The sequence below is a fragment of the Carassius carassius genome, chromosome 47 (assembly GCF_963082965.1).
Source record: "Carassius carassius chromosome 47, fCarCar2.1, whole genome shotgun sequence".
In the NCBI taxonomy this organism is placed as follows: Eukaryota; Metazoa; Chordata; class Actinopteri; order Cypriniformes; family Cyprinidae; genus Carassius; species Carassius carassius.
The window spans coordinates 10,074,201-10,208,156 of record NC_081801.1 but is presented as its reverse complement, the minus strand read 5'-3'; the positions used below and the strand labels follow the sequence as shown (position 1 = coordinate 10,208,156).

Genomic DNA, 133,956 nt, shown 5'->3' with positions numbered 1-133,956 from the left:
AGGCTAATATAATGATGACATATTTAATAGGCCTATTTCATAGAAATACTACAAAATTACTTTGAACGGCCATTATTAGCTTATAAGGGTGTAGTTTCTATCAGCAGTGGTTAAGTGACACTAACCGGTCCTGACCCATGAAACTGACTGAAAATAATTTTTTAATAGTTTTGCTGTGCGGATAGATTCAGATAGACCGCGGCGTTTTGGAATTATTTCTTGTTACACGTTTATTTTAAACCTAGAACAGCAAATTCACAACACTGGTAATATTTGTTTGTTTGTTTGTTTGCTTGTGCTCTCTCAATTTTTTTTTAGAATTTAGTTAAATGTAAAGCTACAGTGTAGCCTTTTTCTAGAAAATGTATTTCTAGAAAATTCCATGCCTACACATAAGCCTATATAAATCTAGCTTTTAAACATGTTGGTTTTGTTTGTTATTATCGGTTTCATGTGTCATTTATCAAAATAAAGTGAAATGTATTTTTTTTTTCTAAATTGCCTCGTTTTAAATGAACAAAAGCATCTGATTATAAATTCGTCGCAATGTAATGTTCAAAAAGTGTGTTTGTTTATGTGGGTGGTTTGTGTTTTGCTTTTTGATACGCACATTTTTTGAAAACCACAACAGTTCCTACTCGCTCTCATCTTCAGTAAACAGGCCTACATGGTTCAGCTGAACAGTTGACTTTAGCCCGCTCCCTCTTGTGGACCTTAAAGCCCTAATACGCCCCACAGTGGAGCGACTGAAAACCGGCCAAGAGAACACGTGAGCATCTGCTCAGCATGTCAAGGCTGCAGGATGGTTTATTATGTTACTTTAGACCAGCCCCCAGCTTTCTCTCATTTTCATGTGTGTGAGCATCTAGAACAAACCGCACAAGGTTATCATGTTGATTTTTTTTTTGTCATTTCCATGTAAGAAATCTCATAGACCTACTGTGTTTTGGACTTCACTGCCTCAGGTGCTGAGATGTAATGAGTAATATATCACACCTACAAGTCAGACCCATCAATCCTAGCAGACTAATGCACTATTATTTGCTTCATCTCAGACAAAGAATCCCTTTAATTAGGGTCAGAGAGTGTTTCTACATAGATCTATACACAAGCATTTTTACTGATTTTAAACGACTGCAATAATATGTTTTGTGTGTGTGTGTGTGTGTGTGTGTGTGTGTGTGTGTGTGTGTGTGTGTGTGTGCAATAAAAAATGTTTTCACCAAATGGCAAGTGTTAACTTTCTTCCCTAAAGCCTCATTCCAGCAGAGTGGAATAAACCGAAATTACATAATATAATAACTGTCTATTGTAAAGTCCAAAGTCCCTTACTAGATTTACACTGATCATCTTATTTGAGGTGATTTATGAACCATTAAACATTTATTTTATATATATTACTTTTACTTTTTTACAACATGATGGATGAGAACAATAACATTTTGCACCCATGTTTATTTTTATGTTCATTTAATGGATTGTATGTCCAACTATTTAACAATACAATGTAATGAAATACATCATCATAACAAATGACAATTTCCCAGTTTTTCTTTGCTAAAACAATCCTTTTCTTCCTATCATCCCTTTCTGTATTCCTATCATATGCTCCAATGCTTCTCTTCTTTTCCCACAATCTGCTGAACTAAATCCTGGAAGAATAAATGTTTATCCCATAGGCATGCTGTTTTTAGAGCCTGTGTTTTGAGCAGTTGATCTGATGTAACTGACTCCAGCTGGACTGTCTGATCAATTTCTTCCATGCAGAACAGCAACTTATACATTGCAGCCCAAAAAAGTTTTTGAACACTTGCAAGTCACACCTAAAAATGTATGAATTTCACTGCTTTATGTAAAGGGTAAAAAAACAACAACAAACAGCTAGCATCAACAAACAAATGAACCTAACTTTTGTTTTCTATAAATAATTTCTAAAACTCTCCATATATATATATATATATATATATATATATATATATATATATATATATATATATATATAGTATGTCAATCTTCTTCTAAGCATGCTCATGCTATGTCTTAAAAAAAGCCTTTTAGTTTGATATAGATGAAAAAGATCATTAATATAATAATCTTATACATTAAATAATCACTTAGAAACTTCTAATGAAAGATTTAGCAGTTGCTATATGATAAATAAAATGCTCCATTTCAATATTGAGCTAGAGTACAAATGCAAGTATTAACTGAATTAATAATGATAATTGTTCAATAGATTAACCATTATGCGTTTATTAGAACTCGTGTGGCATCTTGTAAATGGTCACCTAAAATAAAACATGAACTGAATCATCCGATTATTCCAAAAAGAGAAGAAGAAAAAAATCATTTTTTAGCCACACAGTCAGTATATAATGAGATGATTAAGACCGTAACTAATAATGAGAGGTTATTTTCAGATTCATGGAAATAATTCTGCTCTGTCTCTAGCAAGGTACGTCTGAATGTTAAGCTTGTTTAAAGACATAATTTATTTGAGTAACGTGCAAATGTGGTGAACCATCTGACCTCTCTTATCTCATGACCTGTGATTCACACACATCATGCTTCTAATACCCTCAGCCGGACGGATGGCGCTCAGCACATGTTCCAATGACAGGCATGTCCCTGCTGCAAGGTACCAAATCCTTGTGACCTACAGAACCTCCCCTGTTCAAGCTCAACATATGAAACAAACACTGCTGACATGGGAATGCCAACTATTCCAAAAAGGGAAGATCTCACCGCAGTTTTACATTACTGTGGAGACTGACCGCATGTCTCTGATCACAGGCATGACAGGCATAGGAGGAGAAGAGGAAGCTCTCGCAGTCTCGCTGCTGCGGGCCGCTCACCAGATAGAGCCGGATCAGAACAAGACTTGGATTCATTTGCTCAGCTTCAATCAGCTCACTTATCAGTTTCAGCTGACATCTTTCGTGTGATCTCTTTCCCCCGAACAAATTTTCAGATGACAGTCTAACAGATAAAGAAGTGCATGTCAGGAGGTATTATAGGAATTTTCTTTCAGCATATACTACATAATTCCTTAGGGATTTTCTGATGTAGAGTAGACTGGGCAGGGGAATATAAAAGAAAAACTTGATGTAACTCTGGGCAAACCAACCAAGTGAGGGGAAAATAAACACCGAAACAAGATTTAAGATGAATATTCAATCATTAAAAAATAAATAAAGATATACAATTCTGGCCAGACAATGAGCAAATATTAATATAAGTAAACTACATTAATATTACAATAAAATTTATAATTACAATTCAATTACAATACAATAGTAATATAATATACAATAATAAACAGTTTTTGTAGCTTAATGTTTTTGTATAAACTGTAATAATTTTTTCAGGATTCTTTGGTGAACAGAAAATTCAATGAACAGCATTTATTTTAAATTGAAGTTTCAAATGTCTTTAATGTCATAATTGATCAATTTAATGCATAAAAGTATAATAATAATAAAAAGCACTTACCCCAAACTATTAGTTTTTCAAACTATTTTCAGCATTGATAATAATAATAAATTCTCAAATCATTTAAAAATTATATATCTAAATATTAATTATTCCAATCTTTGAAAATGATGTACTTGTGTATATATGGCAGTGAAATATATGAAACTGAATTAAATTTTTTAAGTTTACTTTGAAGAAAAAACTAAATGCGCATTCATTTTGATATTTGCTAAAGATTACACTTGATTAGATCACGTAAAAAAAAAAAAATTAACAGGGGAAATGTGACCTTGCATGAAAAATTAAATAATAAAATAATATAAAACATTATTCATAAATGATGACCAATAATGACCAATAATCAATATGATGGGACTTAGAAAATTTCAAGGCTTTCATCTGAGATTTTATACAAAGTGACATTTCCATTAACACAGCCGTGTTTGAATGCTGTCCAACGAAAAAGCACGTGACACACTCAGTCAGCACTCTTCGATAGCAAAGTGTTTTAGCTGAATAAAGCCACTTGTTGAGGATAGGTCTTCAGGGAAAAATGAATGTCCAATCTATGGAAATGTGGAAGCATTAGCAGATGCAGTGCCGATCTAAGACCTTGTGTGTGTGAGAGAGAACAAGCTTCTTATCAAATCAGACCAGCTGTGATTTCTGTGCTTGTAGAAGCGGGAATACACTGAAAGAAAAAAAGGAATGTCTGGCTTCATTTCCGAGTGATACCTGACCCTCCGGTGGGATCCGCAGAGCGTGAATGAAACAGGCAGATGTATTTCAATAAAGTCAGAGAGCCAGAGGTGGCCTTATACTCAGACTGAAAAGACTGCTCAAGTCATTCTTCGCATGTCCCGCTGATGATGACTGACACATCGAATGGGAAAGGGTCACTACTGAAAGGAATTTTGAAAAGATTAAAGGTAATAGCAGCGGACTCCTGCTCGGATTGTTTAGTGAATAAAGGCATAGGTGAAACTAAACAGAGAGAAGATGTCACTCAAATCAAAGTAACTTGACTTTTTGTTCTTTATCTGTAAAATGAGAGAGATTCAGAGAGACATTCCCCATATGCTGGATGAGGATATTGCATTCATATTTAAAAAAAGAAAAATAAATAAATAAAAATCACAGCCTAGCAAGCTTTAGAAATTATGCATTTATTCAGACTCTTTCAACCTTTCACACATTATCACAGTTTATTTGCTATAGAAAATGGTAATAAAATATGACAAGGACACAGAGTTAAACTGTGTCAGAACAAATTAATCCTGATAATAAGCAAAACATGGTCAGGTCAAAGTGCATGAATACATTTTGGTCCCAAATTTTTTATCAATTTTACTAGTAATCCACTGTATGAAGAATTTTTGGGTATAATGTGTCACAGTTTACTTTTTTACTTTTTGCTATCCTCACTGACATAAATAGTGTCCTGCACCCATGGTAAAAAAAAATTATACAGTATCTGGTGTCTGAATAATCTTTGGTTTGACTGTACTTAACAAACAGTTCACCCAAAAATTAAAGTTATTATAACTCATAATTTCCTCTCCCTTATGATGTTTCAAACCATTATGACTTTCTTTATTGTATGTAAAGGTCACTCTTTTCAATGCAGTTACAATAAACAACGATTTCAAACTTCAAAAAGGATGCAAAAGGGCCATAAAAGTATTATAAAATTACCATTACGGTAGTTTTATACAACTCATACACTATATTTAAAAGTCATCTGAAATCATAAGATAGATTTGTGTGATAACAGTTAGTTAATGAAATGATCACACCAATCTATCTATTTCTTTGACTTATTGGTTGCTTGATGCGTTTAATAGATTTTTGTGATAAGAGTTATTTACTGAATGTAGCTGTCAACTACAGAACAAGTTGAAAACTGCATGAGATGAGAACTGATTCAGTCTTATTCATGAATGAATCATTCTAACCGGTTCTGAGAACTGGATCAACTGGATAATTAATTGAAAAGACCTGAGTCAAGGGAATGATTCGTTCACAAATCAGACATCACTACTTCTCAGTTATTTTAGTATTATTTAAATACTATTCAAATATTTATTAAAGTTACAGTATGTAACTTTTGGCTCCCTATTGGTTAATAAATAAATCTGTAAAGCCTATTGTGGAAGAACACAAGTAAAAAAAACTAGATTTTTTTTTTTAACGTTTTGAACAAAAAAACATTAAATACTGCAGCTTTAATATTTAGAATTGCTTATATTTATTTGTTCAGTTTTCATACTAAAAAGCACTTTTGTGATTATATATATATACATATATATATATATACATATATATATATATATATATATATATATATATATATATATATATATATATATATATATATATATATACATATATATTTATATTAGCTTTATTTTTAAACAGTACTTTAACTTGTTTCATCATATTAAGCCAAGGTTTAATTTTTTTTCCAATTAATATATTTTTATTATATATTTATTAATATATTTTTATTATTATATATTTTTTATTTTGGTTACTGAAAACAATTGTTGATGATTTTAGTTCAAGTTAACAATAATTCTCCTTTTTTCATCAACATGTCAAGGAGAGCTAGGGTGGATGTCAGTGAAATTATTTTTGTGAAAAATGACTTCCATTTCATTCTGTTTCTCAAACAAAACTACCGTATGTAATCAGAAGACTTGGAATATATACTGCATTCATCATATGAACCACTGTCATTGAGTTTTTTCATATCAGTCCTTATCCACTTTCAATATTTTTCAGTAAACTGCATAATCCTCAAACCTTCACCATTTGAGTATTGTGGGTTTCGGAGCAACTCGAGGGTGACTGAATACTGAAAGAATTCCTTTTAACCCTGAATGAGGATACCGTATCAGACTACATATTTAAAACATATTCCTCCTCCTCACACCCTGAGACAAGCTTCAGAATTAAACTGTGCCTTTTTTAGCCTATCTTCTGTATTAAAATACCTCCCCATCCCGATCTGCGCTCTTCACCAAGACACCACATAAAATTTGAGCGAAGATATTATGGCACGCAGAACAGTAAGCAGCTGGTGTCTGTGTAGTCATGTCATGGGTGAGCGCCTGTGACCTTTTTATCCAATATGGTAGAAAAGCACCACAAGGTGAGCACGTCTCATCCAGCGAGCATCAAACACGACAGAGCTGCAAATTACCAGTGGCACAGAACCAGCCCCTATCATGCCATGAAAGCTGCTGTCATTTCTTTCGGACTTCTCTCATATCATTACTAATCTATGAGCTAAACACTGCTGACACAGAGAAATGATTTATTGGTTGCTTGATGCGTTTAATAGCTTCCTTATTAAGATTTACGACACCTGTCAGGCCTATGATTCATTAGTTTGAACTGCTCTTCTAAGTACAACTTGGACTAACTCACAGATCTTAGAGTGGGAAGAGTCTGTCGAGACTTTTTAAATGTATATTTTATTGAGTAGGTCTAAACTTCACATTTACTTTACATGCTCTGATATCACAGGGCACATTTCTTTCTCTTTGTTCCAGTGCATTTTCGGCCATATTGCTGGCAGTAAGGGGGTGAACGGTGAGGCTCATGTTCTGGAGGGTCTTTATGGAGTCAGGGGTCAGTGCCAGACTCCTGATGCGTAGCATAATAATGAGCTGCCTCTTCATTCACCCTGTCAGGATGCATTAGCGCTGGAACGCCTCACACTCTTATACTGCACTCTCTGCCTCTCTCTCTATTCGGTTAGCACCTACAGGGTCCCGTTTTAGCCAGCCAAAGCCAGTTGGATGGCTTGGCATCATACTGGTTTGTATCAAAGATTAATTGGCTGTTAAATGTGTGAATTAAGACTAATCCCTGCTATATGATCTATGCTGCATTTCTCCCTTATCCCAGAAATGTACCAGTAATCCAGAGTGCAGTAAACATGGAGGTGAATTAATCGTCCAGGCCTGTATTTGAGGGTGGCCTGGGGAGCCTGGACATTCTCAGGTCGCTATCATTGCGTGCAAGGGTCGTTTTACAGAGTTTTACTCTCTCACGATAAGTACAGAGCAGGGTTTTTGTCTTAAACTAGTGCATATAGCTAAGAGACAACTAAAGGCATTTTTTTTAATAAACTTAAAGACAACAATTAATGCAGTATTTTTACACAAGCGAATGGGAAAGTGAAATGGAATAAAACAATAAAAAACTAAAATGAATGACTTAAATTATATAACAAAATTATAAAATATAATTTATTATATTTGTTTTTCAAATATACAAGTAATACAATATTTAAAAAAATCAAATGGAACATACATTTTAAAATAACATTAAAAGGATAAATGCATATAATGCATATTCACATGTTCAATTCAATGTGTTACTTGCCTTTGTAACTTTTTTGATAATTACTACAATTACATTTATAATTTTCTAAGATTTATATTAAAAAAATGCTGTTACAATCTTTCTATTCGTTATAGTATCCTAAATAAAATGCATTTTGTTTTCCACAAAGAAATGTAAGCACTAAATATAAAATTTTCAACATTGATAAGAACAAAAAAATAGTATATTAGAATGCTTTCTGGAAGATTATGTGACACTAAAGACTGGAATAACAGCTGCTCGAATTTCAGATTTGCATCATAGAAATAAATTGCATTTTAAATTACATTAAAATAAAAAAACTGTGATTTTAACATGTAATATTTCACAATATTACTGTTTTTACTCTATTTTGACCAAAGAAATGCAGCCGTGTTGAGCATAAATAGCACACACACACACACACACACACACACACACACACACACACACATATATATATATATATATATATATATATATATATATATATATATATATATATATATATATATATATACAGTACAGACCAAAAGTTTGGAAACATTACTATTTTTATTTTTTGAAAGAAGTTTCTTCTGCTCATCAAGCCTGCATTTATTTGATCAAAAATACAGAAAAAAACAGTAATATTGTGAAATATTATTACAACTTAAAATAATAGCTTTCTATTTGAATATACTTTAAAAAAAGAATTTATTCCAGTGATGCAAAGCTGAATTTTCAGCATCATTACTCCAGCCTTCAGTGTCACATGTAACATCCAGTCTATCACATGATCATTTAGAAATCATTCTAATATTCTGACTTATTATGAGTGTTGGAAACAGTTCTGCTGTCTAATATATTTGATGAATAAAAGGTTAAAAAGAACTGCATTTATTCAAAAAAAAAAAAAAAATCTAATAATATATATTCTAATAATATATTTTCTTTACTATCACTTTTTATCAATTTAACATATCCTTGGTGAATAAAAGTATTGATTTTATTTAAAAAAAAGAAAGAAAAAAAATGACTTACCCCAAATTACTGACCAGTAGTGTATATTGTTATTACAAGATATTTACATTTTAAAAACATAGCTTCTTTTTTTAATTTTTAATTTTTTTACTTTTTATTCATCAAAGTATCCTAAAAAAGTATCACATGTTCTGAAAAAATATTAAGCAGCAGAACTTTGATAATGAATCATCATAATAGAATGATTTCTAAAGGATCATGTGATAATGATCCTAACAATTCAGCTTTGCCTCACAGAAATAAATGATAATTTAAAGTATAATAAATTTAAAAACAATTTTTTAAAATTGTAATAATATATCACAATATTACATTTCTTTCTGTATTTTTGATCAAATAAATGCAGGCTTGATGAGCAGAAGAAACTTCTTTCAAAAACAATAAAAATAGTAATGTTTCCAAACTTTTGGTCTGTACTGTATATATGAATGCATTAGCCAAAGGCAAAAAAAGAAAACCTATACACATACGGGAAGGCGATGGTAAGTGAGTTCGGACCTAATGCATCAAACATCAGCTCAGCGGGGAGAAAAAAAATCACCTTAAGTTGCACAGGTGGCAGTTTAACTCTCCCAAAGCAAACAACTATACCATGTGTGCACCAAATAATTTCACTTATATACATATAGCATATGATCTAAAGCAAACACACATATACTTCCACAAACACACCTTGAGCTCACTTTCATACTGTAAACCAGTTTACGAGCACCGGCCATGCAGCAGGGGGGTTTTAGTAGCGGTGAAATGGTCATTCTCCATCTGTGGTCCCAAGATACCTTCCCACAGAGCTGGAGAGAATGTGTTTTTTTATGTGCAGTGCTTTTCTTCAAGGAGCAACTGCAGAAATGTGCTCTGTGGGATTATAGAGACATTCTAATGAGACCAGGGGGCTGACACTGGATCACATCAAGTGCCCCTCTCACTTCACAATGCCATTTTTTGTGGAAACAACTGCAGTCAGGAAAAAGGCTTTGATATGGAAGTAATGCATGTTGAATGTGGCGGTTAAAAGTTAGAGGAAGAGAACGGGTTACTGTGATTAGTGCAAGAGATGAGATTTATGGTCTCAAGAGACCTGTCCGTAAAGATATGTGAGAGGAAGATCACCTCATTACAATGCTACACACCGCCAGTCTGGTCTAGGGCTCTAGGTCTTTCACAAATCCAATAACAGCCCAGAAGAGAAGGCACCACGTTTTACTTGCTGCATGCAAGCATGAGTGGAAGAATAAAAATTATGAATTGCATTGCATTGCAGGAGCTGAATTCAAAGAAATCTGAAAGCTGAAAGCTGGGTACGTTTAAAAGAGCTTGAGTTTCTGAGCCAAATGCAACATTCGATTCCAATATTAGATCTAGAAAGGGAATGAGAAGGTAATAGATCTTATCAAACTAAACAGATCTCTGAAACTGAGTGTGATTCTGTTATATATAGAGGACCAAGGAACTGTAAATGAAAAAAATGAAAACCATAAAAAAATTACATTTATTACTTATTACAACTATTAGGTGCCATTTGGAAATTCTGGCTATTATTATGCTAAACAATGGAAATAATATCTTTCTATAATGTTTTTTTTATGTGAAAAATAAACTATTTTAGCTATTACAAAATACTTAAGGTAAATTAAATGGTTGATTATTATAATTAATTACTGATTTTTATTATTATTTGGAGTATTTTGTTCCTCCATACACTTTACCTTTTGGAATGTGTGTGCAAGGAGTAAATCTTTCAGAATGAGCAGGATACGGAAAAATAGAAATTGTCGGGAGCTCTGATGAACCAACACTAAGAGGAAATCTCTGGAAATATTAACATAGTGTGAATAAGAATCACATTCAATGGACTCTGGCGATGCACATTTTATGACTGCACTCAATCTACCCCATTTACTCTTTATGAATACGCTGTTCTTTCACATTGCAAATGTGATACAATGAATAAATTACAGCAAATTATGTAGCTTATTTGGCCAAACAAGCTGAGAAAAGGCTTACAAGTCCAACTGGTAATTGTATAAATTTGCCAAATATTAACAAAGCAATTACAAAATTGCATGTGATGGTTCTCATGTACTAAAAATAAATGCCAGAAAAAGGTTAAAGGGAGGTCATGGTAAGTCAATTATTTTTATTGTGTCAGAGATGTTACAACGTTAATGCAAAAATAGCCTTTTAATGCAAATGTTATCTTTTCTCTGTTATTGTGGTTTTGTTAAAGCCCTAATGGCAACAGGGCACATAGCAAAGACAAATATCTATCATTCTGAATAACAATGAAGGACAGAACCTCATGTGGACGACCAAGACAAGAAACAGATAATAAACCCCTGATAACTGATTGTAAAAGAAGAACAACCAGTCAGATAACTAAAAGCATGCATTTGTTCTTTATAAAGAAGACTGAGACATCTTTTGAAGCAATTTCACAGTTCAGATGTCTCACAGGCAATCAGTAAGAAAGGAACCACTTGCCCTGAACCATGTGGTTGATCATTCAGAAATGACCCAGTACTATTTGCCCACTTGGCACAGCGATGACCCCCGTGGCATTTACCCCCGATCCCAGCTATAGCAGCGACAGCCATTTAGCACCACCATAATGACCATGGTATTTACCCAGGGTTGTGGGACTTTATAATGGCTGCAAGCTGTTTATTGGCCAAGATGGATAAGAGACTGGCTGCAGGCTGTCGCGATGTCATGGCCTCCCCCGAAAGGGAAAGACAATTATTTGTTAAGGGGACATTCGAGTAGAGCTGAGCATCCCTGGCACCCAAGCTTTGAGTGATGGACAGTTTCCCTTGCCTCCCTGAGGTCCTTGATGGATGTGGATTGGTTTAATGAGCCTTTACAGACGAATCCGATTCATGGCCACATATTTTATTCACCTACCCGGCGCTTTCTCTGATTCATTCGTCACAATCCACAGTGCACCTTGGCGAGGAAGCATGTGCTTTAAGAGGGGGAGCAAAAAAAAAAAATAACGCACCAGATAATGCATGGAAAATAGATTTGAGTTCATAGAATTTTCTCATCTTCGCTTTGAGCTTCGGTGTCAGGGACACACACTCTCCGTTCAACTGGGCTCCTCTGAACTACTCCTGCACCAGATCGGCAGATGAAACATCTCAATGATTACAATAATACGCGTCTTAGTCTGCCACAATGAGATTGGGCCTTGAGTAAAGACACTCTTCGCGATCAATATTGCCCCTTTGTTAAAAAAATATTGTATTGATTGTGGCTACCTCAAGCTGTTTTACACATTGAGTCTGAACAAATCTTCAAGTGTTGAAGATCCAGGCTGAAAATTGAAAACTTTTTGCACTTATTTCCAGCATGCAGCACGCAACGGGGTCTCCTGTTGTTTTTGTCTCTGTAAAAAAAGGAGGATTTATTTGACAGTTATTTGAAGTGTGGCGCTCAGCCAAGTTGGTGGATAAAACTGATATATCACAAGCAGACAGGGATTATAAAGTCATCCATTGAGTGACATGCTTGTTAAACATCCATTACTCGTCTACTCAGGAGAATAACTTTTCATTTACCTTCAGCTCTTCAGAGATGCAGCTAGGAACTCCACAAATCAGACATTTGTTAGTGTTTTTTTCTGACAGTCGAATCATGTTGAACATCTATATAATGATAGAAAGCACACATAGCAGGCTAAAGGATAATATGTAGAAATTAATCTGGTTAACTGGATAGTAATAGTGACTTTAACACATTCGATGTGTGAGTTTGTTAATAAGCCTACGGATGCTTGTTACTGCCGGCAAAGAGAGACAATTCTCCAAACTGACACTTGAAACAAGGTGCAAAACAAAGAGCTGGCTCTCTCTTTCTCTTGTAATTAGAGTGTGAGAGAGCAGTGAGCCGAAACAACATGTCACAGGTATGCTTCATTTAGCAGGCTGTCCTCTAATTAACAGGCCATCGTGGCACTCCAACCAAATCTCACCACAAGGCAATTAAACATTCCGTCTGATATTCTCCAGAGTTTAATCCTGAGATCTGCTTGTTACTTGTTGATTTCACACAGTGACCTAATCAGTTCTGTTATTTATATAGCATGACAGCAGTACGGCCTCAATAACTTCTCTGTGTGCCTCTCTGTAAAAACAAGGGCTTTGGAAAGTAAAACTTACTATTGTGTATATTCCAATACAGTGCAATACTTTACATTTTCATATTTTTTTTTACTATTAGAAACATAAAGTAAATCAAAATAATGCATGTACCAATATTAATATTTTGGCCAATGACAAGCTGAAATTTATTTTCAAGTTAAGATTGATTAATGCTAAATGGCTACTGTTTTGTCTCAATAAATTAAAAACAAAACACTAAAAACTAAAATCAATTATTCTAGGTGCTACACACGAATGTAGGCATCACAACGATGTATAGTATGAAAATAGATAATTATTTTAAGATTTGTTAAATTGTTATATTAATCATTAAATTATTAATAATTTAAAAAAAATGTTTTAAAGTGTGTGCAGATCATCACATCAAATATTAACCAATATCAATAAATTAGAAATAAAGACATCTGATGCAAGCAGTGGCATTATCTCACATCTGACCCGAAACTCATGTACGCTTCTGGAGCTTCCAGACTGTACAAATAGCTCAATGATTAGATTTGCATGATCTTTAATTTAATGATAAGGTCTGATGACCTGCATCACTAGTACCAGACATCATTTGGAAGTGAAGCATGCCAGTCAGTGACTACATCTGCCCCGGTCACTCTGTTCAGTCAAATTAAACTCACTTGCACAGAAGCGGCAATATAAATAAAGCCGTCATGTTGGAGAGAAATATAGGAGAATATTCTCAGTGATAAAACATGAGTCTCCCTAATCTGTGAGCAGTCCGAGTTAATTCGTCTGCTGTCTGGCCAGAGTAGATGCTCTGACTGATAACATTCATGTCGAGGAGGGTCGGATTAAACAAACTCTCCTCATTCGCTCACCAACCTGAGGTGTGAGGGTACAAGGGTCACAGCTGAATCCACAGCTTAGTTCACTGCTCTCCGTTAGGTAAATCTGATCATTCTTAACCCCTGAAAAGGGAGGCAATTCATCATAGGCGCCTATAAATCACACACGCTTGACCCACTGAACACATTCCACAGCCTCAGGACCCCAAACCTGTTTATCTTGCAACTCAAACAATCTATAATACTCCAGGAGGGTGAATTCAAGGCTGCATTCTGTGTAGAGAGTCATTCTGTGTGTAGTAAAACAATTATCGGAGCACAAATTGCAGGGACAAAAAAGGAAGAGATCTATAAACGGGGGCTATAAATGAGTAAGAATGTCTACCCGCTTTCCTCACCAAAGGGCAATAGAGGCGAGCGGTCACTGTGGGTTTTCTCAAAGCGTGGCCAATTTAGATAAGCTAAGCTAACATACTTCAGGCAGTGGTGCTTTACTGTCTCAGACAGTGGAAGAATGTAAACAGAGAGCTAGTGCTGAGGCCCCGTTCAAAGCAGGGACCCGCCGACTCTGAGCACCTGCGTGACTGCAGGAGACGCTCTGTTCATGCTAAGCATTTAATGACTGACTTTAATTAGACTATCCATACTGACCACAGACGCGCTGACAGAGAACGGAGTTACTATCCATGATCTTATTTCATTAGCGGGCTTCTCAATGACACACAACTTCCTGTAGAGTAGAGGGAAAAACTAAGGATGAGTAAAAGAGGGAGGAAAGAAAATGACAAATCAATAAAGGTTATGTTTTTATGATTAATGATAAGAAATATGTAAGAATTTGAAGTGAATTTATTTTTGAAGTTCTTGGTCATTATTTACTCGACCTGTATGACATTCTTACTTCTGTGAAACACAAAAGAAGACATTTTGAAGAATGTTTCAGTTTCCATTGACTTGCATTGTGTGAATAAAAAATACAATGGGAACCAAAACTTGTTTGGCTACCAACATTCTTCAAAATGTCTTCATTTGTCACACATAATGTTTCGGGTAAGTAAGTAATGACAGCCTTTTTCATTTTTTGGAGGACTATTTCTTTGATTGAAAAAAAATTTTTTTTTTTGACTAGCTTACTTATAAAGTTGACTTATAATACAAGTATTTCGTAAGGAAATCTTAAAATGTTTCACCTTATTTTTGTCCCGTAGGAGCGGATAAGGTCATTTGTAAATTTAATGTGTCTGGCTTCCGGTTCTTTTCAGCTATAAAAAAAACTTGTTTGCTGCTTAATATTGCAAATTGGAGTTTCTTACCATATTATTTTAATATATTGGCTTAATTATAAACACACTTGTTTGTAGTGCAAACAGTTTTATCGTTTATTGCACTTTGTTATTCTTTTTGTTATTTCCCCACACTGGCTAATGAATCGAAAGTCTCACACATTGACAGAAAACAGCTTACTTCCACATTGAAAAATAAGGTGAATACAGCTATTCATTTTTTTAAGTAGCTGGGGCCTTGAATCAATTTGCATGAGTTTGTTTGTTTTATTCTTATTCTTCTTACGTTTTTTTTACTATGAAACGTTTGGGAATACAAAATATTCTTAACTTTTCAAGTTAGAAAATAAGACAAAATCAGTAGTTTTTCTTTCAAGGAATTTTATTCCAAATGTTTTGTGAACCCAGCCCCTGGAGAAAGGTCTAGTCCTTTCTTTCTTTGTCATCCTCAGTGTAATTTACATTTATGGACTGCTGTATGCATTTATAAGTGAGTCTGTTCTCGCAGCATTTAAGCTGTAGTTGAGTCACAGGTTCCAATGAACATGTTTACTGAAGTCTTATTGGTAGCTGAAGCATATTCTAATTAGCCAAATATTTAGTTAATAAACGAATAGGCAAGGGCTTGTGATTGATGGGTGCTTTAAAATCTGCCGAGCTTTTTGTGGGTGGCAGGCGCAAATTCCGTTTGAGTCTGGTGGGTGGAAGAGTTAAAGGTGGGGGCAGGGAAGGAAAAGCAGGATCAAGGGATTGTGAAGGAATCCTGCTTCGTTTCAGTTTGTATACAGCTCTGTCCAGGATGTCCTGTGTCACTGTATACTGAGTTAATGCTAATGTGCCTGCAATGCCTGGGAAAAGATTACAGACTCCAGACACATGACATCATACATGCCATGGTGTTTTGACAGCATCTTACACAGAACAGAGCGTCCCCTTGTGGAGAACAGAGACTGTGAAGATCAAACCTTTCGTTGTTGTTTGGAATGTCAAATCCAAAAAGACTGCAACCACTAACACACAAACACGTTTATGTTATATATTAACTAAAATTAATTATATCTGATATTTGTATGACTGGTAGATTGATATGTGTTTTACTGTGATGTATGGAAGCCTTTGGTGTATTTCTGCCTTAGAGTAAAAAATTAAACAATTGTGAGATGTGAAGTCACAATTACGAGAAACAAAGTCCTGATTATGAGAAGTTGCAATTACTAGAAAAAAAGTTTGAAAATTTGAGCTGTACTTACTAGACAAGGTTATAAATGTGAGAAGTTGCACTTAAGAAAAAGTCACAAATGTGAGAAATAGCGGCAATTATGAACAATAAAACCTTGATTATGAGAAAAAGTAAGTTGAAAATCAAGTTGCAATTACAATTACGAGTAAAAGTCAAAATAGTGAGAAATAAAGTTGCAATTACGAGAAAGTCCCAATTGTGAAATATAAAGTCATAACTACAAGTTGCAATAATGACAAATAAATTTGCAATTATGAGAAAACGTTGCAATTGTCATAACTGTGACTCTCATAATTTAAACTGTTTCTCATATTATTTTTTTTCATGATTACAACCTAATTAAGAGAAATAAAGTTGCAACTGAGATGTACAGTACAGTCGCAGTGACAAAAAATATATATCTAGGATTTTTGCTATTTTTCACACATGTTCCTTTCCACAAACAAATACACTTTGTATTACAGTCTTTGCATGTAAATCTCAAAGCAGGTTTCTAAATTTGCAAAATGTGTGCGTTGAAGCGCGAAAAGCAGGCATAATTATCTTCTCTGAACAAAGTGATAATAAAACTGCACATTCCTCATTATTGGAGCCCTATGGCAAAACCAAATGGGGGTCTTATTAGCAGCAACCCTCTCACTAACAGCTCTTAATACTCAAAGAGACAGCATGGCCCCTTAAATCACAGGGCCAAAGGTCTGAACCTCCATCTTTTTGGTAATGTGTAGAGACACTGTGTCTTACTGAGTTTCCAGTGATTTATCCCCAGCCGTGCTTTCCTCCCTCAAAAGACTTCTTTTAATCCTTTGCTCTAGTTCAGTTTATCCAACCCTGACACCCCACTCCTCTCACCCTGAAAGGGAATGATGCTTCCGTCTGCATCCAGGGTTGAGACCACCGCTTGGCGTTTCAGCTTGAGTGATCACCATTAAACTGATTTCAGAGTAGACAGCAGACGTGCAGGTGGAGCCGTGTACAGGAGGACTTTGTGTTACGAGATGGAAGACTTGGAAAAGGGGTGCCAACAAGAACAGAGTCAAAGCCAAAAAACATCTGTAAGCATATGCTAAAATAGTGATGATTGCAGGGTGTATAAGTCATGTTAAGCCCACATACATATATTATAAAGTTCCCTGTTGTTACAAAAACACAGGGGGTTAGAGATAGAGAGGGAGCGGTAGAAAAAGAGAGAGACTATCCAGCAAATAATAAATGCTTGACTTTGTATAATTGATTCTAACATTCTGTAAGAATTTTGTTTTTGTCTCCACAGCTTGAGAGTAATGCACTAATGTTGTTTAAAATGCAGAGCGCCAATGTTATTAAGGACGGGCAAATACAGAATGCATATGTTCACTAAGATAGGCAAATGCAATTAAAATGGTTAAGTGGAAAGTAACACAGGCAAGTGGTTGAAAGATTAAAAAAAATCTTCATTTTTTTCATTTCATATTATAATAAGTTGTCATATATGTTTCTATTTTTGAAATTTGGATTTTCCCACTAGCGGGGCCTTGACCCTATAAGTGTGATTCCTTCATGCCAATATGAGGTAATTATATGTTTAATTTGCCTATTTAGAACAATTTAGCAAAATGTATGGCAAATAGGAGCCACATCAAATTAACACAAGAATCACAGCCACTGAAAACAACATACTGCTCGCTCCTATAATTAATTATGTTTACATTTTTTCAGAATGCCTATGAAACCATGTGGAAGACAGAACCCTAGAACAACAGACAGAACAATAGAATGATAGAAAGAATGAGAAAGTAATGGATAGAATGCTAGAATGCTAGATAGAATGATAGAGCAATAGACAGAACAGAATGACTGACAGACCTGTAGAGCCACAGACAGAAAGACAGACAGACAGAAGGACCAAGTACGCCATTGAATTTTTCATAAGTAGCCTAAAACCCGAAAAAGTATAACATATTACTAGAGGTTACCAAGCATTTGCCTCATCAGAGCCTACATTAAAAGCTCCTCGTAAATTTCCTGCCAAGATGTTTAATGCTGTAAAAGCACCTGAAAGATGCAGCTGTGTAAGCTGAAGCTCAGTGGTAGCTAACAGAAAAAAAGAATTGTTCTGTCAGCCTTTAAAGCAAAGCTTACCATTAAAGATCACCAGCAGTGGATCAAAGCATGGGTCAGAGCCTCTTAAACCAGCCCAAGCTCCACACAATCCACAGCAGCCCACTTAGGTCTGCCAAGCCTTAGTGTGCAATAGCATGATAAAAGAGCACACTGGAATGGTCTGATGGCAAGTATGCTCACCTTGAATTAACACAGCAACAGAGCAGAGCAGAGGTATGAAAGATTAAAAGGAAATATCCACATCTAAAGAATATTGACACTTAGAGGCATTAAAAGTTTATAAATAGAGAGCATATGTGGTAAAATCATAGACTATCTCTGAATGTGAGACAGACCCTATTGGTTGATAGCACATACTTTTCTAATGGGACACTTAGTCGTTCACTGCATACTATTGGTCTAATGTTTTTTATTTATCAGCAAAAGTTCAAAACCTGAACAAATCTTTATTGATTAACATATTTAGATTTTTTTTCTTTTTACAAATGCAACAGAGTAAAAAATAAATAAAAAAATACAAATGAATTGCCATCGAAATAAAAAGTTAATGGTGACCTTTTCATTCATGATTGTATTTATGCATATATTTATTCATTTATTTTATTTGTGACTATAAAGCCAGCAATAACCTTGCATTTATGATAATGGACAAAAGCAGTGTGCAAGATACAATAAAAAAAAAAGATAATTTTTTTGTGTATGTATGAGTGAGTGAGAAAATGAATTAGCAACTTTATTTATCCATTAATTCTGACTATAAAATCACCATGCATTTATAATAATAATTATTATTAATAATATTATTGTTCTTTGTGATGCATACCAACAAGCAGAGTACAAGATATATGAATGAATGAATGAACATGCATACAAAAATGGCTCATAGGGACAACAACGAGTTACTTCCAGACAACAACACCCCCCCCCCCCCCCAATTTACAAATAACAGCGTATCTAAAAGTATGAGATAGCAACAAACAAAAAACATACCATTAACAAGTTAAGACTGCACCCCATAAACACAATCAAGCCTAGAAAAAAAAAACAGTCAACCACCCCTTTAAATAAACGTCTAAATCCATGAGGTCGAAAGGAAGCATTTGAATATTTGAATGGGAATTACCCATTGGTAGATATTTTTGATGATAAGCAGACAGACATGGCCTGTTGAAGGCATTATTTGTCAGTGGAAAAGCTAAATATTCACATGATGTAAATGTCAGGGTGAGTCCAGAGGTTAAAGGTCACCATGGTCCAGTGACTGCAGAACAGGTCAGCGGGTTAAAATGTCAGCAGATTCAGATGGTTGTACATCATCTCAAAACCAGCCCTCATTAGCGTCAAGGGAATTATAAGTTCAACACAATCTATTGTCCTACTGAAGTAAAGAATAATGCACTGAACCACATTGGAGAGAGCCATTTTAAACTTGGGACAGGGTGCTTCTAGTTCTGTTGTGAAAGAAAAAAAAAACATACATGCCAAAGACTGTGGGAATGGGTGCTTGAAATTCAAAGGGAGGCAACAGGATGGATGCAAAAACAAAATAGGAAGCTCTCAAATGAGCTCCTCTAATGCATCCAGCACATTAACTACTGGTGGATCCACCATGAAATTGCAGCAGTCCGTCATTTTTCTACAAAAGTGGGGCTTCCAAACACTCAAGTCCTCCCTCACATCCTTCACTCTGCTCTTTCTCTATCACCCCCAGTCTAATCCAAACATCTCCCCATCGCCTGGCGGCCAAGAGTCTGAGGATAGAGTCATTTTTTCCTTTGCTTCTCTTTTGAGTTGCTCTTAAAAGCTCAGGCGCTGCTCTTTGTACTGCTGAGTATCACCAATGAACTCCTTCGCAAGGTTCCCTCACTCTTATCCCCAGGCCTCCGTCATGGATTCAGGGACATTCACATAAGCAGGCCGTGTAATTCTGGATTTGCTGGAAGGATATTCCACCATAATGACGGACACTGCTAGCCAGCGCTGGAGTTGGGTGTACCACAGAATCATTAAGGGAAAGCTGTGGTTGGATCTTTGGCACTTTCTTTAGTATCTCAAATGCTGATGTACAGAAAAGGGGGAAAAAATTTACACAATGACCCTAAAATGCATCTGTTCTAAGAAGGTTGAAGACAGAATTAAAACAAAAAATTAAATGCTGGATGCAATAAAAGATTGGAACTAACCATATAATCATGCACAGTTAAACATGTTCACACTAATTTTAAGAAAACAAAATGTTTAATATTAAGAACATTTTTGTGCAGTGCTGTGCTGGGCAACCACTTGATGTCTAATGTAAAACTTCAGTCCGGAAGCAAAATTAATTGCGAACCACTGTTCAGTGGCAGGTTTTAGAGTTTCAATGGTTTGTCAGAGCTGCGTGACAGATTATACGTCTGCTTTCTGCTTTTCAGCGTCTATCTTTCTTTTTCTCGCTCTCAGGTGCTGAATGATAGAGAGTCTTCTCGTTGAGTGTTTACTCTCATTTGAAACACTAACAGGGAATGAATGTGTCCCATTTGCACAGTGTCAGGACTGATGCGGTCATGGCGCCTGCACCCACAACACATGATAGAGCACCTGCCGTCTGTATCTATCACACACGAACAGTGCATTCACTCCCTCAGTGTCACTTAGTTAATGAATATGAGCCATAACCACAAAAACACCCTCTCAAGCAAGCGCCAGTGTGTGGGTTTCTTTGCCCATGACCTCACACTAACAGGCAGACCGCATGACACATCGAGCAAATAATAAAACCAGGGCCCCACTCGCTGCATATGTGATTCAATTATAAACAAATATACAGATGCCGCATCACCAAATGATCATTATGAATTCTGATGACCCTGTCTATGCTGGTGCACGGGTTTGTTAATGTGTTTACCTCAGTTATAAAGAATGAGAGTTCATCTCCACCTCGTTTGTCTTCCCAGGAGGATCATGGGAAGTGTGTTGGGTGTGTGCTGGCCTGCGCAATGGGTCAGATGTAAGGTCAGCTCTGCCCTTGAGCCACTACCTTCAATTCTACAAGCAATTTTAAAATAGAAAATCAATAAAGATTTGTCCTCAAAAGATTTGTCCTCTGCAATAAAAGTCCTCAAAAGCCATATACAAAAGCTTTGCTGGAGGAGCTGACTGAGCACAAAGCATATTTTTCTTAATTGTGAAGGAGAGAATGTGTGTGTGTGTGTGTGTGTGTGTGTGTGTGTGTGTGTGTGTGTGTTTTAAAGAAATTAATACTTGTATTTAGCAAGGATGCAATAAATTGATCAAAAGTGACAGCAAAGACATTTATTTCAAATAAATCAAATATGCATTAAAAGAAACCTGAAAAAAGCATCACTGTTTCCACAAAAATGTTAACTGTTTTTAACATCAATAATAAGATGAAATGAGTAGCAAATCAATATAAAAGAATGATTATTAGAAGGATCATGTGACACTGAAGCCTGAAGTAATAACTGCTAAAAATTCAGCTTTGCCATCAAAAAGAGCAATACTTTTTTTTTTTTTATTAAAATAGAAAAAAAGTTATTTTTAACTGTAATTTTAAAAAAATCGTATGGCTTCAAAAGACTTAAAATGTAGAACAAGCCATATTAACTACTTTTAATAATACTTGCAGTGCTTTTTGATGTTATTTTCCTCTTTTTTTGTAATTATGAAATATCATTGTACGGCAATAAAATATTGTGCTAAAATATACCACTGTATGGGTTTGAAGTGGCATGAGGAGGCATGAATAATACTAATGAAAGAACGTCAATATTTGGGGTGAACTGCCTCTTTAAGGTTTAGTTTAATAGCATAAATAACTTCATACACAAATGATTAATATAATAATGATTCACCACAATGAAGAGGTGAAGAGTGGTTTTGAAAAGAGCACTTTTTAAAAATATCTCAAATTCGCCCCATATTTAGACCAGATGGTTTAAGGTGAACGTAATGACCTGGTTTGAACAGCTCCACATTCTCTCACATAAAAGTTTCTCTATTTTTGCTCTCACTCACTCTCTCCCTCCTCTTCTCTCATTCGGTCTGTTTTGTCTCATTTCACCCTCTCTCTCTCTGTGTTCTGTTAATCACTGTGAGCAGGAGACAATCAAACACAGCACAGGAATCCAGACAGAATGTTATTACTAGCAGCTAATGCCACACTAGTGTTTTAATATTTATTCACTAAGCCCCTCGAAGCACATAAATCATAAACTGAGGTGCAGTACCATCTTTTATTCTCCATAGACTCTAAAAGCCTTTGACTGTTTCAGGAGGTAAATACTTTAAATAGAGCTGTAGGGTTAATGCTATCTGCGCTGCCAGGAAATTATGGTCAGCAAATCAAGAGTAAGTGAAGAAATGAGCAGCCTCTGAGAAAAAGAAAAAGTTTTGGCCTACTTACAACATTTCAAAATGAGTCTGAACAGCTTATTTCAAATGCCTGCCTGCTAGAAGCTGTAATAGATTTCTATAGGCTTTCACGAAACAGAATATCCTCTCGCTATTACAAAATCTTTACTAAATGGCAGGGTACGATCTTTAATAGACTCAGTGTATTCAACTAATATGAGTTCTGCGCACTTTACTGCAAGTATTGCTATTTCAGAGGAATGAGGTGTGGTGAGAGGGTGAAATTTAGCCCGCTGTGTGAGAACTAACAGCTCACATCGCTCTCCCCATCTCCCAAAGATGGAGTTACTGTGGGAACATGCCTTAAGGGATCATTCACATTCATTCCTTTGTGAAACACAAAAGGACACATTATGAATACTGTGTGGGTCACTGCTAGGTAATTACACAAGACTAACGCATTCAAGCTTAAAAAAGGACACAGATGAACCATAAAAGTATCATACAGGTGGTCCATATGACTTGTGTGCTATATTTGAAGACTTCTGAAGTCATACAGTAGATTTGTGTAAATTATTCTCTGCTAATCTATTCTAGGTGGCTGTTAACGAACGAGTTAGTCCGTTAAACTCGATAACTGGATCAGTCCAATTTGTGAACAAATCAATCAGACTGTTTTTGTGAACCGATCAAATTATCCATTTAAAATATTTAACTGAAAAGAATGATTCATACTTCATACATACTGTTAAAAAGAAAAACTGGTGTAGAAACAATTTTCACTCAGAAATTGCTAGTAAATTTGATTACATAGAAACGACAAGTAACAAAAAAAAAATTGAAGTAGAAATAATGAAACTTTCTTGTAAAAAAAAAAAAAAAAACACTCCAAATATTTTATTTACAGCTTCATATTATTATTATAATTTTTTTTTATCTTTGATCTCTTATAAATCTCCATGAATATGAGAGATGGGATGGAAAATAAATCACAAAATAATTAAAATTTTCATAACAATACTAACACTGAAAAAGTTATATAAAAACAATTTTCACTCACAAATCTCTAGTAAATTTTTACAATTAATTACCAAGAAACAACAGTGACATTTTGAAGTTGAAAGATTAAAATAGTGTTTTCTTGTATAACAAACTGATTTAAACCATGTTTTATTTACAGCATAGAAAAATCTAGAATTTATCATTTTTGCTTATACTTAAGCATTTATATATATATATATATATATATATATATATATATATATATATATATATATATATATATATATATATATATATATAAATAATAAGCATTTGTCTGCCATTTTTCTCCAGTAATCAGCTCTGTTATGAGTATTAGCTGTTTGGTTTATATTGAATATCCAGCAGTTAACGTTTTTTTCAGTGAGGCACAACAATGGTATTAGATATGTGATCCCAAGGATTCATATTTTGCTCTGCAAGTAAGAGAAGCTACAAACCAAGACTATGATATGCATCAATGGTAGCTTTGTTGCAACATTAAAACACGTGTAAATAATGAATGATGTTTTGTATCGCCCTGTGCAATATCCCCGGTGTTGATAATGTTAACAGAGGCCACATATGTGTGGCAGATGGGTGCTGTAAATCATTTATATTTTTTAATGTTTGGTTTTGTTACATCAGCTTGAGCCTCCTTTATCAAAGTGCCGGGCATAACCTCAGCATATTCGGATCAATGCTTCAACAGCGTGTGAGAGGGTGTGAACATATTTGATGTAGTGAAAGAGGACAGACTACAGAGATGCATTACCTCAAACCTCAGGCCACACTGTTTCACCCTGTTATTCAGCAAGAGGAATGGACACATACACAGAATTCTCCTAAAACCCATCAGGGCCAGATGGAGTGTGATGAGAAGCTACGCAGAAATTAGAAAATTAGATGTCTGTGTTATATGAAGGCAAGATGTAATCCCGTTAAACCTGGGAATAACAGCCACAGAGAAATGAGGTAAACACTCAAAACCACAGTTCGGTACCTGTACATGAAAGAAGGACAATGCAGCCTAGGGCTGTCCTTACACACACAATCAGCCCCATTACATGAAGAGAGTGCTGGGCTTTTGTGTGGAAAAACAGACACGTTCTATTATTGTGCTCAGTATAATTGACCTGTTCAATTCGGGGTCTGAGAGACCACAAGGCTATTTAATAATTTTACTTTTCACTTACTTTTTCTATTCTTATGAACATTTATCTTGCCCTAACCAAAACATTTTACATTCAGTTTGAGGTCTCAGACATCCCAGATATTAAACATGAATAGATGCACTACAATTTCATGTTAACATTAGCATACACAATGTACAGATATACTCCTAACAGCTATTTATTGTGATTTTTATTGTATATTGTATTCTACTCTCTGTTTTTACTGGGGGTCAAATTGAACTCAAACAGAAACAACATCTCTAGAATAGATAGCATGTACATTTCTGAAAAATTCACGACTACTTTGCGATAAAATACAAAGTTAAAGCGTTAACAATATTTACCAACTTATTTGATTATGTCAGATGAATAAATTAAAATAGTCTAAAGGGAAGATAATTTCTAAAATTAATATTTTTATAGTGACACGTACATCATTGGGGACTTTGGGACCTCAAACAAAAAACAGCAAGTCAATTTCAACTGAAAATGAGGGATGTGAATTTATATTATTCTTGCATCTTCTACATTGAGGTTTACATTTAAACAGGCTAAATGTTCAGATTTACTAGCTTGATTTTTATTATGCAGCTTATTCAATTTAAGTATTTTTCTTGAATGTAGATTTTCAAACCTAAACCAATGATGTTCTTCAAACCTACATATGCTTCTGAATCAACCTGCAGCCAAGAGAACTGGCACTGTTATGGGCAATTGTTCTGTATAAATGCATTTTTGATTAAAAAAAAAAGGAGAGAGACATTTGGTGGACAGGCTGTGGAAGACCAGATGTACGTCATAGATCTCATATGAACTCACACATCCCGCTACACATGGGCACACATGTACAAGGACGAATGCTCTGACAGGCAGTTAAAGTTTTGGGGAGATGACAAAAGGACAGTAGAGAGGGAAGGAGAGGACAGCAGAGAGGAGGGAAACACATGAGACAGCCCATGTCAAAAGACTAGAAAACAGATCACTCATGGGTGGTCACAGGCTCCATAAAGCTACAGAGAAATGCCATTCAGGTACACTGACAACGCTACTGCAGTCCAAACACACAGAAGATGAAGGATATGTGGGTCAATGACAAACAGAGAAACGAGTCCAATGAAAGAAAATTCTAAATCTTTGGTTAGATAAAAGTGTTTTACATTCATGTTGGTAAAAAAAGAAAAGAAAAAAAAAAACACTAATTTAATGACTCTAAAAATGTCATGTACTGTATGTATGAATTGCATTTTAAAATTTTCAATACATTATAGAGCATCATGTCATTGACCCACACTGCATTCAAATATATATTTTAATTGCTGTAAATGTTTTGAAAATAATTCTGTGCTTTTGTAGAACTTTAACACTCTTGGATGCCTGAGGGTGAGTAAATGTCATGCAAATTTAAATTTTTGGGTGAACTATACCTAATATAAAAAACCTCTTTAATGATTGGTTAACATGTTCACGTCAACTAGAAGGCATACTATACTATGTAGACCAACAGCCAAAAGGTATATATTTACATAGGATGCTTTTACAATAAAAGAGCAAAAACTTAAATAAATACAAATAAATATATAAAATAAAAAAACATGAAAAGCCCTTGAAAGCTCTTCAAATTCAGCTCTTCAAAGTCTAAAGCAGGAACCCTACTAGTTCTACAAGCTAGTCAGGGGAACAAATATAATCCAAAGTGAAATCACTAAAACACACTGAGCCAGGTCAGTGTTGTATCTAAAGAATCTCCAGCTACGACCTCCCATTTACAGAGCACACTGACACAATATGCCGTATTGATCTGGTCCCTCTCAAATCTCTCCTCTCTCCTGTCTGCAGGAAACTCTTTAATGAAATAATGCTATGGAAAGGGTTCAAGGACAGCCAAGCTCTAACTATCGCATGTCTCTGTAACAGGAAGAAAAAAGATCTTAGTTTAGATTCGCATCAGTTAAAAGAAAGAGAAAAACAGAGGAGAGATGGAGAGCACATTCTTGTGGGCTGCACAGCGTAATTCATAAAATCTGTTTGATAGTTTGCTGTCGGAAGATTGAAGACAATGCATTAGAGAAGTCACAGTAGGTGCATCAGCGCTCAATCTTATTGCAGTGAGAGTCACCATCACCCTCTGTGTGATCTTCCCTCCATTACGACATGGTTAGTCATTTGAACTATTGTGCTCATCCTTTCTCTGTGAATGGTGCAATCACTATCCTTCTTGAAACCAAAACTGAGTAGTTGGGCTTTAGGCAATCTGGCTGCATCTTTTTGTGCACTATAATGGGACCCTATAACCGTTCCCATGCCAACAAAAATACTCTAAAAGCTACCGTGGGGATTGAACGGCATTGCAGAGACAAACAAATGTTGAACTCCCTCGGCTCTGTGTTAGGGAAACCATCCACATATTATGGACTCACATGGAGGTATGAAAAAAAATTGAAAAAGCACACTAGAAAAATTCAAATATTGAACTGGGCTTTTAGTATTTTCTAGACCTTTTTATTGTGCTGATTTTTCTGCACAATGTCCTGATATGTATTTTCATCAGTGCTCACAGTGATAAAACCTCAAAAGTCACATGTTCATTTTGTTCAAGACAATGCAATGGTTTTCAATTAGTGTCTGAAAAGACTCACAATAGTAGGTCAAGGGAGCCGAGACATGGCAGAATACAAATTGATAAAAAGAAAACTGAGTCAGTATGATGACTTGAATAAAACTGCGTCTGATTCACAACCAGGGCAAGGGCAACCTTTTTCTTCAACTTGCATAGGGGACTAAAAATGGAACTTTAGAGGTCAAGGTCTGAAGAGCAAAACTACTTTATAAAGACTACAATTAAGACTTAATTTCAAAATGCAGTCAAAGATTAAGCTCCACAAAGAGTTTTGGAATCTTAAAAGCTGTACATGTAATTTATGAACTCAATGGTGAACTATACTTGTTTACAAAAATAAACGTACTTAAAGCAACTGCATGTAAGTCTTTTACCTTTAAAGATGAGTTTCAAAATCATTCTGACTTATATTATAGCCACAAAACTTACCTAATATACATATAAAATATAAATTCAAGCACTTACTGTGTCTGTGTAAAGTTATAGTTCAAGCTAGATATGAAAACGAAAGTCAGACATTTATTCTAAAAACTCTTTTCCATCGCAGAATTCCAATAAACACTACAAATCATATGAGATGTAGTGAAAGTGTTTTTTTGTCTTTTTTTTCAGAATAGTCCTGTAATATGTTTATGTTTTCTGTTGGATATTGTATGTGAACAGATGAAATAAGCAATATGTAATTGTGAAACCATCCATCCAACCATCTATGATAATGCTGTGCTGGTCTTGCTGGTATTTTATACACATTCCGAGCAGCTCCGCCTGTAAAACTGACAGGTAGTCATTAGTATCAAATTTCAAATAAAAGAATATTTTGTTTGCAGGTCAGACCAGGGCTGTGATTAGAATTATGAATCTATTCTGTGTCCAGATTTAATGGTGCTGCTTGGCAATTGTAGAAATGAACCACCGGCGCGATCAAACCAGCAGATAAGACAGCATTTTCTGTACAGTCTCATTCTATACAATCCCAACAGGGCCAGATGGTTTTATAAGCTATTCGTGATAGTATTAACAGTATGAGCTGGTGTAGATGTATTACTCCTGCAAGAAATTAATCATTGAGTATTTCCTGTTTGTAAGCTGTGTTTTCCTCCAGCCATTTCACAGCCCATGCAGGGACCTTAATGTAGTCTGCCATATTTACTATCATTGTGTTTCAATGCAGTCAAGCAATCATTCGCTCACTCTTACCCCCCAAGGCCTCATATGGACCTAGTCCAATCTCCTCCACCACAGCTGTGAGAGGGAGTGGACCAGCAGATGATGGCGAAGCCACTGAGCATCCACCAGACTAACACCTGCGCTCACCATGCCACAGTGCACACCAGATCCATGTGCAATCACAGTGGCATTGCAGCCGCTCCAGTGATGGAACCGTCCTCTGCACATCACTGGTGACATACACATAATTGCAAATGGGTTGATTCATGCAACAGAGTGACTCTTCTAGCTTGTGCAACCCAAGAAATGTGTTAACCCATAATGGGAAGACCAAAGACTGTGGGATTGTGTGTGAGTATCAGATACCTCTGGGCTTCTCTTGAGAGTTTCCTCAATGAGCCTGCAGCAACCAATTGAGCGAACATGAAAATTCTTGAAAACGTAGTGCTGCTGGTGAACAGATGCGGGCTATAAAACCGTGTCTTAAGACTCCTGTGGCCTTCTTTCGAGTTGATATGTTGACCGTCTGCAGTTTTCTGGAAGAGCTCATAAGATTTTGCTGCTCAATGACTCTTTGGCTCAGCTCCATTGAGACTTAAATAGGGGGAATTTGGGATGACATTATTTGTCTTTGTAACTCAAAATTTGTTAGCTTGTTAGAGACTGATGACCCATTGAGGGGACATGCTCAAATTAGTTATATAGCACTATTTTAAACAGAAAATAAACGTGAGAGATATGTCTTCTAGACACATGGTCCTCGTCTTGGTTTCAGAGCAGACTTTTGAACCATTTTTCCTTCAAAACAACATACAGTCACAATGGAGACGCTACGTTATTATAACTTACATTTTTTATTAAAAGTTAAAAAAGGTTTTTGTTTAGTTTTTTTACCTTGTACCACCAAAACCCTCTAGTTTAAATCAAAAAGTTTTCGCAAAAATTCACCGAGAATAATTAAGTACTTTGTGTGTGTGTGTGTTTGAAGTGATTCAGAGTAACTGAGAGCCTAATTTCTTTTGTTTTTTTCACAAGAGACAACTTTACTTGCTGTTGCATAATGTTTAATAATTGTTACAGTAGGTGTATGATATAAAACAGTAAATTATATATCTGAATATTAATATAAAAATCTATCATATAAATATAAATAAAATATACAACTTAAAAGTTGCATTTGAGGCTATGTAGATTAAATGAGGGCCTAATTTATTTTTTGTTGTTTTAGTAAAGTTTCACAGAGACAACTGTACTTACTGCTGCATGGTGTTTAATTATAGTGTCATTGATTTCAGATTTAAACTCCAAGAAATCTGGGTTTAAAATTAGATTTGAATGGAATAGTTCACCCAAAAATTAGCATTCTGTCATCATTCCAAATCTGGATTACTTTCAAGATGATACTTTGAAAAATGTTGGAGTCAATGAGGTCTAACTTTCTTCAATCTGTTTTCCTTTGTATTTCAAAGAAAAATAAAACTTTTGGAATGATATGGCAATAATTTTATACTAGACAGCCTCATTTGCTTAGCATCTACCCTGACTCAGATCTATTTGTGGTAAGATTTCACCAAGCATATTCACCAACACCAATTTCCATTCTTGTATTTGATGTACAGTTACTATTTTTGAATCCGCATTCTACACAAGCATCTCAGCTGTTTGGGAAATAATCTCAGTGATGACCTTCTCGCTGATATTTATTTCTGACAGTTATTTTTGTCCTGGCACATTGTTATGTGCTGGCAAGGTACCCAGGTGTGGAAGAGCCCAACTGTGAGTGCTCAAGCTTCAGTGTTTTTAATCAGAGGAAAAACCTCCCACTGTCACAGTCTGTCACAGCCCACAGGAACTTCAGCAATGCGTGCAAGTGAAGCGCACTCCTCGGACATGCACCACTGCTGCAGACTGGGATATGAACACTGAGCCTCTCACAGAAAACTTTTCAGGCTCCGGCCCACTTCGGTGAAAGCTTTTATGTGAGATTCTGCATCTCGGCACAAAGCATCGTGGTCGGAATTTCATGTTAGGTCTGTACCACTAGAATATGTTGTATAAACGATGCAGGTCAATCCTGATGTACACTTCATAGGCTTTTGTTCCATGGCTCTTAATAATGAAGCCAGTGACTGGAACAGTGACGGTTGTGGTCTCCTACTCAGCCTTTTAAACGCATATGCCCCTACAGTATATCTTTCCTCTTTCCCATTCTCTCTCGCTCTATCTCTCCCCTGCCCTCCTCCTCCGTGTGCTCAGCATTCATAGAGCTCAGTGGTGTGAAAATGGAAATACATTTGAAATTCAGCCTCCGCACTCCATGTTGTGTTGGAATGACCCATTATTTCACTCTAGGGCAAACTGTGCGAATTCATAAATATAAATAAGCAGCTTCACACCCCTGCCTCTCAAAGCAGCATGCCGCACACAAAGCAGGCCTGATGAATTCAATCACAGAGAGAAAAATACTAGGGCAATTATACAGAGAGGGCTGTAACTCAGTTCACACGCCAGACCCGTGGGGTGAAAGTTAGAACCGGATATTTTATTCAGATTTATGCATTCTGAAATCATATCAGGTGTGGGTTTCTTTTTATCAGCGAGAGTTTGAAGTCGATTAGGAGGTTATTATGTCTGCTGGTGTTAAGCTTTAGCTTTGCTAAGGTGTGGAGAAATACTAGCAGAAAGAATTAAATAAAATTAAATGTCAAATAACTCATTGTGGTTTAAGAATAGCTATTTTGTGAATTACAAGCTACCTGTAACATTGATTGTGAGGAGACAAGTAGTCAGGGTAGTGCAAATCATCAAATCATTCATTCCATCAGGCATTATGACAATATCACCCTGATGGCAGCAGTATGGCCATCTGATTTGCCACTCAAGGCATTTGAATAAAGTACAATCAGTAATTATGGAGGGGAAAATCCATTAGTGAAATATGCAAATCTAATTATGCGCAGGCGTTGCAAATTAGCGGGCTGTCCTGGAAGCAGATTGCTGCGTGTGGAGACGCAGCTTGACTCATCATATTACACATTCGGTCTGAAGTGATGTAACTTACAAAGGTCAAGCTGTTTTGCCAGATAACACTCATATTCTGCACATCAATTATAGTGCTCAGTGGCCATAACAATTATGAGTCTTTTTCTTTCAGCCCTTCGTCAGTTAATGTGTGTGTGGGTGTGTGTTCACATTGGCCGAGCACAGATCACACAATGTGTTAAAACAGTGTGAAGCACCAACACTGTTAAGTACTGCTTAGTTCAGAGTTAAACACACCCACAGCCGAAGGCTGTACCGATCCAGTTCTTTCTTCACAATGACATTGAATATTGTTACTAATGTGCTAATACAGTGTTTACCATTTTATCTTTGTCACATGAGCCCCACAGCATCCTCAATTAAGCTGAAGTGTCCTTTCGTTGACACCAAACAAGAAATGTGTCAACAGAAAAACATCAGTCACATATGTGATATTAAATAATATGTCAGAATCTGGAGCTAGTTTAAAGTACAATATTTATTGACCTCTTAATTTCTTTCAAAAATGTTGGTAACACTTTACAATAAGGTTCCATTAGTTAATGTATTAACTAACACAAATGAACCACGAACAGTATTAGTTAATTTAAAAATACAGTCGTTCATTGTTGGTTCATGTTCATTAATGTTAACAAGCACATCTTTTGATTTTAATAATGCATTAAAAACATATTCAATTAACATGAACTAAGATAAATAAATGCTGTAGAAGTATTGTTCATTCTAAGTTCGTGTTGAATAAAGTAATTAACAAATTTTAACTAATGGACCCATATTGTAAAGTGTTACCAAAATTTATTTTAAAAACCATGTGCAAATTCACCAGTCAACACCATTGCTGAGCATTTTCAGATTGAAACTGCAGTCTACCAAAGTCTCAAATATCTGGTTTGAAACAATCTGTTTCCTACCATCACAAACACAATCAATACCCTCAACCTGCAGGATGGGGCTTTCACACCATCAGCAAAGTGTTTCTACTTAAAGATGTTGATCTTTAGAAGGTAGCTGCCATAGTTATATATTAATATAATTTTGACTATCAATAATTAGTGTAAAGTGATAAAATTAGTGACTGCAGTGGGACTTCATTACAGCAACAGCAACAGCAAGTAGAGAACTGCAACAGAATCAGTAAAACATTTGGCTGATCTAAGAGTATGTGTGCCTCAAAGTGACTGAAGAAATTAAACAAGACAGAAACGTCTGAATCTTTTACTTTAGCAGAGAGGCCAAGTAAATGCCTCAAAACCTCTTTGTGAACCAATCGGCACAGCCGTCCAGCCAGACCAAAGCATGTGTTTCGGCAGAGCAGCATGGAAGAGCCGGGTCAATGGGAAATTGATTTTCTGTGCTGTATCTACAGAAATACCAACTCTCTTCAAAGAGTCGCTTTGTGGAGGAGTGGGTTTGCATTGTCTGTTCATCACAGATATAGCCTCAGGAGAAGCCATAGAAGTGATAGACGGCAGTACAGAAAAGAAAGAAAACTAGAGCCAAATAAAACATTAAAAACCCAAGCGTCCTGGGCTCTCGCCTTTTTCATTACTGAGCCTTACATTTACATTATTCTATGATGTTGAATTCCCTGTGCTGACTTCCAGCGTTGGTGATTATCTGACCAAACTTAACTAGATTTTCAGTTAAATGATAGTAGTTTGGCTATTTCTACTTTGGTCTTCTCTCACATATAGCTCCGAAAGTCCAAAAGCATTCTAGTGAAACAGTTTATTCAGATGATTCATTTAAATGAACAGATGCACATAAATGATTCACCAATTCCAGTCCCTGTACTTTGGACCTTGATTTTGATTCAGTCATGTAAATTAGGGTGTTTTGTTGAACTTTGTATAAATTTACCATCATAAAGAAATAGTTCACCTAAAAAAATCCAAGAGTTTGTTTCTTGATCGGAACAAATTTGGAGAAATGTAGCATTACATCTCTTGCCAACCAATCTTCTGCAGTGAATGGTTGCCATCAGAATGAGTCCAAACAGCTGATAAAATCTTCACAAAAATTCATTACTGACCCACACAACTCCAGTCCATTAATTAATGTCTTGTGAAATGAAAAGCTAATTGTAATAGTTTAATAATTCAAATCCTCTCATTTTTGAATGAGCATCAAATAGTACAATGATAAGACAACATTTCGGTGTAGCTACTTTTTGTTTGTAGCTATAACTAACTAACTAGTAGTTTCTTCAACACTGGCAAGTCCTAGTATAGTTTGGCTACTGGACATCATGGACAGGACAGGGTACTGCTCTCTGAATAAAGCTTTGTCAGGACGCCTGTGGCTCTTCATCGATTTAACGGCGAGCTGTATGAGAGCACACAGCGCTCTCCGAGGAGCAAGATAGATCAGAAATGACTTGAAAAGAGTTTAAAGGATGTAGAGGAATGTTTCTGAGACTGAATACCAATTCCCATAATCAAGAGCTGTCTTTTCCTTGTTTCATAATGAGCATTGATTGAATGTGGTGGAGAAAAAAGGAAGGGTAAAAACAAGAGACGAAAAATCATTTTTCAATTTTTCTGTGTGACGGAACGAAATTAGACTGTGTGTGAGAAAGACAATACTATAATATGCATCAGGAATGATTAATTTGAAATATGAAGCATGATTCATTTGAAGTCGTTCCCGATTAACGGCCCCTCTGGGGTATAGGGATTTATATACAAACTTGTGCTGTGCTGACAGACAGATGTAGAAAGAAAACATATGCTAAATTAGTTATTGTAATTAAAGATCAGAAAAATACCTCAGGCGCACCACACAACCACAAGTAGCCAGTAAAAGCTTGTTCTTCTCTCAGACAACATTAGCTACTCAATGTTCCTTAACTTTTTTCTGCATTCTCCCATCCCGGCACTGAATATGATGGTCTTTGAATCAAGAGCTCTGAACCAAACTCAAATTGAAGCCACCTTTCATCTCTGGGGGGCATCCGCTGTGGGTGACATACTATGGAGAAATGTTTCCAGCTGCTCACGAATTCATTACAGACTCTCAAACACCTCCTCCAGGTGCTGCAGAGATATCAGCACTCGTTGACTTTCTGAAGCCAGTGTGCGCCATCTATCCAGTAGCCTTCCAGCTTCCTTCCCGTAACTTGGTGGTAGGCCTACTAAGGATGGGTAAGAAGCACTGGGTTGGTTCACTCACCTTGTTATAAGCTGACCAGGGGGCATGGGTTCCTCCTGCAAGCAGTTTTGAGCCCCTGTCACATGCACTACGAAAACTATGAACGCAGAAGGCCGGATGTGTTGGTGAGAAAGGGCTTGCTGAAGGGATTATTAGAGAGCACAGTGAAGGTCACACGGCAGACATGTTCAGTGAGAATGAGACAAGACGTCTATGGAGGACTGAGGATTCGTGTTGATACTGTACTGGGATGAAATGTTGCACATGTCGGGAAGGAAAACAAATTATAGCTTAAATAATGACAATGCACACACACACACACACGGATTATATTTTTCAGAAGCACCATACTCGTGTGCCTGATTTCAGAGTCAGTGTCTTTCAAAAACAAGTTTTTTTTTTGATTGTTCATTTGCATAACTGTTGGTACATGTTAAAATTAAATAAATAAAATTCCCTTTGATATAATGAGCATTATAAATAAATACATATTTGTGATGATTATTGTTGCAAAAAATAAAGAAAATAATTGTCATTGATAAGTTGCACAGTTGTTGGTAAAATACATATATACACACATAAAACTGTGAGTATGAGATGCACAAATGTTATTGGTAGAACTGAATAAATTAATAAACAAGTCAAATGTCTTCAGTAAGTTCAGTAAGTATATTTTTTAAAGACAACCAGTTAACATGAAAACATAAATGTGAATAAATTAAATGTAAAATATCTTTAAAAAGTGTGGAAAATAAATAATATATGTATATATATGTATATATATATATATATATATATATATATATATTAATTTACACACACACACACACACACATACATACAGTATATATAAGCCTTAGCTTATAAACTAAACTTACTAAAAGCTACTAGGGTGTTTTAAAAAATTCCTTTTGGTCATGTCTTATCTCACCTAGAGCATTAAGTTAGCCAGGTCCAACATTAATGCATGACGGCTCCGATCTCTGCCTCACACCTGCGTCAGCCATGCTCAGGGGCGTTGCACAAGATCCCGGGCCCTATACATAGGCAGTCCTGATGGGCCCCCATGAAAATATACAGGTAAAATAAAATATATATTCCAGACTTTTCAAGGGCCCTCTCTTCATTTGGGGCCCTGGTAATCAGTACTGGTTTTACTCCCAGTCCGACGCCCCTGGCCACGCTCAACCCCAGACACACTCATTCCTTTTTTTATCAGTGATATGGACATATTACTCCATTAAATGATACTATTCAAATCCTTCTAATACATACTAAATTTTCATTTTACTGTGATTTATGTGTACTCGCACTGAAAACATATTAGGGCATTTTGACTGGCACCGGCATTTTATTTTTATTAGACTGTCAAAATGTCTGATGACTCAAATGTCTTATGAGGTTCCTATCTGGAGGATATGCATTCATATAACAGATCATTTAATTTTAACATGTAACATCTATTATTTGTACTTTCAGCAGAACATTTATTCCACCTTTTAGCTCTCAAAGATTCATTGGTCAACATTATGACAAGTGAATGGTTAACTTTCAGCTAGGATATGGGTATAATCATGTATCATGGAAATAATGAAATAAAGGTAATTTTCAATAGCATTTTCCTTTGACGTTAATGGCTATTTCTTAAACTATGGGAACTTTTATGTCCCAGGGGTTGATTTTTATTAAAGTAAACTTTCTTTCTTTGGGTTATATGAACATCACATTACCTGAAAGTCTTTTTACCATGCACAATTTTTGTTACTTTTCATTTCCTTTTCTTTGCATATATTTTGTGTTACTCTTTGTCCTAGATCCAGACTTTTATTCTTAAATCATGTCTTAGGAAAATAATTTCTATTTTATAAACTATGAAAATTTAACACAAAGTGAAACAATCATAAACCTTTTAAATTTCATTGTGATATATATATATATATATATATATATATATATATACATATATACATATATGAGGTCTAGCAAGACAAAAGAATCATCCATCTTATTCCAGAAATATTTAACAACCACTGAAATGTAATAGAAATGACATTGTGGTAGAAAACATTTATAAGAGCCAAAAGCTGAAGCAACACCCTCCTATTATAGGGTGTCATCTGTCAGCGTGTAGACTGATAACCCAGTTTTGTTGCTCTCCACAATTCAAAATACATTCAGCTTTTACTGTGTCATTTCCTCTGGCTATTTGCCTCTAGACTCTCAGCAGCAAACAGAAGAAATGGGTATGAATGAGCACAGTGTCTCTGTGGGTGCCGGCAGAAGGAAGCAGCACAGACGAGGTGGACGGCCAACAGCAGGGTGGAGCTGCTTTGGAGCCCCTCTAGACTCTGCGTTTTCGGGTGCGGTGCTGCACACATGAGGTGTTTCTGGACAGTGACAACAGTCTGGAGCTCATGCAGGAACATATCCATGAGCAATCATTTATATGAAGCCTGCTGCCAGGCTGCAATGTCGTCTCGGGGCAGAGAATGCCAGTGTTAGGGTAGGTTATGGTTTTTAGCAGCAGTGCCCTAGAGTTCTCCCAGAGTTAAATTATCCCTTTTGGATATTAACAGTTCCTTTTTTCCTCCATTTTACAGGGGTTTTGTTCTCAGGTTTCGTGAGCTTTGATTAATATCTTTTTCAAGGTTACTGCATTTTGTATTTTATTCATGCTGCTCCAAGGACCAATGAAAAACTGAACTCTGTTTTCAAATAGATTTATAGCAAAGACGAAGACCATTAAGGAAAGTTATATTCCTGAAAGCTAAAAAGTTCATTTCAGGACCATTATTAGCACTTTAGTTCAGTACTCTGGGTGAAAAGTCCTTTGTTTAACATATGAATAGAGAGCAACGTGTGAAGAACCCACTGAGCACATATCTCTGTGTGACGATAAGAAAACTGTAGGGTTAGAATCAGTGCTATGAGCAGCCCCTGGTCTCAGGGCAAAAATCTCCCTTTGAATGAAGATCATTTTTCATCACAACACAGAGCTTTTGACATTAAATCAATTCCTAGTTGACACTGTAAGTACAATATTAGATGAATGATTAAATATTATCAGTCAAGCTCAGTCGTTTTTTTTAAAGGGATAGTTCAACAAAAATGTAAATTCTCCTAATTTACTCAGTGTCATGTCAAAACTGTATGAATTTTTATTTTTCTGTTTTATATAATGTTGATATATGTTTAGATTAACTCTTGTGTAAATCCTTTATCTAATTTGTTGTATTCTCAGTCAAAAACAACCATTTAAATATTGCTTGTAAATCTTTTATTATGCTATATTAAAGCCAAATATTTTATTCAACTTGTTTTTTTTAATTAGCACAGGTTTTGTATTTTTTTTTTGTGTAGATCTCTTTGATCAAAACTTTAAAAAATCCCTGGTTAATGAGACCTACGATTAATCAGGGTGGAAAAGAATCCTATATTTGGTAATAATATATAGGATCAAGTCAGTAGAGTTATTACATAACATTTTCAGGGAAAAGAAAATCCTGTCTGTGTCAGAATGATGGAAAACAACATGAGGGATTAAAAAAAGATTACTAAATTAAAATAATATCAATTATATAAAATGTCAAAAAATATATATTTCTCATTCAATTTTTATTACTTTTCCAGTTTACATTTTTAGGGAATTATATGGTGATTATATGGTGATTGTAATTTTGGAGCTCTATTAACTTTTATTATATGGGGGGAAAAAAGTGGCCAGTATCAGGTTTGTGACTGTATGATGATGAGAAAATATGAAAATAATTACAGCATTTTTAGTTTTGGTAAACTATTCCTGGCCAAGCTAGAAACTCAAGTCACTTTCTTCCTTCCACAAGGCTTGTTTGTCCTGCTGGCTAGATTTAGTGTCACAAAAAAGAATCCACCAAGCAGCCAGACTGAGATGCCCATGCTTTATCAAACTGACAGGACAAGATGGAACTCAGCTCCAAAAGTTTGGCACGGGAGGGAAGCACACCCCAGAACCCTTCAGACTGATATACAGACCTTATATCCAGTCTCTGCACTCCCATCACAAGCATCTGATTACTTCCATTTTCTATTATGTCACAGAAATCCTTTTCCTCCTTGAGGAGAGCAGGAGACTGTACATCCTCATTATATTCTCTGTTTCTTCTTAAAACTCTCCACGTGTGGTCTAATCGTATTACCAGCTCCTTATTACCGGTGGTATTAGACAGAACATCAGTTCTGATGTAGGGCTTAGAGCTTAGCTCTGTTTCTCAGCATTAGTGCTGAATAACAGGGGGTCTCCTCCTTTACACTACGCTTAATATAATGTAAAAGTTATTTGCTATTTTCTGTATTACACTTCATGTAACCCAGTAGGGCTTCAGTCCTTAAGCCACAGTCATTTCTCTGTGTATTACACAACCTTTCTGCAGTTCTTAACACACCTATACTTGTGTCACTGTTTTAGAGCAGTAGGCAGGTGCTGTGACACACACACACACACACGCACGCACGCACGCACGCACGCACGCACAAACTGCAAAATCTGAAAAAAGGACCAATGCAAGGCTGACACATCACATTTATCCAAAATATGCTTAAAAATTTTATAAATAATAAAATAAAATATATAATAATAATAATAGTACAACATTACACACTTCCTGTGTCCCCATAAACCAAAAGGCTTATGAAAAAAGTCTAAATGGTGATTTATGAAATTAAAAAACAATGCTAAATTTAAGTTACCCCATGTGACCATGCATTCTTGTAAAACATTTGCAGGATGAAGCAAATTTAGCACACAAGTCATTTAAAAATACGAGGAACCTGACAGAGAGCTGACAGCAGCAAGCCAAGAAGACTAGACGCTTCAGCACAAATCCGAAGGCACAATGGACTGGCAATTTAATAAAATAATGAAAAATTAATAGAAGTCGCTTCAGGTTATCATGCCTGGCTGTACGATGAGGTGATTTTCCAGAACGGCTGATGGAGTCTGTACCTGACTACAGGGGGAAAAGTGAGACGATAAGCAAAATTAAACTAATAGAGCCGCTCTGCTGTGAGCAGAAACCTGCTGCTGTTTTCTTACCGCCACATTAATTAGTCTGACCTTCTACTCATTACTGCCAGTGTGTTTCAGCTAAAGCAGCATTAAAGAGCCCCTCAGCAAGTACGCATAATACAGCTTCCCACCTACTTGGAAATGAGAGAAGGGCATTTTAACCAAAAACAAGTTATGGCACATTAAATTAAATAGTGCAGAAAAAAGAGACTAAAGCATACAGTGGAATATTCATGTCAACATTGACTCTCTTAAAACACCAATGGTCCTCATAATTAAGATGCTCACCAGATGTTCACAGAGCAGATCATCCAGGACATAACACTAGCACTCATGCAGACAGCTTATCAACAAGTTGACCAATGAACCCATCATTGAGCCTCCATGTAAGCTCCTGAATGAAATCACTGGTGAATTTAAAATTATGTCAAACATGACATCCTAACCATTGCATGCTTGACAAGAGTGAATAGCTCAATCATAGGAGAAATTAATTTATTGCTAAATTGAAGCCAAAGACATGAGATGTGATCTCCTTAGTAATTAGAGGTATTTGCATGCAAAGCCTGGTTTTAACACACATACAATTTCATGAACTGAAATGTACCTTATCAACATATTAAAAGCATCTGAAACAAACATTTTTGGAACAGAGAGACATATAAATGTTTCTTTTAATAGATTGATTTTACTGTAAGCTATGTCAACTATATCTCTTTTTCTATATTCACTGTCAATCTTTAATCAACATATCACAACAACAAAAAAAGAAAAGAAAAAAAGAGGGAAATTAACATTTTAAAGAGGGTCAGTGAGATTTGTTTATGTTTTTGAAAAAAAGTTCCTTTTGTCAAGGCTGCATTTATTTGATCCAAAATACATTTCAAACTATAGTATTGTAAAATGTTACGAAAATGTAACCATTTAAAAATAACAGTTTTTTCAGGACTCTGTGATTGAATAGAAAGTTCAGAAGAACAGTATTTATTTTGAAAGAGATTTTCAGTATTCATTTCATTTATTTATTTATTTTTGGTCAGTCACTTTTGATTCAATTAATGTCCTTGCTAAATTAAAGTATTTTCTTTTTTTTTTCCAAAAAAAAAATAAAAAATCTCATTTACCACACACAAACAGTACAAATATACATTTATACAAATACACATACATGTGTATATATTAGAAAATATAGGGGATTTGTAGAGATTTTATTTACTTTTTTAAAGTTATGCATATGTAAATATTTTTAAGTTTTAGATGCTATCAATACAAAACTGCAAAATATTGTATATTTCATAGGCTGTTTTTTGCAACTTTTATTAATAAGACAATGGAAAGATGGCTGAACGGTAGAGAGGGAGATTCAGGAAATGACACAAAAGCACCACAGTTCAACGCACACACCACGCTTCCAGCTCTCCGACGAGACATTGTTTTCAAAGACTGCTATTGATTATTGCAGGGTGAAACCACCAGTTTGTCAGGCTGATTTAATAAAGATGTGAGCGTTCAGCACTCTCTAAACACTCTTGAAATGTAAAATATGATGTTTGAGTTCAATCAGATTTTTATCAAACATAAACTACAGCAGAATTTATGCATTTCCTGACCACAAATTAGCAGACAGAAAAGCAGGACTCAGGCGGCATAAAAAAACAGCAGAAAAGTTTTGTGGAAACATATTATAACTTCAGAGCATGCACACTTTATGATGTGTTTTTATATCACACAAACCTTCCGTGAAGCAAGATGTCTCTGTACTCAAGAGTATCAGAGCCTGAGTTCACTAATGTTAAAAAAACCTCGAACGATAACACAGCGGGGATGCAGGAGTCAGCCAGCTAACAGGCCAAACTTCATATTACCATACCATAAAGATTAGCCAGATAGCAGACGTACGTGTTTTCTGAATCCCAGCCTCTGTCATAACAGCGCCCACATGGAGAGATTCGTTCTGTTAATGTGAGAGCAGCCAGAGCTGATCCTGATTACCTCTCCAAACAAATCACCTGAGCTCTGCATCCAAGATGGCTGACTTGTGCATGAATTCACTTACATACTACACCTTGTAAACTTTTCATAGGATATTATGCGATCGGCCCTCCGGAGGACGTTAACCTCTCCAACTGGAACGTTTCTGATAACACTAGTTTGACTGGCATTTCAGAGAGTGTGTACATAGCTGTTCATTACATGGCAAACAAATGACTTCAAATACACTTAATCTTCAGCACGTTTATGTTCTCTATAATACAATTTAAATGGAGTGATACACACTGTGTAGCACTTTTAGGATGAGATTAGTTTTCTACATAATGTTTTAGTTATAAATATTAACAGGATAAATCTGTGTTTCCATAATTTCATAGTAAATCAAACAAAAATGGGATCTGTTTGGATGCATCACAAAACAAGACTTTAATTATGGAAATTATGTTAATAAATTATGAGATATTAATTAAGGTAAGGATCACACTCGACATGATCAGACTATTTTTTATTGATTTTCATTTTACATTTTAAATTGGAAGGGATGCCAGCAGTACTTAAACCACAAATTACTTTACCCAGAAAGTTGGCTAAATCCATAAATACAGACAAACACACACACACACACAAACACACACACAAATTAAGAAACATGCCCAACTTCATGTGTGTTTTAAAGATATAATGATGCACGGCAGGAGAAATTTAATGGAGATATCTTAAAAACTATTAATTCATGCATAATTCTCATGAAATATTGCCAATCTGTAGGGAACATTTATAGACAAGTGATTAAGATATAAATCTGTTGAACACGGACATTTTAAATGCCATTGCATAATAAGACAAGGACTTGACACAACCAGCCTGAGAAATGAGCCTCCTCATTAGCAAAATAAGAGAGCTGACATGATGAAGTGTTATATTAAAACAATGGTTTTATTGTTCCATTTTTACAACTGGACTGACATTTATTAAAATGTCACAGACAAAAGTGAAATAGTGAGATGTTCAAGGACAGTCAGAGGACGAGGAAATGTTCAATAATTGCTTGGAATGTTTAGTCTAGCCAGCAAATCGCAAGTCTACATCCACAACAAATGTCACAAAGTCTCTTCGTATTAAGTCTCCTTTGGCCTCTCTCACACGCCAATTCTGGATGGCTGCAACAAGCTGTTTGGCACGAAATTCTGTAATGACCAGAGACAGTCAACAGTACTTACAGACCCTGAGCCATCCTAACAAGTCTGTGCCGAAATGACCCAATGTGTGGCTCTGTCAAAAGATAAACCCTAATTACTTTGGCTATCTTCTGTTAGTGCACATTCTCCTGGGCTTTTCTATTCAGTCTAATTGAACAAAAGCACCACATGTAAAGGCCATAAATGTGTCCTCTGAGAACATGCTCAGGCCTAATGGTGAGCTAAACAGCTCCCTTGTAGCTCATTAAGTGTTTAACAGCCAAAACCAGAATATAATGAGATATAATGAATATAATGAATGCCTTCAATCTGAATTGAGAATGCTTATAATGCGGAGATGCATCTCTGCTGTAACTCACGCTCCAGTTCAGTTGTATGGCCGAACAATTGCGGTTATGTGCGATGTAATAGTCCATCCTGAGATCTACTGTGTAATTCTTGTTGTAAAATGGGGCCTGGCCCATTTTAAAATGATGATTTTACGTGTTAATTATAAAATGAATAAATCCTATTCAGTGGTATTACAATAATTACAATTTAACCATGCTGAAAGTCACTAAATGAATGTTTAATTTCTCTCAATAAGCATAGCATCAATAGCCCTGGCAAAAATAGCTGAAATGGCCTCAGCAGGTTAGTTGGATTTAAAGGGGTCTTGAGCACTACAGTCAGCTAAGCTCTTCATAATTCACAGAATCATCCAACCACACCATACAGAACAACGTGCCACCGGTGTTTCCTTCCAGAGGGAGTCACAGTGACCATACTGGAACAAGCTAGTTTTGTGATAAGCTTTCATTAATGCTGAGCAGTTCAGCGGGGTTTGTCAAGCAGGTGATAAAAAGCGATCAGATGCAATTAGGCATCAGGAGAGCTCTGGTAATTGTATCATCTTTATCGTCATTTTCATGCTTTATTGCCCTAGGTCTCTGAAAAACAAGAATCTGCAAATTAGTGCATTAGAGCCAGTACTCATCCCATGGCCTGCATACAGCTTGCTTATTAAAGTACCTTCAGTGCAGCCACTCATCAGGCAGAGTTGATGAATCACCAGCTAATCACCTCCCTTTGCTCTGCTCCTTCATCTCCATACTGACCCCATCTCCTTTCCTAAACAATCCAGTTGTTTCTGTCTTTTACCCTCAAGAATCCTGTTCTCCACACGATACTGTGCAGCTTCAGGTGACAACCAGCTCTACAACATGCAATGAACCACTGTTTCTCAACAGGTCTAATGATCACCAATCTACTTACTTTAATATTTAAAAAAGGCTAAATGTACCTATGGCTTGCAAGTATTCTGATTGGTTTGTTGGAAAACAACCCAATATTTAAACCAATTTACAGTGAATCATGGAGGCCGTTATTGCTCTCCTGTGTGCCATCACAGTCCAATACAGCAGGAAGGAAAAATGTGCAATCATTTCTTTTTCTGGTGTTGTAATAGCAATTGCCAAACTGATTTAAAAGGTTTGTTTTGCCATCTATTGGACTAAAGTGTCAAACACCAGATGGTTTCTGAAAATTACAGTAAAATTGGTTAAATAATGGGTTGTTGTTCTCCAAAAAACTTTTGAAAAATTATCAGCGGCATTTACTTCTTTGTTGCTAGTCCTGGGTGCATTATTGAATTTGCGATGAAATTTAAGACGCAACAGATGTTTTCTTCCATATTGCGACGTACATCTGAGTGCAAAGGATTAACAACAAAGAAATAAGTAGAGCAGGACTTGGTTCTATCCATTGGATGTTAAGATGTGGATAATGCACTCAAAAATGAATGCCTCAAGAGGATCAGAGTTGACATTTTGATTAAACATTAAGAGGGTTAAAAACATGTACATGGATTAATGAGTTCCCAACAAGAACTATAAATTGCATTTACAAAACAGATAGGGCGAATTTTCATTTTAATTTAGGTGATAAAGTGAGGCACTATGTGCTTGTACTGTATTAAATTCACCCAAAAGGACATTTATTAAATTACCTAATTTTGTGTTCTGTAGAGAGAAAAAAATAAAAGAAAAAAAACTAAATCAAAGTGAATAAATGGTAACAGAATTTACATTTTAAGTGAACTATTCCCTTAAAATCACTCCAAAAATAATCCATTACTAGTGGAAAAAGATTTACTACTTTAGTAAAATATAAGAGATATATGCTACCTGCAAAAAAAAAAAAGGAAGAAGAAGACATTCAGTCAGAAGACATGGCTGTTGATGGCTGTGTTTAATGCTGGTTTGGAACCAACATCTGGTGTAGTTCCAACATCTGCCAGCAGGGACAACTGGAGGAGAGGCTTACCAGCCAAATCTTGCAAGAGGGCCCAAATCTTGAGCCCTAATGACAGCAACTTATTCTGAGTACAATGTCGAGTTACACTGTATTTTGTGACATATAATACATCTAATCAAGTCCTAAGGGATCAACCAAATGGTGTCCCCACAAGGGGCGAGTGCACCAGAAACCCAGTCTGAACTGTGACTCATAACTTTATGAAAATAGGCAGCTTGGAGACCTGGGGAGAGGAAATGGGATTTCCTCAGTCTGTCTCCAGATAGACAGGGTGGCTGAGAGGAGAGCAGGGTTATGTTTTATGAGGCTTTCTTTTTCTTCAGCTTTCATCGCTCATGTGTCACTGTTGAATGAGTTCATAAGAGGTGCGGCTTCTGAGTCTAATGTCCCATATACTGCCCTCCGCTTCCAGTAATCCTTGGGTCATCTGTTCAAATCCAACCAAATGCAGAATCAATCTTGGGGTTGTTTATCGTCTTTCTGAGCGATATAAACAATGGTGCGGAAAGTCCCCTCCTTCTCTCACGGTTTTGTTTGTGCTGGCACAATTCAGTGCAACAATGTGTTATTCATATTGACAGATTGAATAAGTGCACGGGGAAAAGCAAAATTCATGCCCCACAAAAACTGCCTGAATTCCCACCATAAAAAAACTGAGCTTTCATTTTGATCTCCATCCTGTCAGAGGAAAGAGCTATGATGTTATTTCTACAGTCAACTTTTCCTTTGGATTTCTGTTTTGGATGAAAAGCAAGCTTTTTTTTCTGGTGAAATTATCTCAACGTGCAATGGCTGCAGGTGCTGGCTCCTGCTGACAATGACAGGCCATTTCATCTTACGCACTCCCGCACGTTCCTTGCAGTGGATGAAAGCATCATTTTCGACGGCCATCCATTTGCTCCATGCCCTGCGTGCTAAGCACAGCACTAAAAGGCTCTTGAAAACACGGGAGCGAATCAGAATCAATCTGTTTGTTTACCCTGGGTATGACAAACATAAATTCTCATTTCCAAGCAATGGGATATTTTTAAGTGTATTTGTCCTAAACAAATAACAATGTCACGGTTACCTGGAAGGAAGATTTTCCCCGAAAACATTATGAATAACCAAACCAAATTTCAGATGGCAAGTAATTACACTGGCTCGACTATGAAGCCAACATTAATATAAAATGACATATAGTCTTCGAAATGTCAAATATTTAGACCTACAATGTCATTAAAACATGCCTAGATGCTATAGTCACATATATGCTTTAATAATCATATAAATAATGTGGTAATAAGGTAATTACATAATCCACCCACGACCTAAGCAAAATATTATATATATATATATAAATATATCTTACTATGGAACTGAACACAGAAATATGAAATTGGATTGAAAAAGAGCCAGACTGTATACAGGCATATAAAGTGACCATAAGCTTGCAAACACATGATTTAGAACATTCTTTACACATTTTATATCTTGATCTGGCATTTGACCTTGTGTGAACATGCCACATGACAATAAAGCAGTGCTTAACCCTCTGGGCTTCTTCGTAAATGGGTTACACTTAGCTTCCTCCGGGTCAAAAAAGACCGAAGCCTTAAAAATGTAACTTTTTTTTTCCCAGGAAAACCAATCAAATATATTTTTGTTCAATAATATTTTTTGTATATTATTTAGAATTTTTAAAGATTTTTATGATACTTTGCATTAATTATATATTTTTTATGAGCAATTTTTTCCATTAGAATTAATATATATATTTTTATTTTATTTTAATTTTAATTTTTTTTCAATAAATGCACCATTGCACATCAAAATAGAGTGCAGGCCTAAAATAAAAAAAAATTCAAGTGAGAAGAGCGCCATCCAGTGGCTTTAAAATATAATAAATGTGTGTAATGTCCTGTAACCGCCTATAGGCTGCCATAGCTTTTTTTTATTTATTTTTTTTATTCCCATTTGGAAAGAAAAAAAATCGAATTACTAAGCAACCACTGAATGGAACAACACAATCTATATATCATTTTAAAGCTTAGGATCTCAGCTTTTTAATGCATCTAATCACATTTATTAACTCTTAACGAGTGCTGAGTAATCCCTCTAAAACCGAGTGTACCGCCAGCAGGCGCCACCTAGCTGCGAAAATATTCATTACCATATTTTTCAAAAATATTGCCTTGATTAACACAAAGTTGATGTCATTTGAAAGCTTAGGGTATGACCTTTACAGTGAATGTATCCACTTTGAAAAAATCTTAAGTATTGCTGAGTTATTTGGTGATAAATACAATTTCTTTTTTTTTCATAATCTATAAAATAATGTACTGCAATGTGTCAAAAACATCATACAGCTCATGAAACATTCACAGATCATTGAAAATGGCACTTCATTTTTTACAGCATATTATTACAATTACAATGAGCCTAAAATTAACATAATCTATTGCTTTTATGACTAGATATTCTTCATGGAGAAACAATTGCCCATGAGGGGGCGTCAAAGACTGTACAAAAAGGCTATCTCTGTTCCAAATGCTGTAACTTTTGATTCCTTTATCCAAATTATTATTATTTTTTATCCAGATGCAGCTAACATGTAGGGGGACTTCACTAAAAAAGAATTTTCCTCCTACCTTATTTCCTTCCTGAGTTATTCCATGACAAATAAGAAAGATATGCAAAATCATAATACAAATTATATATATATTTTGTCTTTTATCCGCAATTTCTCTGCAGGACAATGTCTAAATGTAATCTAATTTATATTTTTGAAAAATTTAAAAAGAGTTCTTTCAAACGATACCTACCTTTTGACTCTCTTTGCTATAGTTTTGGAGTTATTATGATTATATAGTAAAATATAGCAAAATTTGCTGTTTCAGTCTTACCAGTTAATTTCTCTGTGTGTGTGTGTGTTTGTGTGTGTGGGTGTGTGTGTGTGGGGGGGAGGGTGTCTTATTTGCACTCTTGATGTTTTAGAGTGTCACCCCTTCATTGCTGTACACTTTTTTTCTGCACAGTGGCTGATCTGTAGTTTGTACCACCAAAGTTTCTCTGAGTTTTCGGATTTTCTTGTATTTCCCATTCATTTCCTATGTGGGTCATTTTTGACCCGTAGGAAGCTAAGTGTGCAATTTTTTTTTACGACCCTTTAACATATCAGAATCATCTCCTTGATTTTTTTGTGTGTTCACATAGGTAATACAACAAAAGTCACCAAGTTTCATCCCCCTCCGATGAAGCAAAAAAATTTAAAAATTTAAAACGTACATGGTTTCGGTCTTTTTTGACCCGAAGAAGCCCAGAATGTAGACATAATTAGTCAAGTCTACTTTAATGAATATACAGTTTATAGTTTGTGCACAGTAAATGCCAAACAAAAGAAAAAACTTGATTTGACTTCGATTAATATGGGATTGAGCAAAAATCAACTACAGAATAAACAGACCTACATCTGTTTTGCCTTGCGAAATACTAGAAATAACAGGCTGAAATTACATAAAATCATCAGTCATTAAAAGAAGATGACCAATTATGTGACCGCATATCTTCACACACAGAGAAGAAACGATCTATGTGAAAGTCGAACCTGTCCTGTGATGTTTCTTACTTCAGCAAGTGAATCATTTGTGCAGATGTTTCATGCCTATATTAATCTGCAGAATCCTTCTAACAATGCAAGTTGACCTGTGTCAGGGATCTGGGAAGGAGGACCCAATTGCAGTGAGAAGGTTTTATTGGCAAGACAGACTGATACAAGAGGTAGTGAAGTGCACAGATACAACAGGAACACAAACAGAACAGCTAGGGAAGGCCACTGGGAAGGCTTCCGGAAACAACTGGCAGAATACTTGGGCAACAGAGGGGGCAGCAAGACCAGGCTGATAGAGAAGGCCACAAAAGGCACCATAGAGCAGAGCTCAGAAACTTGTTGACCACTGACTCTGGAAACGGACCAGATGCCAGGCAGGTAGAACCAGGACAGGACACATGGGGATAGGTCAGGAACTCGAACACAAGACTAGACAGGACAAAGCTCCACAAAAACACAAGTTAAAATCCAAGACAAAATATAAACCAATGAACTAATAAAAAGTAAAAGAAACAAAGTTAGAAATTACCAATTTAACCAACTTAAGAGAAGATCAAACAAAATCAAGAATAGAAAACTAAATAAATATTACAAATGAAAGCAAAGGGCAAAAACAAACAAATTACTAAAACAAGGAGCAAGACAAGAACATAGAATCACAAGGACTAGACAAAACAAGGGCACAAGACCAACCAGACAGGGAGGGAGGGAGGGAGGGAGGGAGGGAGACACATATTCAGCCACATCCACAGACAGAGTGGGTGAGAATGACAACAGACCAGCAAACACAAAAGGGTAAGGTGCACTATAAATAGGGAGGAAAATACATGAGGGTCAGGTGAGAGCACTTATTAGACCAACTAGGGTAACAAGAGGGTGTGGTAAAGAGCAAGCGAGGAGGAGGGGCTAAAGGAGCACATGGCCGAGAAAATAACTAACAAGGCCATGTGCTGAGACTAGACACAGGAAACAAACATAAAACAAAGTCACAGTGCAAAACCCTGACAACCTGAAACATCACTTTCAAACATTAAACATTTGTTATGTGAATTGAAACAAGCCGTTTCTGATGCTCTCATAACAGAAGTTGTCTTCATTATGCACATATTGATGCACGATGCACATATTCTCCAATCGGCAGTCTAGTGACTTATAAAGACTCTCATTCTCTCTAAAAACTGACAACTTCTTTGTTTACAACATCCTTTTATTAGGTGAAATATGAATAGCCCAGATTAGCATTTAATTAGTTATTCTGATTCAATCTACAAAATCACTTTATTCAGACAATTTAATGTAATGAACAGATTCAGAACAATGATCGAATTGACCACCATCTGAAACTAAATATCTTTTTTTTAACTGCAGCTTTTCATTACTGTTTTAGACTTTATAACATAAATTAGGTTCACATTTAATGATATCTAATAACTGAATTCATTAAAAGCTAACAAATACGGTTCAGATAATAACAAATTTCCAAATATACTTCAGGGTATTTTGTAACTTTTCAAACCAGGCTCTTTGGAAAAACATGCCTGTGATCATATTTCTGTAATATTACATTACATATTACAACAAATGAACTTTTGGCAACAGTATGTTACATTGGTTGCTGTACGTATCATGGAAGATCAGAAATGAAATATCTGGTAAATGGCATAGATTAATGGTGTTTGAAAAGAACTCACCAGCTACACTAAACCACTAAACCTACACTAAAACAGATAGTGTTAGCAAAAGCAAATGTGAAATTAAAAACAAATTCGCTGAAGGAACCATGTCATTTTAGCTTGTCTTTGAGCTCTTTTATTGTGACTTGTGTGACTCGAAACTGTGACTCGTGACTTGGTGAGCTACCAAGCAAGTTTACTAAGTCAGAAAAGCCATTCATTTGGAGCTAGATATGTGATGTAATCACCAAACATTTATTAGTTTGATAGAAAATATTTTGAGGTCAGGACATAGTACTGTGCAAGGAACCACACAAAAATAAGTTTTAATCGATAATCTGCCAGTATAATAATAATTTGTGTGAAAACAAAAGTTTCTGGTGTTTGCATATGAAAAATTTGCTGCGTTCTGCCACGAAACCTAGGCTTGCAACTTTTTGTTTGTAACTTGTAGCTTGACTGTAATTAGTATTAAAGTCCTTTTTATATTCCTTATGTCCTGAATTGAATCCATAAGGACAATCACAATTCACATACTGAGACAGTAGCTCTTTTTCTTATTCATTGTATTACCACTTCATGATTTAGTCAAATAAGCTTCAAATGGTGAATAAACTGGTTTTGCTGCATAAATGTTGGAACAGACTCTCTGTGCATGTGTACCATTGTAAAACGGACGAATTATTTCCACCGCAACTCAAACACTAAAGACTCAGCTGAAAGAAATCAATGAATATAATTTTCATATAGTTCCCTGTTAAAATGTTTGTGGTGACACCAAGCATGAATGTCTCTGAGCCTCTATCTGATGGGGAATAATGATGGTGTTAAGCAGCTGTGATTTTGCATATGCTTGTTTGACTTGAAAACTTCCCAAGGAGTCAAAGGCGGTCATCAAAAAGCAGAAGTGAAGTGCTCCCCCCCCCTCAAACGGAATGGTAATTACTATTTCAGTCAAAGCCATGTCTGGGATATGGAAGGAGGTCAGGAGAGAGGCAGGGAGCTGTAATACAAGCTGCTGTCTCTTTACTAATTTCAATTAAACAGTCATCGTTAGCATGAGCCACACTCCTGTGGATTCCAAGTTAAGACAAGCACATAAAGATACACACACTCACAGAGACACTGTATGCATCAGTATCAACACTTAATTTTATCTTTTAACTAGTCAGTGTTCCTAATTTTCCTCAGCATTCTTATCACATGTTGTTTTTTTAGGTCAACAGGCTCATATAAGTCAATCGGTGGCACCTCTTGTTTAGTGTGGCGACAAAATTTTACATCTTTCATTTTGCAAACATTATAGGGAGATAAAAAATACAAATCTCCCAAGTCATGTGGAGATCTGCGTGACCACCCTTGATGGTCTGCATACCAAACATTCCCAGCTGGACAAATGGTTCTCACCACTAGCCATTCACCATGTCAGTAAGCAACATAAAAAACAGTGATCTTTTGAGATTCATTCCATTTAAAGGGGCATTTAGAGGTGCAAGAAGGCTGGTGACACACTGGCTGCGGGTCAGGAGCGTGGCGGCTGCCTAGCGTTTTCTGTGTCTTTACACACCAGAAGCGTGCCTGACGCGGCGCTGGCACGCTGCTGATGCTATAGGTGACATGGAGGGATGCCGCCGACAGACCAGGCTCTTGTCTTCATGACAAACTTTTTTTTACACACCTACACCTACGCCTACTGATAAAGGACACCGTCAACAGTATTGACGGCAAAATAGACTATGTTTGACAGGTGCAATATTTGAAAATCGATAACTATTTATTTATTTTTTAAATTACATTTATATCTGAATTTATGTCAACCTATAGGCTTTCAAACATTAAAATGTCATGAATTAATATATATTTGTGTACAAAATGACATATAAACATATTTTCCTATTATATTATGCCTGGAAATGCTTCTAACATGCTTGCATGTCACGTGAAAAATAGGCGTTGGTTCTATTTTTAGCATACACGCATTTTCCGCGCGTCTCACGCAGGCAGTCTGCAAGCTCTAACCTGTTAACATAGGAGCCGAATTAAAAACAGACACGCCACGCAGCTGAGACGCTTGCGCCGCGCATCCAGTGTGTCGCCGGCCTAATGCTGCTGATGGTGACATACACTATGTAACTTTTGTCCCTCTAGCAGTTTGTTCCATCTCTGCGCAGATGAATGTACATTTGGATACACGTTATAAGAGCAGACAAACAAATATATGATTATATATTCCCTATAGAGCTGACAGTTCGAATGATCCATAGACAATAGGTGGCTGCATATATGAAAATAAAACACCTAACCCTAAAAAAATTCTAACAAAAGCTTTCTCAGCTGTTTTTGTAGTATTAAGTGTCCTTAATAACATACTAAAAGTTTACCAAAGTTTGACCACTAGAAAGGTGTAATTTTCACCATTTTGCTCAAACAAAATTCATCCTTGAATACTTAAAGGAAAATTTCTTTATTTTTTGCAATTTAATTCAAAAAAGTAAACTTTTGTAAATTCTAGATTCATTGCACACAAACAGAAATATTTCAAGAGTTTTTTGTTTTAATTCTGTTTGTTACGACTTACAGCTTAGGAAAATAAAAATTTCAGTATCTCAAAAATTTTGAATATTCCAATTTGAGCTTAATTGGTTTTATTAATTATAAGTATAAATACTGGTTACCTCCTGGGCTAGTTCAGAACGTGCAACCACAATTATGGGAAAGACTACTGACTTGACAGTTGTCCAGAAGACAGTCATCAACATCCTCCACAAGGAGGGTAAGCCACAGAAGGTCATTACTGAAAGGGCTGGCTGTTCACAGAGTGCTGTATCAAAACATATTTATAGAAATTTGACTGGAAGGAAAAAGTGTGGTAGGAAAAGGTGCACAAGCAACAGAGATGACCACAGCCTTGTGAAGATAGTCAGGAAAAGCAGATTCAAGAACTTGGGAGAGCTTCACAAGGAGTGGACTTAAGCCGCAAAGTCAGCGCATCAAGAGTCATCATGCTCAGACATCTTCAAGAAAAGAACTACAGCTGTCACATGCCCAAAACCAAGCCACTCTTGAACCAGAAAAAAAAAAAAACATCAGAAGCATTTCACCTGGGGTAAGGAGGAAAAGAACTGGACTGTTGCTCAGTGGCTCACAGTCCTCTTTTCAGATGAAAGTAAATTTTGCATTTCACTTGGAAATCAAGGTCTGAAGGAAGACTGGAGAGGCACAGAATCCAAAGTCCAGTGTGAAGTTTCTGAAATCAGTGATGATTTGAGTGCCGTGACGTCTGCTGGTGTTGGTTCATTATGTTTTATCAAGTCCAAAGTCAATGCAACCATCTACCAGGAGACTTTGTAGCACTTTATGCTTCCATCTGCTGGCAAGCTTAATGGAGATGCTGATTTAATTTTGCAGCAGGAATTTAGCTCCTATGTCAGGGATCTAGGAGGGAGGTAATAAGGTTTTATTGACAAAACAGACTGATACAAGAGGGTAGTGAAGTGAACAATAGATACCACAACAGGAAAACCGTAAACCGGAACAGCTAGGGGAGGCCACTGGGAAGGCTTCAGGAAACAACTGGCAGAATACTTGGCAACAGAGGGGGCAGCAAAACCAGGCTGATGGAGAAGACCACAAAAGGCACTATAGAGCAGAGCTCAGACACTTGTTGACCACGGACTCTGAAACAGACCAAGTGCCAGGTAGGTAGAACCAGGGCAGGACACACAGGGATAGGTCAGGAACTCGAACACAAGACTAGACAGGACAAAGCTCCACAAAAAAAAAAAAAAAAACCAACCCACACACAAATTAAACTCAAGACAAGGAAAGATATAAGCCAATGAATTAATAAAAGGTTAAGTAACAATACAAGTAGTTACCAATTTAACCAACTTAGAGAATAATCAAACAAAACCAAGAATCAAGACTAGAAAAACTAAATAAATATTACAAATAAAAGCCAAAAGCAAGAACAAACAAATTACTAAAATAAGGAGCAAGACAAAAACATAGAACTACAAGGACTAGACAAGGGCACAAGACCAACCAGACAAGGAGGAACGAACACATATTCAGCCAGAGACAGAGGGGGTGAGAATGACCATGAACCAGCAAACACAAAAGTGTAAGGGGCACTATAAATAGGGAGGAAAATACATGAGGGACAGGTGAGCACAATAAGACTAACAATTAACAAGGCCATGTGCTGACACTAGACACAAGAAACAAAACATAAAACAAAGTGACAGTGCAAAGCCCTGACAACCTACCCACAGTGCCAAAACCACTTCCAAGTGATTTGCTGACCATCATATTACCGTGGTTGATTGGCCAGCCAATTCACCTGACCTGAACCTCACAGAGAATCTATAAATAACATCTGAAAAACAATACAGAGGAGCTGAAGGCCATTGCAAAAGGAGCCCCAACCAAGTATTGAGTGAATAATTAAACCTATTTTGGAGATCTTGAACATTTCTGTTTTGTAAATCTTTTTTTGATTGATCATTGAGAAAATATTCTAATTCTTTGAGATACTGAAGCTGTAAGTCGTAACCATCAGAACTCAAACAAAAAAACTTATAAAAAAATATTTCAGTTTGTGTGTAATGAATCTAGAATATAAAAAGTTTGCTTTTTTTAATTACAAAAAATAAAGAACTTTTCCATGATATTCTATTTTTTTTACATGTACTTAAGTGAAATTGTACATATGTTTCCCATAAATATGCTTGTAACCAATTGCTTTAATATATAATTGGACTTGTAATCACTTATCTATCATGCAAATATGCTAATTAGAATATTACATGGCCAAATCATGTGTCCAGGCACCAATATTTCTGGTCTAGGAGGAATACAAAGGAGTAATGGTCATTTTAAGGACCTGGCGGCTGCCATTTTTAAAACGGGGCCTTTCTTGGACTCAAACTTTGGTAAACTTTTAGTGTTTTTAAGGACATTTGATACTACTGTAAACCACTGAGAAACGTTTTTTTTTTTTTTTTTTTGAATTTTTTGGGGGTCAAGACCAGTGTTTGGAATAACGGCGTTTAAAAGAACGGCGTTAGGTAACGACGTTATTTTTTCAGTGACGGGGTAATCTAACTAATTACTTTTCCCGTCGTTACAACGCCGTTAACGTTACTGAACGTTAAATGCGGTGCATTACTATGCATAGATTTAATATGCAATCCGAACGCACCCCTGGCTCACACAGCGAGTGAGCAGGTGGGTTAATAACGAGATAAGCGATTATGATTGGCTGAGGCAGAGTCATGTGTTTCATGGTAGCCAATCAGAGCCAGTGTTTTTACACACACGCGCCAGCCGCGCCAAACACACACAGTCACACACACGCAACAGCTAGCTACTACACAGAGATTCGCAGCAGCAGGAGAAATGGTGAGTCAGGAGCAATCCGATGAAAAGTTGACATTTTCAAGGTGGAGATATAAGCACTACTTCAAATTCATTGTAGTCAAAGGCAAGAACGTGCATGTAATGTGTACATGTAATTTGTGACACACGCATCTACAAAGCTAGTGGCCAAAAACACTTTTCTTACAGAGTGCAGGATAAAACTCTTGCTGTCTGTTGACGTGCAATAAATCTCGAAAGTTATGTACGAACACCTGTCTGTTCTACTTATTTCAACTGACTTGTGAAAACTGCTAAAAAAAAATACTTTGACATATAGCAACCTTTTTTTTTGTGTACAGTAACGCAAATAGTTACTTTCCCTGGTAACGAGTTACTTTTATTATAGAGTAATTCAGTTACTAACTCAGTTACTTTTTGGAACAAGTAGTGAGTAACTATAACTAACGTTCCCAACACTGGTCAAGACACATTTGCAGCTGACTACAACAAACTTTCAGCTTCATGCTGCACACAGTTGGAACTACTTTTTTTTTTTTTTGCATTTTGCATTTTTTCATTCCAGCAGCTCTAAAATGCAGTATAAACCACTTTTAAAGGTTTATCAAAGTGTATTTGGGTAAAGTAAAGACAAGTTTTGGAAGGTTTTTTTGTTGTATTTTTGCACTCTTAACATCATTAAAAAAAAGTGAGTGTAGCTTTAAAGGAATAGTTCATCTCATGATAAGTTTCAGTCGGTTTTTGAGAGAACAATTATGATAATCCAATTAGAAAGAGAACTTTACAAATTAATAAATAAAAATAAACAATAAAAATTGTTACTGTAAAATTTTACTTGTAACTCTACAATAAGGTCCTATTAGGTAACATTAGTTAATGCCTAAACTAACAATGAGCAGTTTGTTATAGTACTTTAGTAATCTTTGTTAACTAGTTAAATTACAGCTATTCATTATTAGTTAAAGTTAGCTTAAGACCATTAAATAATATAAAAAATAAAAATAAAACTTTTGACTTTAGTAAATTAACATTAACCAAGATTGGGAAGTGTTAACAAGTGTAACCTTAATGTAAAGTGTTATTGAAACATGTAACGCTACACAAAGATTGTACAAAAAATTACTGTAGTGTTACTTTGAAAAAAATAAAAAATAAAAATGGAGTAAACTAATCCTTTAAAAAGAAGACAAATCTCAAAAGACTAGCTTTCCTGTTCATATGCATGTGACAATTTGCTACAATAGTAGGCTGCTCCATTACAATTTAACAACACAAGAAGATTGAATTCTACTACAAGCAACTAAGAGAACTTGCATCCATAAGCTTCCACAACTTATGTCCACAACATGACCTATCATACCCCCACAGGTCTTATGTTTTCAGTTACTAAAGATTAGCAGTGCTTTCCTTAGCCAGAAACATTCTCCATATTGGAGAACCAAATTCCAGTATCGCACACCCAGGCTCCAAAAGTTTTCACAAAGAAAGGAAATGCTTTTCTGAGCATCCCAGGAGGGGTTTACAGGGCAGGTGCACCCCTCACTACCCACTAGAACCATTACAATGACCTTAACATGGTCATGGAGAGATCTGGCATAGTCTCAGGATTTTAATAATAACATCATAATTTAAGAGAGATATTCACATCCCTCAGGCCACAGCGGTCATACATATGCAAAACAAATAGTCCTTGACCTAAAGCTCACAGATCGTTTGTTCCTAAAAATCACATCTCAAATGAAATATTCATAGCTGTCACATGCATACATGTATCTTATTATTGCACAACACTGCTTATGCATAGTTATATAAAGATGTACGTGGTTGCAAAAAGAGCCACTGGAGTTGCAGTATGATGAAGATCAAGCTCCATACTAGTAAGAACAGCCATCTCAACTCTCAAAGGATCAAAGCCTGGTGATAAATGTTGCATAGGTTATTTCTGATGGTAAACGCATTAAGATAAAGCAAGCTTGCTGAAGGGCCTTCTAGGTGTCTACCATGGAGAGTGTGAACTAATTAAACAGCTCTTGTGATGTATTTGGACTGCACTTCTATAACCTGTCAGGGTCGTGTTGTATCACACCACACAGAGATCAACAGTTGACTAAAAGAGAATCACCTGAGGGAATTTATCCACATTCAGTAGGCTGGATGACATGGCTGGGCCGGGGTAGGTCAGACCGCACACTGTCTGTGCCCTAAAAAGATAGAAACCGAATGGAATACAGACATTGTCCAATGACCTGCCTGTGTTTAAATGAAAAAGAATATGGAATTTGCACATTTCAAACAGTCCTGAACTTGTGGCCAACTATGTGGTGCTGGAATATTAATATTTTGATTAGTTATCTCTGGAAATGTTCCAGACAAAGTTAGTAATTTTCATCGGAATGACAGAAAAATTATAAGAATAAAAAAAAATAAAAGATATAAATTCACATTTAAACGCAAACATGGAAACCAGAGCAGGAACATTGTTCACATTAAGAGTAGGAAAGAAAAAAAACACTCTTGCCGTCATAAACATACAGATTTTTGATTTATACATATATAATATAAGGTTTGCTTCAAGATGCCAGCTAATTCAAGTGCCACGTTTTGTTTTCATTGTTCTTTTTTCATGTATTTTCACATGCTGGTAAGACTCTACAGGTGAACATCGAGTAAAAACAAATCAAAATTCCTGTGAACATTCCTATGAAAAATTACCATCACAATAATTTTCTATTACAAATCACTTATATCTGCAGAAAGAGTCATAAAAAAAACCCAGCACTGATGCACAGACTTGACAAAAAAATCTCAAAATTTAATAACTATCTTGGTTTTTCATATTTCCTAATAAGTTTGCCTGAGTTGATTCAACCACTAGTTTAATATATCATTGCCTGTGATTTCACCATTCGACTCTAAACCAGAAAAAAACTAAACCAGCACTGCATCTTAAACAGAATAATTAATGCTTATAATTCTATATACCTATTATATCTCAAGCATGTTAATTACCCACAGTGATGATGACATATTATTGTTGCTTGAATATATTTAACATAGTAGACCAAATCAATACCAAAAAGACCAAATGGTGATGGATGCACTTTGTGCTGACTCAGAGCTCTAAACTCAGTGGGATAGAGAGCCAAGAGCTCCCATAGCTACTGAATTAATAATGAGCATGGGTACTGCTGATTGGCTCCCTCTTTCCCTGAAGGGCAAAAGCAGCCCGTGTCTCTAAAGCCCTGATTGATTAGCTGCTTATTATGAATAGACATGGGTTAAGACTTTGATATGACCGGCCTGTTTGAAAACACACACATCAAATGTGTATGAAAATAGTGCATATATATATATGCATATTGCAGTGTGCATAATCAATTCAGTGCAAACAGAGTCAAGAATAAAGTTTGTGCAGTTTGCCTCGTAGTAAACAAATGTTCTGATGTGAAGTAGAATGTCTTTGTGTGAGATGAATCAAATTGAGTCCCAAAAGTAGCACGTAGTTTATCAGACACCATTTCCTTAGTCAAAGTGTCTCTGCAGTACATGCTCTTCAGGACTCAAGGTTGCTAAAGGCTCTAGCCTTAAAGCCCCAATCAATGTTGGGTTTGACTTTTTAAGCTCCACACGTACTGACCATGGAGCACAACCTTGAGGCACCACAAAGAAGGGAGTGAGAGGGAATTTAGGCTTTGAATAAGGGTCATTATTAAAAAATTATAGTTCAACACTAAATTACAAAATATAACAACTAAATAAAATATTGTCGCCTACACACACAAACTACATATAGAAATAGGAGACTGAACTGAAAATTAGAGAGAGACTGTGATATTAACCATTTATATCACGTTACATCATTTATATCTGTTCTCTAAAGGAGGGTTTTCACCTGTTAAAGACACACTAAAAAATGTAGACCTATAATATCTGTAAAATCTATTTTTGTCCGTGTTTGCAAAATGGTGCAGGTAATCAGGATGTAAATGTTATATTAAACCATTCTGTTATATCTTTCATAACATCGAGAAACTATGTGCAAATGTTTAGCAGAAGTTAAAATTTCTGTGCCAAAATGATGAAAAACACTCAGTTAGATTAAAGAGTTAGACTAAACACTGCTAATTAATGTGTGCATGCTTAAACATGAAATATAAACCTCTTCCAACTATATATAATCAGTGTAGAAGAGTGTAAAGAAAATTTAGAACAAAACCACTTTGGTTTTGTCAATCGCTTCACTTCACAAAATCCTGAATTTTCTACATGCAGATATTTTTTTTAAAAAGTCATATATTTCTCCAAACACTATGATAAAAAAAAAAAACACTTAAAAAAAAAAAACAGATCCAACACAGATAAAATAGAAGCAGGTCCAAGACTTTTAATGTCTGCTCAAGTTCAGATCATCTCATACTTACAGTATGACCAGCTTTTACTTACAGGACCAACTGCTCCACTGCATCGCTAAACAAAAGGGCTTGTCAATGCGATACAATAATCTGAAGGAAAACGAGATCTTGTTTAAGATTTAGTCTAACATTTGTTCAGGAAAAATAAACAGGGTCAAATGCTTTTTTGGTGTTATACCAAATTCAACACCACAATGAATCAATCACTCTTTGGGTCCCGAGGCCAACAATCAATCACCATTTGTTTCTATGCCCCAATGGATCTATATTAATTCAAAACAGTTGACAGTTAATTACAGTCACACGCAGTTCGTGATCTCCCCAACAGCCCTTAAATACAGAGAGAAAGAGTAAGGAAAAGAGCGCATGAGAAAACATTAAGATGCCAAGACAAAGAAAACTTTGCACTTGGGTGCAGAAAATATTGTGAACACATCATTCTAGTGTCACTGCTTTATCCATCTGGATTCACTCTGTCAGCTACAATGAGCTCATGCCTGTGTGTGTTTCACCAGATCAACACGATCCACAGAAGAAGAAAAAAACAGCTCTGAGAATGCAGAAAGAATACTTAAGCCTAACATTTACAATCACCTCAGTGATAACGCAACCACGGGAATCCAGCCCAATCCCTCTAAAAAAAAAAATACCACACTAGACACTCTTCATAGACTAAACCAGGGTGTATCATATGACTACACCAAGATAAGACTCTTATAGCTCAAAGATAAGTGTCAGAGCTATCAGGAGGGACAGGGAAGCTGAAAAATAAATAAAATAAAGTGATTTCAGCAGATGCAAGGTTCTCTCACTACTGTTCTCATTGAGGAATCAGATTCCAGAGTTCACTGCTGCCAGGCTTGCAGGACCGAGCTCTGTGGTCCTTTTCAGCGAGATTGGGAGTATTGTCTAGCAAACAGATGAACTGCAGGTGAAAATTAGCCTGAATGACTAAATCTGGCACATTTACATGGTGGACTTGTTTGCTCATGTTGTTTGTGTATTGTCGGTCTTAAAAAAAAAAAAAAAAACCTGCCAAAAATGATTGTGATGCATGGGGAGTTGGAGGAAACAGCACATTGTAAATTTAATTTCTCTTCACTGTATAACTAGAAGTAGCCTACAATTGACATCCTACTGGCAGCCACAGATTTCACTTATTATCTGGAGTATTACACACCCTGATGGTGAAGAGAAGCACTGCACTGAAAAAACCTGAGAGCTAATGGTTACTCTTCAGGCATTATAGGTGAAGACTCTGCTGTTCTCTTGGCAAAAGGAAGTTGAAAAAAAAAAATTGGATTAAAGGGTATGATTAATGGAGACCAATATGTATTGGAGACAAACTTTTAATAATGCACTCTTTCCCATTTTAAGTTCTTATTCTCCAAAGAAAGGTTAGACTTTCTATAGACAATTGCATATAGACGCATACCCAACCAGAAGTTTCAAGGTCTGTAAGATTGTTTTTAATATTATGAAAGTTTTATGCTCACAAAGTCGTTTTTTTACTGCCTCAAATCTATAATCAAGTAATTGAAGAAACATAAGTCTACATTATGAGTTTAACGCTTAAATGCTTAACATAGCGTTCACTCAGCATCAATATGCCTTTAACAGCATGCTTTATTTTAGATCAAACTATTGCTCCGTCCGCTTAAAAATAGTACAAGTGCAGAAGTTTCAGAATGATACACAAGATGAGAATTACAGTAACTGCAAAGAAACAAATTAGTGCATGCTTTATTTTTTGACCATTAAGAGCACATTGCCCATTTTGGAGTCGCCAACATGGGCTGCAGAAGAGTTTTCACTCTCTACCTTCAGAGGAGCTCTAGGCCAGTGCAGGGAAATCTTCTGGATCATCTGGGTTTGGAGCCTTTGGAAACACAAAGATATGATTTAGCCCCAAACCACCACAGGTACGCTTTCTAATACAGCATGAACACCTATCTGGCTTGTAAAAGTGCCTTACACCATGTCCTAATCAGAAGCGATAAGCAATTTGGCTGTCAACACCAGATGAGAAACGATGCGACAGAATAACTCAAATATCACAGCCATTCAGAAGAGAGAAGCGCACTGCAATCTCAACGAAATGGACAAGTTTATAATCTATTCATAAATATTAATCCTTTTTAACTTTAAAACTACATACTGAGTAAATGATGCCATCTTTGTCATGGAAAACACTTGGTTCACAGTTTTAACATACATTTGCTTTAATTTATAAAAAGATCGGAGTTAAACTATCGGTTGCGGTTTTCAGTATGGCTATAAATGCGATATGTCATTACCGGTAAATGCAATAATGACACCTAACGTAATCTGCTTGGTCAGAACAGGAGATTATCATTGTCATAGTTTGTATGTTGTTCATCCAAGCAACCGTGTCACAGAAACAGAAATGTGTTGTGGCATCACGTGAAGTAAGGACAAGGTGTTAAACTAAAAGACCTGCTATTCTTAGGACTGTGTGGGCATGAGCAATTTATGACGCAACCAATACAACTAGCTTACAGATTCAAACTTTTGTGGAGATCTTTGGGATGGCATGGATGGAGCCCCACGGCCACGACCACCTCGTCCTCCTCTCCCACCACGAGAGGGCCGAGCCAGGCTACCAAAGTTGATCTCTAGTTGACAAGTGATGTCATTGGCCGGGCGGCGGAAAACCACATCCTCTTCATCAGAGCCATTAGGATGTTTCTAAAACAAGAAGAACAGTTATAAGAGTGAATCTGTATCCAGCATACTCTAAGTGCTAAGAAAAAGTCTCCTCACCTGAAGAAATTTGGACTTATGGATGACAACGGCCTTAGACAGCACAGAAGTGTCTGCCTTACGTATATTCAGCTCTACTTTGGGCCTGCTTTGCTCCTGTTGGGCTTTCCACTCATCCAGTGTCATCTCTAGGGCAAGCTCAATCACTTCCTCAGTCTCCGATGGTCTGAAAGAGTAACAAGAGCAGCGATCGTACGTTCACATCCATTATGAATTATAAAAAGGAAGCTCAAGTTAAAGTCAGCAAATAACCAAATTCACTGTCAAGCACCATCTGTGTTACAAGATATTTCCTGCAGCTGTGAGTAACGGACCTGTTTTTTCCAACAGTCTCAACTGCCTCTTGGGTCTCCTCACTTTCAACGACCTCTTCACTTGGTGACCCCTCTTCAATTTCACTACAGGACAGAAGGAAAATCTCAACCATTTTAAATGGGGTGGGGGGGGGGGGTCATTTAAATCTGACAAATGTAAAATGTGAAAGACCTCATATGATCTCTCATCGAGCCCCAGTTGCGAGATCCACTGCCGCTGCGCTTCTCTTCAGATCGGACACTCCTGATTTAAAAGCAATGTCTCATTTATCAGCTGATTGGGAGCACAAAATGTGGTTTCAACCAGTAATATACAACCCAAAACTTGGTGACAGATCAGTTCTAAAAGGGTGATGAAAAAAGTATCTCTTAAAGTATCCTTAAGTATTTTTTTCTAAAAATAATACATTGAATACTTAGTTACATTTACACAGCATTCTAGAAAATGCATTGTAAATATAGTGTAACTTAATTTATTGTACACATTTGGCCACTCTAATTTGATTGTATAAATATATATTCAAATAAAACCTTTTGATATTTCAGTGACACTTTCACATCTGTATATTTGTTTATTTACATTATTTGTACACAAATAAATAACACCCAGTATAAAGTTTGGGCCCTAAATCAAACCCAGGCTGACCACTCTATCGTGACAGTAATGAGTTACAGCTCACGTTCGGTCACTGCCACTATGTCTCTCAAACTCTCTCTTTCCCCTCTGGTCAAATCCATCACTGGATCTCGGATATCCTGGGCCTCGGGCTCCTCGTCCTCTTTCTGTACCTCTTCCTCTGACAGGCCTGTCCAGCACACCCACAGGCCTGCACACAGATGAAGATAGATTGCGAGGCATGCAAAATCAATTCAGGAAGATAAATCAAAAGTAAACACGTAATTAGAGACGTTTACCTCTCAACAGAGAAGCTGAGGGGGGCGTCGGCATCGGTTAACTTGCGCTCAAAAGTCACGCTTCTCTCTATTCGCTCCTCAACTTCTCCACAAGAAAGAAATTCGGACCAAACACAAAAACACACACACAAATGTAAACACTTGAAACCTCAGTAGACCATTTAAAATCCTGATATCTTCTAGGGATTAAATTAGTCGATCATTTATTAAAAATAAGGCACGATAAAAGCCCGTCCTTCACTTAACGTTACCTTTCCTGTCCCTCTGAGACTCTTTCTTTCCAGATTTAGTTGTGGCTGAAGTTTTCTTTGATTCGTCTTTCTTCTTCTTCGGTTTCTTTTCTCCCCCAGCCGCGAATAAGATGTCGAATGGGTCAGATTCATCGTCTAGTAGCCGGCCGAAACGATTCGCAACGGCGCATCCATATCCCTCATCAGGCATCTCCTCTCCTAACTCCTTCATCTATAGCGACTACTGCAGGGGAAATTAAATAATCGAGTTGCTATCATCGAAGAACTACAAATACAGCAGAACTAAATTCTGTTCGTCTCCCAAAGAGAAAAATAGAGGCTCTAAACAGTGACCGAAGATTGAGTCTAGTCTATGAGAACCAATTACGTAGCCATCAGATGTGACGTTCAGGTGATTGAATTCAGGTTCAAATTCAAGCAATTAGTCTCCACCCCGGAAGTTAGTTTTAGAATACACCACTGATCTATATCATATCAGTGGAATACACTCAAAAAGAACCTACACTTTGTCACTCACTCAAACGTTCGACTATTTGCTATCAAAAGTATTGAAAATATTTTCGGCCTATTTTATTGGCAATGTTTGTGTGTGGAAATGTTAGTCTATTATAATTCTGTTATAAAGTGTGTACAATTTGTTTATACAATTTCCTCATCACTTCACATTTCGTAATATAACTGTCCCATATGCAAAACTATAACTCAAAAGCTGTGTGAATTGAAGATTAAGCAAACTTTAGAGATAACCAGAGTGATTTCCAAGTAGAAATGAATAATTAACTTAGTCACCACTCTGTCTGTGAAGCAGGCACAGTATTGTGGGACATCATACGCACCAAAAAATACTATTCAAACATGACTATTAATAATTCCTAGCCCATTCTTTAATAATATATTTAATGCAAAAAAAAGAAGGTTCATGTTTTATTGGCATCACACTCAAACATTGATTCCCAGTCCTGGTTTGAAAATATAATTGTTTACACAATTAAAAATACAGAAGCATACAAACAAATTTCATTCAACTTGCCAAATAAGAATACAGATCATCAGTTAGGAATATAATGCTATGCATTACATAAAACTATTTCAAACAGCCCTGGAAAGTCTTGCAAATGTGTAGGAATTTAAATGGTGTATTTACATTTATGCTGTTTAAGATTTCTATGATCCACAAACTTCTTGCCACAGCTCTCACAACTGAATGACTTCAGACCGGTGTGCACTCGCTGATGGGTCCTCAGATGCACAGCCTGATTGAATGTCTTACCACAAACATCACATCCAAAAGGTCTCTCCCCTGTATGGATTCTCATATGCATCTGAATACTGCTCGAATATCCAAACCTCTTTCCACAAACCTCACAACTATACGGCTTTTCTTTGGTGTGAACCCTTTGGTGTACTGTAAGGGCGGCTTGTGAATAGAACTTCTTTTGACAATGATCGCAACTGAACTTCTTCAACAAAGGACTGACCAGTCGCTCGTGATGCTTCTCTCCTGTATGTACGAGCATGTGCTGATTAAGAGAACTGGGGAATATAAAGGCCTTATTACAGATCGAGCACACACAATCCCTCCTTCCTGCGTGAATGATTCGCTTGTGCCTTTTCATGTAATCTGAACTGGTAAATCCCTTACCGCAAATGTCGCAAAGAAATGGTTTGCTTGAAGTGTGTTTGTGCATGTGCATCTTCAAGGCGTACGCTGTGGTGTACCTTTTCAAACATATGGGACAACCGTACAGCTTCACACCCGTGTGACCAGCTTTGTGTCTGTTGAGGTTTCCAGAGGTGGCAAACTTTTTATCGCATACGTCACAAGCGTATCGCTTTTCCCTCGTGTGCACGAGCATATGCGCTTGCAAATGTTTGCGAGCGCTGAACCGTTTGTCGCAGAGTTCGCACGGATAGTCGTAGGTTTTCTCGATGTGACTCTTCTGGTGATTTTTCAGATATCGCTCGCAGCTATAAAAAGCACCACATATTTCGCAACAGTATGGTTTCTCACCAGTGTGCAGTGTTTGGTGATCGAGCATGTTTTGCTTAATTTTGAAATGCTTGTCACACACTGGACAGCTGTAGAGCATTTCGACTGCTTTGCATCGGTGTCTTCCAAATGAACGCTTGCCGGGAAAAACCTTCTGACAGTTTGAGCAGGTAACCGTCTTTTCTGCCGTATGTAGATGCTTGTGCTTTTCCAGGGAGGCCTGAAATACAAAAGACTTGGAACATATATCACATTTGAATAGCTGAGCTCCAGTGTGCATCGCTGCATGTCTGATGAGGCAGCTTCTCATAGTAAAGCGCTTCTCACAATGCGAACATTTGTAATGTTTCACATGAGCCCGAATGTGGTTAATGAACTTCCACCTAAGTTCAAAACACTTCCCGCAAGTTTTGCATCGGAACAAGCCATCATTTGATTTCTTGATCATATCTGTGTGAGGTGTGGTGTTGGGCTGGTTGTCTGTGTTTTCGATGGTAATATTTAAACCTTGCACAAGAGATTCGGTCACATACTGACTGCTTTCCAAGACAGCACAAGATACGGCTTCATTGTCCAAGTTATTTTGGAGAATTTCTGTGGGGAGAATAACACAAGAGTAAGATTAAAAGAAACAACCTAAAAAAAGTAATTTCAATATTTAAACTTTTTCTATATATATAAAATATCGGTCAATAAGGGTGCACCCAGTAATTTCACACTAACTGTGTTTTGCAGAATAAAAAATATGAATTAACGTTGTAAATCATGTAGTATGTTTTTTTTTTTTTTTTTATGTATACTTTTATTCAACAAGCACACAATAAATTGACCAGAATGAGATAAAGTGGCAATGAATACATTAATATTGTTACAAGAAATTCTATATCAAATAAATGCTGTTCTTTTGAACACCAAAAAATCATGAAACAATTTATCATGATTTCCACAAAAGTATTAAGCAGCACAACGTTTTTTTTACATAATAAAAATAAAAACATTCTTAAACACCAAATCAGCCAAATCATAACAAAAATGTAACCATATGCTGAATTTACAGTACACAGTCCAAGGTGACTCCCATATTGTGCAGAGAAACATGTAATTCTAAACAGAACTTTAAAGAGATAGTTCACCTCAAAATTAAAATTACACCCAAAATACTCATCCTGGGTGTATATGACTTTCTTCTTTCAGACGAATACAATCAGACTTATATTTAAAAATGTCTTGGCTTTTCGTAGTTTTATAATGGAAGTGAATGGCTGGTATTATTGGCTGGCCAATAAAGTGCGCCAATCCAACATAAAAAGTGTCCCACACTCTGGGGGTGAATTAAGGCCTCCAGAAGGGAATCAATGTGTTTTTATACAAAAAAAAAAAATCCATATTTTAAACTTTATAAACCGTAATCTTTAGCTTCCGCTTACTGTCATACACACGCTCACAAGAGAATGCCGTTCTGGCAAATGATGCAGGGTGTAGCGTAAGCTCCGGTGAGAGGTGACAAACGTGGAAGCACAGAGGAGAGAGCAAAACAAAACACCGGTCATGAATTAGAAGTACAAAATGAGGTATTTTGCAGTATTTTGATATAAGCCTTTCATAAGCTTTATTCGATTACTTTTGGACAACTGAAAAATAACACCCATTCACTGCCATTATAAAGCTTGGAAAAGCCAATACATTTTTTAAAGGTCATTATTTAAAACATAAGGAAATTAAAGGTGCTATATGTAAGATTTTGAGTCTACTAAAGTAAAAAAAAAAAATACCATAATATGTTTGCAGATATTTAAGAAACACTCCACACTTGTTTATCTGAAAAACAATGCTACAGTCAGTTATTCTCCTTTGAAAATGTGCATTCCGGGTCGGAATGTCAATCTTTGTTTTGGTTAATAAAACCCGCCCACTTCCAGTTTACCCATTTGTATTTCAGCACCCCAGGTTGCCAGTTGGTGGAAAACTAGAGCTGCAACTAATGATTATTTTTTCTGTCGACTAATCTAACGATAATTTTTTCGATTAGTCGACTAATCTAACGATTTTTTTTTTATTAAAATAAATTATTAATCTAATGTTCTTTTTTTGATTAGCTAATGAATCCTTTTGATAACTTTACAAAAAAATATAAGTACAACTTCTAATATAATATTTCAACCTTTATTCATTTTTTTTTTTTAAATACTTCAATATGGTTGAAGTTTTTACTGTATACAAAAGAAAATTATTTTACTATGGTTAATATGAGTTAACGATAGTGTTTATAATTAAACCACAGTCACCACAAATGTACAGTTGTCCGAGACGTCATGAAATGTTCTTTAGCATCACAAACCATAAAATGTAGTCAGGGTTCTGCTATGGTTTATTTTCATAATAGGTAAACACAGGTCACAAGTTAACACGGTCACATATCCTTGATGAAGCAGCGGCACGTCCTGTCTTGAATCCAGAGATCTGGAGCTGATTCGGTGTAGATAGATAGCTCGGTGGTTCGTGACTGTTGTCTCGCTGCGCGTCGCCTTTTAACGCTTGTTCAAAACCCCTGCCAACACAGACTTACGGTACTTTATTTTTTAGTTTATCCTACTTACTTCAGCCGCTACGGGTGATCATACCAATAACTTGTAATCCTTACAAGAATATCAGAATCATGCAATGAGCAAGTCTAGGTTTATAATACACTTAATAATATCACATCAGTTTGTGCTTTTAGAATCGCCAAATCTGCTGCGGTCGTTCCATCACATCTGCAGCGGAGACCTGAACCAGGAAGTTGGTCACCAGATAACACGGTAACCAGTTAAACCGAACACCGGAGAGCGCCAGTATGTTTTCCTCCGAAGTGCTCGTGCATCACAGTTGTGCAGCCGTGGTACACCATATTCGTTTTTGCAAAGGGAACAAAGGAGCATTTTATTTGGCTTCTGTTTAAAATATTCGCATAGTTTTGATAACCGTGGTCTCTGTTTTTGTGATAGAATGCAACTTTCTCCATTCCCAGGAGCAGAAGCCTCCATTACACAAGATGTAAACAGTGTGACGCGTCGATGCATTTCACGCACGTCGATGTATTTTTGTAGTCGATGAAGTCGAAGCGTCGTTGCCGCACACAGCATATTTCATTACATGCATCTTCAACTGCGCTCGTTCCTGTTGGTGTCGTCAATCTGGCAACCTGTGTGCATATAGTCTGATGATGAGGAGCAAGTTGAAAAAACCCTCTCCAATATTTTGAATTTGGACTGGAATACCTAGTTCAACAACTCAGTGTCAATCCTACATACAGCACCTTTAATATAACTCAGAATGGATTCGTCTGAAAGAAGAAAGACATATACACCTAGGATGCCTTGAGGGTGAGTAAATCATGGGGTAATTGTCATTTTTGGGAGAACATCCCTTTAAGCTGCATCTGAATTCATGTCTTACCTTGAGTGGTGAACTCTAGTGTTTCCAGTGATGTATTGACAGTATCACAGGTTTCAAGCTGCACAATGAATTCTTCTTCATTCAGAGTGGCTTCGAACTCGATACTCAGATCCGGAGTCAGGTGAAATCTCTGGTGTTTCATCAAGCATTTCATCATTTTGAAAGTATTCCCACATGTCAAACAATTGAAAGGTCTTTCTTTGTGCAAAGCATTGTGAATGTTTAACAGGGCCATGTCACTGAACGATACGCCACAGGACTCACATATTAAAGGCTCCTGTCTCTCCTCAGCAGCTATGTTCGTGCTTGTGGATGGCTGGCTTTCACTCAAACTTAAACTGCCTGCCAGAATTTCTGTGGGTGCAGATGACAGCTGTACATACTGATTTGCTGCTTGTCCAGAGTTTTCATGATGTTCTGATTCCATTTCATAATCCTTGTTCTGTTCAGACTCAAGAAGCACATTATTTTCAGCCTCAGATGTGGATGCTTGACCCTCTGTGAGAATACAATAAGAGAAAATGTTTTTTAAATGTTGTGGGGTTTTTTTTAAATACCACACTGAAAATCTTGAATTCACAATACAAATACATACAATTACAAAAGTATTATTATTGACTGTACAAGCAGATTAAAAAAGCAAGGGTTTCTACCCATCTCTCATCTTTTTCTTTCTTTCTACAAATTCATTCATTCATTTAAGACAAGTCGGAATAAATGCACATGCTTAAACTGTGTGTACTTTGGAAACCTTCTGCCAGAGTACACTAGAATACGAAAATGACTTTAACTTCACTGCACTGCACTTTTTGATCAGGCTGCAAAAAAATTTAAATTCTTCTTAAGTATTTTTTGACTGGTTTTCCAGAGCAAATGTCTAAAAATACATTTACATGACATAAAATAAGAAGTCTTGTATTCTGTGAAATTGATCAAAATGAAATGAGTTTAATAATAAAACAAGAAAAAATATCTGCAGCATCTTTTGTGTTCAGCCAAAGAAAGAAACTCATACAGGGTTGAAACAACTTAAGGGTGAGTAAAGTGTAGCCCAGGCTTGTGATTAAGTATGAAGATGTGTACCATTTAGTATGTCTTGTTTCGAGAGCTGAGACTTTGCTGTAGCTTCCGGTACTTGGGCTGAGATGTGATCATGAATCAGTTTCACCATCGTCTCTACTGTGGATTTACTCAACAGCTCCATGAAATCAGCAAATGCTTTCTGAAACACAAAAGAGACCACTGGAGATTTAGTTCATTGCATGCAATTATTACAATTCCCTGCATGTAAAAAAACAAGTTTGATTATAATCTAATTCTCTTATATTGTCTTAATAATCTTGTGCTCAGAACTTTTTTGATGATTATGATGAAGATTTGTGATCATAACTTTATACACGCAAAATATTTGACTTCTTAAGATAACATATGAGTGTTTTTACATGTCCCTAGAGAACTGCACTGCTGTCTTTTCCTTTTAATGTATTCTGACTAGAACAAGACGAGCGTGTTTAGAGGTTTTAAATGTTTTGAGCACAGTCTCCTGCTCTCATTTCCTCACAAAATGTGAAATACCAATCATTTAATAGGAGTTAACACCAACAATTGCCAACTCTATCATTCATTTGAATTAATTAATAATTAACTAATAGCTACCATCAGGAGGAAAATAATATAAAAATACCAAACATGTTGGTACCAATTGGTACAAATGTGACATAAAAATTAAAACCTTAAACCAGGTGTGTGTGTGTGTATATATATATATACCTGATTTATGAACAGAACTTTATATAATAATATATATCATTTCTGCGTGGAAATATTAAAGTTGAGGGACATATTTCTTTAAGAATCTGTGTGAACTGACGTTTAAAACATATATAAATTTTAAATAGCGTATTACACATTTTTTTAACCAACAATAGCTTATTTGGAAACGGATGGAAGTTGCAAGGTTAAAAGGTTTATAATATTTACAACAATTACATTCATGGACTTCTAAATAAACATAAGTTGTAAATACAGCTGTTAACCATTCAGGAATGGACACTGCAATCGTTCCTCTACTCTAGAACTTACAGTTTTGGCTTGATTCGCCTGTTTGAGTCTGTTTTTGTTCGCTGCCGTCGCCTTGTTGCGCTTCCACTCCTCAGATAAGACAGTCGTGAAGTCAGAGAGATGTTTGCTCAACTCCGACACGACACTTTCAACTAAAACCCCCATAACGGAGGACAGTAACTCGTGAATTACTGCCGTCATGCTCAAGGATGATTATTCGATACCTTCCTCCCCCCCCAAAAAAAATATGCTTTCTACCTCATCACATACAAAATTGTGCCTTAAAAAGTACCCCAGCTAGCCATTTGCTTGTTAGGGGCAGGTAACAACAAACGGAAGGGTCTTTTTCTGTACCTAAAATTTCGTCTGGAGTGTGTTTTGTTAAAGCAGTACAGCCGCCTAGAGGATTGGAGTGATTAGTACAGTATCAATGTTGTGAATGGAGGGGATTTACTTCATTTTTAGGCAGCGGCTATTTGCATTAAGGGGAAATAGCATATTTTCATAGCGATAGATTCTATTAACACTAAGTGCAAATAGCAATGGATTCTATTTACACTATGTAAAAAATTTACTACTTATTGTAAATAGTGGCAATTATCTGGACCTCAGTATTGTAGTACATTTTAAAACATTAACTTATTGAGTGTACATTGTAATTTTAATTCAAATTATTAAATGAACGCTACCTTATTGGGACATAACGCCCTCACCTATCCTAATCCTACCCGATAATTTATTTGTAACTCTCTGATTATATTCTTCATTTTCATTGAAAAGAAATGCTTTTCTGATTTTTCACTCCTAAACAAATGTTTTTGTGAATTTGCATGCAACTATTTATTATTATTATTATTATATGCATGTTTGTTGTGACACAAACCTTGCCGAAGGTGGGGGAAAAAAATCATTTTTTGTTTTGTTAAAGCATCAATATGGATGAGATCCATATTAAAGAACTGATTATTGCTGATTTTTCACACAAGAAAACAAATGGTTTATGAATTTGTGAGATGCATGCAATTCTTTGTATGCAACAATTCTTAATAACTGAATGCAAGCAAAAATTCTAAAGAAATTGTAAAGACAAAAAAAGGAAGATCCATTTATTAACTAAATAAATAAATAAATACAAATTAACATATATTTACCAACTGAATATTATTTTGTGAAAATCTGGCAAACAAACATGGTTTTAGTTTATTAGATGTACACAAAATAATTTTTTTCTCTCTCTCTTTTAACATCTTTTTGAAATTTAACAAAAAATGTACAGTTTAACAACATATTGAAATGAAGTATCTGACATCTCTTCTGAATCGTTCATGTAAATGAATGTCATAGAGTCATTTGTTCCGTTTTGGGACAGAGGCGAAGCTCACTTATCCGTAGCCTCTGCCTCAGTTCCTTGGCTCTCTGGTTGAGGGCTCTGAGAATCAGGACTTCTCACAGCAGGAGTGTATGTAATGGGAATTACTCTCTCGTTGCTCACAGCATTGGCTTCTTTGGGTGCTTGTATCTGTAGCTGGCCATTATTTAAAGAGCAGGTCACCATCTCAGGATTCACACCTTCAGGAAGGTCAAACTCCTGCCTGAATTCTTGGCATCTGTACGAGAACGATCCTTTCCCATCGTCTTGCTTCTTCTCTGTCTTGCCGCTCACCCGCAGCTTCCTGCCCACTTGTTTAACAGACAGCTCCTCCGGAGTGAAATCCTTTGTATCTAGCGTCAGTGCATAGAGGCTTCCTTCCTTTCCGAGCTGGAATGAGATGGGTTTGAAAGTCGTCATGGGTGAAACATGGTCAATCTCATCGAAAATCCTTTGGTGCAGGCGTTCCATGAACTCCAGGTTGTGTCTCATCTCCTGCATGTGTTTCATCATTTCTTTCTCGATCTGAAAGAACAGAGGTCTGGTCTCTGGCCACAGACTGCGCACTGGCCAGTGGAAGTCCGTGAATGGGCTGAGGTGAGGCTGAAATGTGCTTGGGCAAAGCATTTTCGGTGCTGTTTTGAGCTGGTTGAGTTCTTCTGTGCTTCTGTCCCAATGAACAAGACCAGAGGCTTTTATATACTGTCTTGGAACATTCCAGCAACGCTCCTCTAGCACTATGGTGTGTGTCAGCCTGTCGAAGAGCTGCTATGACTGAGCACTTGCTGTCATGTTCCAAAACAAGTCGGCTATATTTTTGTGATCCATCTGTTAAATACCAGAGAAGTACATCATTGTTCTATTTCCACTGACCACACTGGCGCTCTAATGGGTCTGCATAACTTTCTATTAAAGGAAGAGGTTAATGCCAGAGGATGATACAAGGTTTTCCTTATACCTAATATTAACACATATTACATATAATTTAAATAGTAATAATAAGAAATAGTTCAGTGTGTACATCAGGGCATATTTTTGTTTCTGTGTGCCATAACTTACTTCATATTCTGTCAGCTGTGTTTAAATTTAATTTACAAGGGTTCCAACATGCTTTCTAATCCGGCAGGTTTCTGAAACTGACACCTGTGTGGCAATGCCTCTGGTGACATCACCTCCTGATTTAGATTCAAGGAAGGAACAAATTTAACCCAGGCAGAGACATAGTGTACACTAATGTTTATTATGTGACTATGTTTCATCACTATGAGACTGATTTCAAATATCTATTTAGGAAGTAGGCTTCAGTGGGATTCATCTTTATAACTTTAACCTTTCTTATCTAAGATTTTGTAATTATAGCTAGTTTTGCAAAGGTTTACACAGTTTGTATTTGAATGACGAGGCACGACACATCTGAATGACAGTGGGCAGTTGACAAAGCTGATTTCTTTCTAAATCTTATCCACTGCTGGGTGAGACTTCCGTTTCATTAGCCGCTATGTAAATAACGAGGAGAATAACAACGTGCAGTAAACAGTAAAACTGTTTGCAGTACAAACCAGTGTGTTCTTAATAAAGATAACATATTAAAATAATATGATAGGACACATCAGTTGTCAGCATCAAGCAGCAAAACGAACTGTTTTGTACAGCTAAAAATAGCTGGACGCAAATGAGACCGGAAGCAAGACCCATAGAATTTACAAATAGCGGCGCCCATTTTTCCGTCAGGAAAAATTCTTCATACTGTAAGACGAAGTCAAATGGTTGTTAAAATTGTAAGCAACAATACTACTACTACTAAAAAGCATAACAAATGAATGAACGAACGAATTAATTAATACCATATATTAACTGAGAGATTGAGCTGAATATTTATTCTTTAAAAAACTCTTTATTCTTTAAATATTTAAGTGAACTTCTAAAAAGGTTTGAATTTATTATCATTATCGTTTATATTTAAAAATGGTGACAAAACAGGCAAGTTGATGGACATGTACCGAGTACAGTCAAAGTCCTGGTACAGTGTAGCCAACTGACAGCAGAGAGGACTTCCTCTGTTTCTCCTGCCTGAAGAGATCCGTTCAAGTCAAATATGGTTCCTCCCGTACAGGTCTCCCCGCTTATTAAGGTATAGCTTCTAATAGCAAGATGACTCTCAAATTGTGTTTTATATTCAGAAACAGCTAGTTTTTATAGTTTATAGTAGCGTCTTTCATTTATCCTCAGCAAGTAGTCAACGCTAATGTGTTAGCTTAGCATAAAATCTGCAGACAGCCGGTGGATAAGCTAATCGTGTTAGCCTATTGCCTAACCACAACAATGCAAGGTCAGTAGTACTATCTAATATGGGTACCATGACGTGTTGCGAATGAACGTGTCAAATGTGAATAAGGGAAACGACTAAACTTGAACATTTGTGTGCTGTTGTCCTAGAGTTCGAGCCAAACATCATTAAAACTCTATTTTCCCAAAGTTAATGTTCAGTTTTAGTCGTATTCAATAAAGAAATTGATTTGTAAAATACAAGAGTGGCCTGTAAAATCCTTTTTCAAGCTCACCAGTAAACAAACCAGAAGCTTTCATTCTCTGATTTCAGACAGCAAGATGGTCAGCCTTGCTAGTTGGATTAATTTATGGGAAGCAGAGATATGGTAAGTGTTTGAGTTACGGTGACATTTTGGTATTTTGAAACAGGCTTTTGTGTTGCCTTTTCTGCCTCAGTTAAATTAATTGTCTTATTGGGTTTTTTAAAATTAATTTGCTCACCAGATTATCTGAAGCCCATTGCTGCTGAAGAAAGGAAGGTTGAGGAGGAAGAGAAGAAACTCAGGGAAGAACAAGAGCGCATTTACAAACAGCTGTCTGAAGGTTTGTAACACTCTCTCTCTCTGTGTGTATTTACACACACACAATTTTATACTACGATATAACAAGAATAAAATATATCAATAATGTTACAAAAAAAAATTTTGTAGTTTTTTTTGGTGGTATTTTAACCTTGGCCCACCTGTCAGTTTCTGATCTTTGTGTTTCTGTGAATGTGAATAGTTTACATTAACCAGCGTTATGCAGAGGGGAGATACAGTAATGCTGAAATGGTGTTTGAAGAAAGAAATTAGTGCTCTTTTTGATTTTGTGATACATTAACAGTGTCTCATTATGTACAGTAGCATGTCAGTTTTCACCTACTTGAAAAGTAACTTTGGGTTAAAAGTTATTCATTGAAAATATTCAGTGAATCAAGTGCAGAGTAGTGCTGTTCATGGAAAGGAATTTCAGGGGATGTATTTTTTCTCACAGGCTACAGGGTGGTAACTTGACCACAAATAATTCAAAATATTAAAATTTCTTAATTTTTTTTTTCTCCACAGCAAACTCTGACACCATTCTGAAGTAAATATCCATGATGTATCTATTCCAGCACCAAATGCAATGAATCACAATGAACCTAATTTTTATTTTCAATAAAGACCGAAGGTAAAAATATTCTTGTATGTTTTCTTTTTCCTCATTGCCATTATTCAGATAATTCTAAATATATGCATCTAGCATTCAGCAAGAAAAAAAAAACATTTTTAATTTGGTTGGATTACATTTATAAGCATGACAAACCAAGATCATTCTCTGAGAATGTGTTGAGGACGGTTTTGTCTTTTCTGCACTGCTCTGGTGACATTTATAGAGGGAGGACGATTGTATAACCTGACCGTGGTTTAGCATAAATCCCAGGATTTAGGTCAAGCCAATACAACACAAGTGCTGATTTTGCACGAATGCTTCACAGCTACTTAGCTGCGGTGCTGCACTTCATTAACTATTTAAAAAAGCGAGATAAATATTTGTTTAGAAACTCTGCTTTCCTTCATTTATAAACAACATTTCTTCTGAGTTTATCTAAAAACCCAAAACTGCCATGACTTTAACAGAGACAAAAATAGTGTACGTCTTGTAAGAATATTGTCAGAGGATTTATTGGGAAATGGAATGTGTAGGGATGTTCAGATAACCTTTGCAGATGACACTCCGTTATCTAGGAAGGGAAGGGTGGAATCTGCTGATAGTTCTCATGGGATAAGAGGCTTTCTTTCTGAGTGACTCACTGAGCAGTTGTGTGAAGAGAATCAAATCCTTTGTAGTTTGAATAACAGTTGTCTCAAATTAATATTGTTATAGCTTTAATCCACTACCGGTCTGTAAGTTTTGTTCATGTTTCTGAAATAAGTCTCTTTAAAGCAAAATTTTCAGCAGCTATTATGCCGGTCTCACAAGATCCTTCTGAAATCATTCTAATATGCTGCTTTGGTGCTTTTCCTGAAGCATTTCCTGTTGTAACGTGATACATTTCCCCCTGTATGCTTTGATAAATAAAAACATCATTTATTTGAATTAGTCAATCTGAGTACTAAGAAAAAACACAAAGTTCATAAAAATATATGCTTTAATTATCGTGGTATTGAGCATACAGAAGTGAAGCTTAATGTTTACCAATTTAATTGGAATCGTCCATATTTTATGCTGGATTTTTATAATAATCAAATTCATGTCAAAAAATATTAAACTTGCTCTGCAAGTAAATCACACTTGTGTCAAATTCAAAAGACTGAATAAGTCTTATTATAGGGGCTTTGCTGTCAGATCTGACACATTGATTTAAACATAAATTTTCATTGCTACTGCCTGGTTCTCCGCTACTTAAATTAAACCTTTATAATATGTGAAACAGAAGCAGCAATTTTGTATAATAAGCTTGTAAAATTCATTAAGTGCACTAAAACACACCTTTGCAATATTTACTTTTTAACAGTATGTAAAGTCATACCTCATAAAATTAAAAAATACATTTTGTATATTTACACAATTAGATTCGCAACTGATGTTTTTACCATGTTTTATAGACAATTAGTGAAAGAGAAACTTGATTCCTACCACAAAAAAAAAAAAAAAAGTCTGACACGAGAAGAAAAAAAATTGCCTGGTTCTGAATACCTTCCTGAATTTAATCACAGACTTCTCAAGGTTCAGTGTGATGACAGGTCAGCTTAGAATAGATGAATGAAATCAAGGCCACTGGAATTAGTTTTCTCTGTGAACGCATGTCCCAACAGCGGAGACACTGAGTAACGGGACCTTGCTCAGTAAAACACACCCATGACAGCACTTGATGTAAATAAATCTGAAGGACAATTGCGTATTACCTGTCGGCTTGAGTGAAAAAAAAAATGTCGAACTATAACTTTAAACCCAATCTTTATATATGCTGACCACCACTGTATTCTGCCATTTAGCTTACCAGAAGCTATATTTTGTTGCGCACTAAGGTCTGTCACCTATCTTCTCAAATTTAGCAACCTGCAACATTAGCTTCAATCTGTACAATGTGATTACTTTTAGAGGGAATAAATGACAGACAAAATACGTATCACTCATATAATGGCCTTTGTTTTCTGATATTCAGTGAAAGTAGCAGGTGACAGCAAATTAGACAAATTGCAATTACAAAATGGAGGAAAAGTTATCTTGGAATTACAAATACTTTCTGTACATATTTTTTGTCAACAACTTGTCATGGACCTGCTTGATATTAAATATCAGCTGATAAATTAAATCCTATCCATAAATTGAATTTATAGGTGATGCTAGCATCTTTGATTGCATGGAGAAAAAAATAGAATAAACTTTTTTTTTGTTTTGAAAATCAAAACCATTTTTTCAATATTCACCTCTGAAATTTCCTGTAGTACATATAAGTCTGCATTGTGATTAAATGAAACTAATTATCATCCAATAAAAATGCTTGAACACTTTGACCCAAAGGAAATACAGTGAAACAGTAATGCTAACTGTAGGCAAGATCCGATGTGTGTTTTTGTTAGCAGGTGGTCTTGTGGCTTGCTGATAGCATATAATGCATTGATAGTGTTTTCCCACTCACTCTTGATCAGATCTAAGTGTGGTGTTGATCTGTGGGATGTCCTATAGAGGCTAGGTTGCATTTCAAACTGCCTTGCCCTCTGTAACATTGTCTTTTCTCTAGCAGATAGAGCAGGTCTTGGATCCTGATCCTGATCCACTGGTGCTGTTAGAGTTTGCAGCTGTAGAGAAACCATACAGAAAGAAACACAAATAATCAGAATGAAAGAAATGCATCATATCATACAATATATGGCCGACAGGATGTGGACACATTTTTGTTACCGGCTATTCTAGTTCAGGTCTGGGCTTTTTGATGGCCAATGAAGTTCTTGATTTAATTGCATGTTCCTCAGGTTAGCTTTTTGTGATGGGTTCTTTTTTTGGAAGTCAATGTGTGTGTGTTTTTTCAAGTTAACAGACTACATTACCCTTTTTATAGCAGTAAAGTGAGGACTGTTTTGCCTATTAATGTGTATATCTGTTTAGGTGTGGATTTTGGGTCTCTACATACTGTTGGCCATGTAGCATGTCAGTTTTTCAGTTATTTGTTTTTTGGCTTTTATTCTGATGCAAGGATAAATTAAACTGATCAAAGTGACAGTAAAGTTATTTATGTTACAAAAATATAATACTTAAATTCTGTATAATAAAGCAAATCGGCATATTAGAATGATTTCTGAAGGATCATGTGACACTGAAGACTGGAGTAATGAATGCTATAAATTGCTTTGCCATCACATTAATAAATTACACTTTATTTTAAAATATAATAATATAATAATATTTCACAATATTAGAGATTTTTTTTTATAAAAATGTATATTATGTTATATGTCAACCTGAAAATGAGCTACAATATAAGAGGGTCTGAATGTTGGTTCTTTCTTATTTAGTAGAAATACAGTGAACAAAGGATAAAGTTGAATCAAAAAAATCTTAAGCAAACGATAAAAATTCAAACCATTTTTAGCAGCTGCTTCCTGTTTGGCCTGAGCTGCCTCCTCCATTGCCTTTAGTTTTGCCTCATATTCCTCCTGCCTCTCTTTCCAATGCTTCCGGTTGTTCAGAATGCCATCATACATTGGCTGGATCTCGTGGTGAAAACGAGAAAACTCCTATGGAAAACAAAGAGGGAGGGGCTGCCAATTAATCGTATTTTTTTTTTTTTAAAGTGAGAATGATTCATTCATTCATTTCTTAAAACAAACAACAACAAAAAGATAAATTCCCTTCATTCATAAAGGTACCTTGTAGACAAAAGTACAGACAAAGTCGATAAAACCACACTGAAGCTTTGGCAGCTCTGCGGCTTTGTTCCTGTCCATCATGGGCTACATTAAAAGACAAATACCACATGATTGTTTTTTTTCCACCAATGGTAGCAGCCCAACCACCAATATTAGATTCAGGTACTCACGATAGGTTGTTGCTCAAGAACAGTCCTCTCAAGATCACCCTGCTCCCAGAATTCAGCTGCTACAGAGAGGGCGACCTAGGATGGGAGAAATTACATTTTGTATATTGCTGAGAAGCAAAACTGTAGTTATTCTACATTTGACATCTCTTACCTTGCTCTGCACCTCCCATGGTTTTGCGATAGCTGAGAGGTCGCATGCTGTCATCATCATGGCCCTGTTCAATTATTTAAAATATAAAAACATGCAAATCCAAATTGATTATTTTTTAAGAGATGTATTATGCTGAAATCCCAAGCGCAAGTTGTAAATTGACAAACTTACATTACAATTTCTTTCCTTGTTGTTTCAAGAGACATGAAGTCCACCCATTTCTTCTGATCTTCATATGTCTCAGAGAGATCCACAATTTTCTGGAACATTGTTCTCTTTCTTTAGGGTAGAAAAGTTTTGTCTCATTTTAGCTTTACATTTAGTTTCACTTCTTTAAATGAACAGCATTGGTCACTATAAACTTTCACTACAACCCGAATTCCGGAAAAGTTGGGACGTTTTTTAAATTTTAATAAAATGAAAACTAAAAGACTTTCAAATCACATGAGCCAATATTTTATTCACTATAGAACATAGATAACATAGCAAATGTTTAAACTGAGAAAGTTTACAATTTTATGCACAAAATGAGCTCATTTCAATTTTGATTTCTGCTACAGGTCTCAAAATAGTTGGACGGGGCATGTTTACCATGGTGTAGCATCTCCTTTTCTTTTCAAAACAGTTTGAAGACGTCTGGGCATTGAGGCTATGAGTTGCTGGAGTTTTGCTGTTGGAATTTGGTCCCATTCTTGCCTTATATAGATTTCCAGCTGCTGAAGAGTTCGTGGTCGTCTTTGACGTATTTTTCGTTTAATGATGCGCCAAATGTTCTCTATAGGTGAAAGATCTGGACTGCAGGCAGGCCAGGTTAGCACCCGGACTCTTCTACGACGAAGCCATTCTGTTGTTATAGCTGCAGTATGTGGTTTTGCATTGTCCTGCTGAAATAAACAAGGCCTTCCCTGAAATAGACGTTGTTTGGAGGGAAGCATATGTTGCTCTAAAACCTTTGTATACCTTTCAGCATTCACAGAGCCTTCCAAAACATGCAAGCTGCCCATACCGTATGCACTTATGCACCCCCATACCATCAGAGATGCTGGCTTTTGAACTGAACGCTGATAACATGCTGGAAGGTCTCCCTCCTCTTTAGCCCGGAGGACACGGCGTCCGTGATTTCCAACAAGAATGTCAAATTTGGACTCGTCTGACCATAAAACACTATTCCACTTTGAAATAGTCCATTTTAAATGAGCCTTGGCCCACAGGACACGACGGCGCTTCTGGACCATGTTCACATATGGCTTCCTTTTTGCATGATAGAGCTTTAGTTGGCATCTGCTGATGGCACGGCGGATTGTGTTTACCGACAGTGGTTTCTGAAAGTATTCCTGGGCCCATTTAGTAATGTCATTGACACAATCATGCCGATGAGTGATGCAGTGTCGTCTGAGCGCCCGAAGACCACGGGCATCCAATAAAGGTCTCCGGCCTTGTCCCTTACGCACAGAGATTTCTCCAGTTTCTCTGAATCTTTTGATGATGTTATGCACTGTAGATGATGAGATTTGCAAAGCCTTTGCAATTTGACGTTGAGGAACATTGTTTTTAAAGTTTTCCACAATTTTTTTACGCAGTCTTTCACAGATTGGAGAGCCTCTGCCCATCTTTACTTCTGAGAGACTCTGCTTCTCTAAGACAAAGCTTTTATAGCTAATCATGTTACAGACCTGATATCAATTAACTTAATTAATCACTAGATGTTCTCCCAGCTGAATCTTTTTAAAACTGCTTGCTTTTTTAGCCATTTGTTGCCCCCGTGCCAAATTTTTTTGAGACCTGTAGCAGGCATTACATTTTAAATGAGCTAATTAAGTGGATAAAAGTGTAAAATTTCTCAGTTTAAACATTTGCTACGTTATCTATGTTCTATTGTGAATAAAATATTGGCTCATGTGATTTGAAATTCCTTTAGTTTTCATTTTATTAAAATTTAAAAAACGTCCCAACTTTTCCAGAATTCGGGTTGTATATAAACAGATGAAGAAAAAAGTAAGTGTATATGAGTTTGAAATCACATAGTGATAAGTAATTAATGCATTTTCATTGTTGAGTGAAAAATTCCTTTAACCTACAGTAATTATATTCAAGAGACTTTAAAACATACTACTATGATATATTGTCAAACCTTACTTGAAGTACAATGCAAGATCAGTTGCAATAATGGCAATGTCAATGAGATGGAAGACATGCTCCGTTTGTCTTCTGTTGAGGTTCTGGAAGATGTTTAATGACTAAGAAGAAGAAAACATATGTTAGGAGGATCAAACCAAATTAACACTAAGGCTCTCATTCTGGACAGGTTGCCTAAACCTCTTCGCCTAACAAGAATTTGCCAAATTCCAAGTGATGCCTCTCTAGAATGGAAGATCCATGCAGCTTGGCCAGAGGATTTTGGGACCTTATCACAAAACATACAAATGTGATGATGATTAATATTAGCAGAAGCAATAATAGTACAAGTACTGGCAGAAATAGTAGTAGTATTTACTGACTTCACTTGGTAGAGATTATTTGTGCCTCTGTGGTCGATATCATGCAGGAAGCCGGCAGTGATCATGGCCATCACCTCCAAATCTGTGTAATACCGCTTCAGTTTGCCTGTCTGGCACCATAAAAAAATGTTTTCATGATTTTTAGTATGTGTATCAAAAATGTGACATGAACAACAAAGATGCAAAAACCTGTTTGTCTGAAACTGGATCAACAAAACTTTCATTATGTTAGAAATTATTTTTCATACTTTAATTTTAAATATGAAAATTAACAACCTACATTTAGTTTGGACCCTAAACAAGTAATCCTAAGTAAAAATAAGATAGGCAGGTCATACCGTGAGTAAAGTGAACATGGTTTGCCCAACATTGAAGCCATGGCGCCAGTTGTGGTAGGTGATTTTCCTGTAGCCTTTGCTCACTGAGTACATGAATCTTACCAAAACCTAACAAGAAAAAAGCAGCCAATCTTATGGAATTCCATGATGCTTCATGACACAAATCAGGTGTCTCCATCAAATTTACCTCCTGAGGGACCTGGAACTTTTTAACCACTCCAACTTCATAGTACATCTGAATCCCACACATTACAAGTTCCCTTTCAGTGCAGTCAAAGTCTGAAAAATGGAACGCGTAGATCTCAAACTTATTTGGACCCGGCAGCTCTTTTTTCTGCATGAAAAATAATAAAACAAAAGTCAGATAGATTTTTTAGAAACATAAACCAATGCAAAAGGATAAAATAAGCAACATATTTTGAATAACAGCACATCTTAAACTTAATTAGTATATGGAGAGAATCACAATATACATATCTGAAAGCATCTGTAAGGTTTTAAATGATGAATTTCTATTAAAGGCGACTTTATCTTATCTATCTAAGAAGAGTAAGATCAGCCTGTAATTTCAAAATCTTTAATTAATAAGCAGTTCAGCGTACCAGAATTTCCAAAAGCTCTTCCTCCTCACAGTCTCTTGGTTCTCTGTCAAAATATTCTCTTGTTTTCTAGAATAGAAATACCAAAGAGGAAAAAAATGAATAATAATATAAAATAAAAAATAGAATAAAATAATAAAGTAAAAGTATAAACTTACAAGGATGTTTTGAATCTCATCATCTCGACATTTGACATGGTACAGCACCATGTCCTGGGCAATGTCCTTCCTGTTCTCCAGCTTATTCATTTTGTCATAGGTGTCTGTGTTGAGGACTGACCAGCCCAGAAACTGTGTCAAAGCCTGTTAAGACAGCAACGCATTGTTCTGTTAGTCAACAAATCAGTGGTTTTTGAATTCAGTCAGTAAATGATCATTCTCAGTAATGCTACCAATCAATCTATCAATTTTACCTCCATGAGTTGTTCATCATGTTCATCAAATGGTTTGCCGTCCTTCCTGTTGTAGAAAGTTGCAACACCAACAATTTCTTCTTTTTTGTTGACAATCGGCAGAGACAGCACATTCTTGATGGTCCATCCACTTTCATCCAGAGCTTCCGTCTACAGAAACCCAAAGCGTTATTAATGCAAGCCAAGGGAACTTCAACCACTCCAATGTTTTAGGGCTTCTCAAATCTTGCCCTGGAGGACCAATGCCCTGCAGAGTTTAGCTTCAACCCTAATCAAACACACCTGAGCGAGCTCATCAAGGTCTTCATTAAATCCATAAAAATCATCACAGGTAAGTAAGTTTGATCAGGGTTTGAGCTTAACTCTGCAGGGCAGATTTGAGGATCCCAGTTTTAGATAGTAAAAAAATTAACATACCTGAAAGTTGAACATTTCATCTGCTGCTGCATTCATGATGTTGCAAATCTTGAATACACATCAGAAATGAATAAATTAATACTGTATGTAATAAAATACTTAACTTTTCAAAAATCAACCATACTTTATTCCCAAAGCAATAAAGAAATCACTTACAAATCCACTTTCTGCAACATATGTAGGTAATCCACTAACCAAAGCCCAATGATCCGCAGGTGGGTTTCTGTTGGAAAAGAAAATTGTGTTTTTATAATGCTTTATAATTTTGTAATTATAATGCACACTCTGGCTATAACATGTTGGTTACTAGAAGAAAAACAGGAAAACGTACGGTATGACCTTGATGTCCTCTTTTCCGTGCAAAATATAGTCAATAATTTTGTAGAAAATTATTTCCTAAGTAAACCGAAAGATAAAAGTTTGATTTTATAAGCATTTTAGAGACTTTAAATGTATAGTTCTTCCCCCAAATTTTATATTATATCAACATTTATTATGCCATTCCAAATCTAGATGACTTTCTTTCACAAATAAATTAAGTAATGTCCAAAATGTCGAAGCTGCAAAAGTTAATGGTGACCACAGATGTTACTGTTTGGAAAATATAAAAAAATATAAATAAGCTCCAAACTGGGACGCAAGAAAGTCAAATGGATTTGCAATGACATAAGAGTGAGTAAATGTCCAAACAAGTTTGATTTTGGGGTAATTTGAATTGTACAAAATGCAGCTTACCCTTCCATCTGGAGTAACAGGGCCAGAATAAGGTGGCTGCTCTCCCATCAACACTGGCCAAATATCAAAGAACTCCTGCAAGAGAATAAAACCACCGGGCCAGTCTTAGAAAGAGACAGGAGAGCCTCTAAATCAAGCATGAAGTCTCTGTTCCTTTCGGCAATTACAGTGATCGACATACCTTTTCCTTGGTCATGTCCAGCAGGCCCACAGAGTACCTGTCACAGTTGAGATAGGCTCGTACTGTGTACAAAGCTTTGTGAAACTGTCGTTCAATGTCTGTGAGTTCTTCAAACACCTTGTTAGCAGACCACAACAGCAGCTATTCATGAGATATAGGAAAATTGCATTAATTTATATATTGTTCAATTAATTTTTTTTTTTTTTTTTTACAATTTCATCACCTACGGCTAGTTTTTGCAAGCTTGTGCAGACTGACCTGTCCTTTACGTGTTTCACAGTTATGAAGGTAGCTCAGATGAAAAATCTTCAGGTTCAGAGAGCCAACTTTCAGATACTTTAAAAAAAGCTTTTGAAACAAGAAATTTAGATTAAAATAAGGAAGAAAATAACAATGCCAAGTATGCATCTCAGCTCAGTATATACAAGTATGTCTTTACTCTCTCTCGTTTCAATATTTTAGTAACTCTTAATTTTGTAACTCATTTAGGCATTATTGTCAGTTAAAATGTGATAAATGCTTGTCTTAATTTTGTTAACTCATTTAAAATGTGCTATTTTTAACTGTAGTCCACTGTAGATTGTGTTTATAATAGTGGTGGACACAAACAGCAGACAGACACTTACATCCTCATCTTCCTCTGTGAAATGGGGACCAGTAGTCTTGTTGACTGCCATAATGATGGCTACTATGTCTTTCCCATTCATGATGGGGGCAGCCAAGATGTTGCGTGTGGTGTATTCAGTAAGTTCATCAACGAATGAGCTGAAGTGACTATCCTACAGTGAAAGCAAGGTCAGTTTTGTCATGCACATTACACACTATCCCTACACATTTATACTAACTTGCACATTTATCTACCATTACTGCTAATGGACTAATAAGATATTTGAATGGATATTAGAAAGTAGATAAAAGTTTTTTTAGTAACACTTAATGTTACCATTAGTTAATGCATTGATAAATGCATTTGTTACAGTATTTGCAAATCTTTGTTAATGTTAGTTAATAAAACCTATTCATTATTCCAAGTCCAATAAATAATGCTAACAGATTTGAATGTTCTTGTTACAGTGTAATTCTACATTTAAATACTGGGTAGTATTATTGAACTCCATGTACTTACTATATGGCTAGGGTTAGGATGAGGGTTTGATTTAGGGTCAGTTGCATGCAATTATGCATAATTTATTGTTATTACTGATGTAAGTACATGTAATGTGTAACAAGGACACCATAAAATAAAGTGTTACCATATGACATTGTTCATGTAAACTAATGCAATTAACTAATGTTAATGGAACCTTATTGTAAAGTGTTACCAAAAATTAAGTGTTTGTCCCTTGTTTAACAAGATAACTGATACAGCAGAGATAAAACATTGAAATAATTGTGGAATCTTGTAAAACCCACAACCTATTGTACAAATGATTTAATAAATAAACAATCTGTTCTAAGTGTGACTACTGAGAGGAGATTTGGTCATTGCATAAATGCCACATGTGAATTCCTTTCATGCTGGACATGGGTCATGGCATATTGAAATAAATGGATTATGTCAAGAGGATTGGCCAAGCCTTACAATATGACCATACCGGCAGTCTAATAATGTATAATAGAGTCATTAGTCTCTTTCAATCAAGTTTTACAGTTTCTGACCTGTTTACAGATGCTGTAAAAGCAATGTTTTCTTTTGTACCTGTGTTACATCCTTTACATTGATGGGCTTCTTGGTTTGAGCCACATATCCAACTATACCGATATCCAGAGGGAAGACGATCTCAGAGTCTGGAGGCACCACACAGTCATCAAGCTCAGAATTTTCATTAACGTTGAAGAGACGAGTGGCCAGCTCGGCGACGCCGTTTCGCTGTCGATACATGAACAAGCTACATCGGTCGGCATGAATCAGAGCACTGATCCGCTTCAGAATCTTAAAAATCACCTTCTCCATATTGACGTTCTCCTGCATGTCTGTAATGAGATCGTAGAATATCATTCCTTCCTCTACCGAGCATATGTCCTTAAAACTGTCCATGTCCACTTTAGACTCTGGTATTCGCATGATCGAGGCCACAGCACCAGGTTTGAGCTTTTTATCGAAATAGCTCCTGGCAAAATCTGGATTTCCATCCAGGAACTTCTCAACGTCTTCTTTTTTGACACTCATCTTGGGATCTTTTGCTCCAATCCCAGTACTGCAGGTGATGGCCAAGTAAAGAGAGTTCAAATGAGTTTTCTGGACAAAAACTGAATATTTACAGCATAAAATCCTCAAATGGTTGAGAAAACGAAGAATCGTGAGATGAGATGCCTGCCACAGCAGGGGCAACCCGTGTCCAATCTAGCTGTCATCAGCAAGGTGTTTTCCTAATAGTGTTGAAGGTGAATCAGGATCTGCTCTAGGAAAACTGATCAGGTGACCTGTATCAAAGCCTGAGACTAAAGCTGAAATGGATCGCTGTGCTCCTCTGAATGCTTTCTGTGTCCTTGGAAAGAGAAGATATGCCCTTAATAACCGTATCAGAGGAAACGCTATATGATCATAAAGTATGTGAGTGGTAATGCACAATCATATGCTTTGTTTCAATCATATGGCCTTTGTGCTACAAGCTCTTTACGTTCTTATTAAAAATACACTCCTCATTACTAAGCCCTATTTAACCAGGCCACTAGCTGATTATCTCAGCACCCAAGTTGTCTTCTTACTCTGACTGCAACCATGAGCACAGTGAAAGGGCTTTCCTTAAAAAATGAAAAAGAACATATGTTCAGTGTATGTGATTATTAGTCATTTAAAAAGACCAAAAGAAAGACCGGCATATTAATATTGTGCCTAAACTACAATGCTATTTTCAGAGAAAAATGATCAAATAATACATTATTAGCATCCATAACTATTGTCAAAAAGATTTAATAACTCCGTATTTCATTCTATGAAAGTATAATACTGCCATTTTTATAGCAGTAACATGGATTAGCATAAAAGTGGGATCACCACAGATATATATATATATATATATATATATATATATATATATATATATATATATATATAATTTGCAATCTGTAACTAATACACTGTGATTTATATGCCATTGTGTACCAATATTATGAACACTGTATAGTATTACATAATTAGTGTATAGTATTTACAAAAAGAATACATTATAGTGGCATAAACAAAAAGCTAGTGTTGTTGTTGTTTTTTTTCAATGAAAGGAAATTAAATAAATGTATGCTGCTTGTTTGGAAACCTGGTCTTTGTTCTGCTCCTGAACTACAAATTCTGTGTCAGATGTATAGTTATATACACTTAAAACAAAATAAAATGAACAAATTATAAATTGTGTTAATAATTAATAAATTAGATTTCCACATGTGACACTCAGTATTTCTCTCTCTGAAAGACACTCTGTTTGATGCTGCATTTCAAATATTTTTGGTGCATTCTAAATTCTCCTTATAAAAACTACTGAGGGATATGGGCCTAGATGGAATAATTAATAATACAAATAATCCCTATAATCCTTTTGTTGAGTTAAAGTTCATTTCTATATAAAGACCTCGTATCCATCTTAAGCAAAATGTCATGAGGATTATCAGCATATTAATAGCTTCATACGTGCACAAAACAAGTGAGAGCTTTGGCTCCTGAGGGTAGGTCCTGTGCATCTGTGAAAGCTGATACATCTCTGTTGTTTTGGTGCACATATGGAAGCTGTAAATGATTGCTAGTCAAATGTATCCAGTTGTCAGTTAGTTGCTTATACACAAAGATTGCAACTAAATCAGTAGCCTGAGGAAATGGGTGTGAACCTCAACCTCTTTATTAGCACATCAGATCTATAACCAATATGATATCACCAAACAATGTATTGATTAGAATAACAGATTCCTATGTACAATTTTCGTTAATGTGCTCATGCTTGTTTAAACATTTATATTGTATTATGTAAGATACTTTTATTCTTTGGCATGTCAAACATAGCAGAACTCAGAATCAGAATCCAGCCCAAGTGTTTTTGTGCCACCTATTGATAAGAATCAGTCGTTATTCTGCACTCTTAGAAAAATGGTAAAGATATATACAGAATTTAAATAGTTAATTCTTAGTGAGTGAAGCTGCAATCTCATGACAAAATCATCGTTGATTATTGCTCTTGATGTTATAATTGTCATGATCCTGTCTCTTTCTCTGTCTCCCTCTGCTGGTCACACACACACACACACACAATTCACCATCACGCTCTATTTTTCATTACTGACAGCTGTTTTCACCTTCAATTAGGCTCATTCCTCCCCATCTGTTCCTTATCCCCTCTCATTATCCCCTTATTATATTCTTCTAACCCTCTCAGATGCACATTGACCATAGTTTTTCTCACTCCTGTCCTGTCCGGTCGGTGTGTTCTACGGAATAACTTCCACTGCTGGAATTACTCTGTGCTCGTCATTGTACATCCACTAGTGATGGCAAAATCGAGGCCTCGTGAACCAATGAAACAGTTGAACCAAATGTGCCATATTGTTTCGAGGCTTCGAATCAATCCGACACCCGTCTCAACGGTGACACCTAGTGGTCACTTGCAGGTGTTGATCTGAAACAACCTTGACGAGCCATTAAAAAAATGTGTTGTTTTTGTATTATTATAATGTTCTAATATGTGAAGCTTGTAACCTATAGGCTCCTCACTGTGCATAATGTTATTTTGGTCATGAAAAATGAATATTAATAAAAGAAATCAAGCCACAATGTCTCACTTTTTTAGAGATTTTTATTCAAAAATATTAATTTATCTGCTGTGGAAGGACTTAGCCTACTTCTTTTTTTACAGATAATTTCTCCAGCCTTTGAAAAAATCCTCTCACAAGGGACACTTGTTGCTGGCATACAAAGATATTTTTTTGCAAGGACATACAAATGAGGAAAGAATACTGCTCTCTCTTTCCAGTAAGTTAGTGGATCATGAGTTCTGGGCAAATACGCATCGTTGATGTATTTTTTCACTTCCACTGTGGCATCAGCTGTAGCATTGTGTATCATCTTGGTTTGATGGATGCGAGTATCAAAAAGTTCCCATAAACTGTCCTGTGTTTCTACTGGTGTTGATGTTGATGGTGATGATGATGATGATGATGGGTGTGATGTTGACATTTCTGGGTCTGAATAAAAATGAAAACAGCAATTAGTAACAAATCCTAAACTGACGGCATATATGAAGGATATATTATATTACATGATTCAGATTACATAACATAACACAGACTGAAACTGCTCACCAGGATTTGTGTTTGAACGCATCAGTGAAGCACACTCCAGTGTGATATGCTTTTCAGCTTCCTGGGCTTTGGCAGCATTTCCAAATGCCACATTTTTGAACCTTGGGTCCAGCAGTGTAGCCAGTGCCAAGGCTCTAAAACTCTCATAACCTCCACATCTGGAGTGCAGACCTTCTTGTAGATGTGAGCCTATGAGCCAAAACAGGAGAAACACATATTTATAATAATGACAATAATATGACAGTTATGGCCAATCACATGGGTAGTATGGTCATTGTGGCCTACCTAATTGAACAGTTGATTCCTGCGTTGCATTTCCTTTTTTCTGCGCAAGCTTGTGCTGCAACATCCTGTACAGTGGTATAAGCTTTGAAGCAGACACTCTCTTTTCCTCTGACATCTCTGTTGTTGCGAGTTTGAATGGTTGCAGTATTGACAATGATTGTTCAATAATGTCATAATCAATACTTGTCAGGGGAGCAGTATCATTGTTTAAGTTGGAAAGTGCAGCAGCCACTGGTTCACGTTGGTCATACAAGCGCTGTAGCATGTCAAATGTGCTGTTCCATCTCGTGTCAACCTCCTGTATCAGTTTCAGAGTTGGTCTTCCCATCAAGCTCTGCATCTCCACAAGCTTGTCCTTTGCTTTGCAGCTGGATCTGAACAACCCCACTATCTTTCTGGCCTTCTGGCGTATTTCATTGATGACTGGGGTTTGATCTAGTGCCTTTTTCACAATCAAATTTAAAGTATGAGCAAAACATGGGACATGGCGAAGGTGGAGTAGCTGGGCACTTAGGATCATGTTAGATGCATTGTCAGTCACCATGCACTGAACTTTGGAGGTTATTCCCCACTCAGCCATTAGCAAGGCTTTAGCCTCCATGAGATGCTGGGCTGTGTGGGTTTGGTAAAACCTCCTTACACCCAGTACAACAGTTGCCATTTTTGCCTCTGGTGTTATGTAATGGCAAGTCACACCAAGATATCCATCCATATTAATGGAGGACCACATGTCAGCTGTAAGGCTAACAAATTCGGCCTTTTGTAGGTCCTCCATTGTCTTCTCCTTGGCTTTGTTGTACTTTTCGCTGACAATTATTTTAAGCACCTTCCGGGATGGGAGGACATAGCTTGGATCAAGCTTGTTCACAAATGCCCTGAATCCCTCATCGTCCACGATGGTGAAGGGCTGCAGATCCTTCACCACCATGTTTATAAGAGCCTCATCCAATTCCCTCTGTCTGACTTTTAAAAGAGAAGACAAAACATACTTTCAGACAAATACATTGGAAAAATACAGCTTCAATTAGTGCACATCTATTAAAAGTATAGCCTACTGGTTCATTATTTGGAAACCTTCCAGTGTTTATAATCAGTGCTTTATATAACTTATAAACTTTATAAACAGTGTCCCAAAAGGTTGTAATTATATTTCAATTATAATTATATCCCAAACAATGCATACCTTGCTTAGATGGCCCAGCAGTGTCAGTAGCAGGCCTAGGTACAGGGGGAATGCCATCCTCTGCACCCTGCAAAATGGCAGGATGAGTGCTCCTCAAATGGCGCATCATGGATGATGTATTGTTGCAGTAGGCTAGCTGCCGATCACAATACACACATCTCACTTTATTTGGGGTTTCTAAATGGAAATGCTCCCACACCACAGATGTACGGCATCTCTTCTGGGGAGCTTCCATTTTATCTATCTATCCAAATCTATCTATGAATCGATCTATGTATCTAGATATGTATCTATAATCTATGTATCTATATATGTATCTATTTATAATATATGTATTTATATATGTATCTATAATCTATCTATATATGTATCTATCTATAATATATGTATTTATATATGTATCTGTAATCTATCTATATATGTATCTATCTATTAATCTAGCTGTCTATATATATTTATATCTATGTATCTATTAATGTGTCACTATATGTATACTCTGTCTGTCTCTAGCCTCTCAGTCAATGTGTTGTGTAAATTTAAATGTAAGTCTAAATTGCCTATAACTAATCAAATCGCACTATGTCACTATATCACCAAAAATCCGCTATCTCAAAGTCAAACTCCTCTCACAAAAACCCACGAGGTCAAAATGCGTTTATTTCACTTTTATACAGATGTGCGATTGTGTGGTCTGTTCCCGACCGTTCCAATCAAACGCTGATTCGGCGGACCACACCTGATGAAACAATTAGTGAAACACTTCGAGGTTTCGTTTGGTCATAGTCACGTGACATGGGTGTTTCGAATCACGCTTCGGATCAGTGTTTCGACACATCTGCGCTTCGGGATCTCGCAAAGCTTCGGAACGACTGTTTCGCTTCAGCCATCCTTAACATCCACATAACATTACCTGCTAAAGACTGCAGCTAATTACCTGCTCTGTGATTTCTGTCTGTATCCAGTTCCATCCGTCTCTCCGTGAGCTACGAGAGCCACTGCCTCACCAGCCTTCTGGTCATCCCTACCACAGAGGAGATTTGTGTTCACGTTATTTTACCAGTCTTCTGGTTTTTTTAGTTTGCTGTTCGTCATTAAAACTTCAGTTTGGATTACCTGTGGTCAGACTTTTTGATTCTATTAAAGAACTGTAATTGTCACTCTCGCTTTTGAGTCCTCTCTAACCTCATCACAATAATGATTATTGGGTGGAAATCTCATTCATCTCATATTCTGGTTTGTGTTAAACATAACTATACTAAAAGCTAGAACTCAAAACTGAAATAAAGTGTAATTGAGCTGCAGATTGATTCAGAGGATTATATATATATATATATATATATATATAATCTCAGCTCATATATTTTATGTTTTACTCAAGGGACTCATTAATTAAACACAATCTGGACATACATTTTTGCTTGTCTTTAGTTGTGTCTTACTTTGTTTAATAACTATTACACAAATATTATTATTAAACTGTAGTTGTTATTTATTTTTTAATTTAACCTATAATTTACTATTAATTTATTCTTCATTACTGTCTATTCTATATTATTGCACCTTTGATATTACAGATTCTACATGTTATTATTCATCTGTTCTAATTAATTTATTTTGGTATATAATTGTTGCTATTATAAACCTGTTATATCACTTATATGATTGTACTGTTGTACTATTTTATTATATTATTCACTTTACTACAACTTGTACTAAATATATTACAATATTTTACCACTGTAGCTGTAAGTGTTACTGGATTCATAAAGAATGATCACTTTTGTTATTGTTTATTGTGGATTTTATATCTGTATAGAGTGATATGAAAATAGGAAGTAGACCGCTTTTTATTCGTCACTTTTGGATTTGGATTTGCTGATTTTATTCCATTTTCTCAATTATGGTAAATTATTAGTACTTAAATAAGGTTTATTTAGATTTTTCCAGTATTTAAAAAGGAATGAGCTGTGTTCTGACAGAAGGCACAAAAAATACTCAAATGTTGGGGTTGAAGAAAGAGTAAGCAATGAAAAAACTTAATTAAATTTATTGTCCCTTAAAATTACATGACATATCGGAATTGTTAACAGAGAAACAAAAATCTACCAAATCAACAAGAGTGTGAGTGTGAGCTTTCACAATTTCTTACGAAAATTAATAATTTTCCAAGTAAAATTTTTTACATTTTCCAAGTAAAAACTAAATAACTGGAGGCAGAGTTATTTTTAAGTCCATGTAAATCACAAACCACTGAAATCGGTTAAAAAAAGTAAACATTATAGTGTTTTTATCAAGAATAACCGCAGGTCCCCTGTTTATCTCCATTTATTTTTAAAGCAGTCTTGCCCAGATAAATATGGCAGGCGCAATGACGTATCGCATCAACGCCTCAAATCGACCAGTGAGGCATCTAGGTATTTATTAGAGCCATAGAAAGCTGTGGCATTATCGACAAAGGTTAATCAGGGTGTAAAACAAATGTGGACCAGGTACATTAAAACGTATCTGGGACAGTTTTGGCAAAGATATGGCACAGTAAGCATTGGCTAATGTAGCTGTGAGCTTGAAGTGGCCCATATATGATGCCATAAATGTGGCCCAGTTATCCTCAAACATATCTGGGCCAGTTTTTAGCAAAGATAGGGCATGGTAAGCACTGGATAATATGGCTGTGAGAGCCTAAAGTGGCCTGCATATGATGTCACGAATGCGTCCCATTTATCCTTGAATGTATCTGGGCCAGTTTTGGAAAAGATATGGAATGGTAAGCACCGACTTTTATTTTCATGGTGGACCTGCAGTCTAAATTTGGCAAACAGGAGCAGACCACCCAAGTGCCATCAATCCACGCATATGTGGGCCAGATGAAAGTGTCAGGTGTGGGCCTGATTTGGGCTTCAGGAATTTTGCTATCTAGAACACAGTTTTGTTTTTTTGTTCAAATTGTGTGTTCGATCGATTGTTAAATGACTAACAGCCCTAGTTTTTACAGATTATTTGAAATTATTTAAATATATTAGAATGGATACACATCAGTTTGAATGCCCCAATTGTTTACAAACTGAAAAGGATACTGAAGGAGATCAAGTTATCCACTAACTGTAGTTACTAGATTTTAGTGATGATAATTCATTTAAACTGACATTATACAAGGCAAATTAAACACAAACCAAAATTTTATGCATTTTCATAGAACAGACGAATGTTAAAAAAATTACCATTACATTATAATTGCTTACCATATAAGTATTTATATTATATGTTCTATACTATTATATGAAAAATATATTTGTCTGTGGAATATATATTTCTAAGAATATGCCCAATTATAAGAGAACCAATCTTGAGGATTGTTTATATAAATTTAATAAAGTTTATCAATAGATATTAGGCATAATGTTTTCAATGTTAATCAAGCAGTAACACAGTTAATTTACATAGTTAATGCAACAACCTTCAAAGATTCAAAGAAAAAAAAGGTTGACCTAAGTGCAGTACTAGCCTATCCAGATCATTATTAAGTTGGGTCATCTGAGTTCTTGCCAATTTATCTGCAATAAGTTAATACCTTCTGAAAACTGTTCTTGTTATGACTGCCGATAAGTATTCTCATCGCCAGCTGGTGTCTTGGAGACAGAACAGATTGTCTGTACTGAGCCAAGTCTCTGCTGGAGAAACTAAGGGTTAATGACATAAGGGGCTTTTAAAGCCTGACAATGTAGGTAAACAAGATGTAGAAAAGTCCAGACTCCAGACTGTGCGACACATTTTTCTGAACTTGTACTACTAAATAATACTCAGAATTTAAAGAGAGAGAGATTTAAATGAAATATAAATGTTTAAGATTTTAAGAAAACGGCTCCCTCTTTTGGTTATTTATAACCTGCATCATCATATATACATAACTGAATTCACAGAAGTGCACTTAACTGGCGACATTAGAACTTTGTTTAAAATAAATGAGTAACTGTAGTTAGTTTGATACCCAACCATTCATGAACATTAAGTTGCAGAATGTCAAATATATATGAATGTACTGACCCGTTTTTAAAAGATAATTAACTCTGGCTCATGCTTTGTTTGCTGTGGAAAAACAATAAGGTCATATGTAATGAGTTTTATATAGCATTAAAAAAAGAACAAAGAGAACAAAGCAGCTAAGCAAATACTGAATATCCTTTGACGTTAGTAACATATGTGATCCAGTACGCTGCCTCACATAAGCGTGCAGTCACGTAAGATGTCACCATCATCAATAGGATGTTCCCATGAAGAAGTTACTGCAATGACGAGCTTGGTTGAATCTGAGCTAATTTAAAGATTTGTGTGTAGAATTGATAAGTAATTTATTTTTTTTCTTACACATGATGGTTATATTCTTTGTTGGATTGGCTGACTTGTTGTTGGGCAGTTTGGATGATCAAACAAACAGAGCAATTTATTGACAGCAACACGGACCCAAAGGCACAAACAGTGCTAAACTTTAAGGAGGAAAAACGTACATGTTTTATATTAAAATGGGCTAAGACAATTAATAGAAAGCATTTTAACAATACAAAACACAACACACTTTAATACACACATTTTTATATATACTATTTGCAAAGGTATATCTATCTGACTATATCAATTATCAGCAGATTTATGCTAGTCCAGTTCAAACATAAAATCAAATACCAGTGCTTATCCTCTGTATAAAAAAACAAAACAAATGTCTATTTGGCTCATAGTGCAGTACTCAGATGCTTTTAGCCACATATAAATTCAGTAATACTAAATAGAGATTGTGGGTGGCACTGTTTCTATGGTTTCTATGGTGATCAGCCCACAGTTTCTATGGTGATCAGCCCCCCCCCCCCCTTTGCTCTATCACCATCTGTCTGATTGGTTGCTGCGGGTTAAGAAAGCGGAGCAACATCTTTACCCACAATCCTTTGCACTACTCAGACAGTAAAGCTAATGTGCACCGGGAAATTCAGCAGTGAAGGCATGGCAAATGTATTCTCCATTCTGTTCATCCGCTCCAATGACAAGGGTGAGTCCCTGTTTCCCAAAATATTCAACCGCAGTCTTTATATGGTGGTGGGCTTCCTCTTATCTAAAGCTTTTTTTATAGGAGTGTGATATCACAAGAATATGTAATAGGAAACGAAGATAAAGCAACATGCCATTTGGGACATTCATGTCATGTAATTTATTTTATGACATTATTTTAGGATTTTAGACACTTTAGAAATTATCATGTGACACCGAACTGGTAAACAATTCATTTCTACATATCATCTAGACTCATAGTGCCCTATTACTATTAAGCCATATCTAACACAAGACCTCAGTTTGCCAAGGATCATATTTAAAGGTCTGTTTGTCATTCACTGGTATCATTAATAAAGTATGACTCATAACTGATGCATTTAAAGTGGGCCAAGATCTCTGTCTATACAACCTGCCAGACCTGATAACAACAACTGCACTGTATGTCTGCAATTAGGAAAAAGGGCAGAAAGGACATTATTCTTCACCACAACGTCCTTATTTTACCAGATGAGGGAGGCTCACAGTTCATAGAATAAACTGAGAGATTGCCTGAACTGGCCCTTTGTTGAATATTGATACAATAATAATGTAAATGAATGGAAACACACACACACCCGCATATACACACAGACAGCAATATGGGACAAATCATACTATAATACCCAGAAGAAGAAATAAAAAACATTTATACTATTATACTATTTATACTATTAAATAATATAATACAATTTTATAATACCACCACTGTCCGGTTTAAATAATAAAATCCTCCCACATGATCTGTGTGGCACCCATCATGTGAGACATATTTTTTAAAAGCAGAACATTTATGACAAAAGAGTCTTTGCAGAAATGTGTAAATCATATTTCACTCAATTGTTCACAGTATAAATGCCATACATCCTGTAAGTAGCACAAACAACAGCAACTTCAAGTCAGTGTGAAATCTGTGGACACTACATGCCATAGAACATCTCTGCATTTCCAGCAACAAAGAGACAATTCTAAAACTTCTAAATCACAAAGCCGGTATAAAACTCATTTAATTAGTTCAGATAAAACATTGATTCTATTTTCTTTATTTTCGTGGAACGATCTGATGTGTGAAATAATTTTGCTCCATTTTTTAAAAGAACCAGAAAAGATTGAACCTTTGCGCCTTGCCAGGTTATCCTGTTATTGCTTTTTAATATCCAGCTGTATAATATTGCTTTTTAATATTTTATTTAAAATGGGCTAAAATAATTGAGAGAGATCATTCACGCACTTTACAATTAAATTGAGTGTATTAATTTCAATGCATAAATCTTAAAACGAGTATTATGTCAGTCTTATTTGCTAAATATAAAATCTAATTCCAATGCAATTCAAGAGCAAAAAGTATAACAAAGCAAATGTCTTTTTATTTCTTCTCATGTGGCTCATGTTGAACATAGTCCAGTCTAGAATTCTTTTAAGTAGTGCAGATGAAACTTATTTTCATTGTATTTCCTAGCATGAATGTTTGAACTGGTTCTGCTCCATCTATAAGAACAAGTAAAAGATTGACTCTAACACCTTATTATCCGAATGCCCTGCTATTGCTTAATGCAGAGCATTACAAAACTAACATACGTTTAACCAAGGAGGGACACAACATGCCTGCCTTCTGTTCTTAAAGCCTATGAAAGCATATGTCAGAATGGGGGACTGCCTGAAGGTTTTTGCACACTGAAGCGTGGACTTACACCATTCATTGCTTTTCATTTAGATGCTGGGAGGCAGGGTTTTGAAAGGTTAGTGAATAAATTAAGCAGTTCTGTTCATTTTTATAGCTTGTTTTTTGAGATCACTCATTCAGGTGAGTGTTGTATTAAATAGTTGTTCATTTAGATTGTTATGTCTTAAAATTTAAGCATACATCTCCTGAGCATACATATACTTTATAGCATAAAGACAACTGTAGAAGAAAACTAAATAGCTTACTGATGTTAATAAAAGTTCAAATATAGACCTATAATCTTTATTAGATGCCATCATGGAAAACAGTTTTATATTTAAGCAGTGACTTTATGACCCTCCAATAAAAAAGCAATTAGGAGATAAATAATAAATAGGATGCAAGCGTACTGTAGTTTGCTTTGATTAGAGACCAGTGTCTTTCATTGTCAAGGACAGGCACATCCAAACCTACAGCAGATGCCTGCCACATTGACATTGACAAAATTGGGCAGTTGTACTCAGGAATTGCTTTGAATGGCCCCACTGCTAGGCACACTGATGTGTATGTTGTGCCACATCTGTACTTGTAGTTTTATTAATGATTATAAAATGTTGGGCACTTTAACATCATTAACTGTCATATACAGCTTTATCAGTCTTATTAATAATAATGAACTGAGTTATAGGTGAGATGTAAGATCAAGCTTTTGTTTCCTAGTCTCTTTCTAGCAGCAGATCAAACAGCTTTAAAGGCTGATAAGAGAATTATGAGAGAATCATTTTTAAAGATTGGTAAATGCTGTCCCTAAACCTTCTCAAACACTGATTAGTATGTAACCTTTGATAATCGTGCTAACTTGCATGACTAATTATTGACTTTTTCCCACAGAAACAGCTAAAAAAGAGAAAACACAGAATCTGTTGTCCATTCACACTTGCTCCAAGCACAATGATAAATCAGTTACCCCTATTCAAGAGACATCCAGTTTGAACTTTAAAGGAGATCACTTACTGATCAAAGGTCTTTGTCCCTTTTTCAGGAGCTGTCTTAAAAGCCCCATCAGTGCATGGGTCCCTCATCACTGGAAGCTATGGAGGACCTAAACTCTGTGACTGTGGGCACACTAAAGCGTAGAGTACGGCAAAGGAAACGGATTCATGAGATTATCAGCAACAAATTACAGCGAAACCTCTCCTGCTCAGGATCTAAAGTTAAGAGCACGCTAACAGGCTTCTTCCCCGTAGTGAAATGGCTTCCCAAGTACAAGGTGAAGGACTATATATGGGGAGATCTGATGTCTGGACTCATAGTTGGCATCATATTGATCCCTCAAGCCATTGCGTACTGCTTGTTGGCAGGCTTGGATCCTATCTATGGCTTGTACACATCGTTTTTTTCAAACATCATCTACTTCTTCATGGGGACGTCAAGACATGTTTCTGTGGGCATCTTCAGCCTCATGAGTCTGATGGTTGGACAAGTTGTGGACCGAGAGGTCTACCTTGCAGGCTTTGATTTGAATGAAGACAGTACGAAAAGCGCATTTGGGATAAATGGTACCGGGGAAGCTAACACTACTCTGGTCAACTTGAAGATCATGCCATTGAATATGGAATGTGGGAAGGAATGCTATGCCATTGGCATTGCCACAGCTTTAACATTTCTTGCTGGTGTCTACCAGGTACAGTATGTACACATTGTTAAATCACATCTAAAAATCTCCATGCAAAGATGTAAGTGCTGTAATAAGTAAAATATTTTTATTTAAATAATGTGAGTCAGAGATACAAAGGAATGAACGGTGTAGGGGACCAAAAAAAACTTACTTGTAACGCAATTGTACATTCCCCAAAATGTGCCGTTGTCACACAATTAAACCTGTATGAAGAATCATAGGACCAAGTGCCCATCAGTTGTATTCTTAAAAATCATTTCAAAGTGTCCTCTGAAGTGGCCCATTTTGAGCACTTTGGTTTGTGCCCTTAGGAGATGGATTTATCCCATTTGGAATGCAGCGAATGCCATCTTCCAAATTAATATGATTTATTATTATTATTATTACATAACTTTAAGCCCCATAAAAATAACAACATGACTTTTAATACAGAAATGAAAAACATGATCGTCATAAAAGTCATTTTACGTGCATTTTTTTATATATTTCTAAATAAATACATAGTACAGAAAAAAATGAATGTCATGTCCTTGACTGAAAATTGTATTGTATGTTCTCCTCAGGTGCTGATGGCCGTTCTCAAGCTGGGGTTTGTCTCTGTTTATCTGTCTGCTCCTATGCTTGATGGCTTTGCCACTGGGGCATCTTGCACTATCCTCACTGTCCAGGCAAAGTACCTGCTTGGCCTTAAGATTCCTCGATACCAAGGCTACGGCACTGTAGTGGTCACTTGGATCAATATCTTTAAGAACATCCACAAAACCAACTTCTGTGATTTAATAACGAGTGCCATTTGCATCATAGTGCTGGTTGCAGGAAAAGAAATCCAGGATCGCTATAAGGACCGTTTGAAGATACCGTTGCCCACAGAACTGGTGGTAGTGGCAGTTGCCACAGTAGTCTCCCACTTTGCTGATCTAAACGGACAGTTCAGCTCCAGTATCTCAGGTGCCATTCCAACTGGTTTCATTCAACCAAAGGTGCCCAGTATTGAACTGATGCCCCGTGTAGCATGTGATGCCATTCCATTAGCTGTCATCAGTTTTGCTTTTACCGTTTCTCTGTCTGAGATGTTTGCTAAAAAGAATGGTTACACAGTTAGGCCCAACCAAGAAATGATAGCAATTGGGTTTTGCAATATAATTCCTTCATTTTTCCATTCTTTCACTACAAGCGCAGCCCTTGCAAAAACTATGGTGAAGGACTCAACAGGTTGCCAGACTCAGGTCTCCAGTATAGTGAGTGCCTTAGTGGTTCTTCTGGTCCTTCTTTTCTTTGCACCATTTTTCTACGCCCTGCAGAAATGCGTCCTCGCCTGCATTATCATCGTCAGTCTGCGGGGTGCCCTGCGCAAATTTCGAGACGTCCCTATGCAATGGCGTGAAAGCAAGATTGAGGCAATCGTCTGGTTGGTGGCCATGAGCTCAACTGCTTTAATTAGCGTGGAGCTTGGATTGCTGATTGGTGTGGTCTTCTCTATGATCTGTGTGGTGGGCCAGACTCAGAATCCTAAAGTTTCTTTACTGGGACAAATTGAACAAACCAACGACTTTGAGGACATGGAAGAGTATGATAATCTTTCACCTGTTCCAAAAGTGAAGATCTTCCGTTTTCAGGCACCTCTTTTCTATGCCAACAAAGACTTCTTTTTAAAATCTTTATATAAAGCAACTCATCTTGAGCCATTCCTTGAAATAACCCGCCGAAGAAAACTGGAGAAAAAAGCTAGAGAAAAGACAGTGAAGAAGACATATAGAGTAGATGAAACAAATGGGGATGTAAGTGTAAACTTGATTTCAAAAAACATTGATTTTCATACTATCATCTTAGATTGCTCCTGCATTTCCATAATAGACACAGCAGGAGTGAGCACCTTCAAAATGGTTTTAAAAGACTATAAAGAAGTTGGCGTGAATGTAATTCTAGCTTGCTGCAACACACCAGTTATAGATTCTTTAAGGAGAGGCTCTTTTTTTGGGGCTGGCGACAAAGACATAGAACAACTGTCATTTCATACTATCCACAGTGCTGTTTGTTTTGCTACTGGTATGACACAACCAGTTAATGACTCATCTGTGTAATGTGCCCACAAACGGGTTTCAAGAGCTGAGAAACATTTTCTATTAAAACATATGAAACAGGATATTCAGCAGCTCTTAGAAAATGATGAATGTTGAATATTTTTATAAAATCAACATTATGGGGGGAAAAGTCCAACTCCCATTTGAACTGAATATGAATATTTTGAATAGTATGCTACTGTACAAACTCAGGGGTTATTATTATAAACACGGGAAGACAAACCTGCATTTATGCCTCACATTAAGTTTTTTATTTTATTTTATTATTATTTAGCTACCAAAAAGTACTCAAACAAATAACTACCGTACATAATTATGTTTTGCGACATATTTCTGAGTCTGACACACTTATCCTCAGAAAATTAATTTAATATTTAATTACATTTTAAATGTAAAATATACAAGAAGAGAGATAATTTTTTGTGTGACTGGTGAACAGACAATGAAAAGACAATACAGATCTTTGATTTTAAGGTGCCCCTTCATACTGCCTTGTAAATGTGAAAAATGTTTTTATGGTGTTATTGAGGAAATAAAAGTGAAGGGTGAATTTCACCTGGAGATGTGATTATATTTTAAACCGGTGTCAATAACTACTATTTGGACCCATTTGGATACACTTGTTGCCTCAAGGTTCATGCTTGTTTTCAGCTTCATATAGGTCAACATGATTGTACAACCCACCATATTCATGTTTTACATACTTGATTATGATGATTATATTGCAAAAACATTTTAATTATTTTTAATAAATGTTAGCCAATTGTGCTTTTTGGTTTCAGTTCACTTACTGTGTTTCCAAAATAGTTTAAGATCAAACAATAATAGGTGGACCACCTGCAGACCTCCAGTTAAACCTCCTGTTGTAAAGGAACAATTGCCCAGGTTTTTTCAAGAAATACTCAGGAAATGGTGGGATTACGGCTTGCCTTAGTTGAAGATACTCCACAGACTTCAGATTTAGTTGTTTGTATCTCCATGGTTTATCATTTGTGTCAGTTCTGCAACACAAGCGCTGATTCTTATCTTTTATATCTAGTGGAGAAAATTATTCCATTAATTTTATCGCACTATCATCCTAAAGGATAACCGCCATCACAAATCACTACGGAATGTGTTTGATTGTGATAATGAAATCTCGCTCCGGGGCGAGTGGTGGCGCACTTCTCGTGACGCCACAATAATATTTTTCACGCTGAGGAAACGTCAGCTGCGATTCAAATTTTACCGCTCTGGGCTGCAGACCTGTATTTATTGTCAAACGTCATATTTTATTTAGTTTATAGACGGAGTTGTGCGTCAGTACGGTACAACGATGTCTTGTCGCAGAAGGTAAGTGTGTATAGTTTAAGTGGAGACTGTTAATCTGCCAAACCAGCGCGTGATTAAATAATATTATGACCGTGTCTCATATCTTGTGTACGTTACATCTTAGCTGGTAATATAAAACACATGCTAGTTACAAAACATTACATAACAAATTTTATATGGCTATACAACGAGTTTTACTGACTCTAGTGATTTTAAATAGCCAAACGTACTTTATTACTTCTATAATTTAAGTAAAAAAAAAAAAAGATTCTGTAATCTATTACAGATATATATTTTAATTCAATTATAGTTACTAATGAAAATGTGAATATTCACACACACACACACACACACAGAGAGAGATTTAATTGATTTATTTTTAAAATTGCATTGACTGCTCTAAAATATGAAATATCAACGTTTCAGGAGTTGAGGATACAGAATAGGACATGCTTGTTCAATTACTGCTTTATTTCCTATTTGGTTTCCTATTTATTTTTATGCTTTTTTTTTTGGATTAGTGTTTCCTGTCACAGCTATGCAAGGATTTGATGTTAAAAACAGTGTCAAAGCTATTAAACTATATCTTGTTATTATTTAAAATCAGCATTTAACCTCAGAACAATCTCAAAGTAAAGTTTTTGTGGTGGCTGTGCTTTAAAATAATAATTATAATAATTATAAGTGATGAAGGGGTTGTAATCAGGGTTGAGTGCTATTGTAAGGTTAACCCTGCCTGCTTTAAATGTTTGAAAATGAATAACAAAAATTTTGAAAAGTAATGAAACATGATGTTACATTACTTTATTAAATGAATACTTTAAAAGTCTTACATTTTAAATATGGTAACTTGTAATCTGTAACCTTTTATATTTCCAAAATAACCTTCCCAACACTGCATATTATGATATTAAAGGCATAGTGAAGCCAAAAATAAATATAACAAAACATTCTATCATCATTTTGCTCACCCTCGTGTTGATCCAAAACTGTATGACATTCTTTCAAACGGAGATGTGTTTTAGTCACCATTCACTTTCATTGTATGCCAAAAAGATGCAGTGAAATTGAATGGAGGCTGACACTTTCATTACAAACACCTCAAGATTCATCAGTATTTAATCTCATTTATTCCTTCTGTTTTCATGATCAGTGATGCTCTGGCATTCTCTCTGGTAACTGATATCAATCAAGCCATGGCCAGGCTTGTGGACATATGGGACAGTATCGGCATCATGGAGGACCAGAGGGTAGAACGAATGCAAACTGTGAAAAAACATATAGATGTAAGTTATGCCTTTGCATTCATTGCATCTCTCACCATTTTCTGCTTGCTGCTTACTCTGAATTAAACACGTTCTCTAGGGGCTTTTGCATTCAATGATCAAGGAGGAAGAGGCCTTAAGAAACTGCATCAAAACCAGTATCATTACCTGCCAGAAACAATTGGATACACTGTGCTTGGAACTGGGACTGGAACCATACAAAGTAAGACCTGTGAAGTATTATCTTTTAATGAACATTAGTGAAATACTGTGAAATTTTAATATAAAAATTGGTGCCTCAAATATGTTTTTAAAGTTACAAAAGCTCTTTCAGATCACCTTTAAAAACCTTATTTTATTCATTTAACATTTAGCTACCTTATTTAGTTGTATTAAAATAACAAAATCACACACATCAGGATTTTTTAACTATTGGTTAAATTTTTTTGTTTTTGGCTAAGAATTGCAACTTTAATTATGGAAAGCTCCAGTTTTCCTCATTGTTATCCTGCAATCTTTTATAGTTGGAGGAAGACCTTACAGTTCTCCAGATGGAGAAGAACCTGCGGTGCCGTGTCGATTCTCTTCTAAAGGAGAAGAATGAACGCTTAAGAGAGCTAAGTGATTTGAAGAAGCAGGATGAGGAGCTGTGCGTGACTTTGTGTGCTACTCCATATTACATTCCATCGGGAAGTGTGCCTTCTCGAACCCAGCTGCAGGAACTCCAGGAGCATGTTAAGAAACTCAGCAAAGAAAAAGTATCTTTTTCTTTTTGGAAGTGTTCTGGTTGCTGATAAGTTTCTGTTCTGGATGCTTTTGTGACTTGAGCTCTCTGTTTGTAGGAGAGCAGGGTGAAGGTGTTCTCTGGGCTCAGGGAGGACATCAGGAGCCTGATGGATGAGATGGGACATGAACCAGAGAGCAGCCTAGAACGAGAGTCTATCTGCCCTGACAGTGATATTTTTCTGCTCACGCATGATAATATCAAAGCCTTGAAACTGCTGCTCAGCCAGGTGCTAAACTTTAATCTTTAAAAAAAAAAATAGTTTCAGTTTTGTAAATGTCATTATTACTGAGTTTGTGAAAACCCCAGATGTATGTGTGTGTGTGTGTGTGTGTGTGTGTGTGTGTATATATATATATATATATATATATATATACACACACACACACACACACACATACATATTTTGTACTTTATGTATTTTCCCAAGTTTATGCAGATTTTTGCACAGATATGGTATCTTCTAAATGCATTGCATGAGCTAGCAATGCCATCTAGTGGCTGTGTGTGTACAAGAATTTGAAATTTGTAACAAAATTTGAATCTTCACCAGATTCCAAAATTAAATCTCACCAAGCACCAAATGTGAATAAAAGGCTATATAAGTATAAAAAAAAGAGATGGTTGCCAGCTGGCTGATAGCCATTAATATTATTATCATTATTGTACTGACAATAAAATATTTATACCACACAGCTTGAAATGAAAAAGGAATCCTTGATTTCAGCCCGAGACAAACTCAAGGAGCGAGCCACGAGCCTGTGGAATCGTCTGAGTTGTCCCGAGCCAGAAAGCGAGGCGTTCCGTGAGGCTGCCATGAGCACTCTCTCTGATGATATCAGACGGGTGAGAGCTTTTACTTGTAACTCACAGGATGTCCTATTAGGGATCTTAACTTTCCTTATGGTTTACCAATGAGTGCTGATGGAGGGCATTTCCGCTTGCAGTGGCGGGGCTATGTGGAACATCTGGAGGAACTGCAGATGGCTCAGCTGGAGGAGGTTGTTGATAAGGTCCGACAGGAGATTGTGCTTCTGTGGGACAAATGTATGCTTGGATCAGAACAGAGAGAGCCCTTCAGTGTTCACTTCTGTGATGGTAAGTTGCCCGAACCTTGCTATTCAAACTTAAAAGGAGTCAGGTAACTTTATAATATTAAATTCATAGCTTTACTCCGCAGACACAGACATGTGATCAAAGGAATAGCTTGATACCCAAAAATAAAAACTTAACTCACCCTCAGGCCATCCAAGATGTAAATGATCATCCATTGAAATATGTCTTTCGTTGTATTTATTCAATGGTAAATTGAGTAGATCGAAATATTTTATGGATTACCAGTCCTGTTTAAAACCATTAAACTCAAAAACAGATAAACACTGATCATTTTCTTTGCTAATAGAAATTTTGGTAATGGAAAAGGGCTTTAACTTCCTTCTGGTTGAACAGATCACTACACTGAAGAGCTGCTGGCCCTTCATGACAACGAGCTGCTAAGATTGAAGGCTTTCTATGAGGCAGCACAGCCCATACTGGAGGACCTGGAGAACTGGAAGAGGAACTGGACTCTCTTTCAAGAGTTTGAGGTTCTCACAGGCATCTCCCAAGTCCCATGTTTAAAGTGAACTTGAGCTTTGGTTTCACACGTGTAATTTTGTTCTATATTTTTCGCTTACCAGAGAAAGGCTGCAGATCCAAGTCGCTTCAGTAACAGAGGAGGGTCTCTGCTCAAAGAGAGTAAGGACAGGGCCAAAGTGCAGAAACTACTCCCAAAGGTAGACTCACATTTGCTGTGGGGTTTTTTTTTTGTTTTTTTTTTATAACATTTTCAGTTGAAACTAGTGTTGTCAAAAGACCCTGTACTTCGTTACCAAGTCGGTACAAAAAAAAAGAAAATGTCACGGTACCACCCGTACTTAAAGAAACCTGGTACCGAGTACCCGGTCAACCTGGTTCTTGACATACAGCGCAATGATTTCTGCGAAGCAGAAAACACGGACGGAATCTCAAAATCCAGTCATGAAAATGAAACTTACATTTTAATATGGACAGTCACGGAATTGACTGTCAAAGTTAGCATAAATTAACCAAATCAAATCTCCATATGAACCAGTATCTGTAAATGTTAAGCCGCAAAAGTTGGTTGAAATATGAATCCTGCATGTTCTGCGCGTCTCTGTGTAAATGAATGAATAAATGAATGACAGAGACGTGTGGGTTTTTTTACTACATAGACTGAAGCGTGTGACGCTTGCAGTAATTTCAGCATCTGCCGTCTCAATGAGTACATAAATACATAAACAACATCACCAGAACTGTTCTGAGTCACTTCACAAGCATTTTAACGTTTCATTTGAGTAAAACCAGTGTCAATTTAAAGGTATTCATGGCAACCCATCAAAATAAAAGTTAATTTTTACATAAAGGAATTGTGCTAGAAATATTAATTATTTAGTAGAATGTATGTGATACTGCTACTACTGTTTAAAAAATTAATAAAACTTTATTTTTTAAAGAAATAAATCACACAATATTTCTTCCATGTTTTAATTTTAATAGCAAATCCCCTTTATTTACCAAAAAATTAAATGTTTAAATTTCATTAATTAAAAGACAAATTAAATTTGGGTGAAACTTGTTTACTGTTTTTCATAATTAAATTACCGTACTTGTAGAAAAATGTAAACACAATTGTAAATAAGTATAAAGAATGGCATTGGTTATATTTTTTGTGATAAAAAGTTTTTTTTTTTTTTTTTTTTTTTTTTTTTAAATTAGCATATTTTTGTGTTTTGCATTGGTACCGAGAACCGTGGATTTTCACTGGTATTGGTACCGAATACTGAAATTTTGGTACTGTGACAACACTAGTTGAAACAACAGATCTTTCCAGTAATTTTTAGATTGGAAGAAAAAAAATTAAGTTTTTGCAACTTCAGATGATCTTTTCCTATGGTAAACAAGTTGTGTTTGTGAACAGCAGAAAATGTTCTGATGTCAGTTTGCCTGTGTGATTCTACACAAACAGCTGGAGGAGGAGTTAAGAAACCGTGTGGAAGTTTGGGAAAAGAATCAGGGGACCTCTTTTCTTGTGCATGGTCAGAGGATCATGGATTACATTTCCAGCCAGTGGGAAGAGCATCGCTTGCAGAAAGACAAGGAGAAGAATGAACGGGTGAGATACACTATCAGATGGCATTTAAACACAAAGGGCATTTTGTAGTATAGAGTGACTTGTATTTTATCTTGATTTGTTTACATACATTGTTCAGGAACGTTTTTAAAGATTTCACTAACCTGTGCCTTCCAGATGACTAAGAAAACAGAAACCTCTCAGTTTAAAACTCCGACAAAGAGAGCCCTCGGATCAACATATACCACCCCCATCCCTAACAAAATTAAAAAGGTAGCCGTTTTCTCTATAAGCATGGTGTGCAAAAAGAAAATCTTATCAAAATGCGTAATCCTCTTCCAATTGTTTCAGATGCCCAATATGCCGGCACCTCGCACTGCCACCGTGAGCAGCACCAGTAGCACCAGCAGCAGCTTATCCACAACATTTGTGTGTGTGCCAGGAAGACCTCAACTCTCTGCCAAGGTTAAAACCATCTGCCTGGGGCATTCAAAACTCAATTCAATTCTGTGATCAAAGCTTTTGGCTTGAGATCAGTCCAAAAAGGATTGTGGTTTGACACTAGCTCAGTGTTAAAATAGAGTAAAATATTCTCCAAAAAGCTAACACTAGATGACACTGTTGCAGCAACAAAAATCAGTACTCTATAGGTCAACTCATATCATCTGTACATTCTTGGTAGTATCCTTATCCTAAAGATCAGTGATTTTTGGTCTAACAGAGGAACAAGACTACCGATGCCAGCTCTGGCCCACGTGTGGCGCTGCAGGAGTTCAACAGTGACAAGAAACCGGTTCCAATCAGCTATTCGGCCTTTACCGTAAGCCCAATCACTCAGCATTAGACCACCTCCCCGGATGTATATTAACTCCAAATGGAGCGTCTGTGATAAGAAGGATGCTCATTTGTTACCGCTAATTCCCCTGAAAGAGATCATTAACATTTTAAAGGCCACACATAATAATGTTTCAGTGTTAACATGTTTTCTCTTGTTTCCCATTACAGAGCGATCTCTCCAGGAAAGCCAATACTGATGCTTTTCTCAATTCCACCGTTAAAGACATGCTTTGATTGGACTGCCAACATTTGGTACTTTTTTTAATGGAGTTTAGGTGACAAATAATAATGTCAGGATTGAGATTGTACAGGATACAACTATTCTCAGGTGTTTGTCTTACCTTTGACCAGTGCAGTGACTTTTCGGAGACACTTTCTTTTTTGTTTGTTTGTTTGTTTTAAAGGGCATAATAATATCTATATATTTTTTAAGCTTTTTATATTTCTTGCTTTATTTTTTATGTCATTGTTTACAGCTAGTCAGATTATGTATATATAAGCTCATAAAAGGTCAGTCATTTCCTTGTGTATATACAGTACTTTTAATAAAATGCTTCCTTATGTATTTGGCTTATTTTTTAAGACTGTACAGTTCTTTAAATATCTCTATCCTGAATAAGAATGGGGTCTATACACTACTGCTCAAAGGTTTGGGGTCAGTGAAAATATAATGCTTTTATTCCTCAAGAATGCATTCAAATTGACCAAAAGTTCAGCACAACAGATTTCAAAATTGATAATGTAAGAAATATTCACGAAGCATCAAATCAAGCATATTAGAATGCTTTCTGAAGGATGGTGTGACGGTGAAGACTGGAGTAATGACTGCTGAAAATTCAGCTTTGCCATCACAGGAATAAACTACATTCTCAAAATGAATTAAAATGGAAAACAGCCATTTCAAATGGGAATAAAACTTCACAATAATACTGTTACTTTATTTTTTTACTGTATCTTGGTGGTCGTAAGAGACCGTAAAAACAAAAACTTTTGAATGGTGATGTGTATTGTTAGTGGGTGTCAAAGCAGTACTTCAGAGAACTTTGCATAATTTTTTGTAAGGCTGATTGTCACTGGCAGATAATAAACATCTGTTGTGTCACTCATGATGGAATGGCTGCTTGAAATCTTTATGTTCGAAATCATCCTCACATTTGTTTCACAAATGGATAGTAATTTAGATCTTTGATGGTCGAGTCTGAATCTTTGAGTGGCACTAGATGTCTCGACATATAATTGGCTCATTTGGGCAAAACAATGTAATGGCCTGATCAAGCTAATGCTTTCAAGGCCATATTAAGTATTACAAAATTAAAATATTTGATCATTAAGCTGTCTCCATCTAGTTGTCTGGAGCACAATGGAAAGAACAATGGCACATCAGTCAAACATCGGCTTGTATGCAATGGATGAGAAGTGCCAGACACATGCAAGTAACAAGTTGGTTCTTATGTAGTTTTATGAATCTTTGACAACATTTTTTTGTAGATTCATCGTCCAGATACCCTGTACATTAAATTATGTTTGATTACACCATGATACAATAAAAGTACAAAAGTCACACAGTGACAAGCCACTGCTTCTTTTCAAAGAAGTCAAAACTGTACATGTACAACATAAATACACTGATGAATAAAGAGGGAGCATCAACTCCTTAGTCTGAAAATCAGCATTTGAGATTCAATGGATGCAAGAATAACTGCATGCTTAATTGACAAGCCGTTTGCACCAGTCTGCTGAGCAGTACACATTTATCACTTAGCCTTTAGAGCTGAAGAAGAAATGTTCCTCCTAATTTGAAAGATAAGAACGACTACATAAAGACAAGCAGTACGTTGACAGATCCATACAGCTGAAGGATAAGACGAGTTTGTTTAGATTTGGAGAAATTTAGCATTACAACACTTGCTCTCCAATGGATCCTCTGCAGTGAACGGGTGCCATCAGAATGAGACCCCAAACAGCTGATAAAAACATCGCAATAATCCACGACTCCAATCCATCAGTTAACATCTTGTAAAGTGAAAAGCTGCGTGTTCGTAAGAAACAAATCCATCTTAAGATGTTTTTAACTTTAAACAGCTGTTTCTTGCTAAAAGTGTCAAACTCTGGTCCTGAAGGGCCGGGGTCCTGCTTAATGTAGCTCCAAAACACATGGCTGGAAGTTTCTAGTAATCCCCGAAGACCCTGATTAGCAGGTTCAAGTGTGTTTAAATAGGATTGGAGCAAAACTCCGAAGACCTGTGGCCCTCCAAGTACTGAATTTGACACCACTGGGCTAAAATACAAGTCCTCAATCCAAGCACTGCTTACTGATTATTATGGATGTTTTTGGTCAGAAGTGATGATGATGGATTTGTTTATCTAAACGGGCAGATTTTCGCTTCACAAGACATTTATTGATGGACTGGATTACTTGTGGATTATTGTGATGTTTTTATCAGCTGTTTGACTTACAACCCGAATTCCGGAAAAGTTCGGACGTTTTTTAAATTTTAATAAAATGAAAACTAAAGGAATTTCAAATCACATGAGCCAATTTTTTATTCACAATAGAACATAGATAACGTAGCAAATGTTTAAACTGAGAAATTTTACACTTTTGTCCACTTAATTAGCTCATTTAAAATTTAATGCCTGCTACAGGTCTCAAAAAAGTTGGCACGGGGGCAACAAATGGCTAAAAAAGCAAGCAGTTTTGAAAAGATTCAGCTGGGAGAACATCTAGTGATTAATTAAGTTAATTGATATCAGGTCTGTAACATGATTAGCTATAAAAGCTTTGTCTTAGAGAAGCAGAGTCTCTCAGCAGTAAAGATGGGCAGAGGCTCTCCAATCTGTGAAAGACTGCGTAAAAAAATGTTCCTCAACGTCAAATTGCAAAGGCTTTGCAAATCTCATCATCTACAGTGCATAACATCATCAAAAGATTCAGAGAAACTGGAGAAATCTCTGTGCGTAAGGGACAAGGCCGGAGACCTTTATTGGATGCCCGTGGTCTTCGGGCGCTCAGACGACACTGCATCACTCATCGGCATGATTGTGTCAATGACATTACTAAATGGGCCCAGGAATACTTTCAGAAACCACTGTCGGTAAACACAATCCGCCGTGCCATCAGCAGATGCCAACTAAAGCTCTATCATGCAAAAAGGAAGCCATATGTGAACATGGTCCAGAAGCGCCGTCGTGTCCTGTGGGCCAAGGCTCATTTAAAATGGACTATTTCAAAGTGGAATAGTGTTTTATGGTCAGACGAGTCCAAATTTGACATTCTTGTTGGAAATCACGGACGCCTTGTCCTCCGGGCTAAAGAGGAGGGAGACCTTCCAGCATGTTATCAGCGTTCAGTTCAAAAGCCAGCATCTCTGATGGTATGGGGGTGCATAAGTGCATACGGTATGGGCAGCTTGCATGTTTTGGAAGGCTCTGTGAATGCTGAAAGGTATATAAAGGTTTTAGAGCAACATATGCTTCCCTCCAAACAACGTCTATTTCAGGGAAGGCCTTGTTTATTTCAGCAGGACAATGCAAAACCACATACTGCAGCTATAACAACAGCATGGCTTCATCGTAGAAGAGTCCGGGTGCTAACCTGGCCTGCCTGCAGTCCAGATCTTTCACCTATAGAGAACATTTGGCGCATCATTAAACGAAAAATACGTCAAAGACGACCACGAATTCTTCAGCAGCTGGAAATCTATATAAGGCAAGAATGGGACCAAATTCCAACAGCAAAACTCCAGCAACTCATAGCCTCAATGCCCAGACGTCTTCAAACTGTTTTGAAAAGAAAAGGAGATGCTACACCATGGTAAACATGCCCCGTCCCAACTATTTTGAGACCTGTAGCAGAAATCAAAATTGAAATGAGCTCATTTTGTGCATAAAATTGTAAACTTTCTCAGTTTAAACATTTGCTATGTTATCTATGTTCTATTGTGAATAAAATATTGGCTCATGTGATTTGAAAGTCTTTTAGTTTTCATTTTATTAAAATTTAAAAAACGTCCAAACTTTTCCGGAATTCGGGTTGTATATCGCGGCACCCATTCTGCACAGGATCCATTTGTGAGCAAGTGATGGTCTTCTTGGAAGGCCTGAGGGTGAAAAAATATTTAGCAATTTTAATTTTAAGGAGAACTCATTCTTTCAAAGTGTATTTTCTTTGCCATCTTTTCCTTTGCTGTGCTTTTACCCAAACCTTTACCCATCTCCTTGAACATTCCTGGACATTTTATCTGGTTGCATTCATCAATTAAGGCTGTCTGATAAAATACTTGCATGCTAACATCATTCTTACACAATAAGTTTTTCAAAATAGACCTATAAACAATCTTTGCGATTTGTTACTTATCATCAAAAGGAAACTGCAATGAAGTCTCTTGATTTGACACATATTTCCTATGTAGGCTGTTGTCTGTATGTTCTCATCAGGCTGCATCTGCAGGCACTTGAACTCTTGGCTATGATGCACCAGCAGACTCCTGAGATTCCAGCTCGCATGACAGAAATCGATTGGAATTGTTGCTGTACCTTCGGTTTTGAAGAAATGACAATCTGAAGACAAAAAAAAAAATTATATTCTGCTTTGTTGGAAAGAAACTTTCTTGGGAAAAACGCAAATGCTTTTTATTGCTGTAGGTTTTCTAAGAAAAAGAATATATACTGTTAATGCCAGTGGACAGTGAATAAAAACAGATGAGCAGGATAATACAAATCAAAAGAAAACACAGAGCCAGACCAGACACAATCGGAGCAACATATTCCTATATTCCATATATACAGCCTTATGGATTGTTTATGGACTGACTTTGGACATGCACTCACTTTATGTCTTAGAAACATCAAAAACATCAAAAAGTTTGAGAAACTATGGTTTCAAAGGATCTCTCAATGGTTTTTATAAAAAAAAACTCAAACCATGTGTGTCAATCAGACAAGCATGCATTCCTTTGACCCAGTTTAGACATCTAATTAAACCATGTTAAAGAGTTTTTGCACAATCATGGTGCACATCCATTAATCCATTTCCAATCCAAGAGAATCAAAAAGAAAACGTTCACAATGCTCAGTTCTGTGTTACAGTTGCCATTTAGATTACATCTGTGACTAATTATTAATTTGAATAAATGTTTTCATCCAAAAATCCTAATAGGGTTGATTTAACTGAATTGTTAAAGGGGTCATATGATGCTATTAACAAGCTCTTGGTGCATAAAGAAGATCTGTAAAGTTTCAAAGACTGAAGTCTCAAATCTAAAGAGATATTCTTTATCAAAGTTAAGACTTTGCCAAACCCCCCGAAAACGGCTCATTCAAAAACGTGTCTACGTCACTATGTGGAAATATTTGCGTAATGTCGCCCAAATGTTCACGCAAAGAAAGAAGGCATGGTTTCAGTAACCACAGTTAGTGTTGAAGCAGTTGTCAGATGTCAGGGAGATGCTGTGTGTATCTAGGTGAAAGCAAAAGCATATTTATTTGGCCTTCTGAATGTAGATGTATTAAGGAATCTTTAAGATAATTCACATTTTTCAAAGTGGCACTAAAAAGTCGTACATTTTCAGGATTCTTTGAGGAATAAAAATAATAGAAAAAAAATAATAATAATAAAATGAAATCTTTTGTAACAAAAAATAAACATCGTTACTGTCATTTTTATATAACTTTAATGTGTCCTTGCTGAATAAATGTTAATATTAAAAAAGAAACAATTATCATAAAGGAGCAGAATGTGGGGCAAAAACTCTAAAACTAGCACTTGCTCTGCATTATCTCAGCACTAGAGCAGGTTTTGATGAACCTAAGCTCTCTGCAGATCTTCTTAGGATGAAATGTCACACTTTTTGTACATCTACCCATTCACACATTATCATGCATTTAAGCTGAGCACTACAAAACTCCTCAACACGGACAGTGTAAGTGTCACATCCCACTTGTCTTGGATGAATAGGGCTCTACGGGCTTCTGTCCTTAGCATGGTGTTCATTTAACCATGATACAGCTCAACAACAGCTGTTTGGTAGAGTGAAACAGCTGAAAGAATGTGTCTTGGGTTCAAGTATGCCGGGGGAGTATAGTGTGATTGACTCATGTGAGTTACACTCGAGCGAATCTTGGCTGAGGGTCGGCAGGGTAAGACTGAGGAATTCTCAGCCTGACTGTCACACAAGCCACAAACTCACTAAGTGCCTCATCACTTTCTCATCTCTCATACTGGCTTTCCTTCCCTCTTAAAATTTGACACGAGACTTGACCTCTCAGTTTATTGCTCAAGTAAATGCAAATTTTGTTAAAGTGACAGTTCACACCCAAAAAAATTCAATTCTTTTATTATTTACTCACCCTCATGTTGTTCCAATGCTATTTTTTTCCACGGTAAGCAACAGGACAAATTAATAATTTGAATAATTTTACACAGGACTTTTTCATGTATACAAAAATAGTTTATTTCTGTCGAGCACCAATAAGGTCCATACAACTCAAAATTCTGCCTTTTTTTCTTGTAATTTGGAGAAAAAAAAAGCTAGACATAAACTCATAATAGTAGCAATTACCTTTTAAATTTTTCTAACCAATAGTGCAAACAAGCTCCCAAAAACAACAACAACAACAACAAAATGTAAATGTTTTCTGGAATATATTAAAGATAAAAATATATATATAAAAAGATATATTATGGAAATTGTGAGAAAAAAAAGCATGAATTATATGAAAAAAAAGTCTGAATTGTGAGATATAAACTTAGAATTGCGAGAAAAAAGTCTGAGTCATGATATAAAAAGTCGCAATTACCTTTTTTAAATGTTTATTTCATTCCATAAATACCAGATAAATCTGATTCATACATGTTTTGAACAATATGACAGTGAGTAATTTAGAATTTTTATTTATTTATTTTTTTTGGGGGGGGGGGGGGTGAACTATCTGTTCCTTTATAGACTCCGCGAATAAATATACTACACAGTTTGAATAATGTGAGAATGGTGTATAGTACACGTATCTAAAAATACACCATTTCATAGTCACATGATTTAACAACGTAAAGTTCTACAATGCAATTAGCAAATGAACTTGGGTAGAATGATAATGTTATTCTTCACTGATAAATTGATTGCTTTGTAAATGAATGCTGATTTATAAGAAGTAAATGTGTGTGCTTCTGCTGCCCATAATATGAGATTAACCTTGAATGTCAGAGTGAATTCTGATTAAATTATTCTTATCAAATCAACTGACAAAAATTTAGTTGTTAGCTTTACTCATAGAATGCCTTGAAACTGTATGCAGCAGGATTGTTATTTGTAAATTGTACATTATGTTAATTAATGTGGTGGGTAATGTATTAAAATATTAACTTTTCTAAGGTCTCCAAAATTTTGGGAAGTTGTCGAGACATACAGTGACTTTTTAAAGGCACAAATCACCCCCCAAAAATATTTACTCAGCCTCATGTTGCTCCTATCCTTTAGGAATGGCTTCTGTTGAACACAAAAGATTATATTTTGAAGAATGTTGGTAACCAAACAGCTGCTGTGCTCCATTGAGCAGCATTCTTCAAAATATCTTATTGTGCATTTAGCCAAATAAATAAATTCATACAGGTTTCGGAACAACTTGAGGGTAAGTACATTTTCATTTTTGGGTGAACTATCCCTTTAAGTTGCATTGCTGACCAGATGTTCAAATTTTACTAAGCTCCAATTAAAAATTATCTTTAAATCATTTTGCAGTTAGCAATCAGCTGAAACTATTATTAATCTCCCAAAAGAAAAGAGGAACCCTTTGGGTCGACAGACATGCCTTGAAACCTTTTTCAGGCCGTTCTCATGAACTGTTCTATAATAAGACTGAGATTGATAAGATCAGTAATCCAGCTCAGATGAGTTCCCCCCTTTATGAGCTACATTATACTCCTAATGTCCAATAATTCTCCCCATATGCCAAAACAGATTCCTACAACAGGCCAGGCAGGCTTTGAGCTTTGAAAACTTTGTAAAAAGAGCAGCCTGTCTGCCTCAAAGCTTTCTTCTTTCACTAGTCTCTGTCCTCTTCTCGTTTCTGTTCTTAGCTAGAAGCTATCGAAAAATCTTTTAACATGCCCAGAGATGAACAGAAAAGAAAGATGAGGGGGGGAAAAAGAATGTAAAAATGAGTGAAGAAAAATATACTATATTTACATTACATTTATTCACTTAGCTGACGCTTTTATCCAAAGCGACTTACAATTGCCACATATGTCAGAGGTCACACACCTCTGGAGCAACTAGGGGTTAAGTGTCTTGCTCAGGGACACATTGGTGTCTCACAGTGGATTCGAACCCGGGTCTCTCACACCAAAGACATGTGTCTTATCCACTGCGCTAGGACCACCCCCTATATAATATAATATATATATATATATATTTAAGTGGCTTGCTGGAATATTCTTTTCTGATTGGTCATTGCGCCATCCAGCCATGTCTGCTCTTCCAGGTAAATTCACATTTGTGAAACTTCTACAAATTTTTATTATTTTTTTCATTTTTCACTGTCAATAGTGTAGCGATGCATTAAGCACCGTGATCAGTTCCAAACTAATCAGCTTTATATTGGTCGAAACTTGCGAATCCAATGCAAAATCCGCACAGGGATCTCGTCCCTCAATTTTCCAATCGAAGGGATTCTTATTGAGATGATTGCATTTCGCTGTGCAAATGTGTCTTTAGGGTATGGCCATATTAAATATCGCTCACCGAAATTTTGCGGGCAAAATCCAGTTGTTCAAATGGGAATTTGCGCGATTGGGAGTTTCTCATAAGAACGAAAATTTTCCCGACGTAGATTTCGCTTATGTTCATTGGTCAACTGTGAGCAGTGCTTCAAATATCTCTACACTATTGACAATGGACCTTTTTGCTCACAAAATTCTGCTGAAATTTCACAAATGTTACTGCAACCTAACTGAAATCAGTGATACTTTAATATAATATAATATTGTCACGCTGTCTGGTCTCTGTTTCCCTGAGTCTCCACTAGTGGTCTCACTTCCCCATAGGCACCTTACCGTAGGCACTACAATTCCCACAAAGCCTTGTCCCTTCATCACAGTAATTGCACTCCTGTTAATTGCACTCAGGTGTCTTCACTTGATAGTCATTACCCTCCCTATATTAACCGGTCTTTTTCTGTTTGTCTTCATGGAGTCCTTTCATTCCGTCACCCAGTTTCCTTGCCTTCCGAATTTCCTATTCCTGTTCCTATCCCTGATGTTGTTTGTTTTGGATTGATTTCTGGTTCAGACCCCTGCTTGTTGGATTCTGATTTGGATTACCCATTAAAACCACAATGCATTTGGATCTCTTGTTTCCCTGGGTTCCGATCGTAACAAATATATATATAAGCATCTCATTTCTCAGTTATAGAGAAAATGACCTCAGATGACTTCAGTTCTTATTACGGTAATATTGTTGCAGTATTTGACTTTTCGCTAGTCCAGTCATTTCATAAGTTGTAATGGACTGTTTTTCTTCTCTTAGCTGAAGCTAGGCAATTCTATGATTAACTCAAATTAATATTTCATCTTCCATTCCTCTTCCGTATCCTAATTATCCCATCAGGGTTTATTTTGCGATAATTACTGACTGACTGTACATTAACAGAGAAACACCATCCTCTATTATTTGCAGATATTGATTGGAAACAGAATCGAATGGGCAAATAAGATCCAACAAGTAACTGCACAGACGAATTAATGCCAGAGAAGAGGAACAACATCACTCTACCATCTGGTCTTAAAAGTAATTAAGTCTGAGTGCAGTAATTAGTCTATCTCAGTCATTTGTAACTGTATCTCACATATAAATTACACACTGAACATTATCCGCTGGTTATTTCCTCTGCACTTCTTCATGAATAGGTTTTTATTTTTATTTTTTTTAGTAATAATAAAAGTGTGACTTGAAACTGAGCACACAAGTTTACTTTCACAGCAAACAGTGCTGTGCTTACTGTGAACTTAGCTAAAGATAAAACAGACAGTACGGGTGGTCAAAAATAAGAAGGGTCCAGAGAATGTGTGCAGATATATCTAACCAAACAAACCGTCATTTTGATATCGAAGTACTATGATCACTTAAAAACATCCCAGACATCTGTAACAAATCAGTCCACAAGAGGATACAAATTCCTTGCTAGTATCTGTCGAGCCACATTTCTAGAGTAATACAGGCATATTGTGCATGAGAAAAGAAATGACACAAAACAAAACATTTTCAGAGTTGTCAGTGAAAAATTAAAAAGGGGCCATATAGTGAAATTCCACCGGGTCAAATATCTGTGGTAATCCTATGTTTAATAATCATTTCTGACAAATCTGGCACCGCCTTTACATCGGATCCATATGTTCAAACGGACACCAGGGGAACAAACCCTCTAGACACCTGAACAATCTGCCATTGGCATGAAAACAAAAAATACAAAACAATGTCAAAACTGTCTTTTCATGCTGACTGGAGAGAGATTTTCAACATTTAAAAATCGCAACTTCTAATAACTGAATCAGAATTTAGAATAAAGCACTTCAAAATCTGAAATAAACAATATTTTAAAATGCTCACGATTACAAGATAAACCAAACCTAAAAAAAAAAAACCTAACAAGGATGGTGAAATGTTTCGAAAAATGTGACAGGGCCATAAATCAGGAGTGTAACAATCAATGTGACTCCCTGTGAACCTTTTTTTAAAACCATAGGGGAAATTATTTAAAATAGATACGCATGTAAGGCCCTATCCATTAGTCTGATGACCAGCTCATAGCCTGACCTGACATTAACCTGAAACACAAGGATTTGGTGCAGCTGAGAGTGAAACTGGTGCAGTTTTGACCAAACATGGAAACATCCTCTTCAGCAGTGGGTTATAGCGGATACCCTTCAAATGCTCAGTGTGAACCTCACTTAGACTCACAAAAGAAACGGTAGAGATAAAATGTGTTCAGGTTACTGCCCATGTACCAGTGATTATCCCACTGTTTTCAATTTAAGCTGGTTAATAGCTAGCAAATAAATTATGAATAATTAATTAATAAGTGGTCTTTAAGACTGCCGATATTTAAATGTATAGTTTTGAAATAGTATTCAGTCACCCTCATGTTATTTTAAACCTGTGTGACTTATTTTCTTCCATGGAAAACAAAAGTAGACATTTAGCAGGATGTTCATACTGCTTTCTTAACGACCAAGGGCTTCAAGCCCCAAATACGACAAAAAGTACCATATAATTCAGGCAATCTAATCCAAGTCTTTTGAAGCCAAAAGACAATAGTTTGTGTAAGAAAAAAAAAACATGAATTTTTTGACACAGATCAAGTTGTGCCAAAATTCATATATGCATATTCAAATCACACAACTGTACTTTCATGGTCCTTTTTTAGTAATGTTTTGGAGGCTGTCAGCCCCTGGTCACCATGGAACTGTGTTATTTTAGTATTATTGATATACTATTACAGTAGTAATAATTAGTATGTTTTAGTATTTATTAATAGTTATCATAAATATTTTTAATCATTTGAATTAGCTTTTATTTTAATATTTTCATTAAGAAAGCTTTAAATCATTTTTATTTCAGTTCTAGTTTTAGTACTTCAACTTAGTTATTTCAGTTAGTTGCCCAAACAACATTTGACATTTTTATGTTTTTCATCTATTATTAATATTGTATTTCAGTTTTATTTAAATGACCAAAAACTATTTTTAACCGTTTTAGTTTTGTAGTTAACAACAACTCAAATTCTTAATTTAAAAAGTCAAACCAAGATTACATCAACATTCCATCACCTTTATACAATCAAATAGTTTATCATCCCAAGATAATTTATAATAATAACTATTTATTTGATAGTTATGCCCTCTTTTAGACACAGCGAGGAGGTTTGCTCATCACTGGCTCTGTTTGTATAGCGGGTTGCTAAAATAGTGCCACTTCTAAAATCTATTTGAGCTATTAACTGCTTCAGCAAGGAGAGAAAGCTTGTAAAGTGCATTGTAAAATCATTCGGACACATTAACCCATTGCACCTGTTAACCCACTCTAACTGTCTGAGATCTTAATGGCAGAAACTAAAACTACACGGTTATTATAGCCGACACCCTAAAACATCACAATCAATATTTAAGGCCTTTACTGTAGAGTTCAATTCATCACAAGGCTGAGTTAGTGTCAAAATGGCTTCAATCACAGATTGGACCCTTTTTTAAAAATGCGTTGAGACAGGTCTGTCTGTCTCTGAATAAAAGTGATGTCAGGGTCCAGGCCTGCGGCATCACATTTAATTGAATCTCTCTCTAACGGGACGTTTTTATTGGTTGCAATAACAACAATGTCCTTAATCTTAAATAAGGCCATAAAACATGTGACCACCTTCAGCTCAGCTTCTATTCAATACGTTATCAGCGAGAGAACGCTATCAGGATGTTCTCATTCCTCTATCATGCTGCTTATTAGACTGAAGGGCAACAATAAAACATTCTCTCATATGTTTTGGTTTTATTTCTTGGCTTTGTGTTTCACGGCTGTGTGGAGGATTTGATTTGACCTTGGCTGAACCTGAAAGCTGAGACGTTTACCTTCAAACTTGTTAACATGTACATATCTTTCTGAATAGGTTTTGGACACAGTCGTGCATTATTAATTCTTGGAACACCACGATGTGGTACCTGGTTTTGATTGAGCCAAAGGTCCAAAGTTCCTCTCACAAACGTGAAGCTTTTTCAGTCACACCGAACAAAACGTGAGTCTGGCTGCCACTGAACAGATTCAGAAAGCTCAACACAAAGCTCTCCGCATGAGTAAAGAGCGGACTTAAACCACATGGCTACAGCGCTAAGCTGCCCAAATGTTCCTTGGTTGGGAAAACGTCACATTCCAGAGGTACCTCGGGAACATTCTAGGAAAGATATGCGTAGAATATGAAAATTGTGAAAGGCTGTTATTGATGGTTAAGGTTTGCTGGATGGTGACCATTAGAGAAGTCTCTATGGAAACAGAAGCAGAGAGAGATGTGTCTTTTGACACCTTTTCTGCATCACCAACCATCAGTCTGATAATGAACAAAGTGGAAAAAATGCTGCGCTAAAATACTTCATGCGGGGATCAAGGCTGTAGGTTTCAGACAAATAAAAAAAAAACACTTCTCACTGTGTTTTTCGCTCGTTGCACAACGACAGATTCTGCAGCAGCCCCTGACGAAAAGGGACCAAGTGTAACTCTAAATCCTTATATTTATAGCATTTGAAAGCTGCTTTAAAACAAAACACTGCAATTAAGTGAGCTGAATGTTTACTATTCATTTGGATGCAATAATATCAACAGGGAAGTACATTTCAGTGGGGGGTAAATCTGAGAATCAACAATAATTTTTACTTCCTTCAGAAACATCATCTGGGATCATCTTTGGCACAATAGATATATAAGCTAAAAATAACAGGCTTTATTCAAAATATAATTTATTTCATGTCCAAGATTGATGATGATTATACATTTTAAATTTTTTGAATCGATCAGTTTGGGGCTCAAAATAATGAATCAAAAATGTTAGTCAAGATGATCTATATTACTTTTATTTAATTTATCAAAATACTTTAGAAAAATGTGATGTGATGTCATTTTTTTTCTGCAGCAGACACTTTGAACACATTATTGGCTTGCATCTGTGTTGGGTAGAATGTTATAGTTTGCAATATTTTTATAATTTTAATTCAAAAATTGAGGTTAAACTGATCAAGAAAAACCCATTTGGTTGACCAGACAAAACCTGCCACTGGAATTATGAGTCAAAATATGTTGAGTTTTGTTGTTGTGAAATTATCTCTGATTAAATTAATTATTTTCCCCAAAATGGCAGATGTGGGTTTATCAGATGCTTTTAGGCAAGCTGTTTTAGTGGCTCAGCTAATACAGTTCTGTTTTAAATAATTTATAATAATTTTATAATAATTTTAAATATTATTATAATTACAAATAATATGACAAAATGTCAAAAACAGTTAGTTAATCAGAGGATAAAGAATAATATACAGCAAATTAAGACTTAATAGACTTCAGATAAGATGCCACATGACTGGCCAAGGGCTTTACACCACACTAAAACCTAAAAAAGAAACTACTCATGCAAACCAAACATCACGGTTTGTCTAGAGCTACTTAACAGTAATAAAACAGGGAATAATTCCCCAAAACATCATTGAAACAAAGCAAATCATAAGGACACACCCATTATATTGGTGCGTAAAACGACAAGTATTTTGCTAGGACGAGACGGCAAACCACTGAGCATAGACACTCAAGAGTACTGGCCTTAGTTATACAAAATCAGAAAGGTCAAAACATCAATGAAGTAATTCTTTCGCCTGGGGTGGAAAACACACAAATAATAGAAATGCACAAATAAAAGACGGGAAAATAAATAGTGGTGCATTTAAAATGCCTCTGTTGTTTTACGCCGATCATAAAGTTTCACAGCGATGAACATTGCATGGTCACATCCATGTGCTTTTGTTTTGATCAAGAGCCGCAATGATGTCATATACACTTGTGCAAAACCAGTGTGGGGGTAATTGCCTTTGTAATGGCAAAGCCCACTTAAAACAGTCTGAAACTGAGGAGAAAAACAACTGGAAACGTGGAAAGACTTGTTGCTGAATATTCTACCAGCTCTTGCGGCTAAACGCAGCTTTTCTCTTTCAAAGTTACCGAGCGTGTTCCAGCCAATTATGTCATTTTTAAGTGTCTTGTAAAAGCCTGTGTGGAATTAGCATGTTTCTAAATGGGTTTTATAAAGATAATTTTTATGATAATGTCTAAGATAGTCTAAGATTACAGGGACATTGTCATTTCTAACATTTTTATCAACTTCAGCATTTTTCAGGCCAAGGATAAATAGAGAGAAGGAACAAGGACCCCCTGTTACATAATGTACATAACTTGCATTTTACGTTTTACACTATGATACTTACATTGCAAAAACCATTCAAATAATCTTTATAGATTATATATATTGGCACATTATATTTAAAATTTACATAATGCATTTTGTGAGTGGAATGGTGAAACATTTAGCTGAACTTTAGCTCAAAACTTTAGCTTTAGTTGACTTAATATTGTATTTTTGTTTACCATACATTATCTCTTTTTCTCAGAAAGTTTGGAAAATTAAATATTAGTAAAAATACAGATAAGCCATGACTGCCCAACAGAAGATCCCTGATACAGAAATTATGAACGTACTTAATTTCAGAAATATTCATGTAAACATCAAAAGCATATATGATAAATATACTATCGTTCAAAAGACTGGAGTCAGTAATTTAAAAAATAAATGAATACCTTTATTCAGCAAGGATTTATTAAAATAATCAAAAGTGATAAATACATTTATAATGTAACAAAAGATATTTATTGCAAATAATCAAAGAAACGTAAAAATGTGCAGTTTACACAAAATTATTAAGCAGCACAACCATTTTTAACATTGATAATAATAAGACATGTTTTTTTTTTTTTTTTTGTATCAAGCATATTATGGCTAATGGCTGCTGAAAATTTAGCTTGGCTATCAGAGGAATAAATTACATTTTAAAATGTATTAAAATTAAAAACATTCATTAAAAATTGTAATAGTATTTCACAATATTACTGACTCCAAAGTTTTGAACTCTGTATACATTATAAATATATAAATGCTGTGTGTGTATATATATATATATATATATATATATATATATATATAGAGAGAGAGAGAGAGAGAGAGAGAGAGAGAGAGAGAGTGTATATATGACCTTCAGCAAACAACTAAATAAAAAAGGGCCTTAAAAGGCTAGTTCACCTTCAGTTGCTGGTCCCCACTAACTTTCACAGTGTTTTTTGCCTAGTGCAACTGAAGGTTAACTATCCCTTTAATGGTGCAGTGTGTCCAACCAGAAATCTCCATCAAGAGCACTTTACCAACATTCTTACATGCACTTTTCATATATAAGGTTATCTTTCATCTCGTTTCTCCCAGAACTCATTTCTGAAAGCTCAGTCTGTTCAAGAGGGACTAACTGTACCTGAGAGAAATGGAGGTTCCGTTGACAGACTCTGAGTGCTGTCTGCTCGGACTAAAGCCCCGCTGCCGGGCATAGCGCTCATTTCCACAGCACAGGATCATAAGGAAGGCTCTCCGAAAAGCCCGGTTCAGAAAAGCATACAGGAACGGATTCAAGCCCGAGTTGATGTAACCCAACCAAAGCCAAGCGGTCCACATCTGCCAGGGCACGCTGTAATTGATGAAGGGATCCACCACATTGGTGATAAAGAAGGGTGCCCAGCACAGACAGAAGCAACCCATGATGACAGCCAGTGTCTTGGCCGCCTTAGTTTCATTCTTAATGCGATTGGAACCATGTTGATCGTGGTTGGGGTAAGTCGAAGAAGGGGCCGAGCCGGCCCGATGCAGTGAGCCGATTCGCCGAGCGTGTCCCATAGCGGTGACATAGATTCTCTGATAGGCGAGAACCATCAGCACCAGTGGCACATAAAAGGCCACGGCCGAACACACCAGAGCATAGGGTCGGTTCACCATGAACACACAAGTTGAATTATGGGAAGAGTTGAACTTTCTTTGCTCGATCTGGGAAATAAAATAAAAAAATCAACTGATTATTATTTTCATGTTATGGTCGATAACTGAATAAATGGTTGACATTTAAATACTATTGTATCTATTGAAACCTTGCATAGCAAGAAGAATTCATCCAACAACAACTCCTCACTTACAAAGCTCTCGATTCCAATGGTATTCCAACTTTGCATGATGGGAAGAAAAGAGATGAAAATGGGGATGACCCAGCATCCAACCAGCATCAGTGAGACTCTCACAGGCGTCATCTTATTTGTGTAGACCAGAGGCTGACAGCAAATCGCATAGTACCTGCTCAAGACAGGACGTGCAAATATTTCAAGAATGATACATGGATGCTCTCAGGCAGGAGTATGTCTTCAGTATTCAATGTGTCCCAACATACTCTACTTTCATATACCCAGATGATTCTGCTGATCTTTCCTTGAAAGGCTAATGCTGTGAAAAATATGCGCTCACTAGAGACTGTAGAGGCAAAGACATCATGGGTTATGGGAATCATATGGATGGAGAAATGACTTGGTGACACAGTGGGATAGATAAACAGAATTTGTTGTTTAAAAGTGAGAGAGGCTTTGACAGACTAAGAATGAGTCATGTTACTGCCATATGGACCAGGTGCAGTGCATAAATCACAGCTGCTCTCTCAAAGGCCAAGAGAGCTGCAGTGTTCCCAATGGGTGACATGAGAAAATCTGCATATGTAACGCAGCAAATTACACATAATCATCTGACATGCTGACAAACCCCTGGAGTTAGTGTCAAGACATAAACTATGTATTTCTTTTTTTTAAGCATACGTTTTTGAATGTACTGTGAGTCAATCGTTGTATATAAAGCACATCAAAGTAACAGAGAAATTAAGAATCATTCAAAATATAAATTATCCATAACCATACAGGCTGGACATTATCTTTGTGTATAGCACAGCAGGGTAGCAGAAAAGCGCTGTAGCACATTGTAATTTGGTTACGCATGATTACAGGGCTTAAACCTTTTAGTGTGCCTCTGGTTGCCGAAATTCAAATCCTGCAGTTTAGAGAGAAATAAATAAATAAATAAGACTGCATTTATTTGATAACAATATTTTGAAATATTATTATAATATTAAATAATAGTTTTATATTTTAATATATTTTCTCTATTTTTCCTATTTTTAATATTTATTTTAAAATGTGATTTAATCCCGTTATGGCAAAGCTGAATTTTTAGCATCATTTGCTCCAGTCTTCAGTGTCATATGATCCTTCAGAAATCATTCTAATATGCTGATTTGGTGCTTTATTATTATTTCTTATATCTCTGTTATATATATATATATATATATATATATATATATATATATATATATATATATATATATATATATATATATATGATCAAATCTAGCATAGAAAACTGCTTCCCCAATAATATTAAGTGCATGAAAACATGTTCTCATTTCAGACCTCTTTTCTTAATATTACCATGGCAACGCAAGGAGTTATTTGTGTAGAACAATGTTAGTCATTTTTGTTTCTATATTAGCTTCACAAACGCACTCACCTGTCTAGGGCAATGCAGCACAGATGCAGTATAGAAACAGTGGTCAGCAGCACATCCAGTGAGGTCCGGACCAAGCAGAACATCTCTCCATAGCTCCACTGACCAGTGACCAACTCTATGGCTGCCAGGGGCATCACAACAAGGGCAACTAGAAAGTCTGCGAATGCCAGTGATACGATAAAGAAGTTGGTCTTCTTCTTCCTATATATAGAACAGTAAATTAACAAAAGATAACATCAATAAATATTGATTAACTACCGAAAATATTCTAGTGTCTACACATAGAAAATACTCATGTTATGAAACACTACAGAACCATAGTGATACATGTTTGAGCAGAATCAACCTACAAATGGCTTACTTTTATATATCTTGCACATTAAGTTTAATTTATGTATTTTAACATCAAAAATGTAAACAGACACAGGAAATCTAAATGTAGATATGAAGCAGGTTTACCTTAGCTGTCTGTCTTTACAGAGAGCCACCATCACAAGCAAGTTACCAAGTGCAGTCAGTATAATGATGGTCACCAGGACAATACACAGTGGTATCTTCGGAGTGTGTTTTGACACAACTTCATCCACTGAACTGTAGACAAAAATATGCAGCTAATTTAATATGAATAGACAAGATAAATTCTTATCCATATAGTAAAATATTTTGAAGTGGATCTTACTCATCCACTGAGTCTGATGCTGTGGCCATGGCTGGTCATCTGTATGGAAGTGATCAGATGGGGATTTGATCACACAAGACACTGCAGACCCTCTCCTGTGGGACAAACCCAACTGTTTTGTGTTCTCACATCCTAAATTCAATCATATTCTTTCAGCAGGAGTTCAAAAGTGAGAGCACTGAGACTAAACCATCAGCACATTTAAATCAAAACACAGGCTTGTGGGATATAACATGAGCCACTCATGATGAGCGTCTGACCATCTTACTTTCTAAGAAAAACTACAGGCTCATGAGAACTAACCATTGCATGCTGTCAACCAGCAGTTTGTTGGCTAAATCAGTGATTTGAGATTTGCTTTGTCACATCAGAAATCAGGAAAATCTTCCTAATAAACTGTGTGCACTGCAATATGTCTAAAACACAATACACAATAAATGTGAATTTTTGATACATTAGCAGTATTCATCAAATAAAGCCATTGTAAGATGACTTGGAAAGTGACTCTACGTTTCTTCTTCTAGTTGTCTAATATAATAAACCTGGCATATTACAATTATTACAGCTACGATACGTATGTTAATATATATTTCCATTTATGATTATGCATTTAGCAGACACTTGTATGAAAATAAAAAGGATAATAAAACAATTTTATGGATGATCAAATAATTATCCATATAAATATAAAAATTTATAAATATTTTATTTAATATTTTATATTATTTTATTTTACTATGCTATTTGTGTGTGTGTGTGTGTGTGTGTTTTCCCCACACTTTATAGACTTAATAGATGTTCCTTTTCAGGAACTCGAGCTGCGTCGAAACGCTTTTGGGGAACATCCCTGACGAGACCGACTCTGAATATCGTGTGCAATCAGTCCATCGGAAAGGCGTGACGTCACGGGCGGGGTGACGTAGCGACCAGGAAGCTATAAAAGCACGTGCCGTGCAGCTGGCTTCAGCTTCGAATCTGTCAGCAAGCGCTCTGTGTGTGCATGTGCAAAAGTCTGTCCTGTTGGTCCTATTTATTGTTGTCTGTCCCTTAGCTTAAAAAGATCGCTAAAACAGCTCAATATGCCTAAGCAAAAGCTAAAGACCAAACATTTGAAGGGCGATTCCAAGCCGCGTTACAGACTGTGTGTTCCTCCCTGCACTCGCTACATTACGAGTGGGGATACACACAGGCTGTGCGTGGCCTGCCTGGGATCGAAGCACGCTGAGTCGGCTCTCGAGGGGGCCGACTGCCCGCATTGCGAACGTTTGCCAATGCGGACGCTTCGATCCCGGAGGGCTCTCTTCGAGGAGGGAGCCTTCACCAGCGTTCCTCGCGGTGCTGGCCCCGCTTCTGCCGAGGCAGAGCGGCTGCTGCACTCGTGGGGTTCGCAGGTGGATCTGTCAGAAAGAATGGAGACGGGCCAGTCCTTATCTCCTTCTTCATCTGCCAGATCCGGCGCCCAAACCCTGGGTTCGGAAGCACGCTCGTCGGTTTCTTCCCCCCAGGGTGAGGGATCAGCTCTTCACCTCTCGTCCTCCGAGGAGGTCGATGTGGAGACTGTTGCTGGGGATTCGCCACCCCTGTCGCCCCAGTATGAGGAGCTTTTGGAGGTGGTCACGCGGGCAGTAGATAAATTAAAAATCGACTGGCCTGCTGAAAAACAGACTGAGCCGCAGAGAAGCAGATTAGGCGAACGCTTTCTGCGGCCGAAGCAACCACCTCCACGTCGGAGCCTTCCATATTTTCCCGATCTCCATGATGAGTTATCGAGATCGTGGAAACACCCGTATTCGACCCGCCTCTTTGGCCCTGATTCACTATATTATGGCAACGTGATGGGGCTGGGAGAGCGTGGTTATAGAGCGATGCCACGGGTTGAACAGACGCTTGCGGGCTATCTGTCACCCGGTTCGGCCTCGTCTCTAAAGGCTCCGACATTGCCCACTAAGCCGCTTCGAGTTACATCATCGCTAGTGGGCAAAGGTTATGTGGCAGCAGGTCAGGCTGGGGCGTGCCTTCATACTATGGCAGTCCTGCAAGCTTATCAGGCTGACCTGCTGAGAGATGTCGATGAGGGGGAGGGGATTAAGTCTGAAGAGGTTGAAGAACTCAGAAAGACCGCTGATCTCTCCCTCCGCGCCACTAAGGAGACCGCTCGCGCAATTGGGCGGTCTATGGCAGCTTTAGTGGCCGCGGAGAGGCATTTGTGGCTGACCCTGTCAGAAATTAAGGAACGAGACAGGGTCTGCCTCCTGGACGCCCCGCTTCAAGCCTCGGGCCTGTTCGGCGACACAGTTAATACTGTCGTCGACAGGTTCCAGGAGGCGCACAAGCAGGCGGCGGCGTTCCAGAGTTTCCTCCCTCGTCGCTCTCGTGGTGCATCTGGGCGGGAGATGACCACGCCACATACCGGCTCCTCACACCGGGAAGCGCAGAAGCAGAGCGTCGCCACTCGTGCTCCCCCACGTCGGGGCCGAGGGCAACGACGCTCTGAGTCGGGGGCTTCTAGGGCGAAAGCCGATTTAAGATCTGTCATCGAAGCCCGGAAGTCCTCGACGAAAAGATCCTGACGCCAGGATCCAGAGGGTAGCCCCTGCTGGGGTAGAGCGCGGTTCACCTCATTACACGGTGCCCGTCTCACCTCAGCACCCTCAGGAGGTCGGTCTGCCAACCCTGCCAGAGTTTCAGGGCGCAGCGGCCTCCAGCGAGCGCCACTCCCAGTTACTTCCGCCCGTGAGCGTAGCGGAGCTGGGATGCTCGCCGCCCCTTCGGGGGCCTCTTACACCAGAGGTCAGTCTTGAGAGACTGATTCCCTTAGTAGATTATTTAGCAGCGTGGAAGCTACTGCCAAATGTATCTCAATGGGTCCTGCGTACAATAGAAAGAGCCTATTGCATTCAGTTCGGTCTTCCACCACCGAAGTTCAACGGGGTTACACCGACTGTGGTCGGCCCCCAGCAGGCTCTGGCTATGGAACGAGAAGTGAATACCCTATTAAGGAAGGAGGCCATCGAGGTGGTCCCTCCTCTAGACAGGGAATCCAGATTTTACAGCCGGTATTTCATAGTTCCAAAGAAGGATGGGGGGTTGCGTCCGATCCTCGACTTGCGTCTCCTGAACCGCTCGGTTATGTCACTGAAGTTCAAGATGCTCACCGACAACCAGGTTGTAGCTCAAATCAGACCCGAGGACTGGTTTGTCACAATAGATCTCAAAGACGCATACTTCCACATATCCATCCTTCCACAACACAGGAAGTTTCTGAGGTTCGCTTTCGGGGGCAAAGCTTATCAATATCGAGTACTTCCCTTTGGCCTCGCACTCTCACCCCGCACGTTCACGAAATGTATGGATGCGGCTCTGGTATCCCTCCGTATGCAGGGCATCCGCATTTTAAATTATATTGACGATTGGTTGATCCTAGCTCAATCAGAGCAGATGGCGGCTCGACATCGAGATGTCGTTCTCGCACACATGGGGGAGCTGGGTTTGAGACTAAACGCCAAGAAGAGTGTACTTTCTCCAGTTCAGAGAACCACCTATCTAGGCGTAGTGTGGAATTCGACCACGATGCAGGCACATTTGTCTCCTGCTCGGATCGAGTCGATCCTCACATCAGTCGAGAGAGTCAAGGAAGGCCAGTCACTCACTGTCAAACAATTCCAGAGATTGTTAGGGCTGATGGCAGCTGCGTCCAACGTGGTACCTTTTGGCCTGCTGTACATGAGACCCCTACAGTGGTGGCTCAAGTCCAAGGGCTTTTCCCCGAGGGGAAATCCACGTCGAGTTATCAAGGTCACGCGGCGGTGCCTTCGTGCCTTAGACATGTGGAGGAAACCTTGGTTCTTGAATCAGGGCCCGGTGCTGGGAGTTCCTTGTCGCCGTGTAACGCTAGCGACAGATGCGTCCCTCACCGGTTGGGGTGCGGTCATGAGCGGCCACCCTGCCCGCGGTCTGTGGAGTGGTCGCCATCTAACATGGCACATCAATTGCCTAGAGATACTAGCGGTCTATCGAGCATTGAAATATTTCCTCCCAGACCTGAGAGGTCACCATGTGTTGGTGCGCACCGACAACACATCAGTGGTCTCTTATATCAATCACCAGGGGGGTCTGCGTTCGCGCCCCTTGTACAAACTGGCACACCAGA

General features: G+C 36.7%; 7 protein-coding genes and 1 long non-coding RNA gene across 9 annotated transcripts; 3 read left to right on the top strand and 5 right to left on the bottom strand.

The window, feature by feature from the left end:
* Positions 1 to 62,278: 62,278 nt before the first annotated feature.
* On the bottom strand, positions 62,279 to 65,201 carry LOC132130708 (intracellular hyaluronan-binding protein 4-like). 2 transcript variants are annotated; one of them, XM_059542502.1, is made up of 8 exons: positions 64,826 to 65,201; positions 64,575 to 64,659; positions 64,340 to 64,486; positions 63,832 to 63,903; positions 63,660 to 63,743; positions 63,346 to 63,511; positions 63,082 to 63,270; positions 62,279 to 62,440 (listed from the first exon to the last, which is right to left on the bottom strand). In XM_059542502.1, the coding sequence occupies exons 1-8, from the start codon at positions 65,034 to 65,036 to the stop codon at positions 62,396 to 62,398; spliced, it is 999 nt and encodes a 332-aa protein (XP_059398485.1). In that variant the 5' UTR covers positions 65,037 to 65,201; the 3' UTR covers positions 62,279 to 62,395. The 2 variants fall into 2 exon arrangements, with proteins under 2 accessions (XP_059398485.1, XP_059398486.1); XM_059542503.1 differs by having other exon boundaries at positions 64,575 to 64,656; positions 64,826 to 65,200.
* Positions 65,202 to 65,736: 535 nt separating this feature from the next.
* LOC132130695 (zinc finger protein ZFP2-like) lies at positions 65,737 to 72,661 on the bottom strand. The gene is made up of 4 exons (XM_059542486.1): positions 72,333 to 72,661; positions 71,334 to 71,472; positions 70,251 to 70,748; positions 65,737 to 67,409 (listed from the first exon to the last, which is right to left on the bottom strand). The coding sequence occupies exons 1-4, from the start codon at positions 72,510 to 72,512 to the stop codon at positions 65,953 to 65,955; spliced, it is 2,274 nt and encodes a 757-aa protein (XP_059398469.1). The 5' UTR covers positions 72,513 to 72,661; the 3' UTR covers positions 65,737 to 65,952.
* A 982-nt stretch (positions 72,662 to 73,643) lies between these two features.
* Positions 73,644 to 74,457, bottom strand: LOC132130714 (heat shock protein beta-11). Its single transcript, XM_059542508.1, has one exon. It carries the CDS (start codon positions 74,305 to 74,307, stop codon positions 73,690 to 73,692), a length of 618 nt encoding a protein of 205 aa, XP_059398491.1. The 5' UTR covers positions 74,308 to 74,457; the 3' UTR covers positions 73,644 to 73,689.
* Positions 74,458 to 75,817: 1,360 nt separating this feature from the next.
* Positions 75,818 to 76,536, top strand: LOC132130719 (uncharacterized). Its single transcript, XR_009428759.1, has 3 exons — positions 75,818 to 76,009; positions 76,280 to 76,334; positions 76,453 to 76,536. It is a non-coding gene; the product is annotated as an uncharacterized LOC132130719 (long non-coding RNA).
* A 2,833-nt stretch (positions 76,537 to 79,369) lies between these two features.
* LOC132130693 (rod cGMP-specific 3',5'-cyclic phosphodiesterase subunit beta-like) lies at positions 79,370 to 88,921 on the bottom strand. The gene is made up of 22 exons (XM_059542484.1): positions 88,044 to 88,921; positions 86,971 to 87,123; positions 86,603 to 86,692; positions 86,345 to 86,485; positions 86,164 to 86,238; positions 85,760 to 85,824; positions 85,585 to 85,651; positions 85,429 to 85,476; positions 85,012 to 85,161; positions 84,758 to 84,901; positions 84,603 to 84,668; positions 84,188 to 84,334; positions 84,001 to 84,108; positions 83,663 to 83,772; positions 83,481 to 83,568; positions 83,301 to 83,401; positions 81,336 to 81,443; positions 81,165 to 81,228; positions 81,014 to 81,088; positions 80,844 to 80,927; positions 80,558 to 80,711; positions 79,370 to 79,775 (listed from the first exon to the last, which is right to left on the bottom strand). Exons 1-22 carry the CDS (start codon positions 88,512 to 88,514, stop codon positions 79,714 to 79,716), a joined length of 2,571 nt encoding a protein of 856 aa, XP_059398467.1. The 5' UTR covers positions 88,515 to 88,921; the 3' UTR covers positions 79,370 to 79,713.
* Positions 88,922 to 98,046: 9,125 nt separating this feature from the next.
* On the top strand, positions 98,047 to 103,690 carry LOC132130697 (sulfate transporter-like). Its single transcript, XM_059542490.1, has 3 exons — positions 98,047 to 98,130; positions 100,874 to 101,515; positions 102,073 to 103,690. Exons 2-3 carry the CDS (start codon positions 100,901 to 100,903, stop codon positions 103,588 to 103,590), a joined length of 2,133 nt encoding a protein of 710 aa, XP_059398473.1. The 5' UTR covers positions 98,047 to 98,130; positions 100,874 to 100,900; the 3' UTR covers positions 103,591 to 103,690.
* A 1,046-nt stretch (positions 103,691 to 104,736) lies between these two features.
* On the top strand, positions 104,737 to 111,483 carry LOC132130698 (protein regulator of cytokinesis 1-like). The gene is made up of 14 exons (XM_059542491.1): positions 104,737 to 104,922; positions 106,055 to 106,187; positions 106,267 to 106,389; positions 106,691 to 106,924; positions 107,009 to 107,179; positions 107,647 to 107,796; positions 107,898 to 108,048; positions 108,400 to 108,536; positions 108,630 to 108,725; positions 109,979 to 110,125; positions 110,261 to 110,356; positions 110,435 to 110,548; positions 110,805 to 110,903; positions 111,089 to 111,483. Exons 1-14 carry the CDS (start codon positions 104,906 to 104,908, stop codon positions 111,152 to 111,154), a joined length of 1,734 nt encoding a protein of 577 aa, XP_059398474.1. The 5' UTR covers positions 104,737 to 104,905; the 3' UTR covers positions 111,155 to 111,483.
* A 3,480-nt stretch (positions 111,484 to 114,963) lies between these two features.
* Positions 114,964 to 130,085, bottom strand: LOC132130705 (5-hydroxytryptamine receptor 4-like). The gene is made up of 6 exons (XM_059542498.1): positions 129,807 to 130,085; positions 129,587 to 129,718; positions 129,128 to 129,328; positions 127,720 to 127,873; positions 127,011 to 127,573; positions 114,964 to 115,480 (listed from the first exon to the last, which is right to left on the bottom strand). The coding sequence occupies exons 1-6, from the start codon at positions 129,833 to 129,835 to the stop codon at positions 115,387 to 115,389; spliced, it is 1,173 nt and encodes a 390-aa protein (XP_059398481.1). The 5' UTR covers positions 129,836 to 130,085; the 3' UTR covers positions 114,964 to 115,386.
* Positions 130,086 to 133,956: the final 3,871 nt, after the last annotated feature.

Bases quoted from the DNA above. Each gene is read 5' to 3' on its own strand.
- LOC132130708 (XM_059542502.1), bottom strand. From the start codon at position 65,036: ATGAAGGAGTTAGGAGAGGAGATGCCTGATGAGGGATATGGATGCGCC. The intron at 64,660-64,825 runs GTAACGTTAAGT...TTTCTTGTGGAG, and splicing joins GTCTCAGAGGGACAGGAAAG to AAGTTGAGGAGCGAATAGAG. The intron at 62,441-63,081 runs GTAAGCTAGTTG...GTGTTTCCAAAG, and splicing joins CTCCACAAAAGTTTGAATCT to GCTCCAAACCCAGATGATCC.
- LOC132130695 (XM_059542486.1), bottom strand. From the start codon at position 72,512: ATGACGGCAGTAATTCACGAGTTACTGTCCTCCGTTATGGGGGTTTTA. The intron at 71,473-72,332 runs GTAAGTTCTAGA...TTTGTGTTTCAG, and splicing joins AGGCGAATCAAGCCAAAACT to AAAGCATTTGCTGATTTCAT. The intron at 67,410-70,250 runs GTAAGACATGAA...TTCTCCCCACAG, and splicing joins ACTAGAGTTCACCACTCAAG to AAATTCTCCAAAATAACTTG.
- LOC132130714 (XM_059542508.1), bottom strand. From the start codon at position 74,307: ATGCTTTGCCCAAGCACATTTCAGCCTCACCTCAGCCCATTCACGGAC.
- LOC132130693 (XM_059542484.1), bottom strand. From the start codon at position 88,514: ATGAGTGTCAAAAAAGAAGACGTTGAGAAGTTCCTGGATGGAAATCCA. The intron at 85,162-85,428 runs GTATGTTAATTT...GGGTTTCTGTAG, and splicing joins ATGAAATGTTCAACTTTCAG to ACGGAAGCTCTGGATGAAAG. The intron at 81,089-81,164 runs GTAAGAGATGTC...CTCCCATCCTAG, and splicing joins CATGGGAGGTGCAGAGCAAG to GTCGCCCTCTCTGTAGCAGC.
- LOC132130697 (XM_059542490.1), top strand. From the start codon at position 100,901: ATGGGTCCCTCATCACTGGAAGCTATGGAGGACCTAAACTCTGTGACT. The intron at 101,516-102,072 runs GTACAGTATGTA...TGTTCTCCTCAG, and splicing joins TTCTTGCTGGTGTCTACCAG to GTGCTGATGGCCGTTCTCAA.
- LOC132130698 (XM_059542491.1), top strand. The intron at 106,188-106,266 runs GTAAGTTATGCC...CACGTTCTCTAG, and splicing joins CTGTGAAAAAACATATAGAT to GGGCTTTTGCATTCAATGAT. The intron at 108,049-108,399 runs GTAAGTTGCCCG...CTGGTTGAACAG, and splicing joins CAGTGTTCACTTCTGTGATG to ATCACTACACTGAAGAGCTG.
- LOC132130705 (XM_059542498.1), bottom strand. From the start codon at position 129,835: ATGGCCACAGCATCAGACTCAGTGGATGA. The intron at 129,329-129,586 runs GTAAACCTGCTT...TTCTATATATAG, and splicing joins TGTAAAGACAGACAGCTAAG to GAAGAAGAAGACCAACTTCT. The intron at 127,874-129,127 runs GTGAGTGCGTTT...TGTCTTGAGCAG, and splicing joins TGCTGCATTGCCCTAGACAG to GTACTATGCGATTTGCTGTC.